The sequence below is a fragment of the Talpa occidentalis genome, unplaced genomic scaffold (genome assembly GCF_014898055.3).
Source record: "Talpa occidentalis isolate TD23 unplaced genomic scaffold, MPIMG_talOcc4v2.1 talOcc4.7, whole genome shotgun sequence".
Lineage (NCBI taxonomy): Eukaryota > Metazoa > Chordata > Mammalia > Eulipotyphla > Talpidae > Talpa > Talpa occidentalis.
This window is the reverse complement of record NW_023605083.1, coordinates 54352197-54496375: the sequence shown is the minus strand read 5'-3', so window position 1 is coordinate 54496375 and position 144179 is coordinate 54352197. Positions and strand designations below refer to the sequence as shown.

The 144179-nt window shown below is 42.6% G+C and overlaps 3 protein-coding genes and 1 pseudogene across 4 annotated transcripts; 1 reads left to right on the top strand and 3 right to left on the bottom strand.

Annotated features, from left to right (window-relative positions):
• Positions 1-20817: 20817 nt before the first annotated feature.
• Positions 20818-22652, bottom strand: LOC119231420 (melanoma inhibitory activity protein 2-like; annotated as a pseudogene).
• A 16465-nt stretch (positions 22653-39117) lies between these two features.
• Positions 39118-47209, bottom strand: SEC61B (SEC61 translocon subunit beta). The gene is made up of 4 exons (XM_037492717.2): positions 47077-47209; positions 46782-46879; positions 41700-41801; positions 39118-39398 (listed from the first exon to the last, which is right to left on the bottom strand). The coding sequence occupies exons 1-4, from the start codon at positions 47077-47079 to the stop codon at positions 39311-39313; spliced, it is 291 nt and encodes a 96-aa protein (XP_037348614.1). The 5' UTR covers positions 47080-47209; the 3' UTR covers positions 39118-39310.
• A 307-nt stretch (positions 47210-47516) lies between these two features.
• On the top strand, positions 47517-53945 carry ALG2 (ALG2 alpha-1,3/1,6-mannosyltransferase). The gene is made up of 2 exons (XM_037492716.2): positions 47517-47887; positions 50330-53945. The coding sequence occupies exons 1-2, from the start codon at positions 47540-47542 to the stop codon at positions 51230-51232; spliced, it is 1251 nt and encodes a 416-aa protein (XP_037348613.1). The 5' UTR covers positions 47517-47539; the 3' UTR covers positions 51233-53945.
• A 35903-nt stretch (positions 53946-89848) lies between these two features.
• TGFBR1 (transforming growth factor beta receptor 1) lies at positions 89849-141974 on the bottom strand. Of its 2 annotated transcripts, none has more exons than XM_037495058.2 (9): positions 141819-141974; positions 116718-116963; positions 111737-111967; positions 106692-106922; positions 103209-103376; positions 100394-100550; positions 97378-97502; positions 95899-96029; positions 89849-94390 (listed from the first exon to the last, which is right to left on the bottom strand). In XM_037495058.2, the coding sequence occupies exons 1-9, from the start codon at positions 141901-141903 to the stop codon at positions 94265-94267; spliced, it is 1500 nt and encodes a 499-aa protein (XP_037350955.1). In that variant the 5' UTR covers positions 141904-141974; the 3' UTR covers positions 89849-94264. The 2 variants fall into 2 exon arrangements, with proteins under 2 accessions (XP_037350955.1, XP_037350954.2); XM_037495057.2 differs by having other exon boundaries at positions 111737-111979; positions 141819-141890.
• Between the last annotated feature and the right edge of the window lie 2205 nt (positions 141975-144179).

The following is a 144179-nucleotide window of genomic DNA, read 5'->3' as shown; positions in this document are numbered from 1 at the left end:
TGAGGTGAGGTAGCTTTTTCTATCTTTGTTGATGGTTTTTATTCTTCTTCAGTGACCCATCTTATTTAAAATCTGTGCAGGTTTCACCCCTATGTTTATAGCAGCACTGTTTACAATAGCTAAGCTTTGGAAACAACCCAAATGCCCAAAAATAGATGACTGGATCAAGAAGATGTGGTACATATATACCATGGAATATTACTCAGCATTCAAAAAAGATAAACACATGCAATTTGCTGCAACATGGATGGCGCTGGAAGGGATCATGCTCAGCGAAATAAGCCAAAAAGAAAAAGAAAAATACCGGATGGTCTCACTCATAGCAGGAATCTAGAAAACTTAAATAATGGACCAGGAAAATGAAAAACTATAAGAAAGTGAAAATCAAAATCAACAAAAAACTATGAACCAGAGACACTTTTAGGGGGGCGGGGGCGGGAGGGGAGGGATTGGGGTCAGAATGGGGGCGGCAATTGTATGGGGAATATAACAATAAAATTTATAAAAAAAAAAAAAAAAAAAAAAAAGAACATAATAGATGAAAAAAAAAAAATAAAATAAAATCTGTGCAGGTTTTTCTTTTGAGTTGTGTTTTTTCATATTGATTTGGAGGAAACTTGTATACAGCTAAAATTTTACTAATACCTTATCTGGCTTATATGCTACAAAAATTTCTTTCTGATCTGTCACTTATCTTTCGTTTATTTTTACCCATTTTTATGTCGACATTCAAAATTTCCCATTGATTTTCTGAACTTAGGGATATTTATCTCTCTCATAAATCATCCAATATTTTTCTGTTTTCCACTTTGCTTTGGACTTTTGTTGATTTAGAGATTTTATGCCTTTTTTTTTAGACACAGAGGACTTTAAAAGATTGTCCTCCCCATGAGACGAGAGATTCACCAATGCCTCCTTTAGGGTTACTAACTGGGATTCTTTAATGCATCTGGAATTTATTTTGTTGTGTGGTATGCCATAGGAATCTCACTTTTTTTCCAAAATACTTGGTCAAATTTCCCAATCTCTTTCATCAAATTAGTCATCCTTTCCTCTCTGGTTTGTAATCCCAACTTACTCATATATTTTTATTTGGACTTAAAAGAGGTAGAAATGATTATTATCAACAATCTTGACTTCATTTACAAGGGAGAGATGAATTGTTATTTGTTTTGGAGGGGAAAGAAGAGCGGGGTGTCAGATAAAATCAGGAGAAGGCAGTTAAGATAGTCATGGAATTTGTTGTGAAAAAGGAAAGTTTGAGGAAGAAATGGCAAAAGAAAAAACTACTGAGTCATAGAAGGAACGTGTTATCAAAAAAAAAAATGATAGCCACAGGGAAAGAATATTTGAGAGAGTCTTAAAAAGAAGATGACGCAAATGGAACTGAGATGGTTATTCTGGGCTCCCAGCCGAAGGGAAGGGGCCCACACTCAGTCCCCTTCGCTATGTGGCCTGAGTGCTGTCACAAAGCGTGGCATTAGTGCATGTGGGGTGAGGGTTTGTTAATTAATTGATAAATATAGAGAATTGGCATTATTACTTTATTAAGTAGCTTTACATATACAATCATTATTATAGACAGAGATTGAAACTAGAGAAGAGTAGAATAATGCTATCTGCATTTAATTGACCACCTACTATGTTCCACCCCTTTTTTTAAAAAAAAATTATTTATTTATTTATACAAGCACTGGGTACAGTCAGAAGCATGGGAGGGTGAGAGAATTCACCAGAGCTGGAGCAGGGAACAGAACAGTCAGACTGATGAAGTACACTGCTGAGAGGAGCAGTGGTGCGGCAGGAGAGGTTTGCACACATTGTGGGATCCTCGCCGTCGGCCTGGGATGGAACCTGCACTGCAGAGGCTGTGGGCAACTTTGCAGCCCAGCGCTCAACCGCTCTGCCACCAGGGGAGGCCCTGTTCCCCCTCTTTATAAACTGCTTTACATATATTTTTAAAGACTTATTTACTTATTCATACAAAAGCAGGGGTACAGGCCAGCGATGCAAGGGGTGAGAGTATTCACCAGAGACAGAGTGGGGAACAGAACAGGCAGATTGACTGAAATACACTGCTGAGGGGAGTAGCGGGCGAGTCAGGAGAGGTCTACCTTGCCATGAGGGTAGCTCCCTGGCCGGCCGGGGATTGAACTCATGCTGCAGAGGCTGCAGACAGCTTCACAGGCTGCATCTTAACCCCCTGCACCACCAGGGAGACCCAATTTACATATATTTTTCATTTGTGAAGAAGAGAATTAAAAATCCTATAATCCTTAAGATTAACTCCCATTATGACTCTGCTGTAATTCCTTCCAGTCTTATTTTGCTGATAATCAGTTTTATGGCAGTAGCTAATATTTTTGTTAGCTACTCCCATACCCAGAATTCATAAATTAAAACTATTTCTTAAAAATGCTTTTTTTAAGATGAAATTTTGCCGTTTGGGACAAACTGGATGGAACTGGAGGTGATTATGCTAAGCAAAATAAACCAGAAGGAGAAAGACAAATAGTGGATGATTTCACTCATGTGTGTAATATAAAGAAACAAAGCAAAGGAACAGACAAAAATCAAAATAAAAACCCTTGGAATCTAACTGCAGAACTGAGGCTACCAGAAAAGCAAAAGGGAGAGGGGTTCCGATGGGCCGTGGTGGAGGATTTTAGGAGTTTGGGTGGTGGATACGCACATACAAGGAAGTATGAACAAGGAGGTATGAACCTATGCACTTATAACACACACAAGGTTGTAAACCAACACTACCTCAAAAAACATTGTAAAAATAAAAATAAAAAGCTGCAAAACCAAAAATAACTTGTTTAAACCTTGTAATATCCCGTGGACTAGGCACTGTTATTATTTTAATTTTACAGGCAAGGAAATTGAGGCTAAAGACCTTAAGTAATGTGCTTTTTCTGAAAACTCAGTGTGTAGATTACTTTTTATCGGCAAACTTATATCAGTAATGTTTTCCCACATCATTAAATATCCCATACAGAGACTACTTAATAGCGGCATAATATTCTGCTGCATGGCTGTACCACCATTTATTTAACCATTTCAGTGTTTCTGTTTAATTGTAATGGTTTTTTAATAAAATAATTATTACCATTATGAGCACTCTTATACTTGACGTTTAGTGCATATTTGAGCTCTCAGCTTTAAAGAAAAATAGCGCAATTGGTCAGATGAAGCCAAACTGAAAAACTAACTTTTGAAACCTGACTGGAAATGGAGGCAGCAAGAGGGGGCGAAGAAGGAACAGGGGGAGGGGCAGGGGTAAAGAAGGGAGGGAGCACCAGGGTCTGTGGTGGACTCTGGTCCTTTGGTGGTGGGTGCACTGTAGCAACAATACCTGAAGGGGAGAGGGAGACCCTACACTTCTCTCATGGAAACAATGATGTGAACCAATATCAACTCAATAAAAATATATTTTTTAAACTTGATTGATTTTTCTTAAAGATTTATTTTTTTATGCATACAAGAGCTGGGGCACAGGCCACAGCTGCAGGTGGGGTGAGAGGATTCACCAGAGACAGAGTGGGCAACAGAACAGGTAGATTGACCGAAACACACTGCTGAGGGGAGCAGCGGGGGAGACAGGAGAGGTCTGCTGTGCCACGTGGGCAGCTCCCTGATGGGGATCAAACTCATGCTGCAGAGGCAGTGGATAGCCTCACGGTGCTGTGCTTAACCCCCTGCGCCACCAGGGAGGCCCCTCAATAAAAAATATTTTAAATAAATAAAAATTTAAAGGATAGTAATAGAAATACTGAGTTAACTTCTTCTCAGTCTCTTTCTAGATACTGTCAACTGGCCTTCCAGGAATGTTCTACCATTTCACACAATCCCATCAATCAAGGAAAGCACTCATGTTGGTCCTAGCCAACACTTGTTTATTTTAAATCATAACCAACTGAAATGCGTAATCAAGTATCTATCATCATTTCAGTTCATTTTTATGATAAAGGATAAACAAAACACTCTGGTTCTTCCAAAAGTTTTAACTTATATATTATATCTTTACTTAATTAAATTAATTTATTTAAATTATTTAGTTGTATCTTGGTCATATGCCAGATACTCTACTGGGGGCTAAGGACAAGACAGTGAACTAGACATACCCAAGCCAGTCTTCTTGGGCATCACAAACTCGCACAAGAGGTACATTCTCACATAATGATGAATTCCAGTTCAAAGTTCCATGAGAGCCTCTCTGGTGGCCTAGGGGTTAAGTCTCAGCGCTACCACCAGGATGGCCCACGACAATGGCCTGAGTTCAATCCTGGCCGGGGAGCTGACCCACATGGCACAACAGACCTCTCCTGTCTCACCCGCTGCTCCCCTCAGCAATGTATTTCAGTAGATCCACCTGTTCTGCTCCCCACTCTGTCTCTGGTGAATCCTTTCACCACCCCTCTCATCTCTGGCCTATATCCCAGTTCTTCTATACAAAAATAAATAAATAAAATCTTTTTTTTAAAAAAGGGTCCATAAGAAACACTTCATGTTTATTGGCCCCTTTTAAAGGAAAGCACTAAGCACTCATTTAATCACCACAATACCCTTTTTGGGTAAATATCGTTATTATCCCCATTTGACAGGTGAAGAAACTGAGTCACCAAGAGGTTAAGTAACGCCCAAGGTCATACGCAGCAAGTAAGTACAAAGGCAAGATTCAAACCCAGGCATTCCAGCTCCAGCGCTCTCAACCACCACACACACACACACACACACACACACACACACATGGCCTTCGAACTGCTGGAGGGTGGAAGTAGGGGGTGTGCTGAGTCTCTGAAAAGCATGGAAAGAAGATATAGAAAAATAGAAAAGTTGAAACAAAGGCGATGTGAACAAAGAGTACAACGAAAAGAGATGGAAGGAGCTCGCCTGGGTCAGAAATATTACCATTAGGAGCTGAGCTCTCTCTTTCCTCTCCTTTTATCAGAGGAGCGGGTGAGGGTGGCAGGGGGCGAAAATGGAACAATAAACCTGGAACAGTCCAAAGATAGAAAGGGAATGGTCTAAATTCTACTGCTATGAGGCAGCAGAGAACAGAAGGGAGAAGAATGCCTTCCTAGACCTCAAGGAATGGGAAATACAAAGGGTTCAACTCTAGCAGCATTCAAAACTGAGCAGATGGGGAGAAAATGGCAACCTGGTCTTTTCCTGGGCTTCTGGCCTAATGGTCTCCCAGCTTGGCCTGAGGCTACCACCCCCACCTCAGGACCTGGGGTTTTGCCTATGAAGGGCCTGCATTCCCATGGGCTTCAGCGCCATCTAGCAGATGACAGTGAAATGGCACCAGAACCACTCCAGCTGCCCTGGCGTCCTTCAAAAAACAACTGTGCTCAGGTCACCAGCATGAAGAAGCCAGTCTGGTGGTTGAGAAGTTCACAACCCATGCAGAGAGACAATCACCAGCTCTAAAACAAAAATTTATGCAAATGGCTAGGGAACAGGGAGGGGCGAGGCAGACCTTCCCTGGTATTTGGAGAAGGCTACCCAGACAGAGGACTATTCTCACCAGATCTCAAAAGTTAAATAATTATTTGACAAGCAGTAGATGGAAGAAACTTCCAAACAGTGGGCTCAAAGACCCAAAGGTAAGAGAAAGCTTAGTAGATTCAAGGAAGATTGGCAGGTTCAAATCCAAGCTAATGACAACCTGCAGACCATCTTGTTTTAAAGATGAAGATACCAGATTCAGGCAAGGAGGGGACTTCACACTGAATTGCACCACAAAATAGAAGTGCCCACACTTCAGTCCATGTCTCCTAAGTCTCAGTTCTATACTCCTTTCACTGAACTATGAAAGAAAAAGACCTGTAACCAGCTCTCTAGAAGGTCATTTTCACCTGGCAGGGCCCATTGGTAAGGCTGTGCATGTAGAAGTTAGTTAGACCTTGACCTCAAAAAAAAAAAAAAGATTTGCTTGCGTTTACAATATATGTTCACCAGTAACTGCATTAGTAGCTTCATCAAATTACTTTTTTTTTTTAAGAATTTAAGATGATGGGTAGCAGCTTTAAAAAAAAAAAAAAAGATTATTTTTTTAATTTATACAAGTGCTGGGGTACAGGCCAGATGCATATGAGGGTGAGCGGATTCACCAGAGCCAGAGCAGGGAGCAGAACAGGGAGACTGACAAAACACACTGCTGAGGGGAGCAGCAGAGGAGACAGGAGAGGTCTGCCTCGCCATGTGGGATTCTCGCCGGCCGGGATCGAACCCACACTGCAGAGGCTGCAAACAGCTTCACAGTACGGCACTCAACCTACTGCACTACCAGGGAGGCCCTCAAATTACTTATTCTTTCCAAGTCTTGGTTTCCTAACAAGTTTGTAGGGGGAACCATAAAAATCCTTGTGAGAGTGGAAAGAGTTAATCTAGAACACACCAGATGCCCCATCATCAGATGGTAAAGACTACAGTTTAATAGTGTCCTTTTTTATTGCAATATTACCGGTGTCTTTCTTACTCAGAAGTGTTATTATTAATCGACTGTTTATTATTTTTGTTGTTTCTTAAGTATGAAGAACTTACTGAAGGAACTGGAGCTGTTCCGTCTGGATAAGAGCAAACACAAAACCCCAGTTCTGTTTTCAAAGCCTAAGGGCAGTGGTGGAACAGAAGGCGTGAAGGGATGGCAGACTTAACTCCATGTGGAGAGAAACGTTCCTACCCTCCCAGCTGCTCTGGGAGGAAGGTGTTCGCTTGTTGCTGGAAATGCCCACTTGTCAGGGCCACACCCTTCCTGGCTTAGGGCAGGAAGTCATCTAGTACATTTCACTATCTGATGCCGCAAACATCTAATTGAGCTCTGCTTTCTAGGGGAATATGATTTGGTAGGTCATCTGGGAAGACAGCTGTCTATGTTTATAAATTTCAAAGTCGTGAGCCATGCTTTAAGTAGTCAGGATCCAAAATGCATAACCTGTTTTTCAGAGTAATTCATTAGATTTTAGCTGGAAAAGTGAGGAAGAAACTGGGATACTCATGTCAGACTGGAGACAAGGGGAACAGGCCCCGGGAACAGAAAGCAGCTCAGCCTTATCCCCCAGGGGCTGCCTAGAGAATGGGTCTTTATTCTGAGGACAGGGAAGGGCCTTCACGCTGCTGATAGCCATCCAGGCTGTAGAGGTACCGTCTTAAAATCATTCAATTACAGAGCACATCACTCACTAGTCAATCACATCTCTGCAGGCTCTGCTGTGTGCAGAGTACTTGGAATATAAAAATAAATCTAAAAAGCAGAGTCTATATGAAGCATGGAGGAGTATAATCTAGAAGGGCAGTGGACCTGGGCATAAAATAACTGCAATCCGGGGTGGCAAGTCCTAGTGTTAAGAGCACGGGTGGCGGCAGGGGGTGGGGGGGTGGGGGGGTGCGCGTAGGGGAGGGGATGACTCCCATAAGAGACAGCAGTAGGAGGTTTTGTGATAGAAATGATATTTGAGCTGCACCTTTAGTAACATGGGGTTTGAACCCAAAGGGATATGGGAAAAGTTTCTCAAGGAAAACAGCAGTGCAGGCAGAAGTATGGAGGTCTGAAATGATGGGCTGGGGAGGAGCATTGAGACCACTGTGACTGGAGCACAAGGAGTGTGGAGGGGTGTGTGGGGTGGGAGGTCAGAGAAGTGATCACCCAACAGCTCCACACAAGGTGGGGAGCCGAGGGGGTGTTGGGGGGCATGGCCACCGAACATGGAAACATCAAAGCCTGGACATCAAACAACCCAAAGTCCATCAACCAATAGAAAAAGAATCAGGGGCCACCCTGGTGGCACAGGCATTTGAGTGCAGTGCTGTGAAGCTGTCCGCAGCCTCTGCAGTGCCGGTTCGATCCCCGCCGGCCTCGGAGCAAACACATGGCGAAGCAGACCTCTCCTGTCTCGCCCGCTGCTCCCCACAGCAGTGTATTTCGTTGGTCTGCCTGTTCTGTTCCCTGCTCTGTCTCTGGTGAATCCTCTCACCCTCCCGCACATCTGCACTGTACCCGGGCTCTTGTATAAATAAAATAAATCTTTAAAACAAAACAAAAAAAGAATCAAATTCTGTGTCTACACAGTGGAGGCTTTCTTGGCATCTGGCAATAAAAAGGAGTAAAGTGCTGATACATGCTGCCCATAGATGAACCCTCTCACCATGTGCTCAGTGAGAAAAGTCAGACACACATAAAAAAAAACACATATTGCCTGATTCCAATAATATGAGAGATCTAGTATGGCAACCTACGGAGACAGAAAGACAGGTGGCTGCCTAGGGCCTGAGGGGATGGGCACATGGGGAGTTAGAAGAGTAGGGGTTTTCTTGGGGGAGGATGATGACAATATCCCAGGATTGACTATGGTGATAATGGCACAGCCCACAGCAGGGACAGGAACCAAAGTGAAGGTTAAACAGTGACATTGAATGGGCAAGTGGTGTGGGGTGTGAGCTGTATTTCTATAAAACTGTAGGGGGAAAAGTTCCTTCCCCCAGCAGTGTGAGAAGCAGTGGAGTCCCCACTGAGAGTGATGAGGCTAACACCCATGATACAGCAGGGATGCTGGAGGCCAGAGAAGCTCTGCTCAAGACTGGCCCCTAACCCTTCAGGCCTGTGATGTTGTAACAGCTCCTTGCCAAGCACTGCGGCACCTCATGATCCCTGTCCCTCTTACACAGCCTGACCTTTCTGGAATCCAATGTCAGATCCCTCCAATGTCTCCTTTTACCCAATTTCTATCAACATAATAAATATTTCTTGAATAGCCACAAGAAGCTGGGCATTGCACTTGATTGGGGGTTAGCCAACTGCAATCCCTAGGCCAAATCAGGCCCATTGACCCTTTTATAAATAAAGTTTTATTGGAACACAACCACAGTCAATTACTGCCATGTTGTCAGTAGAGGCTTTCATGCTAAGAGGCAGAATCAAGTAGACAGAGATGGCGTGGCCCAAAAAGCCTCAAATATTTACTACCAGAGCCTTTATAGAAAAACCTATGTTCTAGATGCCAGGGACACCACGCAGAGCAGAATAATCTTGGATGCCTGCTGCTTAGAGACCAAGCACATCTCCTCCCGACTTGCCTACAGCCTCTGCCCTTCCTCCCATCCCCCTCCTTCCATGAGTCCTCTGAAGGATTCTGGAATTCATCATCCCGTAAAAATAATTTTTTAATGGCAGAGGGTTGACATAGGGTTGTCATTTTTTAAACCCCACTACTATCTAATATCACCCTCTTTTTATAAAGAGAAAACATTTCAATGTTTAAAAGTGCCAAGGATAGCTCTGAAAATAAAGAACAGTTCCTCAAGCTACACTAGTTGTACGAAGTTTATTCTATTGGCTTTCTTTTTCCCATTTTGCTGTGAAAGATGAACATTCTTCAAGAATCATCACAGGTTTGTGGTCAGGCACAGAAGAACCTTTGATCTGATCAAGATTTACTATGGATCATTGTGTGCTATCCAAGTTTGCTATGACCCTCCCCATGCAATTTTGCATCCAGTAAGCTCTTCCTCATCCTCTCCTGCTCACTCTTGAAAGCCCAGCTCATAAGCAGCAGATGCACAGAGTCCCCTCCAGCTGCTCAGCTGAGCGCCAGGCTGTCTGCTGGAAAGACATGGCTGGGAGCCACACAATAGGGTTGACAGCATGGCAGGAGGGCACCTGCAGATGAGCCTGTCTGACCAGGCCTGCTGACCACTCCATGGTGAGGTTCTCATGCTAGAGTGGCAAGCACCGGCTTCCAGATGTGTCCCCCCCATAACCTGGGATGCCTAAGGCCTCAGCGCCGCTCCAGCTCCCCCTCAGCAGGTGGCGATGGCTGACACTGAGAGAGGTCGCTTACCTGGCAGGCAGCCCCAGGATACCGGGTACTCACTGCTCACATGAAGCTTCTGGAATCCCCGGTACAATCCCGAGGTCTGTGTAAAAATAAATTATGGCTGTATCATGAGATAATCCCAGTAAGACCTGGTGCCAGTTTTCCTGCCTGACTTTCATTCAGGGACACATATTCTCCAAAAGCCCTTTCTCACACAGCACCTGTCCCTCCCCTGGTGTGTGTGTGTGTGTGTGTGTGTGTGTGTGTGTGTGTGTGTCACCACCCATGAAAGTCTTCACCACGTGTGAGACATGAACGTTAAGCCTTCTATCTTTCCTTACAAACAGGCGGGGTGAGGCCTATTTCTCACTGCGCTCCACAGTGGAGGTTAGAAGTTTCGTCATCTTTCTGAGCTGTAGCCAAGCTATTTTGCTTCTCAGTCATTCCCACCTAATCCACTGAGAAACAGAGGAGTGGGGACAAAGGCAAGAAACTAAATATCCAAAAGGAAATTAAAGATCCTGAGGCAAAACTGAGAAGAAGCTTTGAGATCATCTCACCCTAATACCTTATATTACCAAGAAGAAAACTGAGTGCCAGAAGGAAAAAGAATGAGCCAAAACCCACTGGAGGAGCCGAGCTTGACCTCCTTGGTCAGTACTAACCTCTTTCCACTATATGCTGAAATGTCCAACTTGTCATTTCCTAGAATCCGGAATGAAGAAAATTGTCCTTCCAGAAAATATGACAAGAGCTCCCAGCTCAGACATATGACACGGGCAAGAAAGAAGAGGCTGTGATGTAAAGGGAAAACCTCCAATGCCCAGGTAGTGTCCTATCACATGCACACCCCTCTTAGTAACTTTTCCATTAAAAATGGAAGAAATAAGACCCCACATTTTAAGTAACAGCACCACAAAGCCTCTCTTCTTAGCACCTTCACATTCGGCCTTGACAGGGAAGCCAAGGCCCAAAGCAGGGACAGAAACCAAAGTGAAAGTCAAACTGCCAGATGGAGGGTGGGCTTAGGGGCTTGGCCTCAGAGGGTCCAGTTCTCCCCCTGGCAGGGGATCAGACCATCAGTGAACGCTGTCCTGAGGCTACCTGCCAGTCTTGAACTTGGGACTTCATCTCAGCTTCCCCCCCACCCCGCGTCCCCACCCCAGAGAATCAGCTGTTCTTCCAGGCCAGCTGGTGACAGGCTGGTATTGCATTCCTCTCCTTGGCCTCGGAGCCAGGGACACGCTTTCCCACAGCCTGATGCCACGGTGTCCGGTGTGATTTCTGTGTAGTGGCCCAGAGAACAGCTGGCTCGGGGCTTGGCAGGCCAAAGCTCTGAGTCAGGCCTGGCTAGCTCCGGGAAGATCACCTGCCCGCCAGAGAGCTTGGGGTTACTGCACTCCCCGTGTGTCACAGCAGGACACACTTGAGGACATGGGTTAGGTTGTCCAGGGTTGTTGGGGAGAGAATCCCGAGAATTATCCAGGCAGCTCCCTGGAGCTCCCTGGGGGTGTCTTCAGGACACATAACAAGGCAAGCACTGGTCCTAGTTCCCACCGCCGTGAAAGGGGAACAGACGGTCATGGCCTCAACCCTCACTTCCAAACCTGTCTCCAGCACCGTAGAGCCTGTGAGGCCTGTCTAGGAAACCAGCAGACTGGCAGAGTCAAGAGCATCAGGTAGTAGCACCCCATCTGTGGTCCAGATCCCCCAGCTTCCATATGTTGAAGGACACTAACAATCTTCTAGCCCAAGTCTTTCATGACATAGGAGAAAAAAAAGAGGTCCAGAGAGGGACCGGAGCTTGCCCTGGGTCATGCAGCAACTAGCATCAGGATTGAAATCTGGTTCTGCTGTCCAGTGCAGTTCTCATCCCACAATGCTTCCAGGCATGGTGGTACCAGACCTCCTGTGGGACCCTAATGTGTCATGACGGAAACATCTCTAAGGGCCACCAGGTGCCCTCCCTGGGTCAATACTGAGAGCGGTGCCTCTTTCCAGGGCCCTGCACAGAGCAGGCACATGCATCGTCTATTTTAATAGTCTCAACAATCCCATACGGTAAGTGCAATTGTTATCATCATTTATCTGAAAGTTACCCCAGCGGTCCCCATTGGCCCATCCCTAGTCATCCCTGTCCTGGTCTTCCCCTCATGGTCAAGGCCAATCAGTGAAGTGGTAAAGCCAGTCACCTCTGGAGACCCCCGGACAGGGCCAAGGAAGCCATAGGCAGAACTCCAGGTCACAGAGCCCTCAAGCACCACAGTGCAGGCCCTCTGCGGACATTATCTGAGGCCCTTTGAATGAGGGTCTCACCACTGAATGAGGACAGCCTGGAGATGGCCGGCAATATCCCCAGGGGACTCACCATCAGATGAGCACAGGGCCAGGTAGACTCCCCTGAACTGGAGCCTCCCATCAAGCGTATGCTAAGAAGAAGCTAGTCCCATAGTAAGTGGGCCCCTCTATTTTTGTCCCATCACACATGCCAGGGTTCTGTTTCCTCTACCTCCTCCTCCTGCTGCTCTCCGCCCAACAGCCAGCTGCCCGTCCATTTGAGGAAGCTACAATTAGAACCCGCTGCAGGCTCTCTCCCTGCCAACCCAGTGATGCCCATTACATATGTGCCCACACTGCCACTCAGACCTGGCTAGCAGATAAGCTGAAACACACTTGGAGGAGGTGACCAGAGAGGGAGGGGCTGGATTTTGGGTCCCTGGAAAGGGAATTGAAGAGATTGGATACACTGGAGTCACTCAGACTCAGAAAGAAGAAACAGGGAATCTTGGTCAGTGGTACCACATCCTTCTAGGGTGTCAGGAGCAGGGAGAACAGATTCACTCTGCAGGGCTGTAGGGGACAGAGTAGGAGGGTACTCAAGTTTAGTCCCAAGATAGCCCAGGACACTTCAGATCAAATTGCAAGCACATTAGCCTTCAAGTTGGGAAGCCCAGATTGGAATCCCAGCTCTTACCTGTGCTACAGAAGCAAGACATTCAATATTCACCAACTCCAAAATGGATCTAGTGATGTGCAGCTCCTGGTCACACTTGGAACTCCTTGAAGTACCGTCCAAGGTAAACCTGAGATTCCCCAGGGTAAAAAAGGTTCAGTCCCACATGTACCGGTCTCAGCCTCACCCACACTCAGAGGTTGTGGCAGCACAAAGAGCCAGGGAAACACAAGCAACAGAGCCTGTCAGGGCAGGGGCACAGATAAAATGGCCCTGGTCAGGAGTCAGATGAACCTGAGTCAAGTCCCAGCTCTGCCTCTTCTGTGGTGTTCACCAGCAAGACAACTAGTTTCTCTGAGTTCCTATTTTCTCACCTGTAAAATAGATCTGTCAATCCCTGCCGTGTCTCCCTCATATAGTCATGGTAAGATCAAACGAGAGATTTGAGCAAGTACCTAGGAGCCTGTAAAGTACTTATATGAAAAGCAATGATGTGTTCAGAAATTCTGGCTCTACTAACTTTTATCCCAGGAATAACACAGGTGACACTACCATTCTATATAGCAATGTCCATTCAACAAACATCCACTGGGCACCTGCTATGAGCCAGAAACTGCACCAGATGCTAGAGATGCAACATAATGTTGTGTCCTCCAAGACAAACACACAGGGAAGACATGTAAATTAGTCACTAAAAAAAATTGCTACATAGAGGTATGCACAAGTTACAGTGAAAACAGAGCGTATCCCTGCCTGGGGGCTAGAATTTAAGGCAGGGGTGAGGACCCCAAAGGAGGAAGCATTTGAATAGAGTAAGAACATTTATGCACCTAATAACAGACCACCAAAATATATAAGGTAAAAACTGGCAGAATTGCGGGGAGAAAAAGATAGTTCTACAATCACAGTTGGAGATTTTAATATCCAACTTTCAAAAATGGATAGACCAACCAGACAGGAGGTAAGAAAGGAACTAGAGGACTTTAACAGCAGAATAAATCATCTAGATCTAACAGACAACACAGAACACTCCACCCAACAACAGCTACACATGTTTTCAAGTGCAAATGACATTTCCAGGGACAGACCCTAAGTGAGGTCACAAATTAAACCGCAATAACCATAAGGTGCAAAATCAGCCAATCAGTGTCTATCAGTGGGCAGACAAAATGTGGTATATACCTACAATGGAACATTATTCAGTCCTCAAAAGAAAGGAAATTCTGACACGTGTTACAACGTGGATGCCCTTGGGGATGTTAGACAAAGTGAAATATCAGTCACAAGTGGCAAAGACTGGATGACTGCACTCACATGGGGTACCTAGAGTGGACCAGGTCATAGAGACAGAAAATGGAATGTTGGTTGCCAGGGGTGGGGGAGGAGGAAAAGGGGAAGAAGAGCTTGGTTGACATGATAGAGTTTCAGTTTTGCAAACTTGAAGTTCTAGAGATGGAGGGCAGTGATGATCCCAAAACAGTGTGAATGTATTAACACCACTGACCTGGACTCCTAAAAATGGTTAAAATATTACATTTTATGATATATATATTTACCCCAAATTTTGAAATAAATAAAAGGGTGAGTGTTCAAACAGTCCAGGTGAAGGAGAACAGTCTAGACAGAAGCAGGCTGTACAAAGCACAGAGGTATGAAAGCAACTGGTTTCCTCTGGAAACAGCAAAGGTTTCCCCACCATGCGAGACACACAGAGGCAAAGGTGGCATGGTGCACTCAAGAAATTTCCAGAATGCCACTCTGTGCTACATGGGCACAGCCTGGTTCAGAACAATCAAACTGGGGGGCAGTCTGGGAGGTCAGAGGAACCAAGGACATGTATAAAGAGCAAAACCGCCTCCAGACAGGCATCAGGGAAACTGCTCTCCAGGCAGCCCTGCAAGTCAGCTCTCTGACGGCCCTGCATGGTCACTGTCCCAGGGCTGTGGTGAGAGTGACTCAAGTCACTTGCTCACGGGGCCACCCACTGAAGGCAGGAGGGATTACCCTGAAAATGAAACCAAGAGCAGATGTGTGGTCAAGGCCATGCAAGAAAGCACCTATCTGGGGTGTCCTTTTCCTGTGCCTCGTGGTCTGTTTGGCTGACCCCAGAGCTATGAAGGGAGCTGGTCTCCCTGAGGGCCCACCTTGTGGTTTTTACCACAAGGAGGGAGGTTCGGCTGCGATAAGCAGATGAGCACCTGGGCATGAAGGGTGGAGGCGGACTCTGAAGTGTCTGAGTCAAGTCCATGTGGGAAATCCCCTCTGCAAAGTGTAATGGGGTGCCTTGGGCAGGCCCGCAGTGCTGTGAGTCTCATGTTGCTGGTCTATAAAATGAAGGCGTTAGACCTGAAGCTCCATTGTTACACCCCTAACCTTAGGGGGGGCACCACATTGCAGGACATGTCTTAGTAATTAGACAATGTGGGACTTGCATGCACACAGGCCAGGGGACGGGCAGTGCCCTTATTGTTGTCCCTCGAGTTCTTTCGGCCCATGTTTAGTCCGACGCTAACGACCTTTATCTCCCTATTCTCTTTCCCTCTCTCTCATTCCCTTGGTTTCTTCCTCTTAAGAGTAGGGGGTGAGCATTTTAGGGGAGTTAGCATCCTATAGATTGGAAGAAAAAGAACGAAGGCAAGTCCTTCCCTGCCTAGTCACAGGGTAAAAAAATCTGCTAAATAAATCTGAGTGAAATTGGCTGCCTCTTAGCTAAAACCGATGTGCTATTCCACTCAAAGCACCACTTGGTCTTTCCAAAGAAAGAATGCCAAGTAAAATATATATATATACCCTCAGGGAAGAATCTGCTGAAAACTGGATTGTCAAAAGTCAATTGACCAAATGATCAATTCCCTGTATTAGGAGAATGTTCCTAACGTGATGTTGTAGTTTCATCACCGTGAAGACAAAACTGTCCATGCCCAGCCAGGTGTGCACGCTCTTAGAAAACGAGGACGCATCCAAATGACTGCAAGGATCACCTTGGAAGGGTCGAGAAGCATGTGGATGGGGGGAGAGTGGGAGACGTGCATCACTGTCACTTGCATTCCATGGCTGACTCCAAGTCTCATGTCTACCTACAAGGAGACTGGGACTACAGTGCCTGAGCAATCTCTCCCCAGTGACAATTTGGGGAGCCCAGCAAAGAAAAGAGAGCACTCACTCTCTGTGGGCAACCAGCCATCTCTGCCACACATCTGCTTCAAACACCAAGCTCTTCCAGGAGGCTGAGCCCTCCACAGATACGTGCGGCCTTCTCCTGTACGCGCTGGCTCCTCTGTTCTGTCAGACGTACATCTGCACCTGCCCCACCCCCCGAGGTTTAACATGTGAATAAGTGGAGTTTCCCTCCAACGCAGCTCCCACGTGGGCTTGTGTTGGCTCCGGCTTTGGCATCTTCATCTGCCAGGCCTTGGCTGCTGCCTCCCCCCACCTCTGCTTTGCCCAGGAATCTCACAGCCCTTTTACCCTTTCCCTTAAAACACAACTTTCTGTTGTCACTATTTTTTAAAGACCTATATACCCTGTCTCCCTTGGAAGGTGAGGCCTGGGGAGCACTAGGAAACACAGGCTGAAGACAGAAAACTTAGTTCTGAGAGGTAAAAAGGTAGCAAGAGGCCACATTTTGAGTTTTTGAGGTAACAGTGAAAGAGGGAGCCCTTGGGCTTTGAAATAGGGAAGCTCTTGTGGGTCCTCTTTGCCTCACCACAGAAACCTCCCTAAGCAGACTATTTAAATTTAGACAACAACAAAAAAAAGAATTGGGGACTTCTGCTATCAGTCAGGATGGAGTTACAGGGACCGATTTACCTCCTGCCTGAGACAACAAATAGGAAAGGAAAGGAAAGGAGAGGAGGGGAGGTGAGGGGGAGGGAAGGGGGGAGGGGAGTGGGGAGGGGAGGGGGGGGAGGGGAGGGGAGGGGGAGGGAAGGGAAGGGAAGGGAGGGGAAGGGAATGGAAGGGAGGGAGGGGAGGGTGAGGGGAGGGAAAGGAAGGGAAGGGAAGGGAGGGGAAGGGAGGGCAAGGGAAGGGGAGGGGAGGGGAGGGGAGGGGAAGGGAAGGAGGGGAGGGGAGGGAAGGGAAGGGAAGGGAAGGAAGGGAAGGGAGGGCAAGGGAAGGGAGGGGAGGGGAGGGAGGGGAGGGGAAGGAAGGGGAAGGGAAGGGAGGGGGGAGGGAGGGAGGGGAGGGAAGGGAAGGGAAGGAAGGGAAGGGAAGGAAGGGGAAGGGAAGGGAAGGGAAGGGAAGGGAAGGGAGGGAAGGGAAGGGAAGGGAAGGGAAGGGAAGGAAGGGAAGGGAAGGGAAGGGAAGGGAGGGGAGGGGGGGGGAGGGGAAGGGGAGGGAAGGGGAAGGGAAGGGAAGGGAAGGGAAGGGAAGGGAAGGGAAGGGAAGGGAAGGGAAGGGAAGGGAGGAAGGGAGGGAAGGGAAGGGAAGGGAGGGGAGGGGAGGGGAGGGGAGGGGAGGGGAGGGGGAGGGGAGGGGAGGGGAGGGGAAGGGAAGGGGAAGGGAAGGGAAGGGAAGGGAAGGGAAGGGAAGGGAAGGGAAGGGAAGGGAAGGGAAGGGAGGGAAGGGAGAGAAGGGAGGGAAGGAAGGAAAAAAGAAAAGAGAAGAAAGGGTTCATGGAATGGTGTTTCTCAAGCTGCTGGAGGTGACAGAACAGAGGACAACCACAGCTGAGAGACCAGAAGCACATGAGGTATACACAAGGGCTGCCCCCACTGTCTTATGAGAGTGGTCTGGCTATGGCACATGAAAGGAAACTGAGGCAGAGGTTGGCAGCTTTCCAGAGTGAAGGAGATGGAACTGAGAATCCAGGGAGACCAAAGCATCCAGAGCTCATAACACAGGACACCAGACAGGAGAGCTCCCAGAGAGAGAACCCCAGAAGGCAGCATGTACCCTCCACGACACATCATAGAAGGAAGCGACCTGAATTGGAAGAAGAAACCCCCCAGATGGATTGGAGGGAACAGAGTCTGTGCTCAGGCAAGGCTGGAAGCATTGTCTATGCCACTGGTCAGACGAAAAACATATCACTTGTGGAGCATGGGGTGAAGCCCTCAGGAAGCCTTCAGTGGTGAGGAATAACGAGCCCTAAATGCACAGTTCTAGACCCACCTAGCAAACCACTTAGGGTGGGTGCATGTATATGAGTTTTATCATCTAAATGTTAACAGTAGTGGCAGCATTTGTCTTGCTATTCTGCAGTCACAGTGGGCGCCAGCACTAACTCTTTCAAAAGGACTCTTGTCCATCTGCTCTCTGTCATGTCCGGATCGTGCTTCGGTGCCTGAGATTGCCCAGATCCACAAAACAGGGAAAAGTACAACAGACTAGTTTGGGAGTGGGCTTAGAGGTAGGCAGTGTCATTAAAGAAATGATCAGCTGACCTCTGCAAACAAAGATGGGGGAGCTCTGAAAGGGAAAGTCCTTTGGTTTCCATTTCACTGCTCTCCAGGAGCCCAGGCCTCTGTTCCCACACGCTTAGCTGATACAGCAGGCCTGTGTGGTCTGCACACTTAAACAACGAACTAGAAATACTGCATCTCTCTATCCACATTGCCGCCTAGCAGGGAGGTGTGTGCAAGCCAGTTCTCCAGGCGTGACCTGGGGGGGACACGAAAAAATGTCCTTCTGGACATAAAGTTGGGTAAGGACAAGGTGAGGGCTGGTGGGGCAGTGTGCGCTTCAACGGGGAAGAGGAACTCCATTGACCTGCAGGAGACTGTGATCACGTGGAATCCTTTACCTCCAAGACAGCTGTGAAAAGCAAGCTGCAGAACACGAAGCTGTTTCTGCATTCACTTTACTTGAAGGACCTACAACAGGCATCTTAGGTTATGACCAAAGATTCAACTTTTCCCACTTACTGTGTTTTAAGGTCTAGGTTTAAATGGATTGGAGCTTTTAGCACATCCAGTGTGATGGCTTTGTTCTCGACTCTTCTCCTTCTCCACACTCGTCAGCTTTATCCTTTCAGTCCCTCTCTCCTTCCATATTCTTTGGTTTGTATGTGACTTCTCAGTTAATACATCGCTAACAGCTCTTGTTTTTCTTGTTTTTTTTTAACTGCTTAGATCTATCTGGATGTAAGGGTGAAAATTCATCTGCTAGAAACTCTTGGGTATATTAAATAAGCAAATGTCCTTTGGAGTTTGTATATTTGAGTGAGTCATCAGTGTTATTAATAAATTGGTTGTTATAGTCAATACATCTAATTTCGTGTAAATAGACCTTTTGATTTTAAGAACTTTGTTTAGTCACATAGCAGATTTTCCCCCGCACCTGAAATGTTTTCATTTATCCTGGTTGCATTTCAAAATCATGAAACAATTTGTTTGCATCATAAAAAGAATATATATTTTTTTAGCTTTTTTTAGTTTTTTTAAAATTTATTTTTTTATTTTTATATTCCCCATACAATTGCAACCCCCTGATTTTGACCCCAATCCCTCCCTTTCCTGCCACCCCCCCAAAGTGTGTCTCTGGTTCATAGTTGTTTGTTGATTTTGATTTTTTTCTTTCTTATAGTTATTCTTTTTCCTGGTCCCTTATTTAGGTTTTCTAGATTCCTGTTAAGAGTGAGACCATCCGGTATTTTTCTTTTTCTTTCTGGCTTATTTCGCTGAGCATGATCCCATCCAGCTCCATCCATGTTGCTGCAAACTGCATGTGTTTATCTTTTTTGAATGCTGAGTAATATTCCATGGTGTATATGTACCACATCTTCTTGATCCAGTCATCTATTTTTGGGCATTTGGGTTGTTTCCAAAGCTTAGCTATTGTAAACAGTGCTGCTATAAACATAGGCGTGCAGGTGCCCTTTTGAATTAATGTTTCTGTGTCCTTTGGGTAAATACCTAGGAGTGGAATTGCTGGATCATATGGAAGCTCTATGTTTAGTAGGTCAAGGAATCTCCACACAGCTCTCCATAATGGTTGGACCAGTTTGCACTCCCACCAACAGTGCAGGAGAGTTCCTTTCTCTCCACATCCTCGCCAACATTTGTTGTTGCTAGTTTTTTTAATATGTGCCATTCTCACTGGTGTGAGATTGTATCTCATTGTAGTTTTGATTTGCATTTCCCTGATGACAAGTGATGTTGAACATTTTTTCATATGCCTGTTGGCCATTTGTATTTCCTCTTTGGAGAAGTTTCTTTTTAGCTCTTCTGCCCATTTTTTGACTGGATTATTTTCTTTGTTTTTGTTGAGTCTCATCAGCTCTTTGTAGATTTTTGTGATCAGTCCTTTATCATTAGTGTTGGGTACAAAAATGTTCTCCCAGTCGGTGGGGTTTCTCTTTGTTTTGGTTACTGTCTCTTTTGCTGTGCAGAAGCTCTTTAATTTGATGTAGTCCCAGCTGTTGATCTTTGCCTTCATATCACTGCTTTGGGTGATGCGTCTGTAAAGATGTCTTTGAGGTGCATGTCATGCAGTGTTTCGCCTCTATTTCCTTCTATATATTTTATGGTTTCAGGTCTTATGTCTAGTTCTTTAATCCATTTTGAGTTGGTTTTTGTGCATGGTGTGAGGTAGTAGTCAAGCTTCATTCTTTTGCATGTAGCGACCCAGTTTTCCCAGCACAATTTATTGAACAAACTTTCTTTGCTCCAGTGCATATTCATAAAAAGAATATCTTAAAGGTAATTTTAGTAAAGATAAGTGCATAAGCTTACAGGCATTTCCATGAAATTTTATATCCAATACTCCAGAAACATGACTGTTAAACTAAGTAAGAAATTTGCTTTATTGCTGCAACCAGGCTGCCTTTCAAAATCGTGTGATATTCTAGGGTACCTGGGCCATGAAACACAAAGGCATTGCTATTTGGTACCTTCAGCTTCTGTGACTGTGATTGTAAAAGAGCAACATTGACCAAACCCGGAACACGATCTTATACTGGGGAGTCTTTGAGATTATTTTGTATATTTGCAGGATATTCATCCAATTTTGAATTGTACCATATATGGCTTTTTGAAGTCTTCCCTTGATGCTAATAAAATGAAGTCTGAAACTCAGAAACAGCCATGTTTGCCAGAAACATTATTCATATGAATTAGAGAAACTAAAGCCAGGGCCAGTTGCCTCAGTAGGGGTGGGGAGACATGAGTCAAGCACATGTAGATTAGCGAGGTCCTCTTTGCTCTCATTTCTACTGGATTTCATTTCTGCAGATATTGATGGCTTTATCCAGAGATAACACGTTAAGACTTCGGAGTCCTGCTGGTCCAGAACTTCCATCAGACTTAAAATAGCTGTCTTCCCTTTGTGGAAGAAGAGCTGGATCAGGATATGGTTTCCTGAGGGAGGGGCCATCACCTTGTGATCCTGTTCTCTTAGAGGTAAAAGCAACCCAGTGTCAGAAGGTGCTCTGTGAAGACCAGCAATTCCATCACAGCTTGGGTCTCCTTTCTTCAGTGATGATCCAGAGTTCCCTGGACTGCTGGAGCCTCCTCCGTCTCCCCATGAACACAAATGAGAGCGTCTGAATGGACCCTCCAGTAAAGCTGAAGGTGAAAAGAAACATCTCATTTCAGATGATGGTCGAGCCAGCAGTGAAGGGCATATGGAGATGCTCTCGGCCAGATGCTGCATTTGGAACATCAAATGCATAAGGATCTTTTTCTAAAAGTTCCAATTGAAACTCTATTTCAGGTAATTTGCATCTGTTGTAAGCATTTTTTTCCCTCAAGTCTTTGAGATTTCTTTCAGCAGGCTGAACTGTCAACCATTTATCACATGTGTTTTTTCCCCACATAGAAAATAATCTGCCCTCGGTAAGAATGAACGGTTCTCTCCAGTTCTTCTTGAAGAGCTTTGGCTTGCTTTTTATAGGGTCTCCACCTCTTCAGGTGCATGGCGGATCTTTTCATCTGCTTTGGGAAGTTTCTCCTCCTTCTCTAACTGGTAATTTTTCTCTACTATTAATTTCCTTTGAAGTGTCATTTCCGTTTCCAGATACAGTTCAGTCATTACTTAAGCTTTTGATTCTCACTTTCAAACTGTGTATTTTCTGACTGCAAAGATGCTTGTTCAGTCTGGAGATTTTTACCATACTCGGTGAGCTCTTTGTTTTATCTATTTCAGATAAATGACTGTAATTTGGTTTCTTTTTCCTTCTAGGGTTTTTAAAGAAGCATTTAACTTAGCGATAAGAATCGGTTTCTTCACCCCTCCTTTTGGCTGATTATCATGGTCGGATTCACTCTTCATTTCCAGTTCCAAGTTACCATCATCTGTGTCTTCTCCGAGCATGGCAGCCCAGTCTTTCACCTCTTGCAAGGGTCCCATCAGAGACTTGCTCTGACTTTATCATAGAAAACTCGTTCAGCGTCTACTCTGGGGGCTTCAAATGTTATTTTCTGTTTACATTCACTCGCTTCTTCTTTTCATTTCCCAGCTTCTTGTAAAAGCTGATTTTGGCTTTCCTGAAGTTGGGAACTTTCACTCATATCATCTTTTATAGCTAGCTTAAGTTGTTCATCATTCATTGAACTATTTTTGAGGTTATTTTGGCTTCAGCAACTTATGATTTGAGGGATTTTGATTCATCTTCTAGCGACTATATCCTTTCAGAAATACGCACCATCAATTCACCTTGTTTGGAATGTTTAGATTTCCCTTTTAACTCTTTTTCTAGAGTGAGCACTTCATCCCTAGGTTCAGATTTAACTGAATCTGAACTTATCTGTTCAACTTTTGACAGATAGCCTCCAAGCTTGGTGCTTCTCTTGACTCCTCCTCCTCAGAGCTAATATCCTTTAAGACTTTAAGCCTTTGTACTCTTTTTGAACAAGGCTCAAGTTTTCAAATACTTTACAGTGTTCTTCAATTAGTGTAGAAAGTTCTATAGCAAACTTTTTTAAATCTTTCCCCATAAAACCAGGTTCTGTCCAATAGAAAACTTTTCCACAAAAGCAAGAGAACAGCAAAAAAAAAGAAAAAAAAAATCCAACCACACCTACACATATCACAAATTCCCATGGAAAGCCTGGTCTCCCATCTCCAGGCAATGCTGCAACAACCCTGCAAAGCTCAACCAGGGCCATCTCCAAATAAGACTGGAGAGCAGTGCCAGGCTCTACCCCTGCAGCAAGGCTACCTGGCTGCTGTGGCCACAGCTGGGGCCTAACCAGACAACTAGAATGGGCAGAGAATGTTCAGCATTCTATGTGGAGTCCAAATGCATGATAGCCAAGGGGGCAAACCACGGGGGAGCAGGCTGCAGGCGTTTGGTGGGGAGACCAGAGCAAAGCACTGGAGAGCAGCTTCAAGTGTCCGTGCTGCTGACCCCAGGAACCTTATGTTAGGTTTTGGGTCCTGAGGCTCCACATGTCCAATATCCACATGTACGTGATGTTTTTGCTTAGTGATACACTTTCTCCTTTATTAATTATGCCATATTATTTCTCCTTTGAAAAACTACTCCCCAGATTCCATGCACTCCTGATAAATAGACTGATGGAGGAATCCCATCTACATTAACCTGGAAGTCTGTGCTCTCTTTAGGCAGAACAAATTTTTCTCTCTTGCCTTGGAATTTGAGGATCACAGCTAAAATAATCTGAAGACAATGCTCCAAGACTATTAATCTTCATCTGCTGTCTAGATCCTGGAGGCTACACTTTCAAGGACATAATTGTTCAATCCTTCATTTCTGTGAGCTGTCCAGGATCCTACCATTGATTTTTTCTTTTGCATAAGCTTTCCTGAGTAGCTTTCAGAGATTTGCAACCAACTAACTGATTTATTAATCTTGTCACTCTGAGGAAAACCCCATGGTCATAACATCCCTTCCTTCAACATTGTCTCTCTTTCACAAAGAAAGGTTTTTTTTGCCTTCCACCTACACATGTCCACTCATCCCCAATGACCCAATAATTATCTGTGCCCTCATTGATCTTCTCTGTCCTTCTTTAACATCTAGCATACCACTGAATTTACCTTTCCTCTATAAAATGATGCCTTGCTCCTCTAATGTGTGGTATTGCGTTTATCTTGTCCCATCAAGACAACTCCTACTCCTCTTGAAAACAAAACCTATATTTTACAATTTGTGCACAGTATTTAACATGGTGTTAAGCCCAAAGAAGATGTTGGGTATCTATTAGCTTGCTCATTAAGGTTAATCAGACTAGCTTAGCATTTATTCGCTCTCCATCACTCAAATGTATGTGAACTTCTTGTGAGTTCTGCACAGTTTGCTTTCTCTTTGATTTTCTTAATGATGCCAAAATTTTCCAAGTATTTCAGTGCATTATTGAACACAGTTGCTTATATATAATGAATGGATGAAAAAAAAAAGGTTTTTCCAGGTTTTAAGAAATATGGAAAGAAAGAAATAATTTTCAATGTCATGTGAACAATAGTGATATTAATTGGTTTTAGGCATCCACCAGTTCTTCCCCAAATTAAACCTAATCAGAAAACAGCAGCATCTCACAGACCCAGTGAGCTTCCTTCCTGCCATCTGGTCTCATGACAGCAGGCAGACTGCAGACTCTGGGGTCTGGAACCCCACAGGGCAGGGATGACAGCAGTGCCACAAACACCAGCCAGCACCACCCCCAGCACATTTACACCTGTAACTGGACCCCTGAATCTCCTCTTGTGTCCCCCTACTCAGCAGCTACCAGATCCTAAAATACCTCTAGACAGCTAGGTGCTTCAAGACTCGATACAACCAGTTGGCAGACTAAGACTTGTCCAGTTTAGAAGAAAAACAATCCAAAAATTCTCAGTCACTAGGAGGTCCTAAAGAACTACAAGCTCGCCAAAGACAGAATCAACACATCTACCAAGCCTAGACAACAAAAACACTAGCATGCCATAACACTGTCAGATAACATTTTCTTTTGGTCCACTCACCCCTTCCCTCCTGCACAAACACCAACCTTGGGAGAATCAAAAGTAGAAGTAAAGATGTGAGAGGAGTAAATAAGCCAACTATGGATTTTCAAACCATTGGAGGGAAAGAAGTTTTAATTTTAAAACAAGATCATAGTTCTGAACATTATATCAGATAGAACATTGTAATTATTAAAAAGTGTTTCAAGTTTTGTGTCAACTGAATTCACCAGATATCTGCTTACCCAGGGGGTGATCAAGATGATTGTGGGGCAAGTCTAAAATTTATACAAAGACAAAGTACAAACAACCTACCACCACAAAGGGCAATGGTAAGGACAATGAGAGAAAGTCTTTCTTTCTGATGATACCATTTGAGTGCTGTCTGATCGACATAAGTTATATATAGCCTACTATATTGATTAGAATTGTCTAAGTTGTGCTGCTGTAACAACAAATACAAAATGTTTGTGTCTTCCATTAACAAAGGTCTCACACTACAGATCCATCAAAAATCAGCTGTAAATTTATCTTTCTTAAAACCTAAGCTGATGGAATAGCTTGTATCTAAACATAGTCAGTCTTGAGGCTTCCTAGTGGTGCAGGGGTTAAAGTCTCAGCCCTATCAAGCTATTGCCAGTCATGTTGCATGAGTTCTATCCCCGCCAGGGAGCTACCCACATAGCACAGCAGACCTCTCCTGACTCACCCGCTGCTCCCCTCAGCAGTGTATTTCAATAGATCTGCCTTTTCTGCTCCTCACCCTGTCTCTGGAGAATCCTCTCAGCTCCTACACCTCTGGCCTATATCTCGGTTCTTGTATGCATAAATAAGTAAAAATAAACCTTTTTTTTTAAATATGTTTATGGTAGCGAGAAAAAAATTAAGACTATGGCAAATCTTACAGATTCTGCCTAGAAATGATAAATGTCATTATCATTAATTAACTAAACAAGTGATATGGCCAACCCTAAAGTCACTGGTAAGGGAAAGTATAACCTTCCTCCAGAGAGAAGCAATTAATATTGGGGAACAATATTCTAAACTCAGGATTTGCAAACTTTCTATAAAGGGTCAGATAGTAACTATTTTTAAGCTTGAGCTACATAGTCCCTATCACAAGTACTCAACTCTACTATTGAGCAGGAAAGCAGCTATAAACATGTAAATGAATGAGTATGACTGTGTTCAAATAAAACTTTATTTACAAAGAAACAGTAACTGCATTGATTGACAGACTATAGTCTGCCGACCCCTGATCTATACTATCACATTTACCAGTACTAACTTGAGGAGAAAGGAAAACCCAGTTCATTTTACAACAAAATAAGAACTTGAATTAATAGTTTTTTTAATTTCCCACAAAGAAATTCAAGGCTCCAGATGGTTTTCCAGGTGGATCCTCTATAAAGTTTCATAGAACAGAAAATTCCAACTATATATAAACTCTCACAGACAGTAAATAAAGATGAAACGCCTAAACTTATTTTATGAAGTTAATATAGTCTCTATAACAAAAACAAGACAAGGATATTATGAGGGCAAGATGTACAGTTCCACACTTCAAATATATACACAAAGATAAGAATTTTGAAAATAAATACATAGATATCAGGCAGACAGCTACTTAGCAAACTTAAGCAAGCAATATCTAAAAAGAAATATATTATGACCAAAGAGGATAGTTCCTAAATAATCTTTTCCTTTAAAAGATAAGATACTTTAACATCAAGAATCTATCTATGTAATTAACTAAATAAAAATTAAAGGGAGAAAATTACATACTCATGTCAATAGATGGAGAAAAAGAAACTTTATTAACTCATGAATGGGTGTTGGGAAAAACAATTTTTAGGAAACTAGTAATAGGAGGTAATTTCCTTATCCTAATTAAAAGTCAACTACCAAAACCTACAGTAAACGTACCTAAAAATGCAAACTTCACCATCTCCACCATCAGAAAAAGAGCAAGGAAATAATTCCCTCTTTAACTCCTATTCAATGTTATACCAGAAATAGAAGTAAAATGCTTAGGAGTAGAAAGTAAGAAGCCAAAGATATTATTCCAGATGATTTTATTATCTTCAAAGAAAATCCAAGAGAATGCACGAAGCACTAGCACTAATAATAATATCACATCATATCATTCTAGTAAAGTCATACCATAATGTAATCCCATAAAATACTATCTAGCAGATAAAAAGAATGCATTAGATCTACATTATCAAAAGGAATAAATCTCAGTGTTAGGTGAAGAAGCAGAAGCAAATTGAAAAAGGATACAAAAATATGGTACTGCCTATTAAATGTGTTAAGTAGCCAAGACAGTGCTATTTATTGGCACTTATTCATATAAAACAAAGTAATACTGAAGACTGTGAGGGAGCTAACTAAATCAATTACCTCTGAAGAGAGGAAGGCATGGGAGGGCAACTGGATTTTGACTTTCTTTCTAAAAGGATCTAAGGCAAATATTAACATTTCTCCTTTCTAGTGGAACAAACATTTGTGCTTCTGACATTATTCTCTATAAATTTCTGTAAGCTTAAGAAAGATCCTAATTAAAATTATTATCAGGGCCTCCCTGGTGGCACAAGGGTTAAGATGCAACCTATGAAGCCGTCCGCAGTCACTGCAGCACGAGTTCAATCCCTGGCCAGGGAGCAACCCACATGGTGCAGCAGACCTCTCCTGACTCACCCGCTGCTCCCCTCAGCAGTGTATTTCAGTCAATCTGCCTGTTCTGTTCTCCACTCTGTCTCTGGTGAATCCTCTCACCCTCCATACCTCTGGCCTGCACCCCAGTTCTTGTATACATAAATAAATACATCTTTTAAAAAAAATCATTATCAATAGAATAGAAAAGGGACCATAATCAAAATTGTCCTCTTGTCTTCAAGCAGGTACTGGCTGTACCTGTAAATGCAGGGAGGTTTAGGAGATAAGGACACTGCCTCCCATCCTGGTATTCCCAGAAGAGAGGCTTAGCTTTTATTCTCTTGGAATTTGGGGTGACATAGTCCTCTCTATCCTGACTTCTTGACATCACTGTGACTTCCTGTTTTGCTACCCAACTCAAAGCTAACTGGCCCTGTGGGCTCTTTGGGAAGACAAGTTTGTAGTGAGCAAAGTTCATTGTTAGAAACCAGGACAGTCCATTCCATATTGATTTCTCTTTGCCCTATCCCACAAACTTGATCTCCCTTTTCCAATCTAGTTATCTGACGCTCCGCTTGAAATTCTCTTCCATGCAACTGACATCATAAGAAATTTTTTAATGTTTGTGTGTGTCTTTGGGATGAATTACAAGCAGATGCCATCATAAGTGTGATCTTCCTATTAATACCTTCACTTGAAGACCAAGAAGAGGCATATCCTTTGGGGAAAATCATGTTCTATAACAGGGTTATAGAACAGCTCCCCAGGGTTCTATAACAGCTCTGATCTTCAAACTTTTAATATTGGGTAGTAACCACCAATGCTCAAAATACAGAGTTGAAGGCTGGTGCAGGGATAGTACAAGATGATTGTTGGATAATCACATGGAAGGATTTTTTTTTTTTGCACCACATGTAAGGATATGTTCATGCATCATGGGAATATGCCAAAAGACTGGTGACAGAATGAAGGGGTTCCCACAGCCCAAGTTCACTACAATCTGATCATCAAAACATGGTATATAATAGGAACCCATTGAATAAAATAAGACTGTCTTGATATAGATTAATACATACAAAAATAAATGGAGAGGAGAGGAAAGCCCTTCTTTATAGCAGAATGACAATACTCAATGTAGAAGAATGAAAACAATTCCATGAGTTTGGGAAATGAAGCACAGAAGATAAAGAGTATGTGCACCAGTGTGCATGCTGATTGACAACCAAAATGTATGTCTTGGAGTCAGAAGAAGGTGACGACGTCCCTGCCTGGGCCTCATCTTCCCACTCCAGCAAAGTCCATTTTCCTTGGACCCATCTGAGTCATCACAGAATTTTCACTTTCTCCCACCTTCCAATAACCAGCACCACTGAACTCCAGTTTAAAAAAAAATGATGGGTGGGGCTCCCCTTTGGGGACAGAAGGCAATGTGGAATTATGGGGCTCAGATCTATCTAGACTGAAAAATGAAAACTGACTTTGTGACTTTCTTGCTGGGTGACCTTGAAAATCCCACATTCTTTATGCTCCAATTATCTCATGTGTACAACCGGGTTTAAAATTATTTCTCTACTTCACTGCTTGGTGATTAGGATCTAATTATTCACCATGTGAGAACGTGCTTGTAAACCACAATGCCAGCAGACACTTCCAGTATGACAGAATTAATGAACTTTTTAAGAAAAGGCTGGGGAGGGGGTGACATGGTCCATCTGCCAGAGACAGGCCAAGGTCTAAATCGTTATTTTTTAAACTTGAAGAATGCACTAAAGCCTTAAAAAAAAAAAAACAAAAAACAAAACAAAAAAAAAAAAAAACAGCCTGAGATGGCAGGCCTTGACTTCAATGACTCATTACAATGATTCTTATACATGAATAAACATAAAACTAGGTTTTGATTTCTTATGCTCCCTAGATAATTTATAGCAAGAGCATCTTCTAAAAAATGTGAATAATGGCATTTAGGAGCAGTGAGCGAGGACGTTCTGGATTGAAGGCCTGAGTAAATGTGTAGAAGAAGAAGAGCAGTCCTTTGAAAGAAATGGCTTCACTCCATCCTCTTTTTCCTTTTTCCCAAGAGAATATAAGTAGCCAAGTTAAGATCAATATGACAACTACCTGCTGAATTGTAACTCCCCAAATTCATATGTCAAACTCCTAACACTCAGTACCTCAGAATGTGGCTGTATTTGGAAACAGAGCTCTTAAAGAGGCAATAAAGGTAAAATTTAGTCAGTAGAGTGGACCTTGAGCCCACCTGATGGGCCTATATAAGAACTGAGGACATAGAAGCACAGTGGGAAGCCGTGTGAGGACCGGCAGTCAGAAGGCCGCCATTTGCAAATCAAGGAGAGAAGTCAAAAGAAACCAAACCTCCTACACCTGGGTCTTAGAACTCCTGCCTTGGAACTGTGAGAAAATACATTTCTGTTGTTTGGGGCCTCCCGAATATAATACTTTATTAAGACAGTCCACGCTAACTAATACAATAACATCAAATTCATAAATTTACTTTAAAAAACTACTTCGTACTTGCTTCTTCAAAAAAATAATACTGTCAGGACAGACTTCAATGTGCATAAAGTGCTTTGAAAATAACGTAACTGCTTTTACAGGGTTGGAGAAGCCTGAGTAAAGAACTTGCTGCCGTCTCACAGACAGGCTCAGTCACCAGATTCAATATCACCATCATAAATGTAGGGAAAGGGCCTTGACTCCTCTCCAGCCCCTATTCCCCATCTCCCCTCTGCTCTTTCTCCCCTTCACTCCCCTTCTCCCCCAAGCCTTTTCTCCTCAATCCTCACCCTTGCTCTCTCAGAAAACCCTTTTCTCCTCAATCCTCACCCTTGCTCTCTCAGAAAACCCTTTTCTCCTCAATCCTCACCCTTGCTCTCTCAGAAAACCCTTTTCTTCGACAGAGCAGGCATCTTCAGGAGGCAGGACAGCATCGTAATAATGACAAACGATCATTTCTGTCACTTTTTAGTTTATGGCATGTTTTCTCATATCTGCTTTTTGTTTCTCACAACAATCCCTGGGTGTAGTAACAGAAGATAAAAGGCAACGGTAACCGCTCCTGCCTTCTAAGGAGAGTGGTAAATTCCCAATCACTGAGAAAATAAATTTCCCAGCTGCCCCCTTCCACTTTCAGAGACTATTAGTGAAGACAAAAGATGAAAGATTCCACCATTTCTCACTCCAGTTCCCTCCCTTCAACAGTTTGACAACCTCTTAGTGTAAGTAAAAAAATGAGTCACTGGCTTTGCCGCTAAGAGGGGTCCAGAGCTAAGTCAGGGGTTGTGGTGGACACTGGTGGTTGCCTAGTCAAAATTTATCCTTTTCTTCTAACTTGCATAGGATCCTGATTTGGTGGTGGTAGCAATGTGCCCATGTGAAAAATTAGCTTTCCCTTGGGCCTCCCCAGTGGCGCAGCGGTTGAGCACTGGGTTGCAAAGCTGCCTGCAGTCTCTGCAGCGTCGGTTCGATCCCCAGCTGCTCCCCGTCCACTGGAGGAGGGTCCCACATGGCGCGCAGACCTCTCCTGCCGCCCGCTGCTTCCCTCAGCAGTGTACTTCGGTCCTTCTGCCTGCTCTGCTCCCCGCTCTGGCTCTGGTGAATTCTCTCACCCTCCCGCGCTTCTGACTGTACCCAGTGCTGGTATAAATAAAAATAAATAAATCAAAAAAAAAAAAAAAAAGAAAAATTAGATTTCCCAGCCTCCCTTCCTGATCAGAGAGCCATGAGACTAACTTCTGACCAATGGAAATAGGGAATAAAATGTTGTGTAAGACATCTGGAGATGCTCCCTAAAAGGGGGACTGACTTAGTTGGCAGGACCCTTCTTGGCCTTTCTTCTTCCTCTGCCTGAAACTTGGATGTGATGACAGTGCTACAGCAGCCATTTTTTAGTCCTGAGGTGATCTTAATTGAGGATAGTCAGCTTCTGCTGAGGATAGCAAAACAGAAAGCCAAGAAGAGGTTAGGTCATGATGAGACTGTAGCACTGCTAGCCCCAGAATGCCTACTTCCTTTTCATTACGTTAGAAGAAAATAAGGCATTACTTGAGAGGTCTCTATTGGACTAAAACATAGTTCCTAAATGATAGAGAACTAACAAGCTAAGTTATTGTTTTGAATGAGGGACAGGGAATTTCTGGGCCGAACCCTGCAGAACAGTACTCTAAAAAGAAGGGGAACCTAGAAACATGTGATGCAAACCTGTTTTCTCAAATCTTTCATCAGGTCTCTCCACATGGGTAGTGGCCCTGCATGCATATGAAAGGAAGTCAAGGGGAGGGGGTGGTGGCTCCCCATCACTTTGCTGTGAGACAGCTGTGGCACGGTTGGAATAGCAAGCTGATCCAACAATGAAATTAATTCAAAATAAACAGGACATCAGAGTTAGAAGAGGAGGACATATTAACATTGCTCTTTTATGCCAAGGAGACTGCTAGAAGCTTAGCTCAGGGACTGTGGGGTAAGTTAGACCAATGCCATTTGCTTTGCCTAAGACAGCTTCTGCAGTTGGATGAGGTTGAGAGGAAGAAGCAACCCCGTTTATAGACCTGGGGCCTGAGAGGTGAAGTGACGGCTGCTGTTCAAGGTTGGTCTGTTTTTTATTACACCAGGGCTGCCTGGGACTGAAAAGCCTGAGTGAGGGAAGCAAAGAACAGTCACCTGAGCAGCCAGGTGGCCCGTGCAAATCCTGGCAGCCAGTGGTGATAGATGTCACAGCCCAAGTCCCTTATGGTAAGTGTGTTTATGAGTGTGCCTTACCTCCCTCCCACCTCAGCGTACATACAAAACCCAGGCACATGTCAGTGTATTAAGGGATTCTTGTTGTGGTAGAAAAACCTCATTTGAATATTTTTAATCTAGCTTCGAGTCGTACCTCTGCCTTGTTGCCAGGGCCAGCTTGGGCAAATCCTTCCACTGTGCTGGGCCACAATTGTTTTCACCTTTAGCAGGAGGGCTGACTTGGTCAAATTAAGTCTGAAGGCCCAATCCAGTCCTTCAAGGAGTCTATGTAAAATATATCATCAAAGATTAAATCTATTAATTGCTAAATGAGAACACATTCAGATTTCTATAAATACCTGCGTTGTAGGCTCAGCAGACCTCTCCTGTCTCATCCGCTGCTCCCCTCAGCAGTGTATTTCGGTCTGTCTGCCTGTTCTGTTCCCTGCTCTGTCTCTGGCAAATTCTCTCTCCCTCCCACAAAAATAAATCTTAAAAAAAAAAAAAATACCTGCGCTGTAACAATGAGAAGCCACTACTGCACATGGATAAGCCACGAGGGCAGAGGGCTCATTGCTGTACAGTTCTGGGCTTAAATCAACTCCACAGTGTCCTAACACCTATGCCAGCAAATTTCTAGCACCTCAAACCTAGGTAGGTGTTTCTATTAGAACATCTGTTTTCGACCTTGAAAATCATTTCCTTTAAATAAAAAGTAAAGACACAATGGGAATTTAAAATACTCTCTGGAACTGTCCTAATAGCACAAAGGAATGTAACATGAATCTAGTAACTTCAGCAGGGCAGTGGGAGGATTTTATTAGACAAATCAGGTAGTTTATTAAACACCCCAGGGCCTTCTCATCATAAATGCATCCAAGCAGCCCAGGAGTAATGGGGCTGGTGCCCCTTGTTAGCTCTCAGCTCTTTATCTGGCATTTAATGAGCAAGAATAATCAGGGAGGGATGGTGTCATTTATGCGTTCGCGTGAACCCAGGAGGAGGGTGATTTCAGAGGTACCTCTGGGATCTTTGAGGCCTTATCTATAAAATGTGCCTGGATTAGCTGGGCCCCTCCTCATCTTTGGGACCTTGTCTTCAGCTGCACTAGACTTCCGGGAATAGGGACAGGCAAGTCTGACCCTCTCAAAGGTAACTGTGTCAGGAGTTATTTGTGGAATTTACCTCCCAATGATCACTTGGCCCTGCTCTCTGGCAGCCCACATTAGTGCAGCGAAACAGGGAAGGCTTCCTGTTCCCTGCCCTGGAGAAAACAACTTAAATACATCAGACCTGTAAACAACTCCTGCTTGTCACCTAGAGAGCGGCCCAAAGAGGTAGGGATTCCCCTGGATGATGGGGAGGGGGGGGGAGGGGGGGAATCACAGGAATCATCCAAGCAGAATCAGAGGCCAAATACAAGAGTATGTTGTTAAATCCGAGGAGGAGAAGGGCAGGGTAGCCTAACACGCTTCAATTTCCTTTTCAGTTTCAAATGTTGCGGATTCTTTTACAAACAGGACCAAATGCTACTAACGTTAATAATAACATGTATTACGTAAGGTCTATCATGCGCCAGGCACCACACTGGATACTTGAATTCTTTCCTTTAGCTCTGAGATAACTCTGTCAGCCCTGAGCCTCTTTCACAGGACACTGTATCTGAATGTATCTGAATGTCTGCAGACAAGCAATGCGAGGCTCAGGGGCAGCTGAGTAACCAGAGCACACAGCTCCTAAGTGCCTGGCTGGTCTCAGCCCCTGGGGAGAAACACCCCCCACCAACCTGTGCTTTCTAGCTCTCAAGGGTGTCCCTCCCACACAGGGGCAGGAATGATAGCACCCCAATCTTACAGGAAGCTGACTGGAGCCCCACCTGGAATTAGCTCGCCTCCCCTAGCAACGGTTTATCAAGGTTTGCACACGAACCCAGGAGACCCAGGAGACCCAGGAGGGGTGAAAACGCTGGAAGAAAATAGGAGGTTTAGGACTCCAAGGTCAAGGGCTGCTACACTGAGAACACTGCTGTGCTGAGAAAGTTGGTCAGTGGGGAGAAGCCTGAAGTGTTGATATCCTCAGAGGGACATTCCATGCGAGGGAAATTCTACCCAAAGGTGTTTCTGTTCCTTTCAGACACAGCTTTAGTTCCTCTGAGAAACCTTGGCTGGCAGGATGCTGGAGGCCAGAGCAAGCCCCTACACCCCTCCTCTGGGCCCCAAGCCCCACCTGGCAGAGAGCCATCATCTCTCAAGCTTGGGCTGTTCCCCTAGATGCCCCCAATCCATTCATGGCCTGAGTCCACCTCACCTGCAGAGCCTGGGGTTCCCTGGCTAATGTCAGATCAGTAGAAGGTAAAAGAAACATTTAAACACTTGGCTTTCTCTCTCTCTCTCTCTCTGTCTCTCTGTCTCTCTCTCTCTCTCTCTCAAGGCAGCCCCCAGCGGTGTTTGTTCTCAGAGAGGCCCTGGGAAGAAAGATGGTCACTTCCCCTTTTCCCAGAGATAATCAAAGAGAAGTAAGAAAGTACCTGTGTTTGAAGGCAAAATGGAGACAATTAATCTCTAAGCACAGGGCCTAACCATTAAATTCTTTGGAGAAACAACTTTAGGAGTTTAACGACAATCAAGAGAATGAAATTGAATTAAGAGAAATAGTAATTAAATCAGGAAAGAAGTTTTTGCAAAGGGGATGGTAAAGGAAATTAAAACCAGTAATGCTGAAAAATGTGGTGGGCAGAGCCGGGGGAGGAGAGGTCTTGGTGGAGAAGAGGGAAGAGCAGGCTAAGGAAACGCAAGGCAAAACAGGCTGGGACAGTGCTTAGCACTAGTGAAAGGAATCTGGAATTTTCTTGAGGGACCAGTTGGCTGGCACTTCCCATGTGGTTCTAAATATCCCAGCTCCTAATGGGGCTTGCTGCCTTTGCTCCTCTCTCCTTAATTAATACTGCCCAGCAATCAAGGCCACCACTCAGCGATCTAGTTCCAGAGTCTAAAGTTCAATGGCTTATACTCAGTCTCAAAGTAGGGCTCACAGTGCAGAAGCACAGGGAGAGAAGTAAAGAGTCTGGTTCTGGCCTCTGCTCTGCTTACTTTGCTGCACAATCTTGGTCAAACCCCTTCACTCTGGGCCCCAGTCCCTGAGGTGCAGTGGAGAGGGCACGATGAACTTGCAGCACCCCCTGCAAGGAAATTCTAGGATCCCCTGGTTTTTTAGGACACGTGGCCACACAGTATGGATTTCCTGAAGGCAATGCCAGTTTTGTAATTCTTGGCACCACTGTGCACACACCATGAGCTTGCTTGTTCTCAAACTGCCCCAAGTGGGGCTAGGGTTTTAGCATCCAAATGCCCAGCTTTTTTCAGGTATGAGCTACCTCACCAGGCCATTTCTAAAACACCCATAGAAAGTCACGGCACACAATGACCAGAAAATATTTGTTGTATGAAGTAACACTATGCTTACTCTACAGCGAACCACAAGAGCTCTAATAGAAAAATCAAAGCTCAGGACTGAAATACAGAAATTCCTTCTGCAGAACTGAAAACCTCAAGCTTAACCTTCATAATACCTAAAAATACACCAAAGGATAGTGTAACTTTCTTAGAATTGTGTTATTTTTAAAATCTCTATTGTGGAATCCCTTGTTATGACACCTTCCCCTCACCCTCACCCCATGGAGGTAACCAAAGTGACTCTGGTGGGTACATCAGAGATCTGGAGTTAAATCCCAGCTCCTCCACCTACAAGCCCAATGGTTTAAACTTGTTTCCTCTTGTGTAAATGGTGCAAAAGCTAAATTTTTCATTAGCCCGTTGATTAAATAAGAAACCTACATCTCTGATATTATTGAGAATATGCATCTGCTAACTATTAGCTAATTAACAAAGCACTCTTGGATGTTTAAGCTCGTGTAATCCTATTTGGTGGAAATTATTCCCATACTCATTATACATTTAAAAAAAGACAGAGGCCCAGAGAAAGGTAGCGAGGCTCCCAGGTTCTTACAAACTGGAGGGCCAGCAGTTGAATTCAGATCAGGAATTCTCCGAAGCCTGGGAGAGGTACAGGAAGTGCAGTAGGTCTGCAAGTCCTAGCAGTGCACCCAAATTGTCAAATTTGGTCCAGCGGCATTGACAAAGGGTGGGGTTGGGGGGCCATGCAGCTCTGCACCTCCCAAGGGCTTTGGGGCCATGCACACAGGAGCTCCAAGTGCTAGGCGGTATTTCTGTTGGATGAAGCCACTTCAGTAGACACTTTCATCTATTTTAACTTGATGCCAATATTTGTATAATTTCAGAATGTCTCTTTCATTTCTTCCTATGAGGACATTGGCACCTTAAAAAAAATAACAAACTGGAGTCTAGACTAGGACAGGTGTGAAGACAGAAGCTATGGTGTATTTAGCCTCTCCCAGAATGGATCTCTCCTGTTTTACTGGAATGTGTTCAGGGCAATATTGGGCTCAGATATCCTAGTTTTTCCATCCCTCCTAGTCTGAGGGACTCTAGGGCCCTTTCTCTAATATGGGCTTTCCCCAAAGATTTAAAACTTAGTCCAAACTGCAGGTGTAACTCATCTTCCCAGTTTTAATCACTTAGAGCTGCTCAGCATTGCTGCTTATATCCACTCAGAAGTGCCTACAACTACTGCCTTCAGCCAAGGGAACTTGTGGATTCTTTGTGCCAAGGACTTATTAAAACTCAAATAAAGATCTACTATAATTTGGGTCTCCCTGGTGGCGCAAGGGATTAAGACGCAGCACTATGAAGTTATCAGCAGGCCACTGCAGCACAAGTTTGATCCCCAGCCAGGGAGCTAACCCACATGGCACAGCAGACCTCTCCTGTCTCGCCCACTGCTCCCCTCAGCAGTGTATTTCAGTACATCTGCCTTTTCTGCTTCCCACTCTGTCTCTAGTGAATCCTTTCACTCTCCACATCTCTGGCCTTTACCCCAGCTCTTATATGCATAAACCTTAAAAAAAAAAAATCTATTGTAGTTTGTTACGCTTTCAGAATTATACTGTCTAGTTCCTGGTGCCCTAGAGCAGGAATCCCTTTTTAAAAAGAAAGATAAATGTGACATATACACACAACAGACTATTATTCAGCCTTAAAAAGGAGAAGTCTGACATATATGCCAACATGGTTAAATCTTCAGGACATTATACCAAGTGAAGACCATCATATGGGGTCAAAACCCCAGGTAATTTCATTCCTAGGAGGTAAACTCAAATTCATAGAAAACAGAGGGTAGGTGCCATGGCTGAGGGGAGAGCAGAGTTCTTGTTTAGTGGGTTTAGTTTCAGTTTTGCAAGATGAAAAAACTTTTGGAGCTGGGTAGTGGCGATGGCTGCCCAACATGAATTTACTTAATAACCAATGACCTGAATTTTTGAAAGTGGTTAAGATGGTACTTTTTGTGTATTTTACAATTTTTTTAATTGAAATAAAGGGAAAAGAACAGCTTGAACACTAAGAGTCTCAGCTATGGTATCAGCATTGTGTCATCAAAGCCAAAAGAGCTATATAATAGATGCTACACGTTATATCCAACCTTCAACTTCCCCTTCCGCCAGAGGAAGCATCTCCTTGTGCACCACTGCGAGAGCTTTCTCTTATAAACTATTAACTCAGAAAATTCAGTGACTTTAACAATCAGCCCACAGGGACTACTGCTAGGCTGATACGGGTAATGGGCAGTATTGTACAGAGAAGGCACCCCTCATAACCAAAGAGCTCCCCCAAGTGGCTTTAGCACCTCCCCCAGAAAAAAAAACAGACCCCCTCAGGGCAAAGAAAAAAATTCCTTTTTTTAGTTTAAAGCATAATTTTTACCCATTATTGGCATCATCAACCTGAATATGGGGGGAAGGATGCAAGGGGGTGTAAAGGGTAACCTCATTATAATCATTACAATCATCTTTTTTTCCAAATGAAACTGAGGCTCTCTCCCTCGCTTTCAAAGCAAAATAGCCTATTTTGTACAATAAGAAATTGCAAGGATCCAAGGAAACCAGTCTTTCAGCATTTTCCCCCAATAATTTGCCATTAGTTAGGCACTGTAAGAGCACACACACCCATATATTCCCTAAGAAACCTTTTTTAAAGATATATACACTTTCATCATTTAATTTAGCACTTTGGACCTAAAATTACTTTCAGCCAGGATTTAAGAAAAATACTTGTGAAAGTGCTTAACTATTCTAGCAATTTTTAAAAAATAAATTTACTTTTAAGGGAATGTTTAAAAAAGTTTTAAAAACTGTTTTTTAACTAATCCATTTTATCATTTTGTGACTGCTGGACAACTAGAGTACTTCACAGGGATTGCTTACTCTCTAGAACCCTTGTCCTAGAATCCTGGAGTATGTACCTTTCACTTATCATTGGTATTTCCTAGGGTTTATCAGAAACTGAATGCTTATACCCAGAAAGGCAACATAAGCTAACCGAAACTTTAAAAATGTTACTTTGGTTTGGAATTGTATCAACTCAGTTTGGAAAAGCTGGCATCTTACTCTGATCTAGAAAGTTCTTTAACTTTCAAAATGAAAACAAAATTTCATTTGATAAATTCAATTTACCAAATGAATTATTTCAAAACTTAATTTCAAAATTTCAAAACATTATTTCAAAATTATATTCAGGTTTAGGGACAAATGATAAATAGATGGAACCCTAGTCTACAATCAAAGAATTGACAATTGGGAAAAGAGACAAAAATATTGTCTCTTTGGTTTTAGAGACAAAGAACAGAATGGAGAAGGGTTTGATCCAAGATTTCTGGTTTGATTTCTATGACTACTCCCCTGGGTACAAGCTGCCTTTGAACACAGATCTGCCTGATGGAGTCATAAGCACACTCCTTGAAAACCGCAGAACACCCAAAATGACAATCACCAGGACAGAAATACCTAGAAGAAAGCAAGCCAAAGTCAATTACAGCAGCTCGAATTTGAATGATTACATGAACATATAAGGAACTGTCAATCCAACAATGAAAACAATCTCCACAAGACACATTTTCTACATATTTATTTATAAACCTAAAGGCAAAGGGGCTAAGGACCTAGCAGTCAGACATCAGCAATCATACTCGGTATAAATGAATTAAAATTTATTAGCCATAGAAAAAAATTGATTCTTCAAAATCAATTCTTGTTAAGTTCCCTGTAAAACAATAAGCTTACAGAAAATTTCTCATGAACAGAAAATCACTATGCTTTGGTCCAAGATATGTTGGTTTTTTTTCCTTTCTTCTTCAGATGACAGACAGATGGATGGAGCTGAATCTATGAACGAGTGTACTTGCCCCAAATGTGCAACATAAATACAGAAGCGATGAACAGAAGACTCATAACCAATACTGGAACGGGGCCACTAGAAATAAGAAGAGAAGGCATGCTTACTTTTAGCAATAATAATTTAGCAATTACAAATTTATATTGGTAATATAAAAGACTGCCTGGGGAAAAGCTGGGTGGGGTAAGGGAAAACACCTATGATTCATCTAAGAGTATCATTTAGATCATTTAAAAATATTCCTAAAATTATGATTGCAGGTATTTTGAGGGTGTGATGGCACTGGGGTATATACAGACACATAAAATCAGATATAAAGACAACCTTCAATATAAATACAATATACTCAGCACTTAAAGGATGAGGATCACATTCTAAGTTATAAAGTGTTTTCAAATATTTAATCAACAAATTCATGATGTAAATGAGGCAAATATTAATATGTTTAATTACATATTAATTTGAGGATTAAGGGGTTATTACTTGCCTAAGGACACACAGCCAGTATGGAATGGAGAGATTTCTAATTCCACATATTTTAGTGCTTTAACATTCTCCATCTCCAAAGAGCAAACTTCCTAGGCAACATATTAGTTAAGTCTGATGTATATCTGTAAGTTTATTGGAGGAAAGAAATAGATTCTACTCATTTTCCCATTAATAATTAGAACACGGATCTCATCAAGGGAGAAACCTGACCATTCTCCCTACTTTGAAGCAGTATCAGTCACTCCAGCCACCAAGCACGAAGCTGGGGGTGCAGCTCTCAGGATCAGAGGGAGGGAGGAATTGGAAAGCAAACTCATGTCATAGTCTGTCACTTACAGGCCATGGCTTCAGCCCCACTACTCACCTAGGACAGGGAATACACAAGGAACACAAGCTTAAAATGAGCTCTCAAGAAATGCTATTAATATTAACCTGAAAAAAATTCTGAACTTCTAGGAAGTTCAGAAAAGCTACATGACGTGGATATGTGGATAAGAATTCCCAACCCTGTCCTTTCACCGAAAACATCTCTTTTGTGTGATGAGACCGTGGTCTGTGACTTCAAGAGGTTCTATTCAGTCCTGGGAGGACTCAAGCAGTAGCAGCAAGCAAGCCTGGCTTCATAACAGGAGAAAAGTGCATGTACAAGTCAGATTAACCCCCTAAATAGATTCCACCACCTTCTTAAGAAGGATTTTAAATGAATTCCCCAGATACTCTGAAGAACAAGGGGCTTCAAAATGTCTTTCTAAAAATACTAAGAAAAATTTCCTTTAACAAAGTCCAAAAGGTTGTCAGAATACTGCCAACTCATATCTCCTCAACCCCAAGAATTACTTCCTAAATGCATTCTCGGCTTACCATAAGACTCTACTATAAAAAGAAAAAAAACAACAACAAACCAAACCTTTAGAATTCTAGGGAAATCTTTATAAAATACATTTGTAATCCAAGTGAAGCTCCTTGTCAAGTTAATAAACTAGTAACTCCTTGTCAAGTTAATAAACTAATTCAAGTAAATCTAACTTTCTCTTTTCTACCAGGTAGGCATCATGGAAAGAGCATGGGATTTAATTGTCAGAATCTATGATTCCAGTTCTTGCTGTGTGACTCTGACGTGTAACTTTCCCTCTCTGAACCTGAGTGCTATGCAAATAAGAGCTACTATCATTATTCCAACTTCCCATCAACTGGGTTTACTCAGAAAACAGGAGTAAGCAGGTTGTCAACCAAAGAGTCTACTTGATCACAAACCAGTGGGGTTAGGTTTGCCTCATAGTACCAGAAACTCCAGAAAGTGAGGAGAGCAAGCCAATGGACAGGGGTCCCTACATGCTCCTTCCCAACATCACCTAATGAGCAATCCTAAGCCTGAGAACTTGGGAAGTGATTTATGCTCACCCTTCAGGATCTACTCATCACCCACCTAAGCAAGGAGGCCAAAACTAACTTTTGGTAACACAGTCAAATGGAGACACTTTCATTAGGCTGTAATAATAATCAACTTATGCCTCCAGGTGAGCTCTGAAAAATTACCCAGTTCCTATTCAAATGGTTACTCTTATTTCTCAGTGTGGGACAAGAACACCAAATGAAGAGCAATTTCATTTAATTAAGCAGTTTCCCCTCCAGTTCTCACTGCTCCCATCATTCATTCTGACACAGCCACAAGATCTTCTCTTGCTTTCACTAAATCCATGAAGAGATGTCATTCCAGGCCATAAACGAATTGGTTGATATACAGGCAAACCAAACGCAGCCCACCTGGCACAAATGAAGCTGCTGTGTGTTGTAAATCTCACTAAAGCAAGCACCGCTGGCGACAGAGAGCCCTGCCAAATGGCTGTGACACTGAACAGACACACAAGGTCTGCACCTCCCAGCACTTACACTTTGAGCCCAGGCGAATCTTCTGTGTAGAATCGCCACATCCCCCCAGTGCCTGCTGAGGTCGTGCGGCCTGCGCTCCTTGTTCCGCAGCTGGCATTTTTCCTGTGAGTGGAAAATGTTACAAACAGAATTGTCTTGGAAATCCTTATAACGGCATCAAAACACAGGCTACCATTACATTGTTAATGAAGCAGTAAAAAAAAAAAAAAAAAAAAAAACTTTCTTTGCTAGCTGCCTCCAAATTCTGGCTTTTATTCTGCTGATCACAACTACTACTGTGAATTAAGTTCCTGCCACGTGCTACTGCACACGGTGACCCTGGGAAGTAGTTATAATTTCCAGTTTATAAGTGAGGAAAAGGAGGCCCGGGAAAGGGAAGCAAAATGCCTAAGAGCACACCGCCAGCAGGGAATACGCGGGGATGAGGATCCAGTTCTGACTTCAGAGTCCATCTATCTACTCACACACACAGTGCCTCTTTGGACAATGTGTGTCAATTTCTCTTCACAGGTACTTTTGTGAGGTCAAGTAGTAAACTCCTGCTTAAAAATGCCAAGGATCAGGGCCTCCCTGGTGGCGCAGCGGGTTGTGTGCAGCACTGTGAGGCTGTCTGCAGCCTTTGCGGTGGCACAAGTTCAATCCCCAGCCAGCCAGGAACAGCCCACATGGCACTGCAGACCTCTCCTGTCTCGCCCCTGCTCCCCTCAACAGTGTGTTTTGGTACATCTGCCTCTTCTGCTCCCTGCTCTCTCTGGTGAATCTTCGCACCCCCTACCCCCACCCCACTCCACCAACCGCAACTCTGGCCTGTACCCCACTTCTTTAAAAAAAAAAAAAGCCAAGGTTCCATGTAATCTGATCTTAAAATGACAACTTTAAAATGTTTTAAATTTACTCTATTTGGACAGAGGGGTAGGATGTAAACAAACACCTGCCCAGCACTTGTCCCTCACGAGGGTCCTGAGATGAGCTATGAGATGCAGGCACCCTGGCATACGGAAGCAGCCTAACTGCATGGAGGCAATTTATGCCAGGGCCAGAAAAATCCTGTCTCTTTCTGGGAGAATCCCTCAGTCACTGACCCCTACCCAGCAGCAGTTCTGCACTGCCTGCTTCTCATCACACCCCAGTGCTAGAGTGATATATTGTGGGACTAAAAAGTGTGAGCGGGGAAGCCAGAAGGAATCTTCTTCAGTTCATTTCTCCCCAATTTGGAAATCCTAGGTAAGGAGAGGGGAGAAGCCCTGTCCCATTGTTACCCCACACGATTAACCAAATCCCAGTACATACTCCCTTAATCTCTCACCCAGTACCTGTGAGCTGCTGATTCTGGATTTTTGGAAAAAGGACACAGAGGGAGAAACCAGAAGTGAAAACCCAATTCCTACCATCTCTTCTTGCTGCCCTCCCAACTCTGATCTTCATCCTCTCAGTTCGCCCTGTCACAGCCTTCACCCCACACTCTGACTGCAGGAAGAGTTCAGGGAACTTGCCTCACTGCGTAAAGGGGCAGAAGAGTGGCGGGCGTCCTAAGTCTGGTTTTGGTTCCAGCAGAAAAACTGTGCTCATACTAGAACTTTCAGTGTTAAATAAAACAATCAGTGTGAAATAGTGACTTGGGTCCATGGTACTACAAAGATGTTATTTTTGACACTATTATTACAGGCTACATAGCCTGGGAATTCCACCTGTATGACTGTTTCTGTGGGAAAACTGCTTATAAATAGTATGTACAGGGATTTACAGAGTAATTCATACACTGAGCAGACTTTCACACACAAAAGCACTCATGTAAGCTGTGAGACAGACACCTGAAAGCCTCCTCCTTGCTAATAAAAGGAACTTGCGCTACAAGGTAAACCCAGAGTGGAAACGGTAAGCCGTTGGCTGACCCAGGACTGGCGCCCATGCACTTTCCACTAATCTCACAACCTCCTAAGTCCAGTTCCTGTCTTCAAAATCTCCTGGAACTACAAGAGCCCTAAAGGAATTAATTGTACTTGGCACAGGGGACATAGAAGAGGACTTGAAAATCAAGGCCCCTAAAATAACCAAAATATACTCAAAATATCTCCCATCTTCCCACTGGGAAGCTAGTTAGAGGTTAATAGAGAACATTTTAATCTCCTAAATTTTAATTTGGGTCTATTTTACCCTTTTTTTTTTTAAAGATTTATTTATTTATGCATACAAGACTGGGGTAGAGGTCAGAGGTGTGGGGGGTGAGAGGATTCACCGGAGACAGAGTGGGGAACAGAACAGGCAGACTGACCGAGGACCGAGCAGCAGGAGAGGCAGGAGAGGTCTGCTGCGTTAAGTGGGTTGCTCCCTGTTGCGAGCCAGCCGCAGCAGTCTGGGTGTCCTGATTTTTCGGAAATCTGCCCCAAGCCCGGACTTTTGTCAGACGACATGAGTAGCATGGCTCCCAATAGCTCCCTGGCCAGCAGGGTGATCAAACTCATGCTGCAGAGGTTGCGGATAGCTTCACAGGTTGCGTCTTAACCCCTTGCACCACCAGGGAGGCCCTATTTTACCCTTTCTTTCTGACCACTGTATAAACTGCCTCTCTCTTCCTATAGCTTTACAGGCTGGCTTTCATAGCTAATCTTTTCAGTACTTGTTCTTATATAGTGGCCTTCTGGCTGTGCCTCAAAGACAAGCTCATTCCCACTTCAAGAGTCTTCACACAATCATTATTTTTGTCTAGGAAGCCTACTCCTCCCTAGACCACTGAACATTTGCTCGCTTGTTTATTATCATGCTACCTACTGTGAACACTCTATTCCCACCAATCTCCACCCCCAACCTGTTTTATTTTGCTTCAGAGCCCTGACTGCTTGAAATTGGAGTATTTATTAGCCTAGCTTATGTTTCCCGCACAGGAATGTAAGATTCATGAGGCCAGATCCAGCTGATCTTGTTCCCAATTATATCCTCAGAGCTGGAACACCATCTGGCCTGTCCCTCAAAAACTATTTTAATATTGCCAGCTAGTCCACTATCTTTACTATTCCTGATCCCCAAGCATTAATCCCGCTTGGCCACAATACAACACTTTACAGTGCATTACTGCTCCTTTTCATTCTCATAGCAACTTCCTTTTATACTGCATTAAAAAGAGCAAGGACTCCAACCACAGTCTGATCTTAAATTCCATATTTCTTCTCCAAGGAACACCTCAATTATTTCATTGAGTATGAAGAAAGAAGGTAAATCTGCAGGCTACCAAAGCCAAAGCATTATTAACTATTTGCTTCAACTTTTTTATTACAGACTTATAAAACAATGATACAGGTTCTTAGACCTATTACATTACACTCATCACGTAACACAGACTGTCAAAATTCTAGAAGGGAAATAGGTAGGGTCTCTCAATACATATAACTATGGGCTACCCAGTTATAATGATCCCAGTAATGGTGAATCCTTAAAGTGACATCAACACCCACCAGTTGTAAAGCTGCACCTGTCTGCAAATGTTTAGTTTCTCCATTTCACTTCTGCAGATTTCAATTTTATTAAGTAAATAAGTTATTTCATTATCATATTTACATTCGATAAATACATACTTTCTCCCCTTCCCCCCCACTTTAAAAGTTCTAGATGGCCAGACTCCCCTGCCACAGCACTCATTAACCAGGCTACTCCCCATGGCACTCTACCTACAGGAAACACTTTTAATTCCAGCACAGTCTCTCTGAAACACTTGATGGGAAGGAAATAGCACAAGTCCAAATAACCTAAATTACAGCTTGACATACTTTCCAACCGGTACATTTCCAACCTGAACATCTTTTTACAAGAAACTCCCAATAGTTCAGGATAATTTAGCATTTCTGACAGTTTTATTAGAATTTCAGTGGTCTGAGCTGAAATGTCTCACCTAAGTTCAAACACACTGACTTTAGACTTGCCTGTTATAGCCAACAAGGAAAGTGTCATCCCTCTTTGCATTCTTAAGGTCAGTTTTTTATGTATCCCTGAAAGGTATTCTAAAGAAAACCTCTCTAGCGCCTTCAAAAATCCCAAAACAATAATTACTTGAATCCTTCATTCATCATCATCTACTGTCAGACCTATGGTAGGATAGAGATGACTTGGACAGTTTCTGCTAAGATCTAGTAAGGAGATAAATACGGAAACATAAATGCTATCATGATACAAAGAAAATTCCTGGGGGGCAAAGTTACTGCTGCTTTTAGAGTCAGAGCCCTTGAACTTTGTATAGGAGAATAAATATGTATATTTGGGGGAAAGGGATGTCCCTAGTGTGTTCAGAAAACAGCAATGCAGACCACAAGGAGAGAGGAAGACGAGAGGTGGGCAGACTGAAAAAAACACACTAAAAATCTTGTTTGTTTTCTTAAATTCAGCAACAAGAAATTAGCAAAGAAACTGAGCAGAAATGTGGCAGAATTAGAGCAATGGAATGGAATGGAATGGAATGGAATGGAAATGACCTGATGAGAAGCAGCATTAGGTAGAAAATGCAAAAATTAAGAGAAGTTTGAGGACTAAAGTGGGGCAGTAAGAAATAGTGAAGAACTGATGAGAAAATTTTCACATATAATTTAGTTTGAGAAATGACTGGATAGACACAAGAGATAACAAAATTCAAGATGACACTGAAGGTCTGGTTTTGGGTGAAGAAGTGTACAGCATGCCATATGGAAGTAAGAACACATAACTGGGGGCGGGGCGGGAGAGGGAATGAAAAGAGATGGGATGAAAAGTTTTGTGTCGGCCAAGTTGTTAGGGGGAAAGGATAAGTATGTACAGAACCCCCACCTCTCCCAGTGAGAAACATGAGTGCAAAAAGCTCCAGAAACACCAATTAATTAAGTTTTTCCCAGTTCTAACTTTCCTTCTTTTGACGGTGGTGACCGAAACTGAGCAATGTGAAGCTATGCCTACCTCTCAGACACAAGAGACCAAAAAGCCTTCAACTACCTCGAGGGCCGCGTCACTTAAGCCTCACTTTGCTTGCCCTCGTGTATCCTAATAGCCCGGTGTCTCCTACTCTGAAGCAGAGAATTTGTGGCCCCCAAAGCCCAAAGCCGAGAGGGTCGCAGGAATCCTTACCTCTGCCGGACCGTGGATCCCGCGGCGCGGGCGGCCACTGCTTTGCTAGGAGAGCGCCCTGAGGAGCCAACGTTAGTGCCACTGGGGGTTGGACCAGGCTGCAGAGGGAGACAAGCAGACAGACGGGTGAGTCTCACAGGTCAGCTCCCGACCCCAGGCCCCGTGGGCCGAGACCTGCACCTGCATGGAAGGGTGGGGAGAGCAAAGAAACCACGAAAGGAGGGCAAGGCGTAAGGTGAAATTGGGGCATTTTGCAGAGGCGAAGAACGAGGAGGACAGGCTGGGGTTGCCATACCATGCTGGAAGCAGTGGGGTGGCAGAAAGCTGAGAAGACTGGCCGGAAACTGCTGCAGCCCTCAATGTATCGGCGCCTGGAGAAACTATTCAGGTCCCGCCCCAGACCCGCTGGCAGGGTCCTCGTTGGCTCCGGGGACGCCTGGGTTGTCCTAATAGATACCTGTACATATTTTGCTACAAATGACTTGATATATTACTCTATGGAAACTAAAGATATTCCTTTTCCTTTCTTGAGATCATGGCGTCCTTCACAGGGCCCAATTCCTACCAAAAGGACGGTATGGCCATGGTCAGACGAGAAATTTTCTCAGGCAGTTAGTAGACACCTATAGAGTTGTGCTGATCTGGCCTAACCCGCGCACACGTCGTGGGGGCGTGGTCGGCCCCTAATGGCCACCGGAAGTGAGGGAGCATGCGCGGAAGCCCCGAAGTGCTCAGGGCGCAGGCGCGGCTTTTAAGACATGGCGGAGAAGCAGAGGCAGGATGAGGACGCAAGTCTCAACCCGTCGGTGCTGTTTCTACACCCGGACCTGGGCGTGGGCGGCGCCGAGCGCCTGGTGCTGGACGCGGCGCTGGCACTGCAGGCTCGAGGATGTCGCGTGAAGATCTGGACGGCGCACTACGACCCGGGCCACTGCTTCGCGGAGAGCCGGGAGCTGCCGGTGCGCTGCGCCGGGGACTGGCTGCCACGCAGCCTGGGCTGGGGCGGCCGCGGCGCGGCGGTCTGCGCCTACGTGCGCATGATCTTCCTGGCCCTCTATGTGCTGTTCCTCGGCGACGAGGAGTTCGACGTGGTCGTGTGTGACCAGGTGAGGCGGCCGCGAGCACGGCCACGCGCTGGGCCCTCGCTTCGCCTCCTTTTCCCACTGCTGGAAGCACTGCGTGACCTCAGATGACCTCTCCGGGTCTGCAGTACAAAAGATTAGGACTGATCTGAAGAGATCAGAACTGGGAGACATTGAAGTTGCAGATTACAGGGCCCCACCTTCTTAAGTTTTCAACCTGGAGACCTGGGGTGAGGCCCAGAAACCTGCATTTTCTTTGGAGAATCAGGTGATTCTTGCAGCAGTTGGGCCTTGGGACCTTAAGTAATACAGGCATTGGAAACCTTTTGTTTCTTAATCATTCGTATGGCAACAGAAATAATGCAACCTCCCCCCGCCCCCCACCCCACACACAGTTTTTCATTTTAAATAGTAACAATTATGTAGGACTAAAAACTCAAATAATATACAAGCATATGAAGTAAAAGTTTAAACCCAGTTCTGCTCTCTAAACATAGCCGCTGTTAATAGTTCCTCATTATCCTTCCAGAAACTCTGCAACCTGGCATGTATATGTCTACTCATAGATGTTATCTTCTTCTGTATATTAATCGGGATTATGACACCTCTCTTGTTGAATAACTTGCTCTTTTCCACCAGAAATTTGGGACATCCTTCTATGTCAATATTAGAAATTGATTTCATTCTTCATAATGACTGAAAAATCCGCCTTTTTGCGGTACCATATTTTATACATTCTTCTGTTCAAGGACACTAATACTGATCAGTTTTTTGTGAATAGATCAGTGTTGTAATAACATCCTTATATCTTTCTGTTTATTACTTCTGTAAGCAAGTCCTTTGAGTAAATTCCTGGAAATTAAGTTGGTGGGTCAAGGCGTTTTTCATTTTAAATGTCAGTAGAGTAGCTATTGCCAGATTTGCCTTCCAAAGATGTTGTGTCCCTTTACTGTCCCACAGCCGATTACTCCAGGCTCCTGTGCAGATTGGATGTTATCAAGCATTTTAATCTTTGCCAAACTGACAGGTGGAAATGGTATCACCTTTGCTTTTGTTTTTGTTTTGTTAGTTACTCCTGAATTATTTTGTATCATATTTACCTAGAAGCTATTTGTCTTTTTAAAATGGTGTACATTTACCAAACATCCTTTATGTGTAGTTGATGAACATGAGGTCAGAGTGTAGTGGATAGAGAGAAAACCACGCTTGTAAGTAGACCGGGATTCAAGCTCAATTATCTGATTTTTTTTTTTAAAGATTTATTTATTTATTTATTTATACAAGCACTGGGTACAGTCAGAAGTGCAGGAGGGTGAGAGAATTCCCCAGAGCCAGAGCGGGGAGCAGAGCAGGCAGAAGGACCAAAGTACACTGCTCAGGGGAGCAGCGGGCGGCAGTAGAGGTCTGCGTACCATGTGGGACCCTCCTTTAGTGGCCTGGGAGCAGCTAGGGATCAAACCGTTGCTGCAGAGGCTGCGGGCAGCTTTGCAACCCAGCGCTCAACCACTGCGCCACCGGGGAGGCCCAATATCTGATATTTTTTTAGCCACATAGTTTTGGACAAATCCTTCATTAGCCCTAAAGCTGTTAACTTCGGGTGTTAATTAAGTGAGCTGCATGTTGAGTGCCTTGTAAAGATGTCCCAGTTGGAAAGTCTCTGATAATGCCAGAGTGTCGTTCCTCCTTAATAATGGTTGTGGTTAACATTTATTGAACATGTACTATACTAAATTCTTTGGCATTTTACATATGCTAGTGCATTTAGGAATCACAAAAGCCATATTTCTGGGATGAGGGATTTGTGCCATAATCATCACCATGTTACAGAAAAGGAAACTGAGGCCCAGAGAGAATTAGATTATTTGATCATGGTCACACAGCTAGTAAAACAGAGATCACCCCCCTAGCAATCTTGACTTCAGAGCCTGTGCTCTAAATTACTGTAGTTCATTCATTCCCTTTTTTAGGAGGAGGAAGATACTAGAGCTGCTCTGTCCAGTATGGTAGCTACTAGCCACACATCGTTATTGAGCTCTTGAAAGTAGCTTATCTGCACTGAAATATGCTCTATGTGTGAAAATACACACTTGATTTTGTGAGTTTAGTATGAAAGAAAAAAGTGCAGAGTATTTTGTTACCATTTTTGTATTGATTACATTTTGAAGTAACATTTTGGATAAATATGTTAAATTGATTTCACCCTTAAAATTTGAATGTGGTTACAACATTTGTATTTCCATGGGATAGAACTGTTTTAGAGGAAACCACTGGACTTGCAGCTTTAAATATTAGCACGCGTTAAGCAAATGTCTATACACCAAGGATTGTACTGGGTGAGAACTGGGGGAACACAAAGGAGAATCAGACATTGCCTACAGACTAGCAGACTGGCTAGGGGTGTGTGCTTTTTGGTTTGGTTGAAGTTGACCAGTCACTGTATCTGCTGTTGATTTTTGCTTCGGCTAGGTGTCTGCCTGTATCCCAGTGTTCAAGCTGGCCAGACGGCGCAAGAAGATCCTGTTTTATTGCCACTTCCCAGATCTGCTTCTCACTAAGAGAGAGTCTTTTCTTAAGCGCCTATACAGGGCCCCAATTGACTGGGTTGAGGAGTACACCACAGGCATGGCAGACTGCATCTTGGTCAACAGCCAGTTCACAGCTGCCATTTTTAAGAAAACATTCAAGTCTCTATCTCACATAGACCCTGATGTCCTCTACCCATCTCTGAATGTTACCAGCTTTGACTCCACTGTTCCCGAGAAGCTTGATGACCTCATCCCCAAAGGAAAAAAATTCCTATTCCTCTCCATTAACAGATATGAACGGAAGAAAAATCTGGCTTTGGCACTAGAAGCCCTAGTAAACCTGCGTGGAAGGTTGACGTCCCAAGACTGGGACAAAGTTCACCTGATTATGGCAGGTGGTTATGACGAGAGGGTCCTGGAGAATGTGGAACACTATCAGGAATTGAAGAGGATGGTCCAGCAGTCTGACCTTGGCCAGTATGTGACCTTCCTGCGGTCTTTCTCTGACAAACAGAAAATCTCACTCCTCCACGGCTGCACGTGTGTGCTTTACACACCAAGCAATGAACACTTTGGCATTGTCCCTCTGGAGGCCATGTACATGAAGTGCCCGGTCATTGCTGTTAATTCGGGTGGACCCTTGGAGTCCATCGTCCACAGTGTCACAGGGTTTCTGTGTGAGCCTGACCCAGTGCATTTCTCAGAAGCAATAGAAAAGTTCATTCATGAACCTTCGCTAAAAACCACAATGGGACTGGCTGGAAGGGCCAGGGTGCAGGAAAAGTTTTCCTCTGAAGCATTTACAGAACAGCTCTACCAATATGTCACCAAGTTGCTAGTATAACCAGATGGTTTTTTAAGGTGTTTATGCTACATTCATTTCATTTTTACAAATTGTAGGCCCGGTTTTAAACCATTAATGAACACTAGAATATAATGCCGAAAAGATTTAAAAATAAACATATACTTGAATCTGAGCCACCTTCCTATCCCCAATACCTCCTCATCTGCTTTGTCAGAACAATAATCTTTTATGCTGTAATTATTCCAAATCTTACCAATGTTGATTAAGATATAAGTAGGGTGCAAGTCCATGTTTGGAATATTTTAATTATATTTTCTCTAGGTTTTGTTGCTTTGCCTATAAATTTGAAGTCATATTGTGTCCTAATTGATTTTGATAATTTTGTGCATCATCATGAACATTGATTAATTTGGCTTCATAGCCTAATGGAACAGCATCACTGTGGTTCCAGAATCATTCCACCTCAGTATCTACTGCTGGGAAAAGTTCTGTTAGTCACACCTTTACCTGGGTCCACAGCAAGAACTCTGCATTTTTTTTTTTTTTAACAAAGATGATTTATATATTTTTGTACACTGAAATATGTTTATCATAGGGAGGGTCAACAGAATACCAGATTTTGATCTCCACAGTCTATTTTGCCACTTAGTGACAGCCAAGCCCAAAGTCAGAAACTAGACTGAACTGGATGTTGCCACGAAGAGGGAATACTGTCAAATGGTGTGCAGCTTGCTTCAGGTTATTAATGTCATCTGAGTCACCGCTTTGGTGATATTTGTGTTATATTAAATCAGGTCCCCCTAAGGGTAAAACACATTCCTCTATCCTTCAAGCCCTGCCTCAGATGCCATGACAGAAGCTTTCCTTAACCCTCCACCCACCTTCCAGATGGAAGTGATCTTCCCCCTCTCCGCACTCTAACCCTCCCACAGCACTGACCCGTATCAGTGCAGTATTTACCTGTTGGTCTAAGTACAAATAAACAAGAGGTACTTTCAACATGCCTTCAAAGCGAAATTCATTTTTAAAAAATAGCCGGTCTCCACGTTAATCAGCTCTAAGAGCACAGGCCTGACTGCCTGTGTGACCTTGGACCAGTTCTCTCTTGTGCCTCAGTTTCTTCATCCATAAAGTGAATAACTACTATTCTACCTCCCTCACAGAGTGATTATGATGAGTACCATAACATAAAGTCCCTCAAACAGTACTTGGCACATACCTGGGCTGTATAAAAGCTACTTTGCAATTTGGGAATATTGAAAATGACTGGAAGGTCATGCTGCGCTGTATCACTCTTTTGGGGTGCTTTAGAGGACACAGTGTCAGGTTGTGATTATCAGTCTGTATCACGAGTATTTTCATGAAATGACTACCAAAAAAGGGTTCTTTAAAGTGAGATTGTCAAATATGTTGAGTCTTATGGAATGAAAGGTCGAGTTCCATTTGCTTTGTCATTGTGAAAGCTTACTAGCCAGGGAGGGCGATCATCCCCATTTTGACTTGGTGCATCTGTTTCTCAGGGAACTGCAGTCTTTCAGAAAGGCCTAGTGACTGGCCATGGGGTACAGGACTGCAGACTCAGTCATGCTTATAAATTCAGAGCATTAAAACTTGTGCCTACTTGGTAATTTTTATGCAGATCCTTCCAAAATGAGAATATTGCGCCTTAAATTTATCTTTCCTTCATTGTCTTCAGCCCCAACAGATGACAGTGACACCATAGTTCTGGGAGGAGTGCAGAACCCTGGCTGCTGTGAGCACTCGGCTTCTAAAGAGTTAACTCTGGCTCCTCAGTTCAGGATGGAGCTTTGCCCATAGGTGTTCACAAGCTCCTAAGACTATGCTGACATTAGGGACAACAGTAGCATGCTCAGCCTCTGCTGACTTGTATCCCCTGAGAAGTGGCTAGAATTCTAGCCCACAGTCAAGGGAACCTGAGGAGTCTTTGGGCCAAGATCACCTTAAAGGTTAGGTCTAGTTTTGTTAGGCTTTGGGAATTACTGTAGATGGCTTGTGATACCCTGGAACAGGAAACAACAGTGGAGGAATCCCCTGGATAAAACTTTGTCCATAGGAGGTGTTCACAGTTTCCAAAACTAAGTGAAGTTGAAGAAAATAGAAGCATGAAACTCTTAAGTGAGAATTGTCCAGGACCTCATCAGTTGTGATTCTAGCACTTACTGTGTGCTGACATGATGCATAGCAATAACTCATTTAGAACTGACCCTGCTGAGGGGTACATAGTTAATTCCTCACCTTACAGGTGAGTGTGGCTAAGCAACTTGCCCATGTGGCACAGCCCAGAGAGATGTGAAAGGTCTCAAGTCTCTGACTTCCAAGTCCAACCACTCTTCGGTACACCATAGCCCTCACCAAACACCAGCACTGCACAGCCTGCACGGTGACACTCCCTCCACTGCACCAAAGCTGCCCTGCACACGTCCTCAGACTTAGAAAGGCTTTACTGGTTTCCCTTGTCATCCTCAGAGCAATCTCTTGAGGTGGATATGATTATCCCCTGTCTTATACACAGGAGGAAGCTCTGCAAGGTAAAAGGCACCCAAGGGCACACAACTGCACGACTGAAAAGAGCTCAACCCCAGGTAACCTGATCCAGCCAGAGCTCTGCACTGAACAGCGTCTTTCAGTCTGCTCCCCTTTGATAATTGTAAATATAGCATGTCCTCCAACACTCTAGGAAATTTGAAATAAATACAGCAGTCTGAGTCAGCAAGTGTGAGCGAGGTGCTATTCTGTCTTCAAATTAGTCCTCTGACCCTAAAAAGAGAAGCTGATATGCTGCCCACCGCCCGCCCCCCCCCCCCCCCCCCGCCCCATCCCCAGCCCTGGGAGTCACTGAGCTAAGGCTACGCTTCCCACCTCACTGCAGTGGATGTCAGGGCAGTCAGAGTCCTCATGGAGCTCTTGGAGCCACTTAGGTTGCATAAAGCAGAGGTTCAAGCTCATTTAACTTAAAGGGTTTTAAGAGTTGAGTGTTTGCAAAAAAAAAAAAAACACAAACCAAAACCAAAAACCTGCATATCTATGTTTATTGCAGCACTATTTACAATAGCCAAGATATGGAGAAAACCTAAATGCCCCAAAAGAGATAAGTGGATCAAGAAGATGTGGTATACATACACAAAGGAATACTATTCAGTGACCAAAAAAAGATGAACACATGCCATTTGCAGCAACATGGAAGTAGCCAGAAGAGATCATTCTAAGCAAAGTGAGCCAGCAGGAGAAAGAGAAATACTGATATGTGGAATCTAGAGAAACCAAGGGACAGGAAGAAAGATAAAACTTGCAAGCTGGCCATAGATCTGAGGGAAGGGGGAGGGAGAAAGGTCAGAACAGGAGGGAGAAGCACAAGGAAGTGTGATGATGGATCATGGGTACTGTGAGGGGGGGGGAACCATGGGAACTACACCTGAGGGGAGGAAGTCAATACTGTCCAAAAACTAACAAGGAAGGAAGGTGGGCGGGAGGGAAAAAGGAAGGATACAGTTGGGCATTTGGAAAATCCAAGCTACAAAGTAAGTCACCCACAGCAGGGATGGGTGCGCTCACGGTAAAAGCTTCTCTCATGCACACTCTTCCAAGCTCACTGTTACTCTGCTCTGCCATCTGCACACCTGGGCGCAGCTACTGAGCCTTCACTGCCTCCCAGTCCCTGTGGCCATCTCCACCAGTTGTTCTGTTCTACTGGAAATACACCTGGTAAAGCAGGAGAGTAGAGGTCACGCAAGGGTTGGATGTCGTGTAGATGATTTACCTTTAATTCCATTATCTCCAAATTAGTTGACCACAACAATATTGAGAAAAAGTAAATGACCGATACTATAGTAACAGGTAACATTTGTTGAGCAATTACTGTGAGCCATTGTTCTAGGACTTTGCTCATCAGCTCACTGGATCTTGCCAGCAGCTCAATAGAGTTGATAAAATTTTCAACCCATTTTAATAGATGAGAAAACTAGCTAAAAAGAGTATAAGAAAATAAGCTAGAATGTGGTGAATTCAGACTCAACAGTCAGCTCCTTATTGCTCCACCTGCACCAAGCGTTGGCAGGTGAGGACATGATAAAGCCAACGTGGGAAACCTTTCCCAAATGGGAAAAGCATATCAAAACATCCCATTACACCAAAAAGGAATGGGAGCTTTCCACCAAACAGTCTCTGTAACAGAATTTGCCGTTGAATTAGGGCAGAGGCACTTTGCAGGGTAATCTGATTATCGTCAGCGCAAGTGCTCAAACTCTGCTGTTGGCCAACATCCAGGACCCGTCACTGAATACTCATCATCTCATCAATTCAGCCTCCTCGACTGACGGGCAAAACAACATCCAAATATTCATTGCACATCTGTGCCGGGCAGATTATACATTAGCAATTCAAATCTGGCCAGTGTACCGGCCGTTCCTACAAATGTGTCTGTTTGGGTGAGATGCCTTGTTGTCTGGGACGGATAATAAGGCAACTCGGTCTAATCTTGAAGAACAATCAACCCATCTTGCGAAGGTGACTGGCTGTGTGTGTTCTTGCCCTGGCAGCGTTGTAACAATGGCCCCATAATGCACTCGACTCAGCTGGCAGTGAAGCCCCGTCCTGATTAGTAGCAGTGGCTGGTGTCAATCACCACGGGCTGCACCATTGTCCTCTGGTCCCCAACACAGTTTATTTACAGGAAAACAAAGGCTTTAGGGGGCTATGGCTGCTTCCCAGAGATTGCAAAATAGATTGAGCTGTCAAATACACAAAGTAGATGAAGATTAATGAGCTATGTGGACAATAAATATGAAGAGATGACCATGAATATGCTAATGGGCATTATCCATATACACCATAATTGCTACCAAAATTAAAAGGTGGCATGAAGAAGATGGGTCACAAGGTGACAGGGAGATAATCTTGGATGTTCGAGACGTTCACCCGAGATAAGATCCTCTACAGGTTCCCTTTCCCCGATTAAACGGTCCCAAAACATCCTTTGCAAGCTGTCTGAATAGGCTGCTTTTAAACAGGGATGTAAGGGGTGGGTTGAGGGGGGAAGCTGGAAAAAGTTACTTTAGGGGAAGGTGTAATTAGAATAAGAAAGGTGCTTATCAAAGGCAAGAAGTGATCAGCTAGCTGTCAAGCTCCCTCCGCCTCCCCAGGGGGAGAAAGGATGCAGGATGTCACTTCAAACTTCAGACACCCCCACCCTAGAGCCCCAGGGACTATTGTAACTATGAGAAAGCTATTCAGTCTACCTTTCAGGGAGGAGTGGGTGATTTTTCATGGTGCTCCAATACTCTGAAGGCTTTTTAAAAATAAACATGATAGAGAAATTTGAAGAACATGATGTTGAAAGGAGAATGACATTTTGTCTCCATGAATGACTTGCTCCGGGAAGCTTACATCCTGTAGAAAGGTGTGGCGAGGCGGTGGCATGACCGACTCCCCCCAGCCCGCCGCTGGTCCCAACAGCCTTCCAGGCAGTGGCGTGGCGTCCTTGGTCCCCAATCACCCCCTTGCTTCCTTTCCGTCCTCCTGTCTGTGGATGGCAGTTAAGTCAGCATAATAACATCCCGACGTAGTGCTATGAGAGACCGTGCACATGAGCAAGAGAAAGGGTTCATGTTTCTTAGTTTCTCTCAACCTGCAGAGACTCCTGGAGCCTCACCCTCTGGTGGCCAGAACTCCCCTTTGCTCCTTGAGAATAGAGCCCAACATGCATTCCTCAGCTGACACTGACACCGACACCCACTGACACTGGGTGAAGGGCTAGCAGGGTGTGCCCTGGGTTTCAGGAAAAGGGAGGAGTGGTAGAAAAGAGGAAGGGAGGCCAGGGGAAAGAAGGACTCCCAGAGTCGAGCTGAGCTGACTCCACATGGGCTGGAAATTTGCCTGATGGTAGAAAAAAGGAATTTTGTATACAGGTGTAAAACAACCTCACCGAAAGGGGTGGCAGAAAACGGGCTGTCCCTCGTAACTCTGGAAATCAGTCGTGTCTGTAAAACTAAAGGCAAAAGGAATGACAAGCGCTGTGCTTGAGTTAACAAGGGGTTTCCCACGGAGGGTGAGGATTAACAATTCCCAGACTCCTGTTGGTGCTGCTGGAACTGAGCAACTAAGGAAATGGATGGCAGGTGCTGGGCACTGGGCTTCTCAGGTTGAAGGGGAGTTTATAGGTAGGAAAGGGGAGACAGCTAGGGTGATCGCTGTGATGGTGGACTAGAGTTGGAGAGGATACATTCATCTTGTTTGACTGAATATGGATATACACACAGTTACACACTAAAGCGTGTACAGATACGTGCATATACACTGGTTAGTACACACATGTATTTCCTTGCCTTCTCAGCTAAGAGGACCTACAAAACAAAAGCTTAGTAGCAGCAAGCACACCTCGCACCCATATACAGGTCTCCAGAAAAAGCAACCAAGTCACCTTAGAGAAACATCTTACCTAGGATGGAGCAGGAAATACACAAGATGAATCTAGAGCATCCTGTAATACCAAAAAGTAATAAAGTGTGAAAAAAAATTTTAGGGCCTCCCTGGTGTCGCAAGGAGCTAAGTCTCAGCACCATGAAGCTATCCACAGCCACTGCAGCATGAGTTTGATCTCAGGCCAGGGAGCTACCCACATGGCACAGCAGACCTCTCCTGTCTTGCCCGCTGCTCCCCTCAGCAGTGTATTTCAGTAGATCTGCCTGTTCTTCTCCCCAGTCTAACTCTGGTGAATCCTCTCACCCTCCTCCACACACACACACCTACGGCCTTTACCCCAGTTCTTGTATGCATAAATAAATAAATCTTTAAAAAAAAATTTAACCCACATTGATGGGGATATGTCAGTGGGACACAGGAGCAACAGAATAAAGCAGCATGGATCATATAAAACAAATATCCAAAAGCCTATGCTAATATAAACAAAGGAGTAAATAATAAGTGGGGAGAATAGAATAAGCAAATCTCCCATGTAGAAGAACTAAGAATAATTTATGTAGAAATCCGACTCTCAAAGAGATGGAGTATAATTCCCTATTTGCTGATTTTGGAGCTGCATATAGTTACTTCCTTCCTGAGAGTACAATATAGAAGTGGGGGAGGGGAGAGTAGACTGACAGTGGAAAAATCCGACAAACACCATCTCAGCCAGCTGATCAACGTGCCCGCTGGGATGGGTCCTGTTGATAGGATGTGCCCTTCATCTTTATGGCAATGCGAATGGCAATTTGCCTCCATGGTCTTCCTCACCACAACCCATAACTCCAGTCTTATCCAAAGAAAAACAGCAGACAACTCTCAACTGAAAGACATCCACAAAACACCCGATCAGTGCTCACAAACAATGTTCAAAAAACAAGGAAAGGGCCTCCCCGGTGGCGCAGCGGTTGAGCGCTGGGTTGCGAAGCTGCCCGCGGCCTCTGCGGCGCCGGTTCGATCCCTGGCTGCTCCCCGGCCACCGGCGGAGGATCCCACATGGCGCGCAGACCTCTCCTGCCGCCCGCTGCTCCCTTCAGCAGTGTACTTCAGTCCTTCTGCCTGCTCTGCTCCCCGCTCTGGCTCTGGTGAATTCTCTCACCCTCCCGCGCTTCTGACTGTACCCAGTGCATGTATAAACAAAACAAACAAACAAACAAAATAAATAAATAAAACATGCCTCTATAAAAAAAAAAAAAAAAAAAAAGATTTAAAAAAAAAAAAAAGAAATAGAGACAGCTAATGAACAATCAGCATGGAAGAAAAGAAAGGCTGGGCATGCGTGTCATGACTGTACACTCTGCTGAGCCCAATTTAGATGAGGTCAAAAGTTTTTGTAGCCCATTTCCTCCTAGCTGCCTAGATACTAAAGGCCCCAGGAGCTGAGAGCCGACCTTCTCTCTGAGAGGGCTGGAAGGTGGACTTGGAAGGACCAGCTGCCCTTCCAAGACATGTACTTGATGTCACTGCTAAGAAGGCACAGGGCGAGCCCTGCAAGGCCTGGTGACTTCCCTGCAAACGGGACTCTGCAAAGCCAGCACATGCTACCCGGTGAGCAGAAACTCCACTGGCTACACTGATCAAAAGTCAGTTTTACTTTAGGTCATTCCAGACGACATCAAGTCAGAGCCGATTAAAACAACACAACCCTACGGACCAGTTTCGAGACATTTGAATATAGACTTGCTATCAGATGCTATTATACAATTATTATATATTTTCTTAGTAACAATAGCAGGTGGTGAAGATATGTCCTTATTCTTAGGAGACTTATGTACAGGGATGAAGAGTCATGATATCCAGAAATTGCTTTCTTTCTTTTTTTAAAGATTTATTCTATTTATGCATGCAAGAATTGGGGTACAGGCCAGAGGTGTGGGGGGTGAGAGGATTCACCAGAGACAGAGTGCAGAACAGAACAGGCAGATTGACTGAAATATACTGCTAAGGGGAGCAGTGGGCGAGTCAGGAGAGGTCTGCTGTGCTATGTGGGTTGCTCCCTGGCCAGGGATTGAACTCGTGCTGCAGTGGCTGCAGATAGCTTCATAGGTTGCATCTTAACCCCTTGCACTGCCAGGGAGGCCCCCAGAAATTGCTTTCAAACAGCTTTGCCAAAAAAATAAAAAATTTAAATAGAGACAAAGCAAATATGGAAAAATGTTAAAGTTGATTATAAGCTTATTGAAATGAGTGGCCTTGATTTATTAATTTTTATGTTTTCCTTCATCCACTCTCCATTCAATCCATTCTCTAGACTGCCTGGCACATAGTGGATACTCAGTATATTTGGTGAATTCACATTAAAAATAAAATTCTCATTAGCTGCTAACATTTGCATAACTAAGAAAAGACAGTTTCAGTCATCTGCAAAGAAATGCCCACAATTAATTACTTTAAGTAAACATGATCTGTTTAAAATCACAATTTAATGTTGATTTTTTTCTCTCCAAGTCTAGTATTAGGGCAAGCACTTACTTACCCCTAGTCCCAAGTTGCTCAAGTCTGACCCTCGACTTCCCAAGGGGTTTTCCAACACCCTGCTCCCAACACACCCCTTCCCAGAGCTGCGTTCCTGCTGCTGCGGCTGGGGGTGCCTTCCACATCAGGACCTGGGAGCAAACCATACGGGAGAAAGTGATTTGATGGAAAACTACATATGCTGTGCATTTTAAAATATGATTTAAAAGAACTGGGATGGAAAACATTTACTTGCAAAGAGCTTGTAAAAATTCATGAACACATTACCCAAGAAGCAATGAACTCGAGTTCATTGTTTGAGAATGAATTAGACATTTTAAAAACTCAACATTTTTAGAATTCTTTCACTGATTTAAAGCATCTTTTATTGCTTTTTACTTATTGCAAACGAACGCTGGTCCATTATAGAGACATCAGAAAATAAGGACAAGTAAAATAAAGTCATCCTCACCCAATCTCCTTGCTGTATATAATAAAAATGATGATGACGATGGCAGATACTACCATTTAGTGGGTGCTTATATATACCAGGCACATTTTAGTCCTCACAACAAAAATCTGAGATTTAGAGATGAAGAAATGGCTTAGAAATGGCAAGAAATGGCTTAGATTGGCCACAATCACACAGCCAGTAAATGTAAAACTAGAATAAGGCTTCCAGGCCTGTTAGCTCCAAAGCCTGAAACTTGTAACTAAGACTTTATACTATCTGTCAAAAAGCTCTGCCCTTCTGCCTTTTTTTTTTTTTTAAACAAAAGAAATTTCTAGTACACAATCCCCCAATGTTGGATCATTATATGGCTTCCATTTTGTGGTGTTTTTCTATAGCTGCTGTAACAAAATACCACAAACTTAGTGGCTTCAAGCAACATATATTTATTGTCCACTGTCATGTTCTCCTGCAGTAGGGGATTGTAGTGGAAGAACAGGCACGGAGCAGGATCTCTATGACCTGAGGAGACAGGGTAAAGGAGGAGAGAGTCCTGGAACCCTCGGTGGTTTTTGCAGGCTTTTATTGGGATTTATCAGGTATGCGGCAGGCAAAGGTGCTGGGGAGCCGGGAGGCTAGCAGGCCTCCTAGCCCCCAGCAAGTCTTCACTCTTTCTGGGCTCTCTGGCATTCTCTGGTGGTCTTGTTCACTGCTCTCGTGGTTCTGCTCCTGCTGGCGTCCCTATGGCACCACCCTTATAAGGCCCGTCTCTCAGCACAGGTGAATCCCATCTACATATGTCCACACCCTATTCCAGGTGCCCGCCATCAGGCATGCATTCAGGACCGCAAGGATCCATCATCAATCCTAATGGCGGGAGGGCAGAAAAGGCTGACACTTTTTTTTTTTAAAGATTTATTTCTTTCTTTATACAAGCACTGGGTACAGTCAGAAGCGCGGGAGGGTGAGAGAATTCACCAGAGCCAGAGCAGGGAGCAGAACAGGCAGACTGATGAAGTACACTGCTGAGGGGAGCAGCGGGCACGGCAGGAGAGGTCTGTCACGCCATGTGGGGCCCTCGCCAGCAGCCAGGGATCAAACCGGCGCTGCAGAGGCTGCGGGCAGCTTCGCAGCCCAGCGCTCAACCGCTGTGCCACCAGGGGAGGCCCAAGCCTGGCACTTTTTCACTTACCCTACAGGGATCTTGTCCTGTTATCTATGGGGGGAGAGGGGCTGTCCTCGTCTGATCTGGGGGTATCGGGCTGGTAGCTGACAAACTTCCATACCCTGGGACCCCAAGGGCCTGCGCTTGGCAGCATCTCTGTGCTGATCTCTGAGCTGTGTAAACCGAATGCCTCTCCTCAAGCTTCTTGGCCCGGCAGACAGGTGACCTGGCGTTCTAGGACCCGGATCTGAGAATCAGACGCCAGATCCAGGAGCACCCTCTCTGCCCTCCCTCTCGCCCTCTTGCCCTCCCGGAGCTACCTCATCACTTCCAGGCCACTGCTGACTTAGCGCCATGCCAAAGGTGGCTTCTCTGTGAGGCTAAGTTGTCCCACCCTGGTATTTTTTAATTCTTCCAAGCTGAGGGAGTGGTTTCCCCCACATACACTTCTCTCTGAGGTCCAGCCCCAAGGTGCTACAGTCAGCTGTTGCCACACCAAAGCTGCAAGACAGACCACTTCAAAACTTGTGACTTCCAACAACAAGCACAACAATTTTCACCTATAGGTCTGTGATTGGCTGGGGCAGCCCTGCTTCCAGTCTAGGGCAGCTAGAGTAGGCTCCAGGTCTGGGCGGATTCAGATGTGCTCCAGGTGACTTCATATTGTTCTTGGAATGGCAGCTGCTGGAGACAGATAAACTGGTGGAAAATCAAAGCAGCCCCAGAGAACACGTTGCCTCGGAGGCCGCAGCCCCTCCATCCACAACCCAGGAGTCTAAACCAGTCCCAGTCCAGCCCAACAAGAGGAGGCAACATTGACAGTCTATGATTCCAGGCACTGCAAAGTCACAAGGTGGAGGGAGAGCGCCAGGTCCAGGGTTTGTTTTTTTTTTTAAAGATTTTATTTATTTATGCATACAAGAACTGGGGTACAGGCCAGAGGTGTGGGGAGTGAGAGGATTCACCAGAGATAGAGTGGTGAACAGAACAGGCAGACTGAAACACACTGCTGAGGGGAGCAGCGGGTGACTCAGGAGAGGTCTGCTGCGCCATGTGGGTAGCTCCCTGGCCGGGGATCAAACTCATGCTGCAGTGGATGTGGATAGCTTCATAGGTTGCATCTTAATCGCTTGCACCACCAAGGAGGCCCCCCAGGCCCAGGGTTTAATAGAAAGTCGGAGCGAAGAGAAGCCATTGCTTCTCGGGAGCCTCTGAAAAGCTTCAGAGGCAAATGACCTTCAAGTTGCTTTCTTCTAAAAACAGCAGCTGTTTACCAAAAGGCTCAAAGAGAAAGGACAGTCTGGGCAGAAGACACAGGTTTGGAGACCAAGCAGTGAGAGAGCCTGGATTGAGTTAGTGACAAAGCCTGTGTGATGGAGGAGGAGCCCAGCGAGGGGCCTGGTGGAGTCACAGAGGTTTTTATAAGCTCTGGGTAGGTTTCTGAGGTTGTTGGACTTTGTTCTAGAACCCCTGGGTTGTTGTGAAGGGTTCAGACAAGGACGAGGCCTGACCACTTTCACAGAGGGCTAACAAGTGGGGAGGTCAGGAGCACCCCAAAGCAATTCTCTTCCCCTGATTACCCCCCACCCTACTTCCAGCCATGCAAGTCTCCAGGGCATCTTCCTCTACCCAACTCATATATAAATTCCCTGTCTCTAGCACGTATTTATTTTAGTTGGTGACTAGGAAAATTTGAACAGCATACAAATTTACGGTCAGAAAATATTAGCTCCTAAACACTGCAACCCTGCCCCCAAATCGCTTCTTTAAATTCAGATTGTTTTCCCATTCCATCATTTGCAATCAGAGTTTTCATCACAGACAGATTTTTACAGGTCAGCGCTAGACCCAGGATTTATTTTGCCCATAAACAAAACCCCAATATCAATCGCAAACTATTTCTGATTCTCTGTTAACGTTCTTTAACATCTTGTGTCCCGAGGGACTCTTTGCCCTGTCATATGAAGATGATGTTTCAAGATTTATGTTTCCCCAAAGAAGCAAAAAGATCATAAAAGCTAATGTATTCCGTGGTTTGGAATGATAATTTCGCAAAGAGGTGAGGGAATATTTCACTGTGGATCATTACAACATCCATGTAAGTTGTTAATATAATACTTACTACTTCTCTTTAAATATTCATCCAGCTCTTGTTTATGGAGAATGGCTCCTATGACCCCAGCGTGTGCCAGAGGTGGATCATATATTGGAGCTGGGGAGTAGTGAGGACTACGTTGGAGACAGCTCCCTAACTTGAGGTAGGAGGGTTATGGATAGAGAAGAGAAGATTCTGTCAGAGAAAAAATGATGAGTCACAGGCAAGTGCTGGAGACCAAGAGGGAGAAAGAGTTGGCAAGGAAAGAAGGGTAACTGCAGGGCCCAAGGCTGATGCTGTTTGTGACCCTGTCCCTGGAAACTTGGCTGGGATGGCCATTGCAGACCCCAAATGCAGAGAAGATGTGGAAGGGGGAAGGAAAGAGAAATACATGATGCAGGGAAGCTACCAGAATAGAGCTGGATACAATTTAACCAATACTTTTGGAGAATCTCTGCCTTGCTCCTATGCTTGACTTACTCCCAGACTAGTAAGAGAACAGAGACAGCACATAGCCAAGTGTTTTTCAAGAAGGACCATAATAAGGAAACCCAGAGACAGATATGAAGGAACTGTGGATCCTGTGCCATGAGAATAATCTCAGAAAACTATAAGGTAATATTGCACTGTAATTAGGGGCAAAACACTGTCCCTTCCTAACTAGGCGACCTTGGACTTGGGTCTCTTCCCAGTGCTTCACGGTTCCTAGAGATGAAACAAGGAAAAGGAGTGGTCATGAGCTACAAATAGAAGAATTTCACAATTTCACACTCTACATTTAACACCTCTACATTTAACAGTTGAGAAAGCAGGAAAATCATATATATATATATATATATATATATGAAAGAATGTTCTGAATCCCTATCTTTTCTTGCATTAACTCCATCACTGGAACTATAGATCTGAAATATGCTTTGGTTACCTGTCCATCCATCCATGCATCCATCTACCCACCCACCCACCCATTCTGTGTTCACCAGCCCTGGCCATGGAAAGTACTGAACAATTTTTTTTTTTTTTAAGATTTATTTATGTATGCATACAAGATCTGGAGTACAGGCCAGAGACACAGGGGGTGAGAGGATTCACCAGAGACAGAGTAGGGAACAGAACAGGCAGACTGACTGAAATACACTGCTGAGGGAGCAGCAGGCGTGGCAGGAGAGGTCTGCTGTGTCATGTGGGTAGCTCCCTGGCCGGCCAGGGATTGAACTCGTGCTGCAGAGGCTTTGGATTGCTTCATAGCGCGGTGCTTAATCCCTTGCGCCACCAGGGAGGTCCTGAACAATTATTTTTAAAGCAATTGGAAGAATGAATGAATGCCAAAAATGAGTTGCAGTTTGTGAAATTTACCTTAAAACTCTTTGTGGCAATACAATATTAAAAAACACTCTTGTTTTAGTTTATTACAGTAGATAACACAGGGAATTGTTTAGAAAATAAATTGCCACCAACTTCACTCTTATTCAAATCAAATCAATAGGTCTTATGGGTGAGTCACAGGCTCCTGGCACTTCTAGAGGGAGGGTATATTTGTACAACTTCTGTAGACAATTAGGATGATCTCTTAAAGTTACAAAAGCACATACCAGATCATCTCACTTTCAAGACTGTATTTATTAAGTGAAAAGCATTCTATCACATATGTGTTTTCTAAATTCATAGACTATTTTCTGTAAAAGAAACCACGGGTAAGTGGTTACCTTGAGGAACAGGAGTAAGAAATAAACTGATTTCTCTGGGCCTCCCCTGGTGGCGCAGCGGTTGAGCGCTGGGCTGTGAGGCTGCCTGCAGCCTCTGTAGTGCTGTTTCGTTCCCCGGCCACCGGCGAGGGTCCCCCCCCAAAAAAAAAGAAAAAAAGAAATAAACTGATTTCTCATATCAACTTTTATATCTATTTTACCCATTTTAACAAAATTTAATTTCAGAAGTCAAATGAAATGATAGAAAAAGGTTTATAACAACAAAAGAGATATTTGTTATTTGTTTACTTCCCACTTCTCGCCCCACAACCCAGTGGTAACCATTTTTAATGATTTTGCTTTTTGTTCATCAGTCTTTACCTCAAATGATGCATTAATTTAGCTCATACTTGGTTCAACAATTTTCTCTTATTAATTGATGTCTTGTTCAAATAGTTGAAGATATAGCGTCCCTGTAACCTCCTCCCTCCGGCACATCTCCCCTCCTTTTCAGATAGCCATCTCGTGAGTTAGGACACCGTAGATCTTGCTGTGATCACAATCTCAGTGGCTTCTATCAAGAAAGGTGGATTTCTCATTCACGCTACATGTCATTGCCAGAGGTGGGGAGTGAGGCGGGCAGAACGTGTGCACTGTGACTATTCCCAGAGCCAAGGCTGATGGGCCAGCATCATCTCACACAACACTTACCACCCCGAAGAAAGAGTGATCAGAGCGACAAGGAAAAGCTCCCCCCAGAAGACAGTCAGGTCCCTCAACTGCCAGAACTAATGCCACAGCCCATCACAGGGGGTCAAGAAGAACCCAACACGGGGATTGGAAATATCCCCTCATGACTACCACAGTTACCTCTGCAGCGCCACATAAAAACAGCTAGATCTCTGCTCCTTGATACATCAACCCAGACAGTATTTATGGGCGCCCCTTTGTGCGAGGAGAGTGTTGCTGTCACCCACTTCCCATCTCTCTACCTTTCCTCCTGCTTTGGCTCTCGACTTCTTCCAGCCACCCCACCCCCTTCTGTTTTCTCCTCCTCCTTTGGTCAAGTTTGCTAACACTCCAAACTCCTCGGCAACTCAAATTAAACCTCTTAAGGCCTGGAGGTCTGTGCTCTTATGAATATTATTGGCTGCAGAGCCGGGCAAAGTCTGCAACTGCATTTCTCTCCTTGTGTGTCTAATGTTACAACCGCTGGTGCCACTCTGAGGAACCCATCAACGTAAGCTTGCTCACACTTGCAGTGAAACTTAAAAATTAATGGAAGCACTGGGAAATAATACGGAAGAAGGGCTACATAAAGCACCAGTGTCCCACAGGCACAGAAGGACCATGTGCCAATATGGAGCAGACACGGCCTCCGTTAGCCAGAGATGGGGACGTCAGAGGCTGCACAAGGAGCAGTGACTGCAGCAGCGTGAAGGTGTAGCTTAGCATCCCCGCCCGGGAGCAGTGCCCAAGGCAAGCACGGCCAGATCCTCACTGCCCGCCTGTGCTAGCCATGTCTGGTGGGGTTAGGTGTTCCATCATCGTCCCTCTGGTGCTCAGTGAGAGAAGAGCTGCGTGCACTTTGTGGGCTGCCCTCTGACTGCTTGGACACCTTGGGGTCATGACAAGATGTCAGGAACAGTCAATACGCCAAGGGTTCCTCCTTGTTTGTTTAGTGGAATAGGAAATTTTAGGGCGAGTGTGGGTTCTTTGTATGTTCACTGGGACAGGGCGGGGAGGAGACAATGGCTGCACATCACCCAATCTAACCTGTTCATTTCACCATGAGAAAATCAAGGCCCAAACAAAGAGAGAGGAAAGTCCCCAGGTTACCAGAGTATCACCAAGGGCTACTTTCCACCCCCACCTCACCCCTCAACTCTCCCTCCGCCATCTCCTCCCATGTCAAAACAGCTGGGAGGTGCTGGAACAGCAGAGCTGGAAGGGCCCAGGGAGAGCCTGTCTCCTGTTCACTGTATAGATGGCAAAACCCCTTTAGGTCACACCGTGAGTCCATGCTGGAACCTCAGCCAACCTCTTACCCCGTGATCTGTGACCACCCTCTCCCAGTGCCTCACGTTGAGATCTTAGATGCAGGGACATTGCTCTGTGCCACCGACCAGACCGCCACCTTCCATGACAAGATGGCAGCTCCCTCCTGAAGATGCTGGTGGTTCCTTGGTCTCCACTTCCCTCCATGACAGGGAGGATTCAGGCAACAAACAGTGGTAGGGGAAGTGGCTTTGATGGAAATCTCTTGTCATCATGCATCATATCCTTTAAAGCTCCCTCATTTCCTTTAACCTCATGATCAGCTGGAGAGATAGTGGAGACACACTGTACCACCCCTTTCACAGATAAGGCAGGAAGAGAGGTGGGGAGGCTCTGAGAATCAGAGCTGGGTTCTGACCCCCATTCACTTGACTTCCCAGATCAGGTGTCCTGGTATCTAAGAAGCCACTCAAACTAGGATGCTCCCTGGAGTTGGAATGTGCCACTTAGAAGACTTTAAAGGTGGAGAGGTGGGGGGAAGTCACCATCATCTCTCCTTAGCAAAGTCATCATTCAGGACTTCCAGGTCTTGCAGGCAGATGCCCCTGCCTGGCTCTGTCAGCAGCGCCCATGTGTGGATGACCATCGCCCTCTGGTGGCCGATGCCCTAAGTGCTTCATAGTGGTAACTCCCAGCACAAAGACCCTTGAGTCTCCCTGTCTCCCACTCTGTCCAAGCGAGATGTGTCCCTGACAGTTTTTCATCCATGTGAGATGTGTCCCTGACAGTTTTTATTCTAGGGACCCTAGCCTTTGCCGCCACGGCTCCCCTGACTATTGAGATATACATCAGCCTGGGAAGGAGCTGCTGAGAGCCTGGCCGAGGGTCTGCACAGCCACTCTGAGAAATCACCAGCCACCAGATCTGCTCCAGAGCACATATTGGCGCCCCCTCAGAATCCATCTTTTCCCACCTCTGTGTCCCTGAAATTTGATTTCCAGCTAGGCCCAGCACTCACACCACCTCCTGCAGGAAGCCTTCCTTGCTGCCCTGGTTCTCCTGAAACAGGAAGCCATGTACCTAGCTTATGGCCGGAAAACCTCTGATCCCACCTGTAATGTGAGTCACAGAGCGCCGAGACAGTGGCTGTTATCTGCTCAACTTTGACGTTTTTGCAGGCAGAGGCTGATCTTCATCTCCTGTGAAAAGGCCAGGCCCAGCTCCAAACCAGTGAGTTTGTTGAATGAGAGAAAATTTCAGTCAACCTGCACTGAGCCTACAGACAAATGGGGCTACTCTGGAGAAAGATGGACTTGCAGGTGTCATACCTCCCAGGGCTTTGCTCCAGGTTTGTGGATGAAGACACAGAAAGATTTCTGGGTAGTGGGGGGTGGGGGTGGGGGCGAACATCCAACCTGAAATCCTGGCTTTTTCATGAGCTTTTTCAGCCTCCACTTCTCTAAAGTCCTCAGGAGCAGCAAGCTCAGAGATAGGCGCCAGTGATTGGGGTTGATTCTGGGGGGTGTTATCTTGGTGCCTCTGCTTTCTCTATCTTAGCACCCCATCTATTCACTATCGATGTAATAGGAGAAAATACTACTGATTAACAGATTCTTCAAACATGAAATGAGACAAATGAATGCAACTAGGCCCCCGCACCATCACGGCAGCCAGTCTTTCTAATACTTCCTGGGGTCCAAGCACTCAGTAGGCATTTCCTGCCTGTTGTTCAGTAACTGCAATGACAATTTGGAACAGCAAACCTGGGCCTGGGCACTAGACACAGCTGCCTGAGTTCGAATTTGCTTTGGCACCTTATGCATGTTGTCCGATTTCCCAGTGCCTCAGACATCCCCCTAGAAAAGGCGGTTCCCCCATCATGGGGGCACCGTGAACATTAAATGTTAACCTACGAAGCAATTAGAGCTGTGACTGGCTCTCAGGAAACGCTCAGCACAGCCGGCTCTTATTGCACCGTGGTGGAGAAGCTGCTGTGAGGTGGGCTCAGCCTCCAAGATGTGTCTCCAAGATGTAGCTGAGCTGCCTTTGACATAAAAGTTGATCTTTCTATGCACTTTGTATAAGGTTCTTCACCCTGTGGTCCACATTCTATTGGTGAGAGAGGGAAAACGATATGGCAAAATATTTTTTGCTCTCTAGATTGTTTCATTATTACTAGGTTCTGTGTTTTCTGCAAAGATGGGTACTACATGCATGGATTTGTACATCAGGAAGCAGTGGCCTACAGCTGAAATGCTGACTGTGACCTCGCATCCAACGGCAGGACCACACAGAGGCCAGTGACTTATAGGGGAGCCGTCCATCTATCTACCGAGAACCCTGAAGACCTTCATGCCACACCAGGACCATTTAATATTTCCATTAATGACTTGAAGGATGGCATGGAGATCCAGCTAATCAGATTTCTGCATGATACGAAGCTGGAAGGGATCTCAGCTATTTGGGAGGACAAGATTAAAATACAATCCAAGCTTGACGAATTGCAGGGATGGCCCTAAATCAATAATGAGAGCAGCAATAAAGATAAATGCAAGCTGCTTTGAACGGAGCTGAGAAAATTACCCAGATACCAAATGGGGAAGAAAGAAATGAGCTTTGAGGGGGCCGGGAGAAACTACCTGGATGTAAATTCATCAAGTCACAGTATCTGTAAAGTGCAGGCTCAGGCCCGTCACCGGTAACAGTGGATTTCCAATCTCAAAGTATAAGAACGACCCAAAGAACCTAGAAATGCATATTTCCAGGCGCCAGAACTCAGTGTGTGGTTCAGTAGATCTGCAATGGGGCGAAGGTGATTCTGATCCCGGGGATTCAGGGGCAGCCATTTGAGAAAGCCCAGAGGTGAGGAACCAGCCTCTGACCATATCTTATTTCTCAAATCTTTACTCTGAAACACTTATTCTATGGTATACTTTGTCAGAAATGAATTCTGTGGTCAAATAAATGTGAATTCTTCCTTTTACAAAGTAAAAAAAAAAAATCACAAGGTAAGTGCGCATATTAAGGAATGCAAAGTTTTCTGTAATGATATAAATACCTTAATTTGGTTTAGACCAGGCTTGGTTTTCCCAAATCTTTTCATCAGGGTGCCACTTCTTCATGTAAAATCCAGCAACATCATGTGGACACACTTCTGAAAATGTGATTCCCACACAAGTCCCTCTCTCATCGAATAGTCCAGGATTCCTCAGTCCTGTCAGTGCTCTGTGTTGAAACTTACCTGGGGGGTTAGAACTTGAACTCATTTAAAAATCTACTGACACTGTGACCTCCATGGGTCTGAACCTATCTCATGAAACAGGGGCCTCCCTGGTGGTGCAGGAGTTAAAGACAGCGCTGTCAGGCTTTCAGGCTATCACCAGCAACTGCAGCACTAGTTTGATCCCTCCAGGGAGGTGGTGACCCACATGGCGCAGCAGACCTCTCTTGTCTCACCCGCTGCTCCCCTCAGCAGTGTATTTCAGTAGATCTGTAAGGGGGAAAAGGATGTCCTAAAGCTAATTCCATACAGGCTTTGTGGACTCCACCCCCACCCCAGGCCAAAGCCAAAGACACTGGGAACTCCAAATCCCATCACCACCAAAGGGAAGGTGGCTGGGACCTGAGGGTGGGGTTAAGCAGCCAGGTTGGTATAAAGCCAGACACGTGGGCTTTGGAGGGGTCCCCCATTTTGGTTCTCCGCCAGCTCGCAGCATCTGGCCATATCTGAGAGTGCTTTTTGGGTTTCCAGGTTGGCGGATCGGGTAGGACGCATTAAAGACTTCATTTCCCTATTTTCTCCCTGAGTTGTACATTTTCCTTATTTCCTTTTCCCTTGTAAATAAACCTTTTATTAACCTTTTGTGTGTGCCTGTAGTGGAGTATTAATAAGTCCCTTGTAAGTGCGCGGGTGAGGACCCACAGCCAGGCAACCCGTTCAATATCGGGGCTGCCCTATAACAGATCCACCTGTTCTGCTCCCCACTCTGTCTCTGGTGAATCCTCTCCCTGCCCCTCTTCCTCCCCGCACCTCTGGCCTATATCCCAGTACTTGTATGCATAAATAAATAAATCTTTTAAAAAAAAAAAAAAACCTCATGAAAGAGAAGAGGTAGGTATCTTTAAAATGTCAAATCATTTTTTTTTTTCCATCATACTCACTGGTTGCTTCTGGGATGCCCTGTGCTTCAACTGCAGCATCTTTTGGTCAAATAAACCAGTCAGTGCTCAATTCTCCGATTGACTGCATGGCTCAAGGAACAAACCCTCAAATCTGATTACAGGGAAATTCATTACTTTAAGTCCTCCTTCAGGGTTCAGAGCTCATAAAAGAAAGCTCCAGAGGCCCCAGCTTAAAGGAGAGGCCCCTGGGCTGCACATCTACACATTGGCAATAATTAACCTGAACTAATTATGGTCAAGCCCCCGGTCAGTCTTCAAGGATCCAGGCTCCTCCTGACAACCAGAGCAAGAACTTTTCATTCAAGCACAATGGAGCATCCCGTAGATTTTAATATAAAAGAGCACATCTCAAACAGGATGTTCCCCCTGGGGCAAAGAACGGTCTCTGGAGGTTCAGTGACAAGGTTTCAAGCCCCCACTGGACAAGAACCATCCCCAGCCCTGCTTACAAGATCCTTGAGGATGATAAAGCTAGTACTACTACAAATATCAACACGTAGAGACAAACAGAAAGCTAGGGAAGAGAATCTAGTTAATATATTAAAAGAGGACGTGGGAAAATAATACAAAACGAGTAAGTACGCCGAAAGAAAAAACAGCAAATTATAAGGAGAGCTAGTTCACTTCAGAAACAACCGCCAAGACTATCAACATGGATATGTAAATGTTCAATCTCACTCCGATAATAAGAAAAAAACAATGATAGAACATTTTGTTTACTAAATTAGTAAAGTTTTTTTTAATGGTAAAATTATTCCTGAGGTGGAGCAGGCACCTCCACACCCTATGGGTGGGAGTATAAAGTCATAAATTGTGTAACTTTTAGAAAGCCATTCTTTAGCAGGTGCTAGAAGCCTGGAAATATGTGTAGCCTTGAAGCTTTTGCCTTAAGATCTTTATCCTTAGGGGGGTAGTTCTCAAGCAAGAGCAATTCTGCTCCCCAGGGGAAATTTGTCAGTCTAAAGATACTGTCGGTCAGGATGCTGGGGGTAGGGGTGGGGGGCTACTGGCATCTAGTGGGGAGGGTAGGCCAAGATGCTGCTACCCCTCAATCCCCCAAGGATAAGAATTATTGATCCAAAATGTTAGTAGTATCACTGTTGACAAACCCTGCTTTAGGGCCAAAAACTCAGGTAAGTACACAGGGATACACCCAAGGATATTCAATGCAATGTTGCATGAAAAGTTAAAAAAAAAAAAAAGGATAGTCACAGTGTTATAGAGCAACCCCGATATTAAACAGGTTCCTGGCTGTGGGTCCTCACCCGCGCGCTTTAAAGGGACTTATGAATACTCCACTACAGACACACACAAAAGGTTAATAAAAGGTTTATGTACAAGGGAAAAAGAAATAAGGAAAATGTACAACTCAGGGAGAAAATAGGGAAATAAAGTCTTTAATGCGTCCTACCCAATCCGACGACCTGGAAACCCAAAGTCACTCTCAGAGCAGGCCGGACGCTGCGAGCTGGTGGAGAGCCAAAATGGGGGGATCCCCAAAGCCCACGTGTCTGCCTTTTGTATCCACCTGGCTGCTTAACCCCACCCTCAGGTCCCAGCCACCTTCCCTTTGGTGGTGAAGGATTTGGAGTTCCCAGTGTCTTTGGCTTTGACCTGGGGTGGGGGTGGAGTCCACAAAGCCTATATGGAATTTGCTTTGGGACATCCTTTTCCCCCTAACAACAGGAGACTAGTTAAATAAATGGCTCTCTATCCACACTCTAGAATACCAGAGTCCCTAAAAACTGAATCAATTGTGTGCATTGACATGGAGATGCATTTATCATAGAGTGCTAAGGAAGAGTGTCTGGTTTCAGAATCAGATGCCTAGGAAAATATTTTGCGGGCCAAAATAGGAAAAAAAAATGTCTGCATGCTTTTAATGACTGCATCACACTGTTTTCTCTAGGTGGAAATACGATGGGGATTTTGATGAGTTTCGCTAGTCAGTGCTGGCTCTGTTTATTTGAATAGCACAGCTAGTGGGGACCTCATAATATTGTGTTCAGGACCAAGGACTTTCTAGAGTCAGACACTGAGCTCTGCTCTATTACTTTCCCAGTAATATGAAAACCAGAAGATCCAGTACCAGCGAGCCTGCCTTCCCCTGGGCTAACATGCAGCTGGGGCCGCCCCTTTAGACAGTTTCACTGACCCGCAGTCACCTCATGGCAAGAGGTCCATGTTCACATTTCTCTTCCTGGAAATCACCCCAAAGCAACACTTTTTATTGAAACTGAAAATACCAGAACCAAAATTATTTGGAAGGGCTTCCCACAGCCATGGAAATAAATAGGTGACAAAACAGGAGAAAGATCTGGAGAAATGAGAGGCTGAAGATGTCCCGGAGAGGGAGCAACATACTTCTGAGAATGAGGGACCTCCTGACCTGTACAACTGGTATTGCTTGATTATTGGGGTGGGAAAGCGGGGATGACCAGCCGGCATGAGGAAATTTTCTGGACATGGTTTGGTTTTAAGAAGCAGGGTAGGTGGGGCTAAGTGAGAGATCACCCAAACTAGCCATATTTGCAAGAAGCTATCTTCCTTGGGCAGCCAAGAAGAGCGAATTTGCATGGCAGAAACAAACACCGCTCCCCTCCAAAAATAAAAATGAAAAATAAAAATCAGCTTCTTTTGTCATCGATTTGGGAGCAATGAAGGCCAAAACGAAACCAAGTACAATGCCTTGTATGATTTGAGAAGTGAATCACTAAGCTGGGGATAATGATAAAGCAAACAGACATGCCTCCTACCTTTGCAGAGCTCCCCATTTGAGGGAGGGAACCAGAAGTTAAATAATTCCATAAACTGTGAACACAGCGTGGTGTTCGTGCCCTGGAGGTAGATCACTCAAACAGGGACTAGCCCCTGCTGCTCCAGGTAACCTCTAGGAAGCTCTTTGTTCACCTGCCAAGTGGGGAAGTATAATAATAGCACCTTCCTCACAGGGGTGCTGCAGGATTTACCAAAGGCAATGCTGATGCAAGAGACTTAGCCCAGTGCCCAGCATGTAGAAGGTCTCCCTGGATCTTTGCTACAATTATTCCTAATACAAATGATGCTAACATTAGTAATAGCAAGACAATGGTCAAGAGAATACAAAAGCAAGAATTGGTAACAGGCTGTGTGGGGAAGGTCTCGTTTAGATGACGAGGGGAAGCTAAAGGAAACATAAAGAACATGAGTCTGCAGGAATTGGCAGGAATCTTGGGGATGATTTGGATTCCACCAGTGCCCGGCACCTATACTCCAGCTGGGCTTAGCTGGCCCTCAGGGACAAGGAGACCCTGCAGACATCTAACCCTGCTGCAAAGCAGCGATCCCACCCCCATCCCGTTTGCTTCTCCTGTCAGCAGGTGTGAGTCGTCTGGCAGGAGCTAATGAAATGTTTACTGAAAAGATTAGCTTGTCAGTGGCGCTGGACAGATGGCTATTGATCCTCCGCGGGCATCCGTCATGCCGGCCCCCGGCCCCGGCTGAAACTGGGTATGGAAGCAGGTTCTCTCTGACCCAGGACCCAGGGTGGGTGCGCAGGCCCAGATCCAGAGGCAGGTGTTTGTGACGCGAGCTCTCCTAGATCTGCGGCTTAGTGGGCTCTGGCCGGTGTCTTGGACTTGCTCTGCTCCTCTATCTTATTCAGCTCTGAGATCGTGGAAAGTGCTTAGGAGATATCAGACTGGAGCGCAAATCTCACCTTAATTATTGGGTTGTCGGAAAAGTAATGACCATTTTTTTTTGTTTCAAGCAAAAATGTGTCATGACTTTTCCGACAGCCCAATATTTTATGGCCTCAGATTCTATGAAATTCAATTATTCTCACTGCGCAGTGGGGACAATGATACCCACTTAAATTAGGAAGTAGATATCAAAATGTTGTTGAAGGGAGGTTTGCTTTTTTATTTTTAAATTTTTTTAAAATTTATTTATCTATTTATACAAGAACCGGGGTACAGGCCAGATGCTGGGGAGGGTGAGAGGATTCACCAGAGACGGAGTGGGGAACAGAACAGGCAGACTGATGAAATACACTGCTGAGGGGAGCAGCGGGTTAGACAGGAGAGGTCTCCCGTGCCATGTGGGACCCTCACCGGCTGGGTGGCCAGGATCAAACCGGCTCTGCAGAGGCTGCAGACAGCTTCACAGCACGGTGCTCAACTGCCTGCGCCACCAGGGATGCCCTCTTTTTTGTTTTTTTTTTAAGATTTATTTATTTATGCATACAAGAACTGGGATACAGGCCAGGGGTGTGGGGTGGTGAGAGGATTCACCAGAGACAGAGCGGGGAACAGAACAGCAGACTGACGAAATACACTGCTGAGGGGAGCAGCGGGCGGCAGGAGAGGTCTGTTGTGCCATGTGGGACCCTTGCGGGCCAGCCAGGATCAAACCGGCGCTGCAGAGGCTGCGGACAGCTTCACAGCATGGTGCTCAACTGCCTGCGCCACCAGGGAGGCCCTGCTTAATTTTTTAAAATGAGAAAATATACAGAAGATGAAAACTCTTGTCTTTGTTCACAATTTTTTCCAGTGTGAACATTGGATTGGTGGTCTGGAGAAATGTGGCTTGTAGGATGGTCTAGAGTGTGGCTATAAAGAGATAAGGTTAGAATTTGCCACAGCTATAGTGATGGCAATGGGGAAAGAGTGGCTCCTTGTATAGAACTTGGTGACTGAGTGATAGATTGACTGGTGGACATGAGAGATGGAGAAGAGATGATTCCCATGTTTCGGTGAGGGGACACAGTAGAAAATAATGAGCTCATCCTGAACACGCTGTGTGTGAGACTCCCAGTGAGATATCTCTCCTGGGTGACTGGACATGAGCCGGATGCTCTGGAGTCAGATCTGGACTCAATATAGAGGGATCAGGAGCCCAGGGACACGGATGATCATCATCGTCGCCATCGTCACTGTCAAATTGAGTGGGCAATGGAGGCCACCAGGTGGGAGGAACTGCCCACAGAGAATGCTGCCCTCAGGGACAGGCAGGAAGCACAGCCTATAAATCCCAGAGTGGTCAATGTCTGCTGGATTTAGCAATTGAGGGTGTAATTTTGAACTTGGGAAAGTTCATTTCTGTGGGAGATTTGAGAGTGGGTGAGAGGTGAGAATATGCAATGAGTGTAGACAGCCATGTGGAAAGGCTCAACATCACGGGGCGGGGGTGCGGGGGAGTGCTGCTGGACGACACACGGGAAAGCGGGGCTATTTTAGGATGAGCTGAGGCTTCCCTAAATGCGATTCTTCCCAATTTGTAGGAAGAATTGAGCAGAGAGTGAGGGTAAAGACAGAGGAGAGGGAGAAGAAGCAAGATGCCAGGGAACACTCAAGACTCAAAGTTCAGGTGGGTGATGCAGGACACCTCTTAGCTAAAGGGGCAGGCTAAGCCCCAGTGTAGGGACAGGATGACACAGGGCAGGTTTTCTGTGACCCGAGCAGACAGAGTAAAGGAGGAGAGTCCTGGAGCCCTCAGTGGCTTTTGCAGGCTTTTAGTGGGATTTACTGGGTACACTGCAGGCAGGGAGGCCAGGGAGGCCAGGGAGCTGGGGGGCCTGGAGGCTGGCAGTCTTCTCAGGCCCTGGCATATCTTTACTCTTTCTGGGATTTTTGGCATTCTCTCCTGGCCTCTGCTTCTCTGCTGGTTCTCTTCTCATCTCTCTTCCGCTCTCTCCCACTCTTTTCACTCTCCTGGTGTCCCGGTGACGCCGCCCTTATGAGCCCAGTCTCTCAGCCCAGGTGAATCCCATCTACCTATGCTCACACCCTATTCCAGGTGCCCGCCATTCAGGACCACAGGGATCCATCATCAATCCTAATGGTGGGAGGGCAGAAAAGCCTGATACTTTCTTAACTTACCCTACACCTAGCAAGGCAGAAGGGAAGCAGAGGGGTCCCTGATGCTCTGTTTTCTAGGGGAGGGAAGTGAGGTTGTCTGATGGTTACCACATGACCAACGGTTACCCAGGGAAGCTAAGCTGTTAAGGGGTATACTCTCTGAAAAGGGGTCCAGCCATCCATGCACACTAAGGCAAAGGAAGCACAATTAGTGTGGAAGATTTTTGATAGAATTTGTATGCACAGAGAAGAAAGGATTTCAAAGAATATTTCCCAATAAAACTCCAAAAATTACCCATGCCCTCATGTGCAAAGGCCCAGCTAAATAGATTTAATCTGAAAAGGCGATGAGACCCGAAAGCTTGCCACAAATCTAAGGTACTTTCTGATGGGGAAACACAAGAAGGGGTTAGGCAGATCCCAGAGAGCTGGGACAGAAGGAAAGATGCAAAATTCAAAATATATCATATAACCCAGCATGAAGACAAGTAACAGTTACCACTGTCTCTGCAGAGGATCAGAAGCAGCCTCCCCACTTCTCTCACCCACGTCTCTTCCAAGTGTCTCTACATGTCTCTCCTCACATGTCTGCTCCAAGTATATCTCCCACTCTTTATATCTCCACCTTGGTCCTTCCCAGTTGCCCCCTATTTAGGAAGTCTGGTGCATGTCATGCTAGGACTTGTAACCTAGGGCGACTGCATGTAAACAGGGACAGGGAAAATGGCACCCATTCAATGCATCTCCCTCTTTCACAGACATGTATCTGTATCATGACTAGGACATGCAGGAGTGAGTTAGAGACTTTTTTAAAGCAAGTCTGAGAGCTGTGAAATGACAGAAATGACCCGGGGCACATAAAAGCACTGTCAGGCTGATGAGGCTCAGCTGGGACTGGAGACCAGCCTTGGGTGTGAGTGATGTCAAGGATTCCAATGGACAGTAGCCAGGAACTAATGGTTGGGGTGAGGGAGAAGTGACCAGGAGGACCCTCAGATTGCGGGTTGGGGGGAGCTGGTGCTGATTACCCCGCTGCACACCTACATAGGGGCCTGGGAGTGACAACAGCAAAACAGGCCCTCCTGGAGACACCGTTCTCCACTTGTGAGCAAGTGCCCGCCCCTCATCCTTGTCTGAAGCCTCTTGCTTCTCATCTGAAACCTGATTATATGGTTTCTGGGACCAGAGAGGACACTGCCTTGGCATTTCAAAGACCCCACATGCTGCAGCAGAGTGAAGATAGGACGGGGCCTGGGAGGCAGCCATTTGCCCTCTGACCCTGAACAGTTCTCTTCCTTTTTCTCAGCCTCGGTTTCCCCCTCCAGAAAATAAGTTCATTTCCAGGTTTCTCTAAGGAGCCCAGTAATTGTGAACATTCTTCAAAGTGAAGTTTCACTTATGAGCATGTTTTTCAGGACCCAAGTCGCTGGCGAGGGGGCGGGCGCAGTGCAGAGCTCACACACACAAACCCGCGGTGAACAGCCAGTGTCTAAACAAGATCTGAATGAGCAACGGCTCCTGTAATTAATGGCTTCTTTTGAGGTTATTAAGTTAGACTGGGTAGGTGTGTGGCCTTTCTTTCTACTGCCCTTCCAATTAACAGGCACTTTGCTTGGTAAATGTTAATTTAGAGTAATTGGGCGTGCAGATGAGGAAAGTGCAGGCAGGGAAACAATGCTCCCTCCACTGTAGGTTAATTGCTAGTAAGTGTGGTTCCTGCAGCCCTAGTCCCAGATGATTAATGGCCTTGGAGTCCAGACTGAAACCCCCCGAGGATCAGCAGAGGCTGATGCAGGTTTAACCCCTTGGTGGCGGAGATGAGGGTGAAAACTCCTGTGGGTCTTACTGGGATTTTGAGCAAGACTTGTGCTTTGCCTTCACCTGTGAACCAGGCCAGTCGGATCTCTTCCCATCAGTGTGGGGTTTAAAATGGCTCCAGGCTTTCACAACAGACTTGTGTGGCAAGGAAAGAAGGACATTGCTTGCCTAAGCGGGGAAACAAACAGTATAATGTACCCCAGGGTGCTGTTCAAACCTCCCCTATGGTGTAAGTGTGGGCTCTCCAGGCCCAGCCACAAGCGGAGCCTGGAGCCAGCCTGGAGCCAGCCCTCCCCTTCCTGGGAGGCCTCGGGGACTCAGGCCTCCTGGCTATCTAGACAGATTAATCCAGACCTCAGTCTATGCAAAGGGATGAACCCCCATGTGTCACCAAACATTTGAGGACCCAAGAACTAAACAAAGGTGAATAAACAAAAGATGCTGCCTAGGGGAGAAAAAAGATGTAGTAGGGAATGTTCAAGAAAACTCTGAACACCTTTGGAGAGATTTGAGAGAATGTTAAATTTCTAAAACTAGAGTTGTGGAACCAAGCTTAGCTGAGGTTTCGCCATTTTGTATATCCTCCACCTTGATATGTTAGTCCTTGTCCAGCCGCATTCCGGAGATAGTTTCAGCAGTCACAACCCTCACTCCACTTGGTGACGAAAAAGCAGACCACCCCAGCCGCCAATGAGGGCAGTCCTGTCCATAAATGGGACAGCATCTCTAACCGTCCAATCAGTTTGAAACTGTAACCGCGCGCGCCCAAAGTGCCTTTGTAGTAGCCAATGAATAATTGCCAACTTCTTTCAAAGTTCCCGCCACTCGCGACCCTATAAGATGTCCCAGCTTCCTCTGTTCGGGGCTCTCGACCTCTGCCGTTGCATCGGTGCGTGTCGAGGGCCCGGTCTCGAGCCCGTATTAAACTCCTTTGTGCCCTTGCATCGGTTGTCTGTGTCCTTGGGGGCTGCACTGGTCGACGTGGGCACAACAGAGTTAGTTGCCACTAAAATGGCATCATTTAGAGATGCCAGAGAACAAAAAATAATTTCTGGAAACTTTAAGTGATCATTAAAAAAATGTCAGCCAACAGAAGGAATAAAAAAAGCACCAAAGATTAAGAACCAGATGGGTTATCTGGAAGCTCATGAAGTCTCTCAGAACTCAGGGAAAGCAAAAGGCAGTGTACATGAAGAGAAGTCCAGAGTGAGGGAAGTCCCAGGAAGTCAGCACCCATTCATTCTACACAAGCTCCATTAATCCATCCATCCGTCATTCAATAGGGAAAGGGAATCAAAGACACAAGAGAAAATTGTTCTGAGCTATGGGAAAACAAATTTTTTGACTGAGAAAGCCCACCAGGTACCAAACAGGATGAATAAAAACAAGATCCATACCTAGAAAAGTCCATCTCTCTAAACTTTTATGACCCCAGGTTAAATGACAAAAGCATCCAAGCTTCCGGAAAGGAAGAAACAGGTCAGCTACAAAAGAATGAGACTCTCATATCAGACTTCCCAAGAATATTTTTTAACCAGCGCCTCCCTGGTGGCGCAGCAGGTTGAGCACAGCGCTGTGAAGCTGTCTGCAGCCTCTGCAGTGCGGGTTCGATTCCCAGCTGGCCAGGGAGATAACACACGTGGCGCAGCAGACCTCTCCTGTCTCGCCCACTGCTCCCCTCAGCAGTGTGTTTTGATCAATCTGCCTATTCTGTTTCCCGCTGTGTCTCTGGTGAATTCTCTCACCCTCCCGCACCTCTGACCTGTACCCCTGTTCTTATATAAATAAAAATAAATTTTTAGAAAAGAATATTTTTTAACCAGGCCTTTAAGTTTCTAATGCGACATGAATTTAAGCCTAAATCAAACTCCAGGCCAAACCAGCAACCAGGGGAAGTCTCTATTATGTAGGGAAAGCTTATCACAGAAGTACACTAGTTTATAAATTATGCAAATTAGTAGTTGAGCAAAGCTAAGGGAATATAAGAATGAGATTTCAAGAGGAAGGAGAATAAAACAATAAACTGTGATAGCCGGGTGAAAGTAAGGAAAATAAAAATACAATTAAAAGACAAAGCTTTGACCCTTGACAAAATTGTGCCGTAGAGGGTAAATCTGATGAGGTTTTTTGGAGTTAGTGTGGGGTCTTTGGGTTCACCCTGGGAAAGATTTCACCATAGCTTCCCTTTTAGTGGCACAAGGTGAGTTTCCAGGCGAGTTTCTCCACGAGACAGAGAAGGCAGTTATATTTAAAGGGCAGATATATTAGGAAAAGGGACAGAAAATTAAAGTATACTTGCATAGACCACAAGTGGGCAGGAAAAGCTGCCCTCTGTGGGGGCAGCGTTAGGTTTATCATCTTCTTTGGGTAGGGAGGGGCCCATCTTCCTGAGCCATCAGTAGGTTGCTGATTTTGGATAACTATGTAGAATCTGAAAGGGACCAGAGATTCTACAAAGGGCTCCATCTCCATATCTTTACCTTTGGGTGGGCACTCTGATACCTGCTGGGACGTAATGCTTTGTAATGCAGGTGTTGGGCGCCTAAGGATTTAAGTTTCCATAACTGTGTCGGTGGTTATGCTAATCTCCTCTACCCCCACCTCCTTGTGTGAGCCAGGTTTCTGGTCTGTGGCGCTTCCTTTTTCCATTTTTTTCTATTCCTGTCCTCCATCAAAATCTATGGGGATTTTCTTTCTCTATAGATCTGGCTCCACGTTGCTAGGCAGTGATTAACAGGTAAATATTATTTTTATTGACATCAGAAATTTGAGCCTCCAAGATTTGACTATAGTTCTGGAACAGAATGTAAATGTTATAAATCATGAGAGTGGGGAGAATGAAGACCATATGTGGTAACGTGGAGGAACCACCGCCTTCTGTGAAGCTACAAGGCTGCTGCAGAATAATAGGAAACTATGACCCTTTTATACAGATTCTGTATTTTATATGCATACAATCACCTGAAAAACTTGCATTCACTTTTACTTTCCACACTTCCATATTGTTTGAATTTTTGCAAGCTTGTATAACTTTTGTAATTAAAAATTTTTAAATAGCGTATTGGTTTAAAGATTTATCTAATTATCAGCTTGCCTAAGGGGACTTATATTTTTACTCAGACCCCACACATAAAAGACCGATTGAATAAAAAGATCTACATTTTGGGGATCCACAATCTAAAGCTAGCCAGAGACCTCAGTTGTTTTAAATCTAATAAAAACAAAGCAAAAACCCACAGACCAAAAACTAGTGAAAGCTCAACACTGCCATCTACTGAGAACTTGGGGAACAGGCTGTTGGGAAGACCTTTTGTTCTGTTTTTAAAATAACATCCCTGATGGAGACCTGCACAAAACTGCAATAGAAGTAAGAAATCAGCACCACAGAGCGGTGTACCGGAAAACACCAGCAAGTTTGAGAAAAGGAGACTGTCCATCCCAGAAAGAGCTGACCTAAGGTTCAGCTGGTTTCAAATCTCTGGTATAGCTGTCCTGGGGCGAGGGCACGGTATATGGGCCCTAATGAAGAGGACTGATAGATTAGATAGAAACTTTGAAAACGATTTATGATCCACGGTAACTTATATAGTCCCATGAAGTAGTGAAGGCAGCCCTGTCACTGAAAATGAGTAAACAAAAAGGCAGTGGAGTTCTCATCCAAATAATCACAGACCTATTGTGTTAGTTCTTAAGCTGGAAGATTGGGAAGGGACGGGTATAAAGAACGTCTGGCTCCTTCAAGGTGAAGAGGGATATTCTTAAAACTCCCTCAGGAGGGTAAGACTTAAAGAAAGTTGTGTCCAGTGATTTGGAAATACAGACCTTACCTGAGAGGATCAGTGATCTACCTGACAGGTTTGATGAGTGAATGGTGGAGGAAATGACATTTCAGCTGCGTTTCGGGGTTTAGTTAGTTAAGGGGGTGGAGAAAGTACAGCCCTGGTTGTCAGAAAAGCCTGAGCAGACGCTAAGAATCAGCGTGTGTTGGGAAACCTGGGGGTTATTCAATAAGCTGGGTGGGAAGAAAGGGTTTATTTTGGGGTTCGTTTTTTGGTTAACAGATGTCTTGAGGTGTGATTGATATACTGTATAATTCACCTATTGTGTGTGCACAGTAAATAATTTTTATTAAAGCTTACTAAAATTTTGTAGTTGTACATCCATCATCAATGTTCAGTATTACAACATTCCATCATCCCCAAAAGTCCCCTCCTGTAGCCTTTTCATCATGCTTATTTCACTTAGCACAAGCTTTGGAAGTTCATCCACATCGCAGCATCATGTGTCAATAGCCCCATCCTTTTTTTTTTTTTTAAATGATTAGTAAGCCGCTGTAGAAATATAACCCTTCTCTTTTTTACTACCAATTTACCGGTTGGTGGACATTTTGACTGCTCCCATTTTGAGCATGATGAACGAGACCACTATGAACGTTCATCAAGACTCTGTGTGGACATATATTTTCATTTTTCTTGGTCTGGGGTTTTAATTTTCAGCAAGGCAAAATTCAGATACTCAGTTAAATTTGAATTACATGTCAACCACATTTTTTAAGTATTTCTCATGCAATTTAAGACATACTTGTGCTAAAAAAAAAAAAATCCTATTGTCACCCAAAGATAGAACCCTCCCTTTTCCACACCCACTTGTGACTGCCTCCCTCGCCAATGCAGCCCCCAGGTCCTAAGTCCCACGGGCATGAGTCCTTCAGTCACCACAAAGGCTTCCTATTGATACCAGAATTGTCAGGCCTAGTCTCCCAGCCAGGAACGGATCCCAGGCTGCAGGGGCAGCGCTGAGCCCCAGCCACTAGACCCCCACGGGTTGGTGTCTCACGAAGCCGCAGCAGGAACTTCGCAGGCAGACGCTCAGGCAAGCAAGCGAGAAGAGGCAGGTTTGTTTTGAGAAAGAAAAAGTTTATTGAGGAGGAAAAGAGCAGAAATAAAGTGGGACTCCCAGGCCAGGGAACCAGGCCTGGGAGGGGCAAGGAAGCCAAAGTGGAGTTGTGTCTCAGGGAATATATACCTTCTTTCCCTAATTACTCTAAAGCTCCACCAGTCTCTTTGTGATTGGTTAGTTCTCGTCTGTCTCACTTAATTTGCTACTGAGTGGGGATCTTCACGTTCCTTATCTAACAGCTTTCTCTTTCCCATTTGTTGCATCTTTATCTTTATGGCCCAGTCCTCTGGATGGGCATCCCTGCATTGAAGTTAAACAGCTGCCCTTCTAATGTGTCCATAAATTAAACCACTCTCCATTTCTCCAATCTCTGCCTCCCTTTACCACCTGAAGGAAACCAGGACCAGCATTAACAATGTTGTCCTTGTCCTGGGATGTTTGTTTTTCCTAGTGGAATGGGTTACATTCCCTTGGTTGTCCTTATCTCTGAAGCCTCCCTAAATTCTTCAGAGGTCCCCTCCTGCACTGTCCCTAAAACTGCCTAATTCCTAGCTTGCCCTGTGTCTATCAGTCATCCCTCTCTTGGGTGGTGCTGCGTGCCACACTGTTCCATGCAATTTATAGTGCAATTTTTCCTACCCTCTCTGCAAAAACCAGGTGCTCTAGTCCTTCTTCCAGGACTGGATGTCCTTCTACCTGGACCTACAGTCCTTCTACCTGGATATTACTGTTGTGTGGGGAAGAGTTGAGCTCAGTGTCCTTATGTTAGGGGGAAAGGATGTCCTGAGCTAATTCCATACAGGCTTTGTGGACTCCACCCACACTCCAGACTAAAGCCATCAGGACATTGGGAAAGACAAATCCCATCATCACCAAAGGGAGGGTTGCTGGGATCTGAGGGTGGAGTTAAGCTGCCAGGGTTGGTATAAAACCAGACTGGGTCTTGGGGGCTCTCTTGGCTCCACAGCTCTTGGCTCACCGCCAGCTTTCAGACCTGCAGTTAAGTATTAATAAGTCCCTTTTAAGCGCACAGGTGAGGACCCACAGTCAGGCAACCCGTTTTATATCGGGGTTGCCCTGCAACACTTACTCTCCTGCCATCTTATCCTGTTGATTGACTTTTTCTTAGTGCTCTTTTTTTTTTAATTTTTTTTTAAAGATTTATTTATTTATTTATACAAGCACTGGGTACAGTCAGAAGCACAGGAGGGTGAGAGAATTCACCAGAGCCAGAGTGGGGAGCAGAGCAGGCAGAAGGACCGAAGCACACTGCTGAGGGGAGCAGCGGGTGGCAGGAGAGGTCTGCGCGCCATGTGGGACCCTCCTCCTGTGGCCGGGGAGCAGCCGGGGATCGAACCGGCGCCGCGGAGGCTTTGGTTTCGGGCAGCTTCACAACCCAGCCTCAACCACTGCGCCACCGGGGAGGCCCTCTTAGTGCTCTCTTGTGGCTGCTTTAGGTACAATACTATGCATCTCAAGTTACCAGATTAATTTACTGTGATTCCATTAAAATTTAGGTTTGTTTCAATATAGCTCCATTTCCTACTCTCTTCTTGGTGCTATTGTAATTTATACTGCATGGATGTTATGAACCCCATAATAAAGTGTTATTATTACTGCATTAGTGTTATCATTAATCACATGCTACTTAAAAAGAAAGTATTTGCTGTGGTAGGCAAATGTCTCCCCAAGATTCCCACCTTCTGGTTATTCAATCAAAGGTACTACTTTGAAAAACCCTGTAAATGAAATTAGGTTACTAAATAGGGAGATAGTCCTAGATTATCCAGATGTGTCCAGTGCAATCACAAGTTCTAAAGAAGGCAGAGAAGCTGGTCAGATAGAGAAGTGGTAGCAGAAGATGAGAGATGAGCAAAAAGGGAGACCAGAGAGATGTGAGGAAAAGAATCAAACTGTTGCTGCTGACTTTCACAAGGGAGGAAGGGGGCCAAGCGTCAAGGAATGAATGTGAGTGGCTTTTCCAGAAGCTGCAAACCATTCCCATCAGCAAGGAAACGGAACATATGTGGGACCTGCAAGTTGGGGGGCCTTAAAACCACAGAGAATTGAATTTTGCCAACAACCTGTATGAATTTGGAAGTCAATTCAGTCTGAGCTTCCAGAAAGGAACACAATCTAGTCAATATCTTGATTTTGACCTTACAGAATATGGAGCAGAGAATTAACTGAGCCACATTATACCTGCACTTCTGAACTAGGCAAGGATGAGATTGTAGGAGGGCATGGTTTTAAGTCAGTGTGTTTGTAGTAGTATGTTAGTGGTGGCAATACATTCATACAGTTTATCAGTTTACCTATATATTTCCACTACTGTTTCATCCTAAGGATTCAAGTTACAAAACTGGCGCCATTTGTTTTCAATTGGAAGGATTTCATTAATTTTTTTAAGGTTTATTTTTATTTATTTTTGCATAGAACTGAGGTATAGGCCAGAGGTGCAGGGGGTGAGAGGATTCATCAGAGACAGAGTAGGGAGCAGAACAGGCAGACTGACTCAAATATACTGCTGAGGGGGAGCAGCAGGCGAGTCAGGAGAGGTCTGCTGCGCCACATAGGTCACCCTCCTGGCTGGAGATCAAACTCATGCCGCAGTGGCTGCTGATAGCTTCGTAGTGCCACACTTACATCCTTGCGCCACCCGGGAGGCCCCCTCATTTGGTATGTCCTACAAGGCCAGTCTACAAGCAACAAAGTGCCTTATTATTATTTTTTTAATCTAGGAATGTCTTTATTTTGCCTCCTTTTACTTTTTGCCTTTACTTTTTTTTATTTTTAAAGATTTATCCATCCATCACACAACACAAGAACTGGGGTACAGGCCAGAGGTGCGAGGGGAGAGAGGATTCTCTAAAGAGACTGACTGGGGAATAGAACAGGCAAACTGACAGAAATACACTGCTGAGGGAGGGCAGCAGCAGGCAAGACAAGAGAGGTCTGCTACGCCATGTGGGTAGCTCCCTGTCCAGCTGGGGATCGAACTTGTGCTGCAGAGGCCGCGGAGAGCTCCATAGGCTGCGTCTTAACCCCCTGTAACCATCAGGGGGTTTGTAGTAATATGTTAGTGGTGCCCCAACTTTTGAAAGCTAGTTGTGTCCAACTCCTGTAATGCTGTCAAACTGATAGTCTCTGGAGCTTCATGAAGATATATAGGATTGGCCCCGAAGCACCCACTCCCTTCGCTGGCCTGGATTCAGATTCCATGGGGATTATTACTCCAATCAGACTTTATGGTGAGATAGATGTAGGAATAGCAGACTTTCTGGGGTCTATTCAGGAGAGCAGGAACTTACTCCAAAATTTGCAGGCCCTAGATTTGAGTCACAACCCCATGAGGTCCAGCCCTTCTGAGATGGCTAGAGGACCTCAGGGCAGCAGGGAAAATGAATGTAAGAGCAGAGCATAACAGAAATATCTGCTACAGCTGTGCTCTGGTGCCCTCCTTGTACATCCCCAATTCAGGAGCCAGAGAGAAGTATACCTCAGGTCATTCTGTTGTCTACTCACACTGCTTCCAATTGCTCTATCTTGTCTTCAGGTCTAGCTTGGTCTGCTGCATATGAGAACACTCAGAATATAAAGCTTCCTGTGTTTTTTAAAAATCTACGTACCTATCTACTGCTATGAGGAGAGATACTCAAAGCCTTACTCTCCTTGAGACTAAGGTAAACACTAAAGGTGGCTCTGAGTTAAGTTAGTTGGCCTGCCAAGCTATACAGTGGCCTAAACTGGAACTCTCCAGGGGCATGCTGAGCGCCACCTTCAGGGTAATGGAAGTTCACGAGGTAGAAGGGTCAGTGAAAGAGAAGAAGCCAATACCTGCTTCCCATACAGTACCTGCTGACTCTGACCTGGGCCCTCTATCTGCTGTACTCCCAGTTCACCTTCAGTTATTCCCCAAAGGACAGGACTGCTACTCTTCTTATTCTGTCTATTCTCTTCAGGACATCTACAGTCGGTTTCCATCCTTGCCAGTTGCAAAAAATCAGGTGAGATTATGCACATTTGAACACATGGACAAAACTCAAATACTAGTTATCAGCAAAAATGATCAGCTCTCATATTTGGAATTTAATCTCAAAAGTGCATTTATTTTTTTTTAGAACTTCCCAAGTTTTTTTCCTTCCTTTTAAAAAATTTATTTATACATATTTTACACCATTTTTCATTTTTTTACAATGTTTGCTTTCTTTTCTCAGTTGTAGTCCCCAGAGTGTTCATGTATATAACCTTTCCCAGGTAGGTTTTTTTTTCCACTTAAAATGTCTAATGTTAATATGCAGTCGATCCATCCGCATCTTCCTTTAAACAAAGACCTACGTCTCCCTGAACACCATCTATTAGAGTAGTAAGAGCCTGAGTACCAAGATATACGCACATTTCATTACCGGGTCGGGCCAATACTTCTTATTATTTCTTTTTCTTATGCCTCCCGAACTGTTTCTTTCCCCTCTTTGAAATACTCAAAGTTACCAAATTCAGCTCCCCTTTTATATAATTCCATTCTTTCATAACAGGAGAGAAAATAGTGTTAAGTTTCTTTCCTTTTCCATTTCTCACACACAGAGTCATTTAATTCCACAATGACTTAATATTACTGAACTCTTATCTTTCCTAATTCTCAAGAATGCCTGGTGAACCATGCATGGCCAAGCCCTCGCTTTTGCAACATCAAGTTTTCCTATTCACTTTTCAGAAAATTCTCCCTGTTTTATAAATCTTCATTTACATAATCAAAAACCTGCAAATTTGCAAAATATGCCCCTCGGGCCATATATGTAAGAACACTTTTATTTCTTTTTTTTTTTTCACATCATTCTTCCTTTTTTATACAATGTTTGCTTTCTCCTCTCAGGCGTAGTCCCCCATAGAATCCCCACCACCCAGTCACCCGTGCGCCATCACCATCGTCCCCTTGTGCTCTTCCCTCCCTGTTTTGATCTCCTTTTCCAAACGTAGGAAACAATAAAAACAGAAGAGAACAGCATAAAGCTGGTCCTGTTCCTTCTTCGAATCTATCTACGGTGCTTAAAAAAGTCCACTTTTGTCAAGCTTCTAACAAAAATCCTACATCCTGATAACATGTATCTTCTATTAAGAGGAAAGTTATTTAAAAAACAACAACAACAACAAAAAACACCCTAAATCCGTTCTTTGTTTTGAATTGACTGGTCTTGAAGGTAAAAGTAATCAATCTGCAAAACCTCTCCCAGAGTCAGTGAAGGGTTCGGGGACACATGTCCTCTCTACCTCGATTTCCTCATACACTTTCCCACTCCCAAGAGGCTATACAAATCTACCTTTTTGTTTCTTTAAAAAAGCCTATTTCCACAATCTATTCCCATTCTCACAATTTTTTTAATTAAGAAGATAAAAGCACTCTAAATTTCCTTTGAAGTCATTGAAAGACTTTTAAGAATCAAAATAACAACATTGCCTTAACACAAACACCAATTTGCTGAGCCAGAGGCAAAGCTCACATGCAGACAGGTTCCCTCTTGTTCACTGACAAGAGCAGCAATCCCCAACCACGTTAACCACACCGCAACCGGCACTGGGTAGTAATCCAAAGATTCTAGCACTATCTATAGCAACCACGTTTCATAATAGCATTGCACACTTTAAAAAACATTACACACTAACACTTGAGGAAAAAGTCATTTATTTGCTTGCTTCCATGTTTCTACTGTAGTGTTAGGACTTGACATAAGCATTGCTGATCTACTTCCTATTTACAGTTCATTCAGAATATTACTACAAGTAACAATGTACAATTTTTAAGAGCTTATGGGGAACTGCAGATTTTGTTTTTCTCTCCTCTTTACAGGTTTCTCAGAATCATTCAACTTAAATGAAATTTATATGGACATTTTCTGTACACATCTGAAAGGGCAGAGATTGATAAAGTCAAAAGAATTTTGCACAAGTATAATAAAATACAGAAAACAGAAAATATAGGTGATGTTTGGGGGGGTACAAATATAAACAATACAGTACCATTTGAGTAATTTAGCAACATAATACTCACACTTTATAGAAATAAAACTGCAAACCTGGAGACTGCTCTGACAAGTATTAAACATCATATATACAATGAGGTAAATGTACCTTGGTCTCTTGAGAGGTAATTTAAGTTTAAAGCAATTGACATTTTGAAGCATCTCCTTGACATATAAAGAAACATCAAACACCCCATTCCATTGGCACAATGTGAAAAAGGGATATCAAAACATGGTTCATGACATTCTTAACAAAGCTTGTCAAAAAATAAAAACAAATTCACTGAAGTTCTTTTTAAGCTTTAAGAAACAGGTTGAATGTTATTAACTACATTTTTTAAAGGTTACACTCACAAGATTGCATAATGGGATTAAAAAGTTTCAATGTATTGACAATCCTCAGAATATCCTAGAAGTCCAGCATTCCTAGAAAGTGGGTCCATGCGTGTTCCTGCATTCCAAAACAGACACAAGAAGCTGCAGTACCTGTCCAAAGCTATTGTTTAGGATCTCAAAGATATCTGAATTGGCATCTTATGCCACGCTTTAACAGAACCATTATTTGGACTCTCCACCACTTGGAGTCAGAACACTGCCACAGTCAAGAAACAAAAGGTCCAGTTGACTTATAATCACTCTTTCAGTGTAAGGGTGAAAATAAACTCCTGATGTGATGTGTCTAATAAAACGCTGGTTTTGTTGTGCACTTAAACTAGCACTTTACCATCTTGGTTTTTAAAATATTCTACACATGACAGTTCTCCAAATATAGAGAAAAAAGGGTAATTCATGCATGAACCACAAAAATGGCTAAGAGACCACTTAAGTTTTGTAATAAGAACTGAAACTTTGAATTCTCAGTGGCCATGGCACCATACACTGACTCAAGGCACTTCTTGAGCACTATCATTACAGCAGAATTACAGGCTCAGCTTGTGGGCGGCCCCCAGTCCTACTAGGGATCCAACTAGCCACTGCTTCTGGCACAACTCCCACTGCCATAGTTGTCACCGTGCAGCCATCCCACTCCTTGGCTATGGCTGAAGTCAAAGCAGGGCATCCACTCAATCTCCAAATTCGGAGACCCTTCCCTGCCATCTCCAATGACTCAAGGAAATAAAAGTAGGACTGTAATTTCCATCAACCCTTTCACTCTAGATAACAAAAGCAGCTATTCAGTCAAAAGGTTGCTGGGTGGAGTGGGGAAGGGTGATGGCAAGGCAATGATCTCTGAGTCAGAAGCCAGCAGGAAGGCCGGTTGGGAGAAAAAGAACTGAAGATGTGAAGAAGGGACCAGAGACGTCTACACTTCACTAGACCATAGCCCCCCTATCTCCATTCCACCAAGTTAGGGACAAAATGGATATGGACAATTTTTCCTGCAATGTGTTTTAGCTACATTGAATCTCAGCAGGTGAGCAACTGAAAAAAGGCAGTATAAACAAAGGACTATATTTCTAAATGACAAAATCTAGTCAAAAGTATCTGCAGTTATAGCTGCAGTAGTCATGATTTCATCTTTTAAGTTACTTTCATGTTTAGGATTAGCCAATTGGGGTTTATAAAACCATCACTAGCCAACAAAAGGAATTAGCTGCAGTAATATGTAAACCCAATTTAGAACTAAATCCCAACTTTTAAAATATTCCCTGATTCATCCAATGTACACTTAAATCACTTATGCAAGAACAGTATAACTCTAACTCAGTCTTTGACTGAGTAAAGAGTATCTTTAGCAAAAGTTGTTTACCTTACATGAGAGTGAAAAATCATGTATCACAACTTTAAATCAAACAAAAACTTTTGGTATGTTCTTAAAATTATACAAAAATAGTTTTAATGATAAATGTGTTGGTCCTCTGAATTTCATAAAGCAGATAAGGTAAGCTTAGACATGGCGAAAAAATATTAATACTAAAGTACCTGATCACAGAGCTAGAAATTATTAAACAGGAAATGTTATACAATTATTAAAACAACTCTCAAACTCATTCGTTTTGATGAAATCATGGTTAACAACAGAAAAATAACTCAAATTTGTAGCCAAAATATGAATCTCTAAGCACATCTTCCCTGTGATGTTTTTAAATACATGAACTCGACACTAAGTTCCTATGTAGTATGTAGTCATTCATTCCAAAATCACTTTGGCTTTAAGACCAAACAGTCTTTCAAATTAAATCTATTTTTAAGAGAGAAGACACTATCAGAATGCAGCTCTGTCAGTATACGTGGTCATTCTTTCTTACTGACCAAAATACTGTATACGTTATTTTGACCCTTTTTTTCATCAGGAAACTGATAGCACTATATAAAGTCAATGTCTTGCCTCACAGCTATGGGAACTTTTTTGCTTTTTACCCCTCAGAATAAGATCACAGTGATAAAGAGGACTTTGAAAATTGCAAAAGCCCTGCAAAGACTTCTAGCACTGGAAGTAAAAACCAGTTGTTAAAAGCTAGTTTCAACTTAGCATGTGAAGACCATGAATAGTTTGCTTTAAATATTTAATCTGACCAGAAACATCTGTAATTGGAGAATCTATACTCAGAATATTCTTTAGCTACCACTCTCCCAAAAATCAAAGGTGCACTGAATTTATTACATAACCATGTAAATAAAACAATTGCAACATTTGCACACAGAAGGAGACTGAATTAAAAGCTGCCGTCCTCAAAGTGTAGTGAGACCTCAAAACCAGACTAATTCTAACCTTAGTTGCAAAGACAGAAAATCCACTGAACACTGACTCTACATAACAAATGTGACTCTCCTGCACATCTGCTATCTATTCAAATTATTAACTACCTTTACCTTCCTAGAAAAGGCCTATTAGTTAACATTAATCATATTCAAATTTTAAACTTAACTCATTTCTTAAAAAAATAACACTGTCTTTGATCAGATAATGAAAAATTGGCTTACAGAATGCCACACAACTTTTCACAAGCAGCTAGACAAATTTTCTTTTAGAAAAATTAGTCTATAAGCTACACATTTTAAATTATTAAAGTACTGTAAGCATCTAGAGTGCCACTTGATTTTAAGTATACTCATACCACACAATTAAAATGCCAAAGCTTGATGTGAGAATATTCAAACATGACCATGATAACAACTTACCCAATTAATGCCACTTCATTTCTTTAGTGGTTTAAGCACATTTTGGTAGTAGAGAAAGGCATTTTCAAAATGGAATATCAAATGACATACCACAAAAACCCTTCCAAAAAAACCCCATAAAAAGTCTGGACTATCCAGATAAATAAACTTTTTGAATTAAAACACTACAGGTTTTAACACAGAGAGACTTTAAGCAAATTCTACTCATTTCTATTAGAAAGACACAGAAGTGGCACTTACTGGTATAGTACAATCCCATTTTGAAGGCATGTATGTTCTGAATATGTGAAAGAACAATAATAGTATACAAAATGCAATTGCATAAATTATGTTCCTCACTACTACATGAGGTCATTTTTAGACTCAAGAGTATTTTTAAGTGTTAATGTTAAGATCCTGAAAATCATAGAACAGTACATTCAAAGTCTGAATCAAGGAACTCTTTAGTGGTTCAGAATCCTCTGAGAATGTACTAACCAGGTAAAATTACTTTCTTATTGTTTCTTTTAACTCAGCAATCTGGCTCCTTTACCTTTAAAGATGATCTTTAACACAGCAGAGTTACCTAAAGTTAAGACCAGCAATCATCTTTTAAAATAAAACAAGTTCTGTGTTAATAAAAATAAAAGTAGACTACATAACATTTTGTAACTGTCCTGGGAAAGAAGCGTTCATAGTGCAGAGAAAGGACCCACAAGGCTGTTTCCTGGGTCCAAAGAAATCCTGGGAAGTTCTTAATTGACCTTATTACACTGTTGCAGAAGGAAGTAATATCCTTCTATTCCCTCTCAGTGAGGTAGAACAAATGACCTCCCAAATTAAAACCCAGGAGCAGATCTGAAGAAAAAGAGTTCAGGCAAAGCCACAGAATTACATTTTGATGCCTTCCTGCTGACTGAGTTGTGACAATGTTTTCTTAATCCGCAAAGCTGTAAGTCTAGCGGCTCCATTGGCATACCAACATTCTCTCATAATTTTAGCCATTACTCTTAAGGCCTGTAAGAAAGAAAAAGAAAAAATAATTAACGCAAGCATCATTTCCATGGATCTGACCCTTTACCTGCAAATTTTCTTAGTAAATTATGTCTGTATAAGTTTTTTTGCTTCCACATTATTTATAACAGCAATGAATACAAATGACTTAATTTCCCATCAGGAGTACAGGTGCCAGCAGCAATGGACAAGGGGTGACTAACACAGCTGACCTGAAAGCAGAATCCTGGACCAGAACTGTTCAAGACAAAGACTCACTGAAACTTTGCCTAAAACAGAGGAATTAACTGCATAAAGTACCTTTGGGGTGCTGTTCAGGCTAAACATAGGAGGATCTGTTGAAAGAGTTAGAATCTAAAATACCTTCTTCTCCCATCTCACAGAGCTGGGTGACTGTCCTACTCTATTAGAGCAGAAATTAAAGGTTTCTCTCTTAGAGGGCAAAACAGATTTCTGACTTGGGGAATATGAAGGTAAACTTCAATGCTAAGACAATTTTTCCCCAAAACCTGGGTAGCAACTTATATGTACTCCTCCAAGCAAGACACTGGAAGTCTTCTCTGGGGAACATGAGTAACCCAGGAGGAAAAACCTGAAGAGACTGACATCAGTGGTTCCCAGGAAGCAACCCATTAGATTACTCCAAAGATCACAGTCGCTAATTTCCATTCATGTGCACAAAGCTTTCAGCACCCTCTTTAAACATGGTGGGAGTATAAATTTGATCAGACATTTGAGGAAAGTAGTATGAAATTCAGTAGCTGATACAAACAGAAAAAAGCAACTTGGAGAAAACAGAAGAGGTATATAGACTAGAATATATCAATCATCTGTCATCAATAGTTTTTTTGTTTTTTGTTGCCTTTAGAAAAACTTCAGCAAAGAATTGGAAGATGAACCTGATTTTAAAAATTATAATAAACATCAATAAACCTCCCAGAAAATGGAGGGACAAAGAAAAGGATGGACAAGGTAAAATTAGAAGGTCTGTTCAAGAGACCTAAAAATCCTAACTAGAGTTGAAGAACCAGAAGAGAGGAAAATGGAAGAGAACAAATAAAAAAAAATACTCCAGGAACATTTCCTAGAAATAAATACTTGTCACCAGATAAAAAGGACAAAGTACCCATCATTTATATATACATATCTATCTATCTATCCATCTATATTGATATCTCTCTATATCTCTATTTCTATATATATAGATATATATTTATATGCACGCATTCGTGCCTCTGTTTTGGGCTGCTGACTGAAGGGGACATTTACTTCAAAGTGGGAACCTGCGTTCAGTGGCAGATCTAAGCACGGTTCTGACACAGATAGTCACTGCAAAGGCCCCATGGCCTTTTCCATGTGCTTAAAATTGAACATGAAAACCAAATTATTCTGTATTTATTTACTAATTTAATTGCCACGAAAAAGGGAATTCTTGTGTTTTCCTTAAAGAACTTCACTTACTAAGCAGAAGTAGCTTATACAATTGTGTAGTCTCCAAAAGAAATACTTACTTCACAGCTCTGCCATCTGTTTGGAATATTAGGCCTTAACTTCTGTTCACAAACAACTTTTCTCATTTCTTCAACTGATGGGTCAGAAGGTACAAGATCATAATAAGGCAGCTGGTAATCTTCATGAATTCCTATATTGATTAAAAAAAAAAAAACTACTTTGAAGAATTTACACAGGTCATGTCAGATTGCTCCTTGACCAGTGAGAAAAAGAACACCTGACAGTCATAGTACAGTTTCCCATTACTAAGTCAGGTGAGTCAGCAGGACTCACTGTTTGCTCCATCTCATTTACATCTCTATCTACCCACCCCAAGTCAGCATTGGGCCCACACCTTAAAACTAAACATTGCCGGGGCCTCCCCGGTGGCGCAGCGGTTGAGCGCTGGGTTGCGAAGCTGCCCACAGCCTCTGCAGCGCCGGTTCAATCCCCGGCCACCGCGCGAGGGTCCCACATGGTGCGCAAACCTCTCCTGCCACGCCCGCTGCTCCCCTCAGCAGTGTACTTCGTCATTCTGCCTGCTCTGCTCTCCGCTCTGACTCTGGTGAATTCTCTCATCCTCCCGCGCTTCTGACTGTACCCAGTACTTGTATAAATAAATAAAAATAAATCTTTAAAAAAACAAAACTAAACTAAACATTGCCATGGGATCAATGAAAGCTATTTTAATTCTGGTCATTAGCTATGACTGGTGATGACCAGATCAACGTTGCCCCCTAGAATTCCAATATGTAAGACAGGGGTGCTTGTCCCGTGGATGCACAGCCTCTCACCAGGTATGGTATATTCACTCTATCACTGAGACTTGAATCCTACAAGGCGAGCCTGAGGTGCAAGTCCCTTGCAATGTGTGCATCTGCCAATACCCTGTCCTACTTGCCACAAAGCAAAGAAACACTATGCCTCCCCAAACGCCTCAAAAAACCTCAGGCTCTCATCTCAGCCAAGCCTAATCCCTCAAGAGGTCATTTCTTGAAAAAATATTGAAAGTATTCAATCTAAAACTAAACTTAAAAGTTAAAAAAAACTTAAGAGTAATGTAATGGCAATGTATTTGCATTTTGTATGTGTAATTTCCAGCTATCAAGGTGAAGAAAATTGCAGGAAAAAATTAGCTTGACTCAGGCACACACTGTAGATGGTTTCCAAGGTAGCTTCTCAAATAGTCATCATTCCAAGCAACTATATGTCAACATAACAAGGGGTTGGTTTCTTATGCATCCCAAGATTCATGTGGAAACAGTAAAAGAACACACTAGGATAAAGCTGTGCTTTACGAGAAAACTACATGGGAGAAAGCATATACTTTTTCTCTCACTATAGGTATTTCTCTTCTTCTTTATTTTCTTGGCACTCTCAGTGATTACGTAGAGAACATAATTTCAGCCTGGTGATGTGTAACTTCATTCAATAACAAAGACAATTCTTGAACAACTTTTGATCATGACAAACTATTGGGGAAGGGGAGAGAAATTTACCACCAATGGAACATCGTCGAGCTATTTCCCAGAACACTAAGCCCATTGCATAGATGTCGGCACGTTTGAAGGACTCAAAGTGTTTCATATTTATGGAATCATCTAGAACTTCAGGGGCCATGTACCTAAAAAAGAAGTCAGCATTTTATTTTATGGACTGGTGGCCAGATTACTTTTGAACTGCTTCATAAATTTCCTTTTATTCCTGAGAATTAAAAAAAAAAAAAATCAACACAATAGCTTTAAGAATTTCCCCTTCTTTCTGCAAGGTTCCGTTGTCTTTAAAAAATGACTTGGAAATAAACATAGCTGAATAAACTCTTTGACACTGGCCTTACTGGTGTCTTTGTGGATTTGTCTCCAATAGCAAGAAAAACAAAAGAGAGTATCAACAAGAAATGGGACTACATCAAAACATCTCCCCACAAAGAAACTATCATTAACACAAAAAGACAGCTTACAAGGGTTAATATCCAAACTATAAAAATAATTCATATAACTCAACAAAAACATACTACCTGATTAAAAAATGGACAGAGGATCTAGATAGCCATTCACTGAAGACATACAGATGGCCAACAGACACAAGAAAAGATGTTCTACATCACTTCTTATTAGGGAAATGCAAATCAAAATCACAATGAGATTTCACTTCCTACCAGTTAGAATGGCTATTTTCAAGAAGACAAGAAGTAATAAGTGTTGGTGAGGAAGTAGAGAAAAAGGGACCCTCATGCACTGTTGGTAGGAACAGCTATAGAAAACCATATGGAGGCGCTCCCCAAATGAAAACCAGAATTACATAAGCTCCAGTAACTCCACTTCTGGATAATTACCCAAAGAATATGAAAACACTAATTAATTCAAAAAGATGTGCATGCACCCCTATGTTTACTGTAGCACTAATCACAACAGTGAAGATATGGAAACAACCCATGTCTGACAATGATTAAATGGATGGAGAAGTTGAGGTATATTTATACAGTGTTATACTACTCAGGCAGAATAAAAAGTGGTGAAATCCAGCCATTTGCAACAATATGGATGGATCTTGAAGGGGACTATGCTCAGTAAATTAAGTCTGAAGGAGAAAGACACCTTGTGGGTTTGCTCATTTGTAGAATTTTTTTTTTAAAGCAATAAAAAATATCCCCAAAAACTGAAAAACAAAATCTTAGACTCTAACGACAAAATGGTGGTTTCTAGAGGGGATGGAGGTGGGAGGTAGTTTAGTGCTGGGTGGTGATGACATTTGCTGGTGGGCTTAGTATGAAATACATCATTGCTTAGGTGAGAAACTGTATACCTGAAAAATATTCAGTGTTGTAAACTAATGTTACCACAATAAGAAGGGGGGAAAATGACTCATGCTTCTTATAGAAATTTTTCCAAAGTACATAAAGCACAAAATGAAAAACCACTCTATTACTACCACAGTGTTATCGTTTTGATGAATATCCTTTCAGACAGCTTTCTATACAAGTATGGATATGTATATAAAATACTGATTTGTAAATTTATGATGCCAATTAAACTCCATGAAGAGCTAAAACAGCAATTTTACGCTATCTGCCTCACGACTTCAGTGTTTTAGGAAAGGCACGTGTAACAATTTGACTATTACAAATGTCCTAAGGTGCACTACTTACTTTGTCATTTACTTCAAGAGAATATACATTTTAATCTACAAAGGAAGGGCAGGGGCATTTTCCAGAGAACAAAGTAATAGATATAAATGAATGCCAGTCCTCCTGTTAATTCCATATTATCAGGATCTGAAGATCCAAAAATCCTACTAAAGTTATAGATCAGGGGCCTCCCTGGTGGCGCAAGGGGTTAAGCAAAGCACTATGAAGCTATCTGCAGCCTCCATAGCACGAGTTCGATTCCCCGCCAGCCAGGGGCTCAGCAGACCTCACGGTCTCAACCGCTGCTCCCCTCAGCAGTGTATTTCAGTCAGTCTGCCTATTCTGCTCCTCTTTTTGTCTCTGGTGAATCCTCTTACTGCCCCCCCCCACCTTTGGCCTGTACCCCAGTTCTTGTCTGCATAAATAAACCTTAAAAAAAAAATAGTTACAGATCAGGACCCATGAAGATGTGCACCAACCACCCTCCTGAACCCTGAGTTAAGAGTTCTGAGAGTTACCCCAGAAATCATAAATAGAACTCATATAGAATAAAGCTTGGCTTCCTCCAAGGCCAACATAGTAGTATAAGGAGCAGGGCCTTTAGGTAAGAAAGACCCAGGTTGAAAGCTCATCTCTTCAGTTTACCATCCACCTATGTTGATCACATGCTTAACCTCATCTGTGAATTAAGGGTAGTGACGCCTATCTAATTAAATTCTCTTTAGAACTCATGAATTCAACAAAAATTTACTGGGACCTATTATGTTTCAGGCACGGTGAGAGATGCTGGAATAGAAGACTGCTTTCAAGCAGCTTGGAATCTGCTTGAGTGAATATTTACAGCAGAATATAGCAAGTGCTTCAGTGGCCCAACTGAAGTGCTTACAGCAGAAAATAGCAAGTGCTTCAGTGGCCCAGTCTGCCATGCTACAAAAGCCCTTGATGAGGATACCTAATAACTCAGAAAAGACTCACTACGAGCAAAGAAGGTTGAGTACAAGTTAGAGATAATATCTGTTCTAGAATACAGAACAGCCAAAAATGTCCTAAGAAGAGAGAAAGGCATACCTTCAAGAACCGAAAACTTCAGAAACACTTAGGCTAGCTGTGAGATAGCACTTGAGAGCATTATATGAGATTGTATATATAAAATATATAAATGACTGGCACATAGTAGATACCCTGTAAATATTAACCACACACTAACATAACTAACAATAATATTTCCTGAAAGGACTACCTTTTATCAGCAGGCATCTTTTGAAGTCACTTAATCTTGACTTTAGAGCAGGCAAGACCATGAGATGTTCGACCTATAATAAAGCTATTATAATGAAGTACACATTTGAGTTTCAGAAAATAAAATGTGTATTTATTTAGAAGTGTACCTTTTTGTTCCCACTCTGTGGTTTGGAGCAATATCAATTGTATCTGTGGCCGAATCATGTCTTACTGCCAGTCCCAAGTCTGCAATACAGCAAGTTCCATTCTTCTTTACCAAGATATTCTTTGATTTCAAATCTCTATGAGCAATGGCTGGCTTTCCTAAAGAAAAAAAAAATTAAACATGACTACTTTTCAAAAAAATATACCAGTTATAATTCTCATCTTAACACTGAAAACCAAAGCATCTCCTCCTAACCCTGTATCAAAGCATTTCAGCCCAAATCACCTGCAAACTAGCGTCATTCCTAAACAAGCTAAGTGAATCCATTTAACAAATGTTGCTGAAATTACATTTCCTTTTTTTTTTTTAAGATTTATTTATTTATGCATACAAGAGTTGGAGAACAGGCCAGAGGTGTGGTGGGTGAGAGGATTCATCAGAGACAGAGTGGGAAACACAACAGGCAGACTGACTGAAAAATACACTGTTAAGGGGAACAGTGGGAGAGACAGGAGAGGTCTGCTGTGCCATGAGGGTTGCTCCCTGGTTGGCCGGGGATCGAACTTGTGTTGCAGAGGCTGTGGACAGCTTCATAGGTTGCGTCCCAACCCCTTGCACCACCAGGGAGGCCCTGAAATTACATTTCTTCAAAGAAAATAAAGAAAACAAGATGTCAAGAAGATGATACTCAAAAATTTAGTCTAATAATGCAAAGGGGTCCCTAGAGGCTAAAGATGTGTTTGGTAATACAGTACAAATTATTTGTAGGAACGATATTCAGACTCATATTCCACTCTAGATCAACTTCCTTTGGCTATCAATGGGAATGAACTCATTATTAAATGTACAACCTTTACTACTGACCACTAGAAAAACTGCCATTAAGAAATAATAATTAGGGCCTCCCCGGTGGCGCAACGGTTGAGCGCTGGGTTGCGAATCTGCCCGAAGCCTCCGCTGAGCCAGTTCGATCCTCGGCTGCTCCCCGGCCACTGGAGGAGGGTCCCACATGGTGCACAGACCTCTCCTGCCGCCCACTGCTCCCCCCAGCAGTGTACTTCGTCAGTCTGCCTGCTGTGCTCCCCGCTCTGGCTCTAGTGAATTCTCTCACCCTCCCGCGCTTCTGACTATACCCAGTGCTTGTATAAATAAATAAATCTTTAAAAAAAAAAAAAAAAAGAAATAATAATTATTGGGGCCTCCCTGTTGGCGCAGGTGGTTGAGCGCCGCACTGTGAAGCTGTCTGCAGCCTCTGCAGCGTGGGTTTGATTCTGGCCGGCCGGCGGCTGGCAAGAATCCCACATGGCACAGCAGACCTCTCCAGTCTCGCCTGCTGCTCCCCTCAGCAGTGTATTTTGTCAGTCTGCCTGTTCTGTTCCCTGCTCTGTCTCTGGTGAACCCTCTCACCCTTCCACCCTCCTGTGCATCTGGCCTATACCCCGGTTCTTGTAAAAATAAATAAATCTTTAAAAAAAAAATTACAAAGTGGAAAATTTATATATTGCTGGTGGCAATGTAAAACGGTACACATGCTTTGAAAAAAAGTCTGGTATTTCCTCAAACTAGAATCAAAAATCTACAGAAATTGAAAGTAAATTAGAGCTAGCCGAGGACTAAGGATATTGTGGGGAAGTAGGGAGTGACTGCTAATGGGTACAAAGTTTTTTTCTGGAGTGATGAAAATATTGTAAAATTGGTCAGCTGCACAAGTCTATGATTATACTAAAGACCACTGAATTGTACACTTTATTGTTTTTAAGATTTATTTTATTTATTTATGCACACAAGAGCTGGGGTGTAGGCCAGAGGTGTGGAGGGGGGAGGGTCGGTGGTGAGAGGATTCATCAGAGACAGAATGGGGAGAAGAACAGGCAGACTGACTGAAATACACTGCTGAGGGAGGCAGCGGGTGAGACAGGAGAGGTCTGCTGCACCATGTGGGTAGCTTCCTGGTGGGGGAGTGAACTGTGCTGCAGTGGCTGCCAGAGCTTCACAGTGCTGTGACTTAATCCCCTGCACCACTAGGGAGGCCCTGAATTGTACACTTTAAATGGACAAATTGGGTGATATGTGAATTATAACCCAATAAGGCTGTTATAACCAACAATACTAATTACAAAGATGAGTCTTTGTGAAGTGGGGAGTGAGGGAGCCATTAGGTAGCAAGTGGATAATCAAAACAACAGAAAGAAATATAGCCGATCTTCAAATAATGTTTTTTCTTCAACATCATTTTATTATAAGATCGATAATAATCCTGGCTGATATTCAACAAAATGACACTTTATCTGCTTTCATTACCGTCATTTTGCTAAAAGTTGTGGCTTCCAAGAAACTACTGATGATATTAAATCAGGACTTATTGTATTGTATTTGACATTCTGCATGGCACAACAATCACAGAATAAAAATTTCATAACTAAAATTTTGTATTTTATTTTCATCCTTACCTCAGGGTCAAATATGATTATTGGATACCAGATAACATTTATATAAGCATGTTCACATTTACAAAGCATTTCACATTTCATTTGACACTATACATGAAAATAAATGAGACTTGAATTCTAAAGTCAAGATCCTCAAAAAATCACAAATAAGACTGAATGCTCACAAAAATATCAGTATTGTTATGACTAGAGAATCTCTAAGACAAATTCCAAGATTACTAACTCCAGCTGAGATTTTCAGTAGAAAGATGAAATATTCACATCTAAAAACTCACTTTAAACACCTCCAACTGGCTGCCTTCACGCAAAAACTTTCTTAACAGACATTAGATTCACAGGAATTTAAATAACAAGATTGTAAGTTACCTTGGGTACCAACAATCTCCATGTGAAGATGGGCAAGTCCACTTGCTGTGGACAGAGCAAGTTTTATCATTCCTTCCACAGTAACTGTGTATCTGTTCAAATAATCAAAAAGGGATCCATGTTCATGGTAATCTGACACCAACCAGAGCTGAGTCCATGTACCATTGTCTGCAAAGTAAAATAACAATGTTTACAGTTTATTCAAAAGGTCACTTTTTACTCTTAACCCTGAATCACAACTTCAATATGGTACCTTAAGCTTGTATATTTTTTCCTTCGTATTTTCAGTTTCTATTATGTTTTTGCACATATTCTTGTGATCCTCAAAGTAAGCCCCTGATTCTTAAGGCAAGAATAACTAATCCCGTTTAAGAGACAAGAAATCATAGTTCAAACATGGTGATCTTACATCCACACAGATAATAGCAGAGCTGCGACTATTCAGTACACAGTTAGAAGAACTAACTTGGCTCAGGTTAGGTCTTGACAGCAGGAAGGAGGGGGGGGGGAAGAAGAGAAGGATCTGGAGTCCAGTGACTCCCCCAGTAGTGTCCCCTATTAGTGTGGGAGAAAACTGAGCGAGCTTAAATGAAAAAAAATGTGAACTTTTATGACAGACTGTATATAAAATTCATAAAGAAGCCAGATAAGACAATTATGATTCCAAGATTTCCAGCTTAGAGAAACATAAAAAATAGTGGTATCATCGACACATAGGAAAGCTGAGACAGGAAGTAAAATGTCAGGAAGAAAAATGGCTGGGACTGAACCCAGTTTTACACAAGGTGATGTTGAAACTCAACAACTAGGATTGTGCGTTCCAAAAGTTCATTTGTAAGCTGATACATGAAACTGAAATGTGCTTTCCCCTGGGAAGCATGGTAACAGTTCTGGTGAGGTTTCTAGGCAAGGCTGGCACACAAAACTCTATTTTATGCAGAGGTAGCTGAAAAACCATATGTTTCATGAAATCATGAAAAAAAAAATCAAAGAACTGTAACAATCCTAGGAAGCAGCACTATTCAGTAACAGATGCACACTTGCAGTCATTCGGACCTGGAATCTAGGGGCTGGCTGTTATCAACTACATGACCTCAGAAAAGTTTCTCAGCCAATGAGTCGGCTTCTTTTCTACAACAGAATCTCAATTTGCAATACTGCTAAGATTTTTTAAAATAGGTTAACAGATTTTTCAAGCATTTAATACAATGCAAAGCACACAGAAACTTAAAATAAGCTATTTTCTTCACTATTAGTTGTAAAACAAAAGAAAAAAAACTTCCATATTTTGAAGGTTGTTACTCAAGGGAAGTTAGAAGAGATTAAGGAACATGATTTTAGAAGATTCTGGAGGGGGTGGTTCCTGGGTACTTTCAAAAAGATTTAGAGGGCCTCCCTGGTGGCGCAGGGGTTAAAGTCTCAGCACTATCAAGCTATCACCAGCCACTGCAGCATGAGTTCAATCCACAGCCAGGGAGCTGACCCACATGGCACAGCAGACTTCTGTCTCGCCCACTGCTCCCCTCAGCAGTGTATTTCAGCAGATCTGCCTGTTCTGTTCCCCACTCTTTCTCTAGTGAATCCTCTCACCCCCCACACCTCTGGCCTGCACCCCAGTTCTTGTATGCATAAATAAAAATAAATAAATCTTTAAAAAAATATTTAGAAATTCACAATGCTAGTTCTTTATAAAATGGATTGATCATAAACTTATAAATTGATTTGGTGCCAACCTGTACCATTTTTTCCCCTTGATACAGGTGTATCACTAGTTTTCTTTACAGATTTAAACAATAATGAATTCTAAAAGGCTTACATAGTAAGAAATACATAGGAACACAGGTGGATAGAAGGGAGATTTTCTGAGGTAATTGACAAGAGACAAAGTCAAAAGAATACCTAAGAGACTTAGCACACAGGAAGGTTGTCTGAGGTGAAACTGACTAAGTCAGGAGGATAAAGTAAAAATGAACTGTAGTGAAGGTGCTAGCTTTGAGGGGAAAGTCCATTAACTCCTAACAAAGAAGAGAGGAGGAGGTAGGGAAGAGGAAGTTGTGTTAGCTAGTTCCCTTGGTGACCACCAGATGACAGCACCGGCATGGTTGCTGCTTGAGCAAACCAGAAGACAAAAGTTCAGACCACCAGCAGCAAAAGAATTTTGTGCCAGTGTGTTGCAATTGAAAACATGACTAAAACATGGTAGGGTGGGTGAAATTTGGGCCCCCAAATGAAGATTTGAAAGGTACCATCTCTAAAAAAAGTTTATAACAGTTTATAACAGAGTTTGAAATCATGAACATCTTAAGTTCTTTAAGAAAGTGAGAGAAATTTCTAAAAACAAAGACCACTATTAAGAAATAATAAAGTCTAGAGGCACAAAGCATTATAAAGCTTGCTGAAAGAGTTGAGGGAAAAGCTAAATTTTATCCAAGGCAGAAGAAAATGAAAATGAAGCACTTGTTCAGACTATGGCTACCACTTTTTTTTTTTTTTTGCTTTGCTTTTAAAGTAAGTAACAATGAATTGGCAGTAGCCATTGGCAATCACTGCCTACATCCATCACACCCACTACTGCAAGCACATCACAGGAGATAAACAACGGATGCCTCCTGCTGTAGGACAATGTATATGATACACAGGAAATACACAATACTGTTGGGAAAACAGTAAAACGGAATCAGAGTCGTCTCTAAATCTATCAGTTTTCAAGTAATACTATGAAGCAATCCACAGCCTTTGCAGCATGAGTTCGATCCCTGGCTGGCCAGGGAGCAACCCACATGGCAAAGCAGACCTCTCTTGTCTCGCCTGCTGCTCCCCTCAGCAGTGTATACAGTCAGTCTGCCTGTTCTGTTCCCCACTGTCTCTGCTGAATCCTCTCACCCCCCGCATCTCTGACCTGAACCCCAGCTCTTGAATGCATAAATAAACAGTCACCATTCAAACTGACTTTTCCTTGACTTTGCTTCCTTCAGCATATGGTCTGACCCTGGTCCTCAGGCACTTATGTTACAGGCAAGAAAGTGTCCACATGGGTAATTGAGTTTATATAAAAAGTTAATTTATTTAGACCAGGAAACTTAAAAAAGAATACACTGAGACTCTTTACTTTATTAGTATGTATCTGGATATCCTAATGGTCAGGAAGACATGAAAAGAAATATCTGGGCCCTACCTCAAAAATATGAACAACCTAAGTTTATAAATTTTTTTCTAAATTATGAGCATACTCAATAACTAACTATCCAGAACCAAAATAACGAAAGTATATGGCTTTTTAAATATAGCTCTTTACATTTTAAGAAACAATCAGAGATTTAGGAACATGTTGCTAAGAGTCAAGAAAATCTTTAAGAAATTTTTGTTTCTAAAGACTTCATATATTCTAATTGACTTAAGGGGTCTTAATCTACAAAACATTTATTTCTGAACAAATTTGATAATGTTTACATTGTACTGAAAGAAGAAGCAGACGTATCTGACCTTTATTGTCTGCCGCTATAAATCCCAAGATGTTTTCATGACGTAACATTACAGTTTGATAAATCTCTGCCTCACGGAACCATGAACGTTCTTCTCTAGAAGAAAAGATTTTAACAGCAACTTCTTCTCCTCTCCACTTTCCTCTCCAAACTTCTCCAAATCGACCTTTGCCAATGCTTTCTTGTAACACAATAGTTCTTGCAATTGTTCTTTGAACAAGCAATGGTAAACCTAAAGATAAAAAATAAAGAATAAAGAGTATGAATAAAGAGTATTCAACAGAACAATCAACAACAGTATGTATTTCTAATGTCATGACAGGTGTTAAAGAGTAATCCAGGAGCACATAACTCATTTAAGTTCTACCTAATTTAAGTTCTACCAACCACCAGTTCTCCCTGGTGGCGCAAGAAGTTAAGATGCAGCACTATGAAGCAATCCGCAGCCTCTGCAGCACAAGTTCGATTCCAGGCTGGCCAGGGCACAACCCACATGGCACAGCAGATCTCTCCGGATTCGCCCGATGCTCCCTCAGCAGTGTATTTCAGTAGATATGCCTTTTCTGCTCTCTACTCTGTCTCTGGTGAATCCTCTTACCCCCCCACACCTCTGACCTATACCCCTACTCTTGTATGCATAAATAAATAAATCTTTAAAAAAAAAAAAAGTTCTACCTTTAAAAGAATTTACAGTCCCATTGAGGAGAAAACAGGCAACATTTGCAAAAGCAGTAAGGAATTAAAAAAAATAATAATACAAATGAAAGAATCCAGAAACTCCTGTCTTGAAGGTTAAAGCAGGTTTTATACAGTAAGCTGAACTGATACTATACAGAAGGGACAGAAGCCGAGAAGAGAAGCAGGTGAGGTGTGTTTTAGTAGGATAATATAAGCAAAGACAGAAGGAAATGAACAATGCACCGTAGGGATCCAGCTCAGATAAACAGGATGTGTACAGGAAAGCAATGAAAGAGAAGCTAAGCTGTCACCAGAATGTGCAGATGACCAGACTCATGAAGACCAATGAAATTAAAGATTTCTGAAAAATGGTGATGAATGTGGAGAAATCTGAAAATCTTATTTAAGAAAGATGAATCTGGTAGTGGTTTTACTGATGGAAAGAGAAAGGTATGTGAATACAAGAAACACTGAATTAAACACTTAACTTTTAATATATTAATAATTCTAACTTTACTATATCAGTAAAAATTATCACAAAATCTATTTCAAGAGAAGCAATTTACTTGTTAAGAAGAATTGGTTATCTAGACAACATTAGTATCTTAAAGATTGAGGCCTAAACACTTACCTTTGTAATGAGACATTGGCATTTTCTCCCTCAATTAAACTTACTATACTCTAAACGTATATATTTTCAAGTATTGCTACACTAACCCATTTACAGAAAAGAATTTATTAATAGTATATAACATTTAAGTAACACCATATTTGGGACTATCCCAATTCACTTAATATATCATTTCCATGGACTAAGGTGGAACCATCTTAAATTATACTGACACTGACAATTAAAATGTCAGTGCACATCATGTTCTAAATAGTATTTTCTTTATATGCTCTATTACACATAAATTTGTGTAATTTATAACCTATATTCAGATTTGCTTGCTAGATCATATAAATCCAATGATTGTAAATGAAATCATCTGTTCTCTTTGCTTTCCTACTATGAAAGTCTTACAAATCTAAATGTTAAGTCTTCACTTTAAAGTAATGAGAAGTTTTTCTATTTTCATCTTTTAAATTTCTCAAATGGTTCCTTTCCTCCCCTTGCTCTATCATCCTCATCTCCTGCAAAGGAGTCAAAAGTCTAATTTAAAATGTTTCATGTTTATAAGGAGGCTGCTAGTTAAAAATAGACCTGTGAAAAATCCTTTTTAAATCAAGGGCTCTTATGAATAATCGATTCATAAGTATGTTGTTTAATGAGAAACTAATTTACTAAATTTTTTTCAAATCTCTGAGTAGGGTCATGCCACGTGCTTAAACTATACTTAATCTGAAGTTAGAAAGGCAATTAACAAAGCAGAAGGGGCAACTGCAAATCCAATAATGTTTAACACATTTAGGACTCATGTAAACATATGGTCAAGAAAGGCTAACAGGACAAGGAAAATTTTTGTCTTCCTCATCACTACTGATTTCTAGACACAGAACTAAAATTAAAAGCCAAATGTAGACGCATATTATCTGTATTTTGTTCAAATATCCCACACGAATACCTAAGTATTTAACAAAAAGGTAATGTTTCTTCTAAAGAAAAAAATAAATGGGCCCACTTTAGATCTCCATATTCTCTACTTCACTTATCTGTACTTTTCTTGAGAAAACTTCAATAGGAAATAGGATCCAAGCAGTTTCACATGCAGTAAACAAGAGAAATAAAATCTGAACAACATTCATACATTACAGGAGATCATAAACATGAACAAGACTTTCAAAAATTGGCACACACGTGCATGCTCACGCACATTTTATAACCTAAAGACAGCTTAAATACAGGCACACTGCACAACCTGTAATTCAAATTAATGCAATAGGGATTAGGTGAGCTTTAAGATTAGAGCTGACAGAACAGAGTTCTCTATTGTTTTCCCTGCACTTCCCAAGTTAAAAGTAGTGTTTGAGAGAGCTAAGGCACTTCCTCCATTATGGCCATGATATGGAGCAGTAAACCTGTGATTCATAACATGAAATATTCAGTTTTACCTTTTCCTCAATGAGTGAAAAGAATCACAAGGGGCATTATGTATAGACATTTTACTTAAGAGGCATGAATCACATGCACAAGATGGCATTAAGGATTTATAGTAGGAAGAGAGATGGCATTTTCTGATGTTTTTCATAGAAGATAGCTTCTGTCCAGATAAAGCAACTCAGTGCATAATAAACTCTGACAGGAAAAGGAGCCCTTCAACTAAGTTTTATACAATACAGCAATCTGATATTGTCTGTCAGATTTTTCTTCCAAATTATGTTTTCAATAAAAATAACACCTGTCATTTGGACATAACTTTACAATTTACCAAGTGCTTTCACACAAACATCTTGTCTCATTTGAACCTCACAACAATTCACTGACATGTACAGGGCAGGATTCACTACTTTGATTTTAAAGATTAAATAACTCAGGGTGGGCATCAGCTTACTGCCCAAAGCCACACATTTTTTTGCAAGGCAAAGAAAGCATAAAAGGAGGGGCGGAGAAGTTTTCTGATAATAGAGCTGTGACCCCTGATAAATCTAAAAACATATATACAGCAGAAAAATAATTTCATTCTTTATTTCATGTCTATGTCTGAAAAGGTAAAAATAAATGTATTATTATTCAAAAACCAATTGCCATCTACACAGCAATTTTTTTTAATCCCTCTGGCAGGCTTGTTTCCCTTGAGCGCTGACGGGCCATTGTGCCAAGAGGCAGGAACTGCCTTGATTTCCCTGAAGGTTAAGTTTAGCAACAAGAGCAGAGGTCCAAGAGATTAATTCCAAATAATCTGAAACTGCCCTGATTTTCTGTGATTTTGGTCCTTGTTATAGATTTTTTTTTTTATTTTTTGGGTGGGAGGCATGGCTGGGTGTGGGGTGAGGGTATACAGGATGACTTCCAGAATGAGCCACATCTTTGTGAATATTGGAATAATGCAGTATCAATGGAAAACTCCAAGGAAACCCTAAAATAATCTTTCTCAACTCCCACATCACGCTTGTTCAAAGACTATCACATCTTCAGTTCTAAGGCTGCTCCATTTCAATTCAACCTCTCATCGAATCCCCTTCTAACAACAGTCTAAGGGTTCCCTGATGGCTACTAAGAGATCTGGGCTCTAATGCAAATCTGTATGTGCCCTGGTAGTCAGGGACACAACTCAGTGACTATATATACCCAAATTCCATAAAAGATGGTTTCAGGGCATAAAATTAGTTTCTTCATACTTAAATGAATGAACAGATTTGCATCTATGTCAATATATATTCATTTCCTTAAAACAGACATGTCATTATATGAACTTTCTGTATCATCACATGTGATTTGGTGCTATTCCCCCCCAATTCAAACTTCTACTTCAATGTTCATTTAGTCAACTGATCATAAAATGAGTGAAATCTATATTTTATCCATATAGCCCTTACGTAAAGTCGATTTACACTTCAAATAATGTATCTCATTTAAACTTCTAACAACTTTATCACTACCAAGAATATCAGTTCCATATTTCTCATGAGGAAATAGAAGCCCAAAGTCAGAGAGGTATGAATAACAAAGCTTGCACTAGAGTCTAGATCTCTTAATTTCTAGCTGAGCATTAAACTGCAATATTGTAGAGAACAAGGGTCTTCCCTCTCTGTAGCCTTCGAAAGCACACGCAAAAACAAATGAAAAATTAATTCCCTTTGGTTTAAACATGAAAACACTGCTATGCCAAAATCCACTTTAGGATGATTCTGGCAATTGTTTATTTTTGATCTCACAAAAATCAATAAACAGAACAGAGAAAATCAAACATCACAGAGGCCATGATCCAAAAAGATATATTAAATAACAAGGTTGTTAGACATTTTTCTAAAAGCGAACACTGAGCTAAAGAGAGTAATTTCATATATTAAAAAGAAAATTAACCTTCATAATTACAAAAACACTTTGCCATGCATACTTTCAATACAAAAATAAAGCTGCTAAACAATTCTTAACAGAATGAATAGAGATCACTTGAATACTTTTGAATTTTATCCTCACCTATATGAGAATAATCCATATTCCTTCACCTCAGAGTGTTATGAGAAGCAAATGAGATTATATAGGTGAGAATACTTTAAAAGTAAATTCTAATCTGTCTAAACTAAACTAGCCACAGTGAGATACAGACCAAGCTTAGAGACATTTATTAGGCTTGAAGCTGGATTAGTATTCACATTATCCCAAGTTTTAACAAACTAAGTCAACTGGCTTAGTTAGCCAACTAGTAAACAGCATAGATAATTTCTGAAAGACTTCTTAAGAAAATGGAAAAACAATTACATTACCTGATCCAGACCCTGATGTTGTCATGTCATAAATTAAATCTTTTAACGTTGTGCCCTCTGAAATGAAAGGACGGTCTAATGAAGGATCCTCTTCGTTGGGCACGCGATGGTGAATGACAGTACGGTTATGGCAGATATAGACCATCAACATGAGTGAGATGCACACAAAACAGACTGGTCCAGCAATGACAGCAGCCAGTTCCACAGGACCAAGGCCAGATGGTGGCTTTCCTAGAAAACGACCTCAAGTGAAATAAACAACAACAAAAATATGCTGTAGGTGGCATCCAAAATTTCCTAAGCCTCCACATTTTCTGCAGTTGGCCACTACCACGATTAGTCATAGGGCCTCATTACACCAGCTCACAAGGCTCAAACCACAGCAAGCAAATCTTTTGGTTTTCTCCCACTAGCCCTCATTTATGACCACCAGTTCTGTCAACATCCACTTACACTTTCCTATATTTTTCAGCCATCATCTAAATAACAAGGCTGGCTAGCACCAACATTCTAGGACATACCCATTTGTCATTCTTAGGTCACTAAAAAAGGAACCAATAATGTGGAACAAATTCCTGGTGTCTTTTCTTTTTTTAAAATAACATTAGCTTGTCTTCTTATTCCAAGGGCAGAAGAAAGGAACAATGTATAACCACAGATAAGCATAAGCTATAAAAAATTATCAAACAGCCTCAACCGCCTCCAAAACAACACATTTGTGTGTATCTTTGCCAACTTGCATCATGCAAAATATATCATTTGTTTTGTTTTCTCAATGGCGTTTGCATGCATATATTTTCTAGTCTATTTTAACCACTTGAGCTTCTAATTCAAGACCATATATTTTCTTATACTCTTGAACATTAATATTTTCCACTGTTTCAGAAATACATTAATTATTTTGGCATTCATCCTAAGCTTTGCTGATTTACTACAAACCATGATCTTCATAGTACATTTTTTTCGTTCCTGACATTATTTGGATTGACTTCTTATGATACAGGATCCTAATTCAAATAATTTATTTCACAAAGAATGCATGGGTGCTTATACACTATTTACGTTATTGCCTTTATCTATGAAAAATCTTGACTTAACAATCAATATATGATGTTCCATTGCCTTCTGATATTTGAAAAGGAAAAAAAGATAAGCTTTTAATTTCCTCTTATAAGTAACTAGTGTTCACCTGCACTGAAAGTGAAATATTTTTTCCTTATCTTGAAATCAATTTTTTTTTCATTACATATATTTGAGTAAGAAGTTTCTTCATTAATTTTGCATAGTTTTCTTCTCTCTTCTGTCTACTCTTATGTCTTTTTTTGAAATAGTTACACTAAACAGTTTGGACTACCTAGATCTGTACTCCGTATTACTTAATTTCCTCACCAACTGTCTTTCTTTGAATTATAACAATTTCTCAAGCTTGTCTTGCCTTAAGCTTGTCTGACACTTAACTATAAAATTACAGGATCCAGTCTGCTATTCACTTTCAATACTGCACTTCAAAAATAATTCACCAATTGAGCTTTTTCATCTGAAAGCAATTTTTAACAACTGTGAAATGTTCTCATTTCATAGAGAGCATGAACAACTGAAAACAGGCCTTGGGCTGTCTGAAAGTTCTTCCCTATCATATGGTAAGTCTTTCACAGGATGACATTTATTCTGATTTACCCAGCTCAGTTTCACTTCTTTTGAACCACTGAACCTTACCATTTGGTAATATTTTTGCTGTTTATCAGGCAACTGGGAATGGAGAATTTATGTATGTCTAGTATTAGAAATTAGCTCTAATATGAGAAGTGAGTTCTTCACATGGTTTTATGAATCTCCATTCAGGTATTTCAAGCCCAAACAATGGAAATGGGTAATTCTGGAATTATCATTTTCTTTTTCGTCTTACAACTGCAGGTGCCTACATAAAAATCCAGAGAAATTACAATCTGACAGAACCTTGTTATGGGGGGCTTCCCTATCATGTTGACAATTTAGTTTAACTTCGCTTAGTTTAACTATCACCTGAGGTAGGTGGAACACCACCTCCTATGACTAGGAGGTGGACCCTCTTACTAGGGTACTACTTCCTACTTTCATTAATTAATGGCTAGACTAACTGCAAGAAAAATGAGCACAGGCACCTGCTTCAGTGAGCACTGAAATCAGGTGCTTCCTAAAGGAGAACTGAGAGTTAAAACTCTCATTTTTTGCTTAAGAGGTCCCTTCACATCTTTTCTTTTTTTTAAAGATTTATTTATTTATTTATACAAGCACTGGGTACAGTCAGAAGCTCAGGAGGGTGAGAGAATTGACCAGAGCCAGAGCAGGGAGCAGAACAGGCAGAAGGACAGAAGTACACTGCTGAGGGGAGCAGCGGGGACGTGGCAAGAGAGGTCTGCGCGCCACGTGGGACCCTCGCCAGCGGCCGGGGATTGAACCAGCACTGCAGAGGCTGCGGGCAGCTTTGCAGCCCAGCGTTCAACCGCTGCGCCACCAGGGAGGCCCCCACATACTTCTTTTCATAGTTAATCAGATTTCACTAGTATGATGTCACCGATAATAAAAACTGCAGAAGTTCCTTACAAATGTAGGCATGTGGGTGATAGTCTTCCACTAATTCTGATAGAATTAATACAGTTTTCTCCTGCTTTTATATTCCTTTGATTATCGCAATAGGAATTTGAGGAAAGTTACCGAAAAATTAAGCACATGTGTTCAAACTGACATGTAAGCCAGAACCTTAACATTCATCTAATCCTAAGTTATGAAGCATTCAAATAAATTCCTAGCACTGCCAGTACATTTTAAAATGTATGTATTTTAATAAATATGCAAACTTACTATAAAAGAAAAAAGTTATGGGAATGTAATATATAGCATGGTAGTGACAATAGTTAATACTATACTGCATATTTGGAAGTTGCTGAGAAAATAGGTATTTAAACTTTCATCCCCCCAAAATTTCTATAATTATGCCTGGTGATGAAAGTTAACTAGACTAAATGTGGCAATCATTTGACAAATAATCATTTGACAAATAGTGATTTGACAAATAATGGATCATTATGTCATACACCTGAAATTGTAATGTTATGTCAATTATGCCTCAATAAAATAATTTTTTTTTTCAAAAATCAACAGTTAAGTGTTGGTGTGGACCAGGAGAAATGGGAATTCTTGGTGTACTGTTGGTGGGAATATAAACTGGTACAGTCACTATAGAAAACAGTATGGAAGTTCCTAAAAAAAAAAATTAAAAACAGATCTACCTTATGATCCAAAATTCCACTTCTGGACATATATCCAAAGGAAATGAAATCAGGATCACAAAACAATAGATGCACACCTATGTTCACTGCAGTGTTATTCACAATAGCTAAGATAAAGGAACAACCCAAGTATCTTTCAAAAGATGACTGGATTTTAAAAGGTGTATATTTTAGATCCCTTAGATTGTTGTTTATGTACACATGCATGCATGCACATACACACGAATATTTTTTAGCCATAAAAAAGAAGGAAATCCTGACATTTACAACAATTTGGATGAATGTTGAGGGCATTATGCAAAGTAAAATAAGTGAGAGAAAGACAAATACCTGTTTATCACTTCCAAGTGAAATAAAAAAATCCAAACTCATTGGAACAAACTAGAATACAATGGTGGTTAATCAGGAGCTGGGAGGTAGGGGGCAAAGGAGAGATGTCAAGCAAAGGGTACAAACTTTCAGTTATAAGATGAATAAGTTCTAGGGCTCTACATACAGCACAGTGACTACAGACTGTGTGCTATAATTGAAAGTTGGCAAGAGAGTAGAAATTAAATGCTCTCACCACAAAAAAGGAAATAATAATCATGTGATAGATAATCTGTGGGGGGGTGTCATGATTTTGCAACAGACAGGTGTTTCAAAATCAACACACTGTACATCTTAAACTTACACATCATTTTATGTTGATCATATCTCAAAAAAGCTTGAAAAAAATGTTAACATTACAAAAGACAAAGATGGATTGTGGAGATATTCTAGATTAACGAAAGTTAAAGAGAAATGACAACTAAATGCAATACCTAAGTCTAGATTGGATCCTATACTAGAAAGGGAAAATGTTATAAATGATGTCATTAGATCAAAGTGAAAAAATTGGCATATGAACAGTAGATTGATAAAACTGTACATCAGTGTAAATTTGTGAGGTTGATAAAAAAGTAAAATAAAATGTAAGTTATGGGTGAAGAACCAAAAACTTAGAAATTATATATAGTAATTTATAGACAAAGATCATAAGACAAGGTAAAGTTGCAAAATGAAGGCATCTGGATTGTTTAGTGCTGCTGTCAATTCCTGCCCATTATGGATTGCTTTAAAAGGCTGGAGTAGGGCTTCCCTGGTGGCGCAAGGGGTTGGTCACCGCACTGTGGGGTGGTCCGCAGCCTCTGCAGCACGAGTTCAGTTCCAGGCCCGCCAGGGAGCAGCCCACATGGCGCAGCAGACCTCTCCTGACACGCCCACTGCTCCCCTCAGCAGTGTACTTTGGCCAATCTGCCTATTCTGTTCCCCACTCTGTATCTGGTGGACCCTCTCACCCCTTGGGGGGTCTCTGGCCTGTGTCCCAGCTCTTGTATGTATAAGTAGGTAAATCTTAAAATTAATTAATAGGCTAGAGTATCATAAGAGGAAAGTATTCACTCTGAGGACAAAGCAGAGACATTACTGCAGTGAAATGTATCAGAATTTGCTTTTAAGAGGCTACCCTCTTAAGCATTACAGAGTTCAGAGAAAGTTTACCTTGAAACTACTTTCTCAACCAACATACACTCAAGAGTCAGGATTTTAGCTTCTCATAACTACAACTATGAACAAAGTCACTTCTTGCCTCCGAACTGAACAAGCAGGAGTAGACAGTTTGTAAGGTCCCTTCCAGTTATAAAACCAAGAGCTTTTCTTGTAATAGTAAGAAAAAATTATATACAACTTACCAACAGGTGGGAGTTCTATTTTATTGCAGTGGTCCTGATTGCAGCAATATGTTGTAGTTACAGACCCAGTTTTTGAAGATGGTGCACATACAAAGGGCCTGTCTCGAGGAATCAGATCAATTTCAGCTATACACATGCTATTGTGTATTACTTTGTCTGTGGTCTCTGTGACAGAGACAAAGCAAAGCCCATCTGTGACACAAGTAAAATTGTCCTTTGTACAAAGATGGCAGAAACACTGCAATGCTGGAAAAAGAGATCAAGCTTTTATTAGAAAAAATTCTCAAGGTTAACAATTTGAAATTATCCTATTAGAATCATACAGTTTCTTTACAATTTAAAAAAACAAAACTCTTTATTATCTTTAGAAGTTGCAACTTCCGTTGAAAAACACACACATGTAGGAGCAAAATAAGATGACAACTGATTCCAAGTTTTTTCTAGAACATTTCTGCTTCCAAGTATAGAAAACATGTTGCAGGCAATTTCACCAAGGTAATACAAGCATTTGCCCTCCCATTTGAAACAAAAAACATTTACATTTTTAATAATTACACTTACTCTTATCAGCACAAACTGTGAATTCACATACTCTCCCCTCTCCCCATCCCATTAGTGTGAAAATACAATTACCTACTCACTATAGTTGGAAATGATATTTGGGTGGATTTTTAGTAATAGAGTAATGGAAACAGATTCATAATGAAGCAGACATTCTTTTCTCCTGTGCAAACCCCAAGAAAAGATATGCATCTTCTAGCTACTCTGTCAGAAAGCCAGGGACACTACCATCACAATACACATATGCTCCAACCATATAGACTAGAGCTGACCAATGCGCATCTATGATTTTTGTGCCTTAACTCTAGGGGGGACTCCTTTAGGAAAGTCTTCCCTTAGTTATCACTAGCACCATCCTATCCCACTTTGATCTAATGACATCATTTATAACATTTTCCCTTTCTAGTATAGGATCCATTCTAGACTTAGGTACAGGGCACAACATCCTCCACCATACTCTCTAACTAGGCTAAATGTTCCCAAAGCACACACTGCTTGCCACAATGGTTACTTTGAAAAGGTCATTGCTGTGAAACTAGTTCCTGGAGGGGAGAGACCCATGTTAGTCACTTCCGTAAATCCAATCTGATCTTAGGCCTGGGACATATAGCAACATTTAAAATACACTTGAATGAATGACAAAATGGGCACTTGTATTACACTATGAGTTCATGAAACTGCAAAGCATAATAGGTCCTTTCAAACAAACTTTCAAATTACTTGTTGGCAAAAGAAAAGGTAAAAACAAGGTATGTGGAATGGTCAACTATAATGAAACCAGGGAGGTCTACTTCATCAAGAAAAAGAGTGACCAAGCAGACAGAAGAAAGTTAACTCTGAGCAGCTAATTGCTATGAAACAGTTAAATTAACACAGCAGGTCCAAGCTGCTCAAATCCTACACATTCCCAAAAACATGTGGGCATGTCTTTAGTACTGGCCCTTGGTCAATTCCTGGGAGAGCAACTCTGAGTGTAAGATAGTCCTCCTGACAAAAAAAAAATGCTACAGTCTTGTGCAACTGGGCCCCAGTAAAAACCCTGGACACCAAGTCTGGGGGAGAGCATCCCTGGTCGGCAACATTGTGCTCATGCTGTCACACACCACTGCTGGGGGTGTATTTGCTCCTGCAAAGGTTGAGGACACCTGGAAACTTACATCTGTTTTCTCCTGGACTTGTCCCATAAACCTTTTCCTTTTTAAGATTTTAATCTGTATTTTCTCAACTGTAATAAACTTCAACTATGGGTATGGCAGTTTTTCAGAGTGTGTGTGTCCTTGCAGGAAACCATGGACCCCAAGGGTGGATCTTGGGGGACTCCCAACTCATTTGTTAAACTCTCCTCAAATCCTTTCTTGACTGCTAGCTTAATTAGCACAATTGTCTGTTATCTTTACAAAGAGCTAAGTTTTACTTTAATGACAATTAAAAGTTTTGTTTTTTATTTCCAAGAGAGTTCAGCTATTTGAATTAACTCCTCCCAAGTAAGAAGAAAACTCAAGAAAATTTTAAGAAAGAAACACAATCATAACCTATCATTCAAAGACTGTTCATAAGAGACACTAGTTATTTTTGGTGAGGTCTGGTGGGGATTATAGTTTTCATGGGTATAATTTCCTAAGGAGGGATTTTGAACCAGGAACCTATGGACTGGTTTTAGAAGTATATGATGCCCATGAAACTGTAGGTCAAATGTGTGTATCTCCAGTTCAAAGAGAAATTTTATAGGTTTCAACAGAACCACAAGGAGGTCTATCACCCACAAAAAATTAAAATCACCACACAAGAGATTGTCATTCTCTTCTGAATCCTCTTCACTCACAATTTGTTATTTAAAACATTTCCTAAGCATCACCTTTATTAGTTACTCCACCAAAAGCTTAGTATACAAAGATTAATAACTCAGGGACATTGTTCTTGAAGAGCTCCAATGGAGAATTTTACAGTACAATGTAGTTAATTGCTATGTATAAAATATTCTGCCATAAATACTTTACCAATTCTAAAATCTTCACTGCGTCCTTAGAGTATATGAGATAAGATTTAAATACTTGGTCTAACAATCAAGACTTTTAGGTTTCAACATACTGTTCACATTACATATATTATCTAGGGCCATGCATGCTCACCATGTCTTTCATAACTTGGTTTACACATTCTGTCTGTTTAGTTTAACCAACCCTCTCATTCTTTAATTCAACCAAGATACCTTCCATGACATGCTCTAAACCTCTACCCTTAAGATAACTGGTCAGCTCCTTTCAGTACATTCCAATATTCCTGTGTGCATTCCTTTAGGATAGCACAAATCAGTCTATTTATAGTTTGCTGTTAAAGTGATCCATTACACTAGGGAGGGCCAAGTTTTTCTGTTTTGGTTTTCCCATCTTTGAATCTTGGACTCTTAGCAGAAAATGTTTGTTAAAGCAACATTTTCCTAAACAAGAGGTCACAAATATATCAAGAAAGTGAGTTTAAAAGAATTGTATACATTTAAAAAACTTTTTTTTTCATTTGTAAGATAATCTAAAATAAATGACAAACATTCTGGATTGTGAGTAACCACTAGCTAAACAAGCACTGTCAGTAAGCTTGCACTGCTTTCACTTGCGTTACGCCCTCCTTTAGGCCAAATGTCCTCCTGGCACACTGTACAAGTAAGGGCTGCATAATAACTGTAAATCAAAGGTAATAATTGTAATTCAAAGTATGAACAATACAGAAAACTTGAATTCAGAGCATCTAGTGACATATATATGGTATAGCCAAGGTATATATTCAAAACTAATAGCATAACAGCCAGTACCATATATATGCTACAAGGATAAAATAGGTCCTATTCTTGCAGAATAATTTACAAAAGTTCATTAGCAGTAAATGTGGTAAGTCTACAATGACGTTTTCCCATTCTCACTTCTAGTAATAATTGGTTTAGAGAACAGCTTAATAAATATGTCCATAATGTCATAACGTTAACCTCATCTTCAAGAGAACATGACAGTTGACATCTCATTAAAATTGGTATTTGAGGAATACATGCTGGCAAGTGTTTTGGTTAGTTATAAGGTTTGATTTTCCTGAACTTACAAGGTCTTAAAGTCATTAATACCATACTTCTCCACAAAACTTAGGAGAATAGACACTTGCAGCTTTCCATACCACTAACATTAAAATATAGATGACAAGGCTATATTTTTTTCTTCTGTGTAACCTAAATATCATCTGCCACACTGAAAAATTGCATTAACTTGAATCCTGTTGGTTTTGTAGTAGTGTTTGTATTTAATTTGCAGGTTTGGTTTATAGGTGCAAATAAATCCAAAGAATATACATATGAAAAATCGTTTCTGTACTGCTCCTCTGGAAGGGGCCATTCATTACATTATGGCAAGTCTGAAAATTCAGCACTGAAGGACTTCTCTTATCAAGAGCCTTTCAATAAGAACTGGTCACTAGACAAATATAACAAAGTTTAACCAGACAAGGGTTATGTCTTAAGGGAATTAAATAATCATATTTCACTATGCTAAATAAGTCTTGATTGAATATAAAAAGTGCTGTTAAATGTATATGATATAGTAGTATCATTGGGAAAATATTTTTAAATTCCCATGAATTTAAGAGCTTTAATTTACATTACTTTAAATTCTTCAAGGTCAACTTTAATAAATAGATCTGATCCCTAGCTATCTCCCTTTTATTAAACTAGGTTGTTGTTGGTTTTTATCTGTTTCTTTGTTTTAAAGCATATACAGGGCAAATTTTCTATCTAAACAAGGTATACAACGACGTCCTCTTCCCACCTCAGAGCCTAAATTTCATGGCCAACTCTGAAGTACAAGTCCACAAATAACACTCTTTTGATTTAATTTTGTAATTTTTCATTGAACATCTTTATATTCTAGGTTATAGAGCACAGAAATAAACAAGACAAGGTATCTGGAATTGAGTGGTTCACTTGGGTGACCACGTAAGACATTAAATGGACCATTAAAACAGAGAGCCATGGGACTCCCTGGTGGCACAAGGCGTTAAGCACCTCACTATGAAGCAATCCGCAGCCTCTACAGCACGAGATCAATCCCCTGGCTGGCCAGGGAGCAACCCATATGGCGCAGCAGACCTCTCCTGACTCACCCGCTGCTCCCCTCAGCAGTGCATTTCAGTCGGTCTGCCTGTTCTGTTCCCCATTCTGTCTCTGGTGAATCCTCTCACAACCCCCCATCTCTGGCCTGTACCCCAACTCTTACATGCATAAATAAATAAATCTTAAAAAAAAAATTGTCGTTAGGAGACTGATCAAAGTGATTTACTCTGCTGAGGTAGAACAAGTGCCAAGAAAAGCATCAGGTGGGCCTCCCCGGTGGCACAGCGGTTGAGCGCTGGGTTGCGAAGCTGCCCACGACCTCTGCGGCGCCGGTTCGATCCCCGGCTGCTCCCCGGCCACTGGAGGAGGGTCCCACATGGCGCACAGACCTCTCCTGCCGCCCGCTGCTCCCCTCAGCAGTGTACTTTGGTCCTTCTGCCTGCTCTGCTCCCCGCTCTGGCTCTGGTGAATTCTCTCACCCTCCCGTGCTTCTGACTGTACCCAGTGCATGTATAAACAAAACAAACAAACAAATAATAGATAAATAAAACATGCCTCTATAACAAGAGGTTAAGTGTCAGCACTATGAAGCTATCCACAGTCATTGCAGCACGAGTTCAATCCCGGACAGGGGGCTGACCCATATGGCACAGCAGACCTCTCCTGTCTCACCTGCTGCTCCCTGCAGCAGTGTATTTCAGTCAGTCCGCCTATTCTGCTCCTCATGCTGTCTCTGGTGAATCCTCTCACACCACTACACCCACCCACCCCCACCTCTGGCCTATGCCCCAGCTCTTGTATGCATAAATAAAATTAATCTTTTTTAAAAAAAGCATCAAAGGATATTCAAGTACATTTACCACATGGATGAAGGTGACATGCTCTCCGAACAGGGTTTTTTTTTTTTTCTCAGTGGCAGGATTTCATCTTGGAGGCTGGCAGCCCAAATGTCAATAACACTATCAAATGTAAATAACTATTCAAGATGCTCACCACAATGGCTTCATTTCATCAGCAAAATGAACATAATACCTTCCTGACCTATTTCATCATCTCAGTGAAATCATCAAATGAGATATTGTACACTGACGCATTTTGAAATTACTAGTATAAATTATGTGAGCATTCAGAAGTAGCACAAATAATAATTGGCAGTGTTCCCAACACAGTTTTTATTTGCAGGTCATCAAAGAGACACTGACCTCTTCCCAGAAGTAGTCCTAACAGTCTTAAAATTCCAGTGTAAAAATGCTAGACTGACAGAACATGACACTTTGAAGATCACTTTCTTCTTATTGTCTTCAGCATTTTATTAAGGAAAAAACTAAAATTAAAGAGTACCAAAATGCTTTATACCAATATTCTACCCAGGTTTCAGATGAATGAATTCCCACTATATTATCCTCATGAATATGAATAAATATATGTGGCTCTTTTTTGTATTTGGTATCCATAGTTAAGTAACTTGAACCTTTCAAAACTCCCTGTTGGTTCATTACTAAAGCTTCTCGTTTGGATCCCTAGAGTCTGCCTTTTCTGTCTGATAGAAAAGATAAGAACTGAGCTCCCCATCTAATACCTTTCTCCTACCTTGGCTACCTTTTGTTTCTATGCCCCCATCTCTACCAGTAACCACAGCTTCCTCAATTCTGATGTGCACATTTTCCTGAACTTGAACATTTCTGACAAATGCATTCACAAGCAAGGTCAAAGAAAAATCCAGTTACCAGACAGAAAGGTGAGACAAGACATAATTGTTGCAAGCTGTGCATGTACAAGCTTGGCTATGCGTGGAAGGTATTATTCATTTAATCATCACTTTAATTATCTGCACTGGTAGCTACCCTCAACTAAAATTTAACTTAAGCATGATCTCTATTAAAATGTCTTCACAGATTTCACCATCAGCAGCATTGCAATGAAGAGCTACTGTGTTCAGAAAAAACTCTTAAGTGTCATGCCAAGTAATACAATTACTAGCAATAGAAATTTCCAAATACTGCAAAAATATACCACAGAATTTTCAAAGTTTGAAGATGTTGGTGTGATGTGAAGGACTGTTAGGAATAAAATGTCTAGCTGTCAAAAGAAGTGACAACAGTAAAAAGAGGCAGTAGGACCCATGGGGTTATCATCTTCATTGAATTAGAGCAGCAGAGTGATAAATCCCAAATTGAAATTCCGGCTCTCAATCCCAACTACAAAGGAAATTTTCACATTGCCTCATTTTAGCGTATCTGTCATGCATCGAAGCACTTTTAACTAACAGCAGGGCTACCAATGGTTGGTAGCCAGTATATCTGGTTACAGAAATGGAGGGCTGTGCAGAGTATATGGAACAGACATTTCTATGATCCTCGTTAATTAAGTAAAAATTAGTACCAGAAACCTGAGTTTCCAGGTCTAAAATAACAGTGTCTATAAACTTTATGCCTCTTGTATGCCTTTACTTCTTCTGGGGTTGTCCTGCAGTAACAATGTCAAAATATGAGCATTATACAATGTGAAAGTAAAGCCTTCCCGGTCTAGATAACATCTCTCTCAAATTTATGGCTTCAGAAAGAACTTGATTTATCCAGACATTTCTCCAGATAAATTTCTCATGAATCTGCCACCTTGAAAACACTTAAGAAGCATTATTTACAATTCAACAAACATCTCATCCTGAAAGAATGGGGCATTCCTAGATTCCCAATCACTTGTTTTTCCACTATATCTCTGTTTCCTAGTTTCTTAAATGCTAAGGAATTAACAATCAAAGAAAAAACACACTAAGAAGTCTGCCTAAATGTCATGATAAGATTTAATAGGAACAATTAACACAAAGGCCTTCATTTAGCTTCAAAATAAAATAAACTGCACAAGTACTCAATAAAAATTTGCTTAGCAGATTTGGGGAATCTGTTTAACAACAGATTTAAAAGGAGTGAACAGCATTTACTGTTATCTGTAGCCATGGTGATGAGGGAGGCAGACAGGGGGAGAACTCTCACAAAATTCCACAAATATGCAACATAATAACTAATCCTAAGTGTTACTTGCATATCAATCTGCCACTTAAATATGTGTCAGAAAATCAACTAATTCAACAAAGTTTGAACTGAAAGCTACCTTAGCAGTGGAGACAACCACCTCTTTTTATAGATGTAGCAACTGAGTTCATTTACCTTACTCCAAAACAAAATCAAATCATGAGGTCAGGATGTGGTAAATTTTGTTTTATAAAAATTCATTTCCTAACTATAGCTCTGCCCTATAATGGAACTGGCTGCCTCAAAAGATGATGACTTTTCTCTCATTAGAGATATTTAAGCAGAAGCTTAATGACCCAAAGAGTTCACGACATAAGAAATATCCTGCACTAAACAAAAGGTTGATCTAAAACTCTAAAATTCTTAAACAGTTAAGATTTTGCAGGTTACACATTTAACATTAAACATCCATGGTTTCATTTTATAACTAGTGCAAGTTAACATCTTCAAGAGTACAATTACGGCAGTGCACCTCCTTTCATAACTGTTTATCTATTTCCATCATTAAACTGAACTTCTTCAGGTCAGGGACTGAGTTAGTGCTTTATACTTTTGTAGATCCTGGCACACAGTAGAGATTCAGTGTGCTTCTTGAATAACATATAATAAATGTCTTTTTAGCACAGAAGTCGTTGCTACCACCAGGGCTGTCAATAAAATGGCCAAGCAAGCAAATTTTCTCTTACCATTTACTACTTTCACTTTTGAAATCTAATTCCCCACCTCCTTGTGCTCTCCTTTAAACTGTGCAAGAGTCCCACTTAGGGTAATTCCCTCAAGTTCACCTGACACAAAAAAACCCATCATCCAGAATTACCTCTCTCCATATAGAGGGTAAACCCACACTTCAAAATTACAAGTGAACATAGCTTCTGACTCAGAAAGAATGCAGCCTGTAAAACACTTGCACATGTGAAGTGACTAACATATAAAGTTATTAATTTCCTGTTTATTTGTATTAGCTATTTCTAACCTTTTCTATACATCGATCAATAGAGCTGGTAAAGTAAAATGATGGCACCGCTATAAAATGGAAGACAATGTAGTCATTTTTTAAATTGTTCTTTATGTATTATTAAAATAATCCCTAAATTATTAAAATAATCCCTAATATCTATTAAGTGAAAATCCATAGGGCAGAACAGTGTTATTGATATAATCAATACATTTGTACTAAGGAAGGGAGGAAAGAAGGGAGAAAGCCAGGGAGGGAGAGCGAGATAGAGACAGAGACAAGAAAAAGAAAGGAACGTAGTTGAAGATATGAGAAGACAGTGCTGTGCAGTTAATAATTTCAGAAGCAGAGAGTAAGGTAAAGCCTGAACACCTTTTATCAGAAAAGAACAGTATATGTAAGCTGTGTAGGAAGAAAGAAAACATCTTTAGGACATATTACAAATTCCTCCCCTCGAGGATTCACAATATAATGTAGAGAACAAACATGTCACTGATAAAGGGCAATACAAAGTGTAGAGAGATCACAGAAAAGGGAGACTTCTCACAGAGGTAAGGCTCAAGAAAGAAGAAAGGGCATTCCAGGGAGTTCATGCATAAAGATATTATACACAGATTTGGGTCTAAGTTGTATACACTTTAGGAAAATGTATAGATCACAAAATCATCTTGATGTAAACAAAACTAAAAAATGATAAAATTCAACCGCAATTTATGATAAAACAAGTCACTATAAAATAAATGTTTTCTTAAGTCAACAGCAAAAAGGAAACAAAGATTCAAATATATACCATTTACAGAAGCATAAAAATAACCAAAAAGCCAGGAATATAACTAATAAACAACATGTGTCATGATATCACCTCTTCAAGGCATTACTAATTTGATAGAAATTATGAAAGACATGTATTTATTTATAAGCAGAGGAACATGTCAGCCTTCTCACTGGAAGATTCAGTATTATAAAGACATCAATATTCTGCAATGTGATCTGGAGCGTCAACAAAATCTTGGGCTGGGGGGTATGGGGAAGTTGTGTGTATATGTGTGGAAAATGACAGGCTGATTCTAAAATTAATGTAGAAAAAAATCCCCAAACAGCCAAAGCAATCTTAAAAAATATTGCTTTTGGAAGACCTACACTACTACTTATCAAGACCCATGATAATAAAGACTGTGGTACTGACAAAAAGACAAAAGTCAATGAGATGTATTCTAGAAACAGACACATTATACAGCTACTTGATTTATGATAATGGTGACAATGCAGTGAATGTGGAAAAGGCACAAAAATCCCCAACAAATAGTGTTAAATCAACTGGACATACACATTTGAAAATGGGGGGGAAATTCATACCACTGTCCAATAAAGAGCTCCAGGCAGACTGTACATCTCAACATTAAAGATGAAAACACAGGGAAAATTTTCCAAGATACTGGGTCTGTAAAGATTAATCAAATGGGGTTCAAAAAACACTAAAGAGAAAAAACCCTGAAAGTTGACTCCATTAAAGTTCATCAAAAAGGCACTATTTTCCCTTGTCACTTTTTATGTCTTTTTTCAGATTTACCAAATATTCTTCTATTTTAATAATGTGTTTACAGTGAATCAATTTTGGGTTTTATGGGTCAAATTTATTTTTCTTAATTTTTTTCTACATCCTTATTTTCTTTGTACGTACTTAGACTTTTTTTTTAAGATTCATTCATTCATTCATTCATACAAGCACTGGGTACAGTCAGAAGCGCGGGAGGGTGAGAGAATTCACCAGAGCCAGAGCGGGGAGCAGAGCAGGCAGAAGGACAGAAGTACACTATTGAGGGGAGCAGCGGGTGGCAGGAGAGGTCTGTGCGCCATGTGGGACCCTCCTCCAGTGGCCGGAGAGCAGCCGGGGATCAACCCGGCGCCACAGAGGCTGCGGGCAGCTTCGCAACCCAGCGCTCAACTGCTGCGCCACCGGGGAGGCCCATGTATGTACTTAGACATTTCTTGTATAGTTTGCTTTTCACCTCTTGCTTTTAAATTTTCCTTTGGATACTGCTTTAGCAGTATCATGAACATGTGGGGCTCTTGTTCACTTCTACATGATTTGTAATCACAATTGTAACTTCTTTAATCCAGAGATTATTTAGAAGATTAATCTTATATTTCCAAATAGGTACTTATTTTGCTTTTTGTTGTTGATATTGCTACTTTTTAATTTGGGTATTTGATTTGCAGACCTCTATATCAATTTCCTAACAAAATCCAGAAGCTATCAAAAGAATGCTGTTCATGATCACAAAATGGGTATATTAAATCTTTATTATCATGCTACTTGAATCTTGCCTTCTTAATCTACAAATAGTAAATGTATCCATTTCTTCATATATATTTAACAGTTCTGCCCTTATAAATTTTAATGCTACTTTATTAGTTACATAAAGATTCATGACATGTCTTGAAAGATGGTTCTCCTGGTTTCCCTTTAATGCTTTTGTAGCTTGAATTTTGTCATGTATTAATATTTATCTACCTTTTTGATTTTGTCATTCTTGTCTTCTTCTAACCTAGTATTTTCAAACTTTCATTTTACTTGTTCCCTTAAAAAAAAAAAAATGGCTTGACCAGACTTCTGTGTGTTAATCTAAAGAGTTGTTCTGTATAATAAGGATATATCAACCCTTCATATTTACTAATATTTATTGATTTATAATTGCCATATATTTTCCATTAATTTTAACTTAATTTCATTTTATAACTTATGTATAGAGTTTAAGGTGCCAAAGAGTTCTACAAGGCTCCTGCAAAATAGGAGGGAAGGGAGTAGCAGTACCCCAACACTCACACCTTCCTATCTTCTGCTCCATCAAAGCAGTCACACTTTCTACTCTTTTTTTTTTTAAAAAAAGATTTATTTAAAAAAGATTTATTTATGCACACAAGAACTTGGGTACAGGCTAGAAGTGTGTATGGGGGGGGGTGTGTGTGTGAGAGGATTCACCAGAGACAGAGTGGGAGACATAACAGGCAGATCTACTGAAATACACAGCTGAGGGGAGCAGTAGGCAAGTCAGGAGAGGTCTGCTGCGCCATGTGGGTAGCTCCCTGGCCGGGGATCGAACTCGTGCTGCAGTGGCTGCGGACAGCTTCACAGTGCTGCATATTAACCCCTAGCGCCACCAGGGAGGCCCACACTTTCTACTCTTAATTGAGTCTCTTGGTTTCACTTTGTCATTCTCACCCCTTTGCAGAACAAAGAAAAAAAATTCTGAATTACGCCAAAAGAGGGATGCATCTAGCATTTATCTAACCACTAGAAATTTCAGTCTTGGTGAACCACGCATATAGGTAAACAAGCTTTAATCTTCTTGCCTTCCCTAGTCTGAAATGTTCATCTTCCTTGTCAAACAAAATGTCAAAGCAAGCAGTTCAATTCTGGTTGCAGTCTCCCAGAGGAATAAAGATGAATCAAAGCAAGGGCAGAAATGCCTAACCAAAACAGGCTGTTATGATACTGTATGTTTCTAACCTATGTCTTTCTAACCACTGAATCCAAGGCCTTCCTTGGAGCACAAGGAGGCACACACCAAACCATCAGAACTCCTTTAAGAGGAATACTTACCTTTAAAATAAAACTATGTATCTATAAAATGGAAGCTGTAACCAACCTAATAAAGTTTTCAAGTCTCAAAATGGAGATGTCCAGAGACTTAGTATTAGGAATGTGGGTCTAAAATTGCAAGTAGCACTGATGCTAGGTAGCATTTTGGTTGAAGATGAACTCTACTGGAGGACTGGTTTTTATTTTTATGCTTTTAAAGATTTGTTTATGCATGCAAGAGCCGGGGTGTAGGTCAGAGGTGTGGGAGGGTAAGAGGATTCACCAGAGACAGAGTAGGGAGCAGAACAGGCAGATCCACTGAAAACACACTGCTAAGGGGAGCAGCTTGAGAGACAGGAGAGGTCTGCTGTGCTATGTGGGTTAGCTAGGATGGAATTCATGCTGCAGTGGTTGCGACTGCTTCATAGTGCTGAGACTTAACCTCTTGCACCACCTGGGAGGCTCAGGATTGGTTTTTAAAAGATAAGGGTCTGCCAGACATTTGGGGAATTGAAGATAAAGCACAGAATTATGCAGATACAACACAGGATGCCATCTATACACATGTCAATTATTATGCCCTTGCTGTGGTTTAGAATGTTTCACTTGCTCCATGAGACTTTCCCCTCAGCTCCAGGATCTCTAAGCTAAATTAGATGCAAGCACCCAATAGCTTATTTCCTTAGGGCACACCATCTGTTTGCAATGCACAGCTAGTTCTGAGCCTGTTGATCCTCAGAAAGTATCTCCAAAGATTCCTGCCCAATTCCTTAAACCCAATTTATTAAAATTCCTCCCTCCTTCCCTTACTCCCATCAAAGGAAAGAGTAGGCTGGAACTGATAAAACTTAGATGATAGAGGAGAAAGGGCTGAAAGGCCCTAGCTCCAAGAATATTTATGTGGCTCTGTTTTTGTTTAAAAGATAAAGGAACAGAAACAATTAGGGGGACAAGGACTATGTGAGATCAGAATGACTGGAACTTCTAAAGACACTAAAAATAAGAAAAAGAACAAATGTAAAAAGTACTATGGGGGCCTCCCCAGTGGCGCAGCGGTTGAGCACTGGGCTGCAAAGCTGCCCACAGCCTCTGCAGGGCCGGTTCCATCCCCAGTCGCCAGCAAGGGTCCTACATGGCACGCAGACTTCTCCTGCCGAGCCCGCTGCTCCCCTCAGCAGTGTACTTCGTCAGTCTGCCTGTTTTGCTCCCCGCTCTGGCTCTGGTGAATTCTCTCACCCTCCCGCGCTTCTGACTGTACCCAGTGCTTGTATAAATAAATAAATCTTTTAAAAAAACAAAACAAAACAAAGTACTATGGGAAGGGAAAAAACAAAGGAAAGGGAAAAAACCACATTTTGTCATAGGAAAGTGATCTATGCACTAATTGTGTTAATTGGTTTGTTTGGTGGCAGTGGGAGAATTTCAAATGTCCAAAGCACCAACTATCAATTATAATTTTTTTAAAGGCGGAACTGTGGTTCCCAGTTCCTGGAGAATATCAAGAGCTAGCATGTGCACCCCAGAAGGCACTGAACCCTGGGTTATTTCCCATGACTGTAGCAAGTACTTCAGGTTTTCTATGTTCAGAGATATAGTAAAAGAAACACATTTGAGATAGAGATACCATAGATTTTTTTTTCAATTTCCCCCTTCAATATTTTATTATTAGCATTTTCAAACATGCAGAAAAATGACAAAACTGGAAACTTCTATACCCGCTTCCTAAAATTTGCGTTCTTGCTATTTTTCTTCATAGATTTTATCATAATTTATCCATCCATGTACCCATCTCTTAAGGCTCTGATTTGATAGTATGTGAAAAGCTCATCCACAAATTTAGGCAATTAAAAACAATCATTCTCAGGGACTCCCTGGTGGCGCAAGGGGTTAAGAAGAAACCTATGAGGCTGTCTACCCCAACTGGCCAGGGAGCAACCCACATGGCACAGATCTCTCCTGACTCACCCGCAGCTCCCCTCAGTAGTGTATTTCAGTCAGTCAGCCTGTTCTGTTCCCCACTCCGTCTCTGGTGAATCCTCTCAACCCCCACATCTCTGGCCTGTACCCCAGCTCTTATATGCATAAATAAATCTTAAAAAAAAAATCATTCTCCCTAATAGGTTTGAGTCAGAAAAGGATGCTAAATGAAGTTCTATGTCAGCAGGAAGTCAGATTCTTGTTCTGTCACTAGCTATAACTATTATCCTAACTATCCTGAAATACCACGTAACTTCTAAGTCAGTTTTCTTACCTGGGAAATAAATTTAGACAAAAGGATAACCATGGTTTCCTCAGGTATGTTTCTTTCTAGCCTAAAAATTCTGATCCTATTAAACACAATTTTAATAATAATCATCAACTTTGTGCTTTGTGACAGGAAATTTGTTACAATTTTTACACGCACATTATCACTTACTTTTGCACAGGTCCCTAAAATTTTTTGACATAACACAGTCATAAAAACCATCAACTGTTTTTAGTAGCACAAAGCCACCTTAACCTATTTCCAGTTGCACTTCCTCTCTGCCTTTCTAGGACAATTTACTAGCATCAATTTTACAGTGCTTTGGTCTAACCAGTTGGAGTTAGCAATTAGAAATTATCTTTCCTCATTGAGAAACATGAGCAAACTCTGGCCCATGGTTGGTAATTTTTTTTTTACAAATGTGAAATGAAATAAAATAGCTAAAGCTACTTTAACTTGTTTATTTTGGTCAAATAATTACATGTAATTACTGTTGAAGGAAATCTACAATACACAATCTTAGTGTTTTTATTTAAATCTGTTGCACACTGAATAACAAAATTAAAATGTCAGTTTTCAATTGGAGAAAGTACTCAAATCAACAGCCATGTGCTAAACAAAGAGACTCAATTAGAGCACATTATGGTTTCATTTGGGAGTGAATACATCAAGCAAAAAAAAAAAAAAAAAAAGATATATTGCGGTAAAGTGTCTGTGTGTGTGTATAAGTGAGAGCCCAGTTACTGCTTTTCTATCTCTATATGCCTCTTTGGGTTTATCTCTTCCATGTTCAGTCCTCTAAAATATGTGTATCACACTTTTAGTAGAAAATGCCATTTGTTTTTGCCTTTTTCCATGGGAGCTATTTGTATTTCAATGCATATTTAAAGATCTTATATTGTAGAAATGTAACAGGATGCCTGCACAAGGTGTCCTAGGACTATAAATACACAATATTATGTAACCAGTGAGGTTTACACCTAGGAAATCTAGATGGAATGGCTATCCTGAAGCAAGTGAACAAAAAAATAAGGCGGTTCAGCCCTGTTGGTTAGAACAAGAAAACACCAGAACAGCCTAAAACAACTCAGCAACTGCACAGTAAGAAAGGAAATCTACTCTAGCCATGGAGGATGGTAAGCCCAAATTCTTCACTTGATTTCTTAATGGCCCTTATACAAAGACCTCTGTAACAGAGTCTGGTCAGGAGAAACCTCAAGAGAAAGACAGGGAGAAACTTGTCTTTTCCCAATGAAATCAGTATGTCTCTACTCAAAGAATGTCTAGCATGGTAGTATAGGAATTCTAATATATGAATTTATGAGTTTGCATGAATTTTGGAGTTATTATGTGACCTACATAGATAGTCACAGCCTCTGGGTAAGTGTAGTCTCTACTAAAGTCAAAATTCTCAACATCCATCACCCAGAAAGGAGGCAGCTCTTCAAACAGAAACCCAAGCAAAGACACTGTCAGGCCTTGCTATGTGGGACCTGCATGAAGAAAAGTAAATGGCTCTGTTTTACTTCTGTGGTAGTGCTCAGCTGACGTCTGCCAAATGGAGACCGGCCAAAAGATAAGGACAGCAGGGAAATGTCTCTGTAAGACAGACTGAATAGTTTCATGTTGCTCTCTATTCATTATCCTCTCGCTTTTAGCAAGGCTTAATTTAAATGTTCTAGCTTTACAATGGGTGTTCCATTGGCACTAGGGTAACACCAGTGTGTCTATACTTGGATCAGAGCCTGTGAGTGGAGAAGAAAAACAGGAGCAGTGATACTAAATTGAACCTTCAATACACGTTAGAGAGGAAGCCTGAGAACAAGAAGCAGGGCTGCCAGGTCTAGGAATCCCTTACTGCTTGGAGATTATCCCTACATTGCAAACATTGTGTTTGGGGCTCCATTTTACTAAAGAAGATGATAGCTTCCTCATGAATTCAGTTACAGACAGGAGATCTATGCAAATTAATGAGTTCCCTTAAAAGCCCTCACTGCTAGAAAATGCAAAGTTAAATACTATGCTCAACTGTTAATGCTTTACAATCCATGACTAAAAGTTGTGAATAATTGTTCTCTTTTCTCCTTGTGCTGACTGGTGCTTATCTTTCTGATCACTGGTTTTGGTATTACTGCATATGTTTTTATTTTAAGCTTCTCAGATCCTTTTCTGGAAAACAGCCAGAGTATAAGTTAACCAATGAATATATTTTTCCCACACAAACAACGTTACAAAATAGTGCTCATCTCCCAGTCACGAAGGCTAGGGGTTGAGAAGCTGCATGCTGGCTAAAAACAATGAGCAAGGAAGCCTGGTCTATTCATAAAAGGTAGAATTCTAGACTAGAAACAGAGGTTGGAGATAATTCCAACCTCCCACCTAGCGCAAGAAATTCCTTTTACAAATTCTCAAGAAAGGTCATCAGCCCTACCTGGATTTTTCCAGTGACAAGGAACATAATACCCTATAATGTAACACTTTCAGACAGCTCTCAAACATGGAAAGTCCCTCTCTTCTATAGTGAATTAAATCTGCATCTCAGTCCACTGATTCACAGTTCTTCATTACGTAAACAGGCTGTTCCTCTTCTAAAATACATTCATCTATTCAAATATACAATTCTCATTTATTGAAGAGATACTGATATCAGCTGTGTATAAGTACTTTACAACTTCTTCTGTACACAAAACCTTCACAATCATCACTGTCACTGAAGTTAGGCATTATTCTCCACTGAAGAGAAAAAGACTGATTACAATTTAACTTGAGAACAGTATGTGAGGTTTCATATCTACTATTATAAAGATTTTATTAAATTTTTGACAACTCAGTCACATGATTTGAATGCCTTCAAAACTAGAAGAAAAACAAACAAGTTAGATCAATACTAAGAGAAAAATAAAAATGGCCTAGAAATACTACACCAGCCTTTGGTTCGTGGCATAAAAACAGCGTGAAAAGCATTTAACAAGCAGGTCATCAGGGATGCAGAGAAAGCAGATTGAAGGCTAATTTCAGTACAACCACAAGATCACAAATAATTCTCAATATATACTTCTCTGGCACTAAATGGAGTGATGAGGAGACCAACCCTAGACCCACAATACAAGAGGGAGGGCTATCACAGTGATCCAGATTCAAGCTAGGAATTCAGGGTAAAAACAAACATTTCACATAAAGAGGATTTTTAGGGCACCAGAATCCAAAAGAAAAAGAGAATGAGGTAAAAGCAAATGCTGATAATCATTTCGTTGCCTAAGGTTCTCTCCCATTTCCAACTATGTACTACTCTTTACCTTTGGTGACTACTGAACAATGTCCCTTGGCTATCCTCTTCATCTCATACGCAACATGCTCAAAACAGGAATCAATTCCCCGTAATCTTTTTCTCACCAAATTCCTTACTATCCAGTAGTTAAAGAAAGACATTATCCAAGGTGTAAAATTCTTGGAATCATTCTTTTATCTGATGGAGCCATACCTATGATGTGCCAGGCACTTTCTAGGTACTTGAAATACACTGGTGAATAAAACAATACATCAATTTTGAAAAAGTTTACATTCTAGTAGAAAAAATAGTAAATAAGGCAAGTAAATACTGTAGTTCAGAAGTTACTGAGTATTACAAAAATGAAAAAGCAGAGAAAGGTTCTGGCTTTTTTTTTTTTTAAAAAAAAAAAGATTTATTTATTTATTTGTTTGTTTGTTTGTTTGTTTGTTTATACAAGCACTGGGTACAGTCAGAAGTACGGGAGGGTGAGAGAAATCACCAGAGCCAGAGTGGGGACCAGAACAGGCAGACCGACAAAATATACTGCTGAGGGGAGCAGCGGGCGCAGCAGGAGAGGTCTGCGTGCCATGTGGGACCCTCACTGGCAACCAGAGATCGAACTATTGCTGCAGAGGCTGCAGGCAGCTTCGCAGCCCAGCGCTCAACCGCTGCACCACCAGGGGAGGCCTGATTCTGGCTATTTTTAAAAGGGTGGTCAGGGTAAGTTTCACTGAGAAAAAGGTGCCATGTGAACAAAGCTGTGGAAGTGGTGAGGCAAGAATTAATGGGGAATGTGGGAAAAGAGCAAGCAGGCAAGGGAACAGCCACAAAAGGCCCTACTACAATTCCAACTTCTTTGAAATGTGATAGTTACCCTTCCTTCCCCATCCCCAAAGCCATCATACCACCTCTCAGATCTCCCTTGCCAGCTACTCTCCTCCAGTTCCTTGTGGTGCAGTTAGACTTTCTTCGTCCACATTAAAATCATCCACCTGATTTTCAAGATCCACCTACCCTTTATATCATGAACTTCCTTCTACTTCTTTCAACTTTCTTGAAACTTAACATCCTCCCCTGCCAAGGGCTGCTTGCCCTCTGTCCCTCACCCACTTTAAGCCATTCTGCTGGCAGGAAGATCAAGCCCTACCACCACTAGAAAGTAGTTTCCATAGTTGCTATTACTGAATCTTTATCCATCACAGTAACCCAGCATCAGAGTTCTGGAAAGCAAGTTCGCCTTTTACTTTCTCTATATTTCCCACTGTGCTGATCATTACTAAATATTTGCTAAGATTAAATGAGCTAGTCTCTCTACAAGCTGAAGCTGTTTGCCAATTCAAAAACATTTTTATTAGCTTTGTTAAAATATTGAAATAGAATGATTCAAGAATGGTTTTATTATACTAAAAAAATGTGCATGGGATGGAAAGCCAACATACTTATGATGAAGAGTAATAAATCTTTTTCTTTTCTCCACTTCAAATTTTCAGGTTTATGCTTAGGTTAACTTTGAGAAGTGAGGAGTTTGCTATGAACACACACACACAAGATCACAAATAATTCTCAATATATACTTCTCTGGCACTAAATGGAGTGATGAGGAGACCAACCCTAGACCTACAATCCAAGAGGGAGGGCCCCGATGGGAGGCGGAGGGCACCCCCGGCCCCGCCAGCCCTCGCCAGCCTCACACCTCACACACACACACACACACACACACATGTGTGTGTGTGTGTGTATATAAATAGTGATCAATTATCATTAGACTCATTAGAAAGACGGCAACCATCTGAGTGATGTGCAATTGCAGAGTTAAACTGTAATTAAGTTACGTTGAAGCCAATTCTCAAGGTTTAAATAGAAAAAGAAAACCTTCCTAATGAAATGACCATAACAAGATATTTACTGTATTTGAAAGAAGCACAACATAAAAGGAAAAGTACACAGTCTGGGGTGCTCAAATACAGGCTACATGGTTAACATCAGACCCTGGTCTCCTGGTCTGTAAAATGCAAACACAGAAGCTCTTCTACAAACTTTCATAAACAAACTAAGTCCCAATTTGAGCGAAATGCTGTCAACCTCGCTGCATAGGCAGATGGAGTTAATAGCAATGCAGAATCATTTCAGTCTCAGTGGTTGGACCACAGTTAGTCTACATCTGTTCTATCTAAAGCATTGTCTTTCTTTTATAAACGTATTTACGATTAAAAAAATGAAAGACATAATACTAACATCTTTGGATAATAAAGAATCCCAGGTTAGACCAGTAACATCAAAACCTACAGTTATCACTTAAGCACTGAGTACCTGGTTCTGGGAGCAAATAGAGTTAAAAAAAAGTATCTTTTGGAAATTAACTGGTATATAAGTTAAAAGTTTGGGGGCTATTATACAATTATTATCCAAGGTTGGTTATGAGAATTAACTAAGAACAAGCCAGGCAGAGAGCCTGGTACATTCCTGCAAGCCTTTCAGACTGATAAAATGGGATAAGAACCACTGAAACGTCAAGAAATGTCAAATCAACTTCTGTACATACTCTGGAAGTCATAATTTTTTAAAGTTAGAAATCATTCTTTCATTTTATGTATTTTATTCAGATTGAGAAAATGAAGGGGCAGTTTTTTAAAAGGCCAGATAGTATCTTAAATTGGACCCATAAAACTAATCAGACTTACTCCACTACTATTTAAGAAAGTATCTGTCTAAGGCAAAAAAACCACAAGTCAGGCACTTATAAGAAAGCTACCTGCATTATTTGGACCAAAACTGTACAACTAAAACTGGCTCTAATTCAGAGCAACAGCCGATCTTAATGTTTATGGAGACTGCTTAGATTTGAGCAAATTCAGTTAAAAAGACATTAAATATTATCCTAAGTATTGGGATATTGCTAAGTATTGGGATTATACCAGGTCACAAGAGACCACAAATTCTGAGAAGATGCCAAAAGTTTTCTTGAGCCAGTTCTATGGGACAAAGCATGAAAATCCCTAAACAACGCCAACATCTGCCCTCAATTCCAGAAGCAGGAAGCAAAGACATGACCCAATCACATGATATCAAAGCACAGTCCATCTGTTCAGAGAATGTTGCATTATGTAAGCCACCGCCAAGAAAGTAAAGTCAAAGGCACAGGTTTATTGACGTGTGTAGGGGGCTCTGTGGTTTGAAGAGACATGTTTTCACATCAAAAGGGTCATCCATAGGATAATAACATTTTCAAAACTCCCTCCATTTAACACAAACACATCTGATATAATACAAAGGTACTACAGAACTGTATTGGGTTTCAGATAACTGTTTCAACTGAGGCCTAAAATTTTTTTAACAATGAGCAGCCCTCCCCTCAGGAACAAGACTTATCTCCCTCTCGATTTTCTGATCAAGCAGCTCCCCCATTTAATTTCAACAAATAGATCACCTAAAATTCTAAAACTAACCATTGTACTGCAAGTCCTTTCAATTACACATTTCAAACCTAAACAATGTCACCATCTTACAAACTACTCAATCAATAAACATTATACCAGGTCTTTTTATCAGCAATATAAAAAGATACCAACCTTCTCTTAAGAACTTTATAATCTGTAATCATTCCTCCTCCCTCCCACCTTCAGAATGCCTTCATAAATTCTGTCATATTCAAGATTAATTTCACTTAGGTAAAATCACTCCATTAACCTGTTCCGACCCCCTTCTCATCCTTCACAATTTAAATTTCCAAAAAGAGCACACAGCCTGGAATTGGGAAAATCAAAGTTCTTGTCTCGGTTCTGTCTAACTCAGAAATTAACCTAATCTGTGTTTTATCACATGTAAACTGAGGCACTTAACGGCCTTCACCCTGGCTATTCCTGGTGGGCATCCCATATCATTATTCTCCCTCAACTCACCCCATTTAGATTATCTTTCTGTTGTTTCCAGTTACATAGAGCTTTTTAGATTGGGGAAAAATAGTAGTGGTTAATACATTCAAACCCCCAAGCACAGAATAAGGACCTAGCTTCTCAGGTGTAATTTACCAGTTAATCAATAAAATCTTTAGTTTCTGTCCTAGAGGCCCCAGGGCAGTTCTGGACACAGTTCACAAAGAAAGGGCTTAAGACTCATCAAATCCCCTTTATCCATCTGAATTCTAGCCACTATACTAGCCTTTGCAGGGGTGATACTGAAAATAGTTAACAAATGGCGGTGCAATGGCACCAAGCAATCAGAAAAAAAGGTCTAACCAATCAAAACACACATGGCTCAGTGGGAACTGCTGTTTGAACACCAGTATCAGTCCTACCTAATACTAACAGAAAACAGCAAAGTCAAACTCCAAGGCAACTTTCTCATTTAATCTTCACAGTCTATCTAATGACTTAGGCAAAGTAGGTATCAGTCCTATTTCCTGAATAACAAGATATGAAATTGGGGCTAGTACCCAAATCTAATAACCAACTCCTTTCTCCACTTCATATGACCTCTCCTTATTCTATATGCAGAATTATCAGTATTATATAAACTGTACTATAAATAACAGTATAAATACTAAAGAAATAGTCAAATGGAATTCATTCAACAAAAGTCTTTAAGTAGAATAGAATATTCTAGGTTCTGAGAGCATAAAGAAAATGAAAAGTATGACTTTCTGCCCTCTAGGTACCTATATCACATTCAAGAGTACAGTTTAAGTATCAGTACAAACAGTAGAAACAGACAACACAAACTGGGCTGTACAGTCCAGAGAACTTAAAAGAGTTCAGAACTAGCCCGTACAGGAAGTCAGGACTGGGATCCTCTCAACCCTCAAAAGGGACAAGATTAAATATGCAGTGAAAAGGCTGAAAAGTCAGGAATCAATGGGAAAACAGAAATCTCTGGAATTGAGCATTTGCAGTAGTAACAAATGAGAGAGTTGGACAGTCAGCGATGGCCTTACACATAAGCTTCAAGTGTTGCCGGAAGAGCTAAATACAAATGGAAAGTCTTGGTTGGTTCAGGAAGATAAGCATGGCAGTAGCCCATACAAAAGCCTCGATTAGAGAAACACTGTAACGCAACTCTATCTGAGGCATAATAAATAGGCAGGACTAAACTGATGTCTGTGTGCAAAGAAGTGCAGAGACTATCAAAAGGCATTAATATAAACGAGTTGGTTTTTTGGCATGTTTTCAAAAAAAGTTATGAAATGGTAGAAAGGAAGCAAACAGTATTCTCACATGGAGATGTATGTTAACACAGCAGTGCTAAACTGTACAAAGGGACAGAGAACCAATTTCCTTAGGCGAAATCTATGTGGGACAGAGCAGAAGTAGGACAGAGAATTACAGAAACTGAGATCCAGACAATAAGAAAACAATGACAAGCCTATTAAAAAAAGATGCCAAATTATACATTTTAAAAAGCATTTGGGCTTCTTTAGTATGTATGAAAGGATAGAGTGAAATAACATAATCAAGGAGGGCAGGCAGCCCAGTTGAGGTAGTCTAGACTTAGAGTAACAGCATCTAAATTAGCTTGTAGAGTAAGCTCGCCAGCACAGTATGTAAACTCCTCCAGGGCATGGACTGAGCAATGTTCTGTATGTCAATTAAGTCCAATATTGTTATATGAATGCATGAACACCGCATATGCTAGACTAGGTGGGAAAGAATGGACTATATTATTTGAGCAATTAGTGGCATGGAAATGTTATGCTTGATGCATAACTATATTGATTTGGCCACTTGCCCACACATTTATCTCGCCCTCTTTGGATATCATGTCTTCGTTTCCTTTAATATCGCACTAGTGAGAAAGGACTCGAGGAATGTCCTAAAACATCTGAAAAAAACATGTTTGAAACATGTTTTCAAACATAAGGGCAAAAATCTAAAAGTAAATAATAAAATTCAAAAATAAATTGCTTCTCAGAAAACTGACAGCAGAAAAATGGATTATGCCAGACAATTCATAATATATATTGTTACACAGGTTTAAGAAACAGCCCTGTGAGGAAATCCTAAATCCAGTTCTTAGAATTGAGTACTTAACCACCCCACACCTCAGTTTTCTAATCTAAAAAAACGAGGCAAACACCACAGTCTTGAGGGTTTAGTTGTGAGGATTAGATTATGTCCTTTGGTGTATTTCATGCATGCACATCATAATAAGCTCTTAAACGATGGCAGCTATTAAAACGACTTGGTACTCTCAGCCGTGAGCTTTTTTATATTTTAAGAACATGTGATGTTTAATTGCAGAAACAGAAATGTACTTTCACTGTATTTTAGATGCTAGTACTACAGCCCTATATTTTCGTTTTTGGTGCTTTACTTGGGATGCTAACAGTTTTTCACTCCCCCTTCCACAGCGGTGGCAGATGACCGACCACGCACCCCAGCCCGGGTTAATATTTTGGAAACCACCGCCGAACCAACCATTCTCCCTTGAAAACCAGACCACGGGTTCCTGTCACTCAAGACCGGGAACATCATTCGCGATGTTCCTTCGGGGAAATAAAAGCGTTGGATCAATTCACAGTCATGCCCCTTCAAACCTTCCAAACCCCGGAGACCGAGCAAACGCGCAAGTTTCTACAGCGGAAACAATCTGTAGCCTTCTGGTTACTGGCTTCACTTCAGGCATCTCCCCGGACGAAAGAAGAAACATCCAGTGCATCTTCGAGGGTCCTTCGCCGCGCACAAAGCTTCGCGGCTCCCCTTCCGAAGCTCCCCAGCTGGAGAAACATCCCTTCTTTTGGGGGGTCCGGCTGGCGCCGAAGGCAAGGGCAGCCCCGCTGACCCACGGTGGTCTCCAGCACACGTCGCCCCAGCCCACCGCTCGGAAGTGCAGGAGACTCAGATATCACACCCCACGCACCCCACTTCACCCCCGCCACCGCCCCCCGCCCGGGAAGCCTCCCACCCCAACCCCGCCCCGGGCCCCGGAGCCTCGCGCAGCAGCCCGCGCCGGCTGAGGGGCCCCGGGCCACGCCACACAGCGCCCCGACGGGAGGCGGAGGGCACCCCGGCCCCGCCAGCCCGCGCCAGCCTCACACCCCCCGGCTCCCGGCCCGCGCCCGCTCGTGCGCCCCCGGGCAGCCCCGGACCTCGGACGGTTCCGCCCGGAGCCACCTCCCCGGGCGCCGGCGGCGGCGCGCGGGCGGGATCCCCAGCCCTTCCACCCGCCCGGGGCCTCGCCCCCGCCCCGTCTCGGCTCCCCGCCCGCGGCTCGCGCGGCCGCGGCCCGGCCAGGAAAGCCCGGCCCCGGCCCGGGCGCCGCCACCTGCGCCCCCGGCCCCGCGCCATGTTTGAGAAAGAGAAGGAGCGAGCCAGAGGCCGGGCCCGGCCCGCGCGCCCCGCGGCCCCCGCGCGCCCCGCCGCGCCGCTACACACCCGTCACCCCCGGGGCCAGCGTCGCCGCCGCCGCCAGCACCAGGAGGAGCAGCCGGCGTCGTGGAGCAGCGGCCGCCGCCTCCATGGTCCCGCCGCCACCGCCTGTGGCCCGGCCCGGCCCGGCCGCCGCCTCGCCTCAGCAAGCCTCGCCTCGCCCCACCTCCCTTGCCGCGCCGCGGCCTCGCACCGGCCCTTTGTAACTGCTCCGGGGCCGCGCGGCCATTGGCTGCCGGGCTCCCGCCGGCCCCGCCTCCCGGCCGTCTGCAGACGGCCGAGTGGGACCCAGCCCCGAGCCCCGCCCGCGCGCCCGCGGGCGGCCAATCAGGAGCTGGGGGCGCTAGGCCTCAGGCCACGCCCCCAGGCTCCCTGAGGGCTGCGCCCCAGACCCCTGCCCCAGCCCAAACGGCCCTCAGCAACCCGCTAGGAGGAGGTACGGGGTGGGTGGGGTCGCGCCAGCGCCCGTTCCTGGAGCTGGGGGGCGGAGCCGTTGGGTGTGTCTGGGTGTGAGTGGCTTTCGGAAATAGGCTGGGGCTGCTCCACGCTCTTTTTCTCTAGCCCCCTCCAGGCACCTAAGATCTTGCAACCTCACAGCCCCGTCCTGATCCCTGTTTACGGCCCTGCACCCCAGTCTCCAGCACCTTCATGCAGATCCTCAGGATCTGTCATGCTTCAACTTTCCCTCCCCAGATGCACGCCTAACTTTCAAACTCCCTCCCAATCCTTCTTCATGCCCTTCAGGTTGCGACCCAAGTCCGTCTGTACTGTTAGGGTCCACCGCACAATCCAGCTCACCCCCCCAAATTGCAGGCCGAGAAAGTCCCCAGATTCTGGCCTCAAATCACAACCTCAGACTTCGGATCCGGAGCTCATACACACCCCCGAATAGCCTCCCGCCTCCCTCGGGAGCTCGGCAGACCTAGAAGAGGGGATCCAACCATTTTCCTCCCCTCTTATCCTTCCCCATCCAGAAGGGCAAGGGAAGGCCCCCACCCCCAATCCCGATAGGAAGAGGAACGATCTCCTTCTTAACACGCAGCACCCCCGGGGCGGAGGGGGAACAGTCATTACTTAGAGTTGCCTCTGACACGCCCGCACAATAATTCTAAGGTGTCACTAGAAACCCAAATAAACCCGGCTACATTTTCATTCTGAATTCTTAATTTACTGTGAGACGCTCCACCCACCTTCCCTCTGGGACGCGAAATGAGCTCCAGATTTGTAATTCTTCCTGTCAGACTAGTCCTCTCTTCAGACACAAACAGAGCAGAGGAGGCTGTTACATAGAACAGAGAACATTTTTCCAAGGAACCTTTTAAGGAGAAAATTTTATTTTCTGTGTAATTTGAACTTGGAATTAAATAAACCTTGGTAGCAGGAATCAGAATCAGCCTTTAGTATTGATTTGTAAATTACTTTAGCGCTCCTAGGTGAGCATTTCACCTGCCTGTGAGCTGTAAAGGGAAGGGTGGGGGTGTTGGGCTGTGCTCTAAGACCTGCCCTCCTCAGCTCCTGGCCAGAACACCGAGTTGGGCAAATTAGTTAACCTTCATGAACCTCCATTTCTTCATCTGTAGAACAGAAATAATATCTACTTCCTAAGAGTAATGAGAGGATGTAAGATTTGGGGGCTCCCCTTCCCCCTTTCAAGTTCTATTTCTTTTTTTAAAAAAAAATTCCTTATGCATACAAGAGCTGGGGTACAGGCCAGAGATGGGGGGGGGGCTGTAAGGGTCCACCTGAGATAGAATGGGTAACAGAACAGACTGACTGAAATACACTGCTGAGGGGAGCAGCGGGGGAAACAAGGGGATCTGCCTTGCCATGTGGGTTTCTCCCTGGCCGGCTGGGGATGGAACTCATGCTGCAGAGACTGCGGATTGCTTCACAGTGTGGTGCTTAACCCCTTGCGCCACCAGGGAGGCCCCTCAAGTTCTATTTCTAGTGCTTCTTCCAAACCCTTCCACCTGCTCATCTCCTCTGGACAGATAAGAGCCTGCATCCATTCATGGAACCACCTAGCCAGAGCTATTGCTTCTTCTGAAGCCAAGGTCACAGACGGCTGGAAATCACCCACTGCAATCTCTCTTCTTGCCCCTCCCTAGGCTGAACAACCCAGGCAGGGGCTGCTTCTGCCAAGCTCCAGCCCCAATCTGCTCTGTCTCTCCCTCTTTCTTCAGTAGAGACTTAGTAAGTCCAGGCCTTAGAATGCCTGATGTCTCTAGTTTTTTCAAGGCTCTCATCTCAGTGTCTTGCATAAGATCAGAACTCAAACTCCTAGGGATTGACCCAAAGGACACAAAAACATTAATTCAAAAGAATACCTGTACCCCTATGTTTATTGCAGTACTATTTATAATAAGT

What these genes read in the sequence shown, in the direction of transcription:
- SEC61B (XM_037492717.2), bottom strand. An exon ending in GGATCCACGGTCCGGCAGAG is followed by an intron (nt 41,802 to 46,781) that starts GTAAGGATTCCT and finishes TTCCACTCACAG; the next exon opens with GAAAAATGCCAGCTGCGGAA. An exon ending in GATTCGCCTGGGCTCAAAGT is followed by an intron (nt 39,399 to 41,699) that starts GTAAGTGCTGGG and finishes TCTTATTTCTAG; the next exon opens with TGGCCCCGTTCCAGTATTGG.
- TGFBR1 (XM_037495058.2), bottom strand. Translation starts at nt 141,903, where the DNA reads ATGGAGGCGGCGGCCGCTGCTCCACGACGCCGGCTGCTCCTCCTGGTG. An exon ending in CACAGAGTGGGAACAAAAAG is followed by an intron (nt 97,503 to 100,393) that starts GTACACTTCTAA and finishes CTTCTTTTTTAG; the next exon opens with GTACATGGCCCCTGAAGTTC. An exon ending in ACAGATGGCAGAGCTGTGAA is followed by an intron (nt 94,391 to 95,898) that starts GTAAGTATTTCT and finishes TCTTTCTTACAG; the next exon opens with GCCTTAAGAGTAATGGCTAA.
- ALG2 (XM_037492716.2), top strand. Translation starts at nt 47,540, where the DNA reads ATGGCGGAGAAGCAGAGGCAGGATGAGGACGCAAGTCTCAACCCGTCG. An exon ending in ACGTGGTCGTGTGTGACCAG is followed by an intron (nt 47,888 to 50,329) that starts GTGAGGCGGCCG and finishes TGCTTCGGCTAG; the next exon opens with GTGTCTGCCTGTATCCCAGT.